Source organism: Nothobranchius furzeri, chromosome 1 (genome assembly GCF_043380555.1).
Source record: "Nothobranchius furzeri strain GRZ-AD chromosome 1, NfurGRZ-RIMD1, whole genome shotgun sequence".
Taxonomy (NCBI): Eukaryota; Metazoa; Chordata; class Actinopteri; order Cyprinodontiformes; family Nothobranchiidae; genus Nothobranchius; species Nothobranchius furzeri.
In genome coordinates this window covers 8516061-8660239 of record NC_091741.1, presented here as the reverse complement: position 1 = coordinate 8660239, position 144179 = coordinate 8516061, and positions in this window count along the sequence as shown.

The window sequence follows — 144179 nt, the reverse complement described above, 5'->3', positions numbered from 1 at the left end:
ACGCGAAACAAAGGACGTGTTCAAATCCATAGAGAATATACGGTCTTTAGCGTATGCGTATATAAAGAAGGTCGATGACATTTACAGACCCGGCGGCGTGGGCACCACAGTAGAACAACAAGGTGCTCTCAAGTGCACACAGATACTGGCCGCATTATCACTCGCGATGTCTATCCTGACATGCCCGTTTCTGATTTCTATGTATATTAAATTATGACAAGAGCTACGGTGGTTACGATTACACTCTGACCACGTGCCTTAGTTTCTGCTAGTGACCTATAAATACATTTGACCACTTGCTCTCACTGCCATTAAAGCGGCTGTACCCACACGTACAACACCCAAGAAAAAAAATGATCTCGCTGTCTGTACTGGGTGTACTCTCAGTAGTCGCAGTTGCTCAGGCCATGGTGGTACGCTCACATAACGCCTCTGAGATACGTCCCATCACACCACCTCCTAGACTACTCGCGAAGGAGTATTCAACACCCCCTTTGTACGAAGACAACCATTATAACGAGCACAGCACAACGCTTGCCGCACGCGAAGACAACATGCAGGAGACAACGCTACCACCTGTTGTGAGAACAACGGATTCGAGTGACAACGATCGCGACTATGACGAGCACATTACAACACCCTCTGTGCACGAAGACCAGGTGCAGGAGACAACGCTACCACCTGTCCTGAGAAACAAGAGTTTGGTTAACAATGATCATCGTCGTGTCCCATTGAAAACGGGCGCGTCATTGCACACATCGTACATGTGTGTTAACCCACCTGTATGCGACAGACTTTGTGTGTTGCATGACATCGAGATGAATTGACGTCTGTGTCAATACAGGACTCTCTATAAGCCGGGAGCTGGACGCTAATGACCCGTGCATGCAACACACAAAAGGTATCGTACATGTGTTAACCCACCTGTATGCGACAGACTTTGTGTGTTGCATGACATCGAGATGTACTGACGTCTGTGTCAATACAGGACTCTCTAAGCTGGGAGCTGGACGCTAATGACCCGTGCATGCGCCACACAAAAGGTAACTCGACTAACTACAAAACGAATATTGTGATGTAGAAAGTTGGCTCGACTGTTTGAATCAGCTGCAGCTGCGGTTTACTCACGAAGTGAATCGCACGCTTGTTAGAACTACTTTCGGAGCACTTAAAAAATACATCGCTCTCATCGAGTTCCGTCTCAGCGTTCACCGGCTGATGGGCAAGAGCGTGACATGGGATCGCCAGGAACTTACTTAAGGACTATCATCTCATTTGGCATTTACTCACGGACCCAAGAAACCAGTTCCGAAAAATGGTCGAGAATTATAACTTGTCTAATAGCAACTGGAAGATATGTTGCGTCATAAGCCTCTGATGGTTCACAAGGTGCACGGTCCACTCGAAATCCTAATGCTGTATTTGTAGTACATACACTAAGTCTTCTCTGTTGATGTCAGACTAGAGTTTTATTAGAGTTTTACTTTGCAACAATGGGATTCGAGCAATTGATGTGTATATTTTTAATAGTGCACAATGCTACTATTCCTAGGCTGAATGTGTGACATGGCTCTTATGTATCATTATGTATCGTTTCCATTAAGTACTAATTTAAATAAAGTCCCTCTGTCCTCAGTGCTAGGTTGTGGGTTTAAGTGGCAAGACGCTCCTCGGGGCGCATATTGCTTGGGCCTCTCTCCTGGATGCCCTCTGTCAGACCGAGTGTTGACATGTGGCAAGACTCTCCTCGGGGCGCGTCTTGCTTGGGCTTCTCTCATGGAGGCCCTCAGTCAGACCCAGTGTTGACATGTGTCAAGACGCTCCTCGGGGCATGTCTTGCTTGGGCCTCTCTCCTGGAGGTGCTCAGTCAGACCCAGTGTTGACATGTGGCAAGACGCTCCTCGGGGCACGTCTTGCTTGGGCTTCTCTCCTGGAGGCCCTCAGTCAGACCCATTGTTGACATGTGGCAAGACGCTCCTCGGGGCACGTCTTGCTTGGGCCTCTCTCCTGGAGGCACTCAGTCAGACCCAGTGTTGACATGTGTCAAGACGCTCCTCGGGGGGCGTCTTGCTTTGGCCTCTCTCCTGGAGGCACTCAGTCAGACCGAGTGCTGACATGTGGCAAGAAGCTCCTCGGGGCGCGTCTTGCTTGGATTTCTCTCCCGGAGGCCCTCAGTAAGAACCATTGTTGACATGTGGCAAGACGCTCCTCGGGGCGCGTCTTGCTTGGGCCTCTCTCCAGAAGGCCCTCAATCAGACCCAGTGTTGACACGTGGCAAGACGCTCCTCGGGGCGCGTCTTGCTTGGGCCTCTCTCCTGGAGGCGCTCAGTCAGACGGAGTAGTGACATGTGGCCTGACGCTCCTCGGGGCGCGTGTTGCTTGGGCCTCTCTCCTGGAGGCGCTCAATCAGACCAAGTGGTGACATGTGGCAAGACAATCCTCGGGGCGCGTCTTGCTTGGGCTTTTCTCCTGGAGGCCCTCTGTCAGACCCAGTGTTGACATGTGGCAAGACACTCCTCGGGGCGCGTCTTGCTTGGGCCTCTCTCATGGAGGCCCTCTGTCAGACCCAGTGTTGACATGTGTCAAGACGCTCCACCGGGGCGCATCTTGCTTTGGCCTCTCTCCTGGAGGCGCTCAGTCAGACCGAGTGCTGACATGTGGCAATAAGCTCCTCGGGGCGCGTTTTGCTTGGGCTTCTCTCCTGGAGGCCCTCAGTAAGACCCATTGTTGACATGTGGCAAGATGCTCCTCGGGGCGCGTCTTGCTTGGGCCTCTCTACTGGAGGCGCTCAGTCAGACTGAGTAGTGACATGTGGCCTGACGCTCCTCGGGGCGCGTGTTGCTTGGGCCTCTCTCCTGGAGGCGCTCAGTCAGACCAAGTGGTGACATGTGGCAAGACACTCCTCGGGGCGCGTCTTGCTTGGGCCTCTCTCCTGGAGGCCCTCTGTCATACCCAGTGTTGACATGTGTCAAGTCGCTCCTCGGGGCGCGTCTTGCTTGGGCTTCTCTCCTGGAGGCCCTCAGTCAGACCCATTGTTGGCATGTGGCAAGATGCTCCTCGGGGCGCGTCTTGCTTGGGCCTCTCTCCTGGAGGCGCTCAGTCAGACCGAGTGCTGACATGTGGCAAGACGCTCCTCGGGCCGCGTGTTGCTCCGGCTTCTCTCCTGGAGGCCCTCAGTCAGACCCATTGTTGACATGTGGCAAGACGCTCCTCGGGGAGCATCTTGCTTGGGCCTCTCTCCTGGAGGCGCTCAGAAAGACCCAGTGTTGACATCTGACAAGACGCTCCTCGGGGCGCGTCTTGCTTGGGCCTCTCTCCTGGAGGCGGTCAGTCAGAACCAGAGGTGACATGTGGCAAGACGCTCCTCGGGGTGCGTCTTGCTTGGGCCTCTCTCCTGGAGGCCCTCTGTCAGACCCAGTGTTGACATGTGGCAAGACGCTCCTCCGGGCGCATCTTGCTTGGGCCTCTCTCCTGGAGGCCCTCAGTCAGACCCATTGTTGACATGTGGCAAGACGCTCCTCGGGGCGCGTCTTGCTTGGGCCTCTCTCCTGGAGGCGCTCAGTCAGACCGAGTGCTGACATAAGGCAAGACGCTCCTCGGGGCGCGTCTTGCTGGGGCCTCTCTCCTGGAGGCGCTCAGTCAGACCCAGTGCTGACATGTGGCAAGACTCTCCTCGGGGCGCGTCTTGCTTGGGCCTCTCTCCTGGAGGCGCTCAGTCAGACTGAGTAGTGACATGTGGCCTGACGCTCCTCGGGGCACGTCTTGCTTGGGCCTCTCTCCTGGAGGCGCTCAGTCAGACCCAGTGGTGACATGTGGCAAGACACTCCTCGGGGCGCGTCGTGCTTGGGCCTCTCTCGTGGAGGCCCTCTGTCAGACCCAGTGTTGACATGTGTCAAGACGCTCCTCGGGGCGCGTCTTGCTTGGGCTTCTCTCCTGGAGGCCCTCAGTCAGACCCATTGTTGACATGTGGCAAGACGCTCCTCGGGGCGCTTCTTGCTTGGGCTTCTCTCCTGGAGGCGCTCAGACAGACCCAGTGTTGACATGTGACAAGACGCTCCTCGGGGCGCGTCTTGCTTGGGCCTCTCTCCTGGAGGCGCTCAGTCAGAACCAGAGGTGACATGTGTCAAGACGCTCCTCGGGGCGCGTCTTGCTTGGGCCTCTCTCCTGGAGGCCCTCTGCCAGACCCAGTGTTGACATGTGGCAAGACGCTCCTCCGGGCGCATCTTGCTTGGGCCTCTCTCCTGGAGGCCCTCAGTCAGACCCATTGTTGACATGTGGCAAGACGCTTCTCGGGGCGCGTCTTGCTTGGGCCTCTCTCCTGGAGGCGCTCAGTCAGACCCAGTGTTGACATGTGGCAAGACGCTCCTCGGGGCGCGTCTTGCTTGGGCCTCTCTCCTGGAGGCGCTCAGTCAGACCCAGTGTTGACATGTGGCAAGACGCTCCTCGGGGCGCGTCTTGCTTGGGCCTCTCTCCTGGAGGCGCTCAGTCAGACCCAGTGGTGACACGTGGAAAGACGCTCCTCGGGGTGCGTCTTGCTTGGGCCTCTCTCCTGGAGGCGCTCAGTCAGCTGGCCGCATTATCACTCACGATGTCTATCCTGACATGCCCGTTTCTGATTTCTATATATATTAAATTATGACAAGAGCTACGGTGGTTACGATTACACTCTGACCACGTGCCTTAGTTTCTGCTAGTGACCTATGCATACATTTGACCACTTGCTCTCACTGCCATTAAAGCGGCTGTACCCACACGTACAAAACCCAAGAAAAAAAATTATCTCGCTGTCTGTACTGGGTGTACTCTCAGTAGTCGCAGTTGCTCAGGCCATGGTGGTACGCTCACATAACGCCTCTGAGATACGTCCCATCACACCACCTCCTAGACTACTCGCGAAGGAGTATTCAACACCCCCCTTTGTACAAAGACAACCATTATAACGAGCACAGCACAACGCTTGCCGAAGGCGAAGACAACATGCAGGAGACAACGCTACCACCTGTCGTGAGAACAACGGATTCGAGTGACAACGTTCGCGACTATGACGAGCACATTACAACACCCTCTGTGCACGAAGACCAGGTGCAGGAGACAACGCTACCACCTGTCGTGAGAAACAAGAGTTTGGTTAACAATGATCATCGTCGTGTCCCATTGTAAACGGGCGCGCCATCGCACACATCGTACATGTGTGTTAACCCACCTGTATGCGACAGACTTTGTGTGTTGCATGACATCGAGATGTATTGACGTCTGTGTCAATACAGGACTCTCTGTAAGCCGGGAGCTGGACGCTAACGACCCGTGCATGCGCCACACAAAAGGTATCGTACATGTGTTAACCCACCTGTATGCGACAGACTTTGTGTGTTGCATGACATCGAGATGTATTGACGTCTGTGTCAATACAGGACTCTATAAGCTGGGAGCTGGACTCTAACGACCCGTGCTTGCGCCACACAAAAGGTAACTCGACTAACTACAAAAAGCATATTGTGATGTAGAAAGTTGGCTCGACTGTTTGAATCAGCTGCAGCTGCGGTTTACTCACGAAGTGAATCGCACGCTTGTTAGAAGTACATTCGGAGCACTTAAAAAATACATCGCTCTCATCGAGTTCCGTCTCAGCGTTCACCGGCTGATGGGCAAGAGCGTGACATGGGATCGCCAGGAACTTACTTAAGGACTATCATCTCATTTGGCATTTACTCACGGACCCAAGAAACCAGTTTCGAAAAATGGTCGCGAATTATAACTTGTCTAATAGCAACTCGAAGATATGTTGCGTCATAAGCCTCTGATGGTTCACAAGGTGCACGGTCCACTCGAAATCCTAATGCTGTATTTGTAGTACATACACTAAGTCTTCTCTGTTGATGTCAGACTAGAGTTTTATTAGAGTTTTACTTTGCAACAATGGGATTCGAGCAATTGATCTGTATATTTTTAATAATGCACAATGCTACTATTCCTAGGCTGAATGTATGACATGGCTCTTATGTATCATTATGTATCGTTTCCATTAAGTACTAATTTAAATAAAGTCCCTCTGTCCTCAGTGCTAGGTTGTGGGTTTAATACACATTATTATGATCAACCTGTTGAATAGTATAATAACAATATTCCTGTAAAAGTCATTTAGTAATGAACAACCTCAGTTCTGTGAAAGAACATCATGTCTCTGATGTGTACACTGCAGGCCTGACCGGGGTTTGCACGCAAGGGCCTGTGTGTGTGTGTGTGTGTGTGTGTGTGTGTGTGTGTGTGTGTGTGTGTGTGTGTGTGTGTGTGTGTGTGTGCGTGCGCGCGTGTGTGTGTGTGTGTGTGTGTGTGTGTGTGTGTGTGTGTGTGTGTGTGTGTGTGTGTGTGTGTGTGTGTGTGTGTGTGTGTGTGTGTGTGAAACAAATAAAGATAAATATAGCTAGTGCGGCCACGAGCGGTCGTGCAGGGTAGAGGCTGCGCGAAAACGCCTCTAAAACAAGCGCGTGCCCATGCCCGATCCGTGGAAGCACGTAGAACTAGCAAACGTACTAGCAGAAATCAACGATCGCACACGGGTCATTGAGTGTGTACAGGGTTCGTCTGCGTGTGTGGCATTGGGCAATCTAGCGGCAACCGAGTGGCCTGAAGGCGGAACCGGCCAACCCGTCGCCCTCACCATCGTTGTGCTTCGAGATGAACTATTGCTAAAGATGATCGTCCTCGTCAACCACGGCGCTACCAGAGTTACCACGACATGCGCCTTAAAAGCGTTCTCGTTTGGGTCAGCGCCACCAGAATTGAATCGGCAAGTCAGCGGATATTACACAACTCGTAACGAAGACCCTCTCCGCGACCTCGCGGCCAGTGTGCGCAGTGTACAGCAAATGACAAACGATGTTGCGAGCGATATATCGGAAAAACTTTGCACTGACGCGACGGTCGCCACTGCAGGTTGTGCGAGTCTCGCGCAAAGTGCCATATCAAACGTGCGCAAGCTAGTGACAAGCAACTTCAACAGATCCGTAGATTCTGCATACGCTCGGATACGAATGAAAGTATCGAGAGATAACACCGACACGAGTTGCGCGACGGCGCTGGCTGCAGTCGCTACAACACTGGATTTATTAATCAATGTAATTGTGATCGTAATGGCGTTTCGAGTGTGCACCAGAAACTACAACCAGTACTACAGAAAACTGGCATGAGGGTCGCGGTCTAACGTTATGTTGGTGTCTCGCATCGACCGTCGACGGCCGTTTGCCAGCGGCTGAAAATGGCAGTTGACAAAATGGAAACGCCGACCGTCGATAGTGCACTCTCGCAAGTTCCAACCGCACCATCTCAGGAGACAGACCACAGAGTCATATTAGCGGAGGGTAGATAGAAAATGCGCAAACCGCCGCAACCGCCCATATACATACTATACGAGTTCAACATAGAGTGGAGTAAGAAGTTACTACCGATTGTATTTCCAACGTGCAAGCAGCTGGTGTTTGACGCTTTACTTGAGTATCACAGAGGTTGCGATGTCCTGTGTTCCACGAGTGCATGGAAACAAGTGAACGAACTTCTACGGACCGTACTGTTGGGGTATGAGCGAGCTGTAAAATCAATACATGCTAGACACGCGGACTTTGCCGCGTTACTGGACACGCATATCGCCACAACAAAACCGGGTCAAGTGTTCGGGGCGTCACCGCGCTCGACTATACACGTCTTGGCCTACCACGAGTACATGAGCCCACAGATCCTAAGCGAGGTCGAAGCCGTTGTGTCTACCCAACGCAAATTCAGCACAGCCGTGCGCGCTAAGACAAGTCCCTCTAGACTGCTGGAAATTTTGGAAACGTGGAAGGCTGGCGTGTATGCGCTTTCTACACATCACAACGGTATGATCGCGATACTCTCGGCCGCACAACAACTAATGGTCATGTGTTCGGAAGGTCTGATCAGGTCTGACATGACCGGTTGTCAATCGACGTCGAGCGTGCACTCACACACGGATATCCTGGCGTACAGTAAAGCGACGGCGACCTCTACGCTCACGTTGATCGCCGATGTTTCGAAGGGCAATCGAGTGTGTTGGCTGACGAAAGCTATGGTGACCGACGGTCGCGTCGACTACAATGTGCCTCATTGCGACTGGAGAGGCGTATGTGATCCTTTGCAAATCGACAACACCACCGCGGTCGAGTGCGAAGTCACGGTCGGCGGCGTGTTGTCCTTACTGTGCCCCATACAATGTGACGGTCCGTGACACGGACCGGTGTGTTACGACCCGACTAACGAAACGTACCAGGTGATAACATTGCATCCGCCCATTACAGCGGAGCGAGCGTTTCGCCACACTCCCAAACCAAGGTTAATAGTTGTAGCGCACGCCCTTTCGGACCTCGGTGCACGCGAACACTGGCGTACGCTCACAACATCACGCTCGAGACAGCTCAAGCGTTACGCGAAACAAAGGACGTGTTCAAATCCATAGAGAATATACGGTCTTTAGCCTATGCGTATATAAAGAAGGTCGATGACATTTACAGACCCGGCGGCATGGGCACCACAGTAGAACAACAAGGTGCTCTCAAGCGCACACAGATACTGGCCGCATTATCACTCGTGATGTCTATCCTGACATGCCCGTTTCTGATTTCTATGTATATTAAATTATGACAAGAGCTACTTTAGGTGGTTACGATTACACTATGACAACGTGCCTTAGTTTCTGCTAGTGACCTATAAATACATATACCCACTTGCTCTCACTGCCATTAAAGCGGCTGTACCCACACGTACAACACCCAAGAAAAAAAATGATCTCGCTGTCTGTACTGGGTGTACTCTCAGTAGTCGCAGTTGCTCAGGCCATGGTGATACGCTCACATAACGCCTCGAGATACGTCCCATCAAACCACCTCCTAGACTACTCGCGAAGGAGTATTCAACACCCCCTTTGTACGAAGACAACCATTATAATGAGCACAGCACAACGCTTGCCGCACACGAAGACAACATACAGGAGACAACGCTACCACCTGTCGTGAGAACAACGGATTCGAGTGACAACGATCGCGACTATGACGAGCACATTACACCACCCTCTGTGCACGAAGACCAGGTGCAGGAGATAACGCTACCACCTGTCCTGAGAAACAAGAGTTTGGTTAACAATGATCATCGTCGTGTCCCATTGTAAATGGGCTCGCCATCGCACACATCGTACATGTGTGTTAACCCACCTGTATGCGACAGACTTTGTGTGTTGCATGACATCGAGATGTATTGACGTCTGTGTCAATACAGGACTCTCTGTAAGCCGGGAGCTGGACGCTAACGACCCGTGCATGCGCCACACAAAAGGTATCGTACATGTGTTAACCCACCTGTATACGACAGACTTTGTGTGTTGCATGACATCGAGATGTATTGATGTCTGTGTCAATACAGGACTCTATAAGCTGGGAGCTGGACGCTAACGACCCGTGCATGCGCCACACAAAAGGTAACTCGACTAACTACAAAACGCATATTGTGATGTAGAAAGTTGGCTCGACTGTTTGAATCAGCTGCAGCTGCGGTTTACTCACGAAGTGAATCGCACGCTTGTTAGAAGTACATTCGGAGCACTTAAAAAATACATCGCTCTCATCGAGTTCCGTCTCAGCGTTCACCGGCTGATGGTCAAGAGCGTGACATGGGATCGCCAGGAAATTACTTAAGGACTATCATCTCATTTGGCATTTACTCACGGACCCAAGAAACCAGTTTCGAAAAATGGTCGAGAATTATAACTTGTCTAATAGCAACTGGAAGATATGTTGCGTCATAAGCCTCTGATGGTTCACAAGGTGCACGGTCCACTCGAAATCCTAATGCTGTATTTGTAGTACATACACCAAGTCTTCTCTGTTGATGTCAGACTAGAGTTTTATTAGGGTTTTACTTTGCAACAATGGGATTCGAGCAATTGATCTGTATATTTTGAATAATGCTCAATGCTACTATTCCTAGGCTGAATGTATGACATGGCTCTTATGTATCATTATGTATCGTTTCCATTAAGTACTAATTTAAATAAAGTCCCTCTGTCCTCAGTGCTTGGTTGTGGGTTAAATACACATTATTATGATCAACCTGTTGAATAGTATAATAACAATATTCCTGTAAAAGTCATTTAGTAATGACAACCTCAGTTCTGTGAAAGAACATCATGTCTCTGATGTGTACACTGCAGGCCTGACCGGGGTTTGCACGCAAGGGCCTGTGTGTGTGTGTGTGTGTGTGTGTGTGTGTTTGTGTGTGTGTGTGTGTGTGTGTGCGTGTGTGTGTGTGTGTGTGTGTGTGTGTGTGTGTGTGTGTGTGTGTGTGTGTGTGTGTGTGTGTGTGTGTGTGTGTGTGTGTGTGAAACAAATAAAGATAAATATAGCTAGTGCGGCCACGAGCGGTCGTGCAGGGTAGAGGCTGCGCGAAAACGCCTCTAAAACAAGCGCGTGCCCACGCCCGATCCGTGGAAGCACGTAGAACTAGCAAACGTACTAGCAGAAATCAACGATCGCACACGGGTCTTTGAGTGTGTACAGGGTTCGTCTGCGTGTGTGGCATTGGGCAATCTAGCGGCAACCGAGTGGCCTGAAGGCGGAACCGGCCAACCCGTCGCCCTCACCATCGTTGCGCTTCGAGATGAACTATTGATAAAGATGATCGTCCTCATCAACCACGGCGCTACCAGAGTAGCTCGTAACGAAGACCCTCTCTGCGACCTCATGGCCAGTGTGCGCAGTGTACAGCAAATGACAAACGATGTTGCGAGCGATATATCGGAAAAACTTTGCACTGACGCGACGGTCGCCACTGCAGGTTGTGTGAGTCTCGCGCAAAGTGCCATATCAAACATGCGCAAGCTAGTGACAAGCAACTTCACCAGATCCGTAGATTCTGCATACGCTTGGATACGAATGAAAGTATCGAGAGATAACACCGACACGAGTTGCGCGACGGCGCTGGCTGCAGTCGCTACAACACTGGATTTATTAATAAACGTAATTGTGATCGTAATGGCGTTTCGAGTGTGCACCAGAAACTACAACCAGCACTACAGAAAACTGGCATGAGGGTCACGGTCTAACGTTATGTTGGTGTCTCGCATCGACCGTCGACGGCCGTTTGCCAGCGGCTGAAAATGGCACAGTTTACGAAATGGAAACGCCGACCGTCGATAGCGCTCTCTTAAGTTCCAACCGCACCATCTCAGGAGACAGACCACAGAGTCATATTAGCGGAGGGTAGATAGAAAATGCGCAAACCGCCTCAACCGCCCATATACATACTATACGAGTTCAACATAGAGTGGAGTATGAAGTTACTACCGATTGTATTTCCAACGTGCAAGCAGCTGGTGTGTGACGCTTTACTTGAGTATCACAGAGGTTGCGATGTCCTGTGTTCCACGAGCGCATGGAAACAAGTGAACGAACTTCTACGGACCGTACTGTTGGGGTATGAGCGAGCTGTAAAATCAATACACGCTAGACACGCGGATTTTGCCGCGTTACTGGACACGCATATCGCCACAACAAAACCAGGTCAAGTGTTCGGGGCGTCACCGCGCTCGACTATACACGTCTTGGCCTACCACGAGTACATGAGCCCACAGATCCTAAGCGAGGTCGAAGCCGTTGTGTCTACACAACGCAAATTCAGCACTGCCATGCGAGCTAAGACAAGTCCCTCTAGACTGCTGGAAACTTTGGAAACGTGGAAGGCTGGCGTGTACGGACTTTCTACACATCTCAACGGTATGATCGCGATACTCTCAGCCGCACAACAACTAATGGTCATGTGTTCGGAAGGTCTGATCAGGTCTGACATGACCGGTTGTCAATCGACGTCGAGCGTGCACTCACACACGGATATCCTGGCGTACAGTAAAGCGACGGCGACCTCTACGCTCACGTTGATCGCCGATGTTTCGAAGGGCAATCGAGTGTGTTGGCTGACGAAAGCTATGGTGACCGACGGTCGCGTCGACTACAATGTGCCTCATTGCGACTGGAGAGGCATATGTGATCCTTTGCAAATCGACAACACCACCGCGGTCGAGTGCGAAGTCACGGTCGGCGGCGTGTTGTCCTTACTGTGCCCCATACAATGTGACGGTCCGTGTCACGGACCGGTGTGTTACGACCCAACTAACGAAACGTACCAGGTGATAACATTGCATCCGCCCATTACAGCGGAGTGAGCGTTTCGCCACACTCCCAAACCAAGGTTAATAGTTGTAGCGCACGCCCTATCGGACCTCGGTGCACGCGAAACACTGGCGTACATTCACAACATCAAGCTCGAGACAGCTCAAGCGTTACGCAAAACAAAGGACGTGTTCAAATCCATAGAGAATATACGGTCTTTAGCGTATGCGTATATAAAGAAGGTCGATGACATTTACAGACCCGGCGGCGTGGGCACCACAGTAGAACAACAAGGTGCTCTAGAGCGCACACAGATACTGGCTGCATTATCACTCGCGATGTCTATCCTGACATGCCCGTTTCTGATTTCTATGTATATTAAATTATGACAAGAGCTACGGTGGTTACGATTACACTGACCACGTGCCTTAGTTTCTGCTAGTGACCTATAAATACATTTGCCCACTTGCTCCCACTGCCATTAAAGCGGCTGTACCCACACGTACAACACCCAAGAAAAAAAATGATCTCGCTAACTGTACTCGGTGTACTCTCAGTAGTCGCAGTTGCTCAGGCCATGGTGGTACGCTCACATAACGCCTCTGAGATACGTCCCATCACACCACCTCCTAGACTACTCGCGAAGGAGTATTCAACACCCCCTTTGTACGAAGACAACCATTATAACGAGCACAGCACAACGCTTGCCGCACGCGAAGACAACATGCAGGAGACAACGCTACCACCTGTCGTGAGAAACACGGATTCGAGTGACAACAATCGCGACTATGATGAGCACATTACAGCACCCTCTGTGCACGAAGACCAGGTGCAGGAGACAACGCTACCACCTGTCGTGAGAAACAAGAGTTTGGTTAACAATGATCATCGTCGTGTCCCATTGTAAATGGGCGCGCCATTGCACACATCGTACATGTGTGGTAACCCACCTGTATGCGACAGACTTTGTGTGTTGCATGACATCGAGATGTATTGACGTCTGTGTCAATACAGGACTCTCTATAAGCCGGGAGCTGGACGCTAACGACCCTTGCATGCGCCACACAAAAGGTATCGTACATGTGTTAACCCACCTGTATGCGACAGACTTTGTGTGTTGCATGACATCGAGATGTATTGACGTCTGTGTCTATACAGGACTCTATAAGCTGGGAGCTGGACGCTAACAACCCGTGCATGCGCCACACAAAAGGTAACTCGACTAACTACAAAATGCATATTGTGATGTAGAAAGTTGGCTCGACTGTTTGAATCTGCTGCAGCTGCGGTTTACTCACGAAGTGAATCACACTCTTGTTAGAAGTACATTCGGAGCACTTAAAAAATACATCGCTCTCATCGAGTTCCGTCTCAGTGTTCACCGGCTGATGGGCAAGAGCGTGACATGGGATCGCCAGGAACTTATTTAAGGACTTTCATCTCATTTGGAATTTACTCACGGACCCAAGAAACCAGTTCCGAAAAATGGTCGAGAATTATAACTTGTCTAATAGCAACTGGAAGATATAAGCCTCTGATGGTTCACAAGGTGCACGGTCCACTCGAAATCCTAATGCTGTATTTGTAGTACATACACTAAGTCTTCTCTGTTGATGTCAGACTAGAGTTTTATTAGAGTTTTACTTTGCAACAATGGGATTCGAGCAATTGATGTGTATATTTTTAATAGTGCACAATTCTACTATTCCTAGGCTGAATGTATGACATAGCTCTTATGTATCATTATGTATCGTTTCCATTAAGTATGATTTAAATAAAGTCCCTCTGTCCTCAGTGCTAGGTTGTGGGTTTAATACACATTATTATGATCAACCTGTTGAATAGTATAATAACAATATTCCTGTAAAAGTCATTTAGTAATGAACAACCTCAGTTCTGTGAAAGAACATCATGTCTCTGATGTGTACACTGCAGGCCTGACCGGGGTTTGCACGCAAGGGCCTGTGTGTGTGTGTGTGTGTGTGTGTGTGTGTGTGTGTGTGTGTGTGTGTGTGTGTGTGTGTGTGTGTGTGTGTGTGTGTGTGTGTGTGTGTGTGTGTGTGTGTGTGTGTGAAACAAATAAAGATAAATATAGCTAGTGCGGCCACGAGCGGTCGTGCAGGGTAGAGGCTGCGCGAAAACGCCTCTAAAACAAGCGCGTGCCCACGCCCGATCCGTGGAAGCACTTAGAACTAGCAAACGTACTAGCAGAAATCAACGATCGCACACGGGTCATTGCGTGTGTACAGGGTTCGTCTGCGTGTGTGGCATTGGGCAATCTAGTGGCAACCGAGTGGCCTGAAGGCGGAACCGGCCAACCCGTCACCCTCACCATCGTTGCGCTTCGAGATGAACTATTGCTAAAGATGATCGTCCTCGTCAACCACGGCGTTACCAGAGTTACCACGACATGCGCCTTAAAAGCGTTCTCGTTTGGGTCAGCGCCACCAGAATTGAATCGGCAAGTCAGCGGATATTACACAACTCGTAATGAAGACCCTCTCCGCGACCTCGCGGCCAGTGTGCGCAGTGTACAGCAAATGACAAACGATGTTGCGAGCGATATATCGGAAAAACTTTGCACTGACGCGACGGTCGCCACTGCAGGTTGTGTGAGTCTCGCGCAAAGTGCCATATCAAACGTGCGCAAGCTAGTGACAAGCAACTTCACCAGATCCGTAGATTCTGCATACGCTCGGATACGAATGAAAGTATCGAGAGATAACACCGACACGAGTTGCGCGACGGCGCTCGCTGCAGTCGCTACAACACTGGATTTATTAATCAACGTAATTGTGATCGTAATGGCGTTTCGAGTGTGCACCAGAAACTACAACCAGTACTACAGAAAACTGGCATGAGGGTCGCGGTCTAACGTTATGTTGGTGTCTCGCATCGACCGTCGACGGCCGTTTGCCAGCGGCTGAAAATGGCACAGTTGACGAAATGGAAACGCCGAGAGTCGATAGCGCACTCTCGCAAGTTCCAACCACACAATCTCAGGAGACAGACCACAGAGTCATATTAGCGGAGGGTAGATAGAAAATGCGCAAACCGCCGCAACCGCCCATATACATACTATACGAGTTCAACATAGAGTGGAGTAAGAAGTTACTACCGATTGTATTTCCAACGTGCAAGCAGCTGGTGTGTGACGCTTTACTTGAGTATCACCACGAGCGCATGGAAACAAGTGAACGAACTTCTACCGACCGTACTATTAGGGTATGAGCGAGCTATAAAATCAATACACGCTAGACACGCGGACTTTGCCGCGTTACTGGACACGCATATCGCAACAACAAAACCGTGTCAAGTGTTCGGGGCGTCACCGCGCTCGACTATACACGTCTTGGCCTACCACGAGTACATGAGCCCACAAGATCCTAAGCGAGGTCGAAGCCGTTGTGTCTACCCAACGCAAATTCAGCACCGCCGTGCGCGCTAAGACAAGTCCCTCTAGACTGCTGGAAATTTTGGAAACGTGGAAGGCTGGCGTGTACGCGCTTTCTACACATCTCAACGGTATGATCGCGATACTCTCGGCCGCACAACAACTAATGGTCATGTGTTCGGAAGGTCTGATCAGGTCTGACATGACCGGTTGTCAATCGACGTCGAGCGTGCACTCACACACGGATATCCTGGGGTACAGTAAAGCGACAGCCACCTCTAAGCTCACGTTGATCGCCGATGTTTCGAAGGGCAATCGAGTGTGTTGGCTGACGAAAGCTATGGTGACCGACGGTCGCGTCGACTACAATGTGCCTCATTGCGACTGGAGAGGCGTATGTGATCCTTTGCAAATCGACAACACCACCGCGGTCGAGTGCGAAGTCACGGTCGGCGGCGTGTTGTCCTTACTGTGCCCCATACAATGTGACGGTCCGTGTCACGGACCGGTGTGTTACGACCCGACTAACGAAACGTACCAGGTGATAACATTGCATCTGCCCATTACAGCGGAGCGAGCGTTTCGCCACACTCCCAAACCAAGGTTAATAGTTGTAGCGCACGCCCTTTCGGACCTCGGTGCACGCGAAACACTGGTGTACACTCACAACATCACGCTCGAGACAGCTCAAGCGTTACGCGAAACAAAGGACGTGTTCAAATCCATAGAGAATATACGGTCTTTAGCGTATGCGTATATAAAGAAGGTCGATGACATTTACAGACCCGGCGGCGTGGGCACCACAGTAGAACAACAAGGTGCTCTCAAGCGCACACAGATACTGGCCGCATTATCACTCGCGATGTCTATCCTGACATACCCGTTTCTGATTTCTATGTATATTAAATTATGACAAGAGCTACTTTAGGTGGTTACGATTACACTCTGATCACGTGCCTTAGTTTCTGCTAGTGACCTATAAATACATTTGCCCACTTGCTCTCACTGCCATTAAAGCGGCTGTACCCACACGTACAACACCCAAGAAAAAAAAATGATCTCGCTGTCTGTACTGGGTGTACTCTCAGTAGTCGCAGTTGCTCAGGCCATGGTGGTACGCTCACATAACGCCTCTGAGATTCGTCCCATCACACCACCTCCTAGACTACTCGCGAAGGAGTATTCAACACCCCCTTTGTACGAAGACAACCATTATAACGAGCACAGCACAACGCTTGCCGCACGCGAAGACAACATGCAGGAGACAACGCTACCACCTGTCGTGAGAACAACGGATTCGAGTGACAACGATCGCGACTATGACGAGCACATTACAACACCCTCTGTGCAGGAAGACCAGGTGCAGGAGACAACGCTACCACCTGTCGTGAGAAACAAGAGTTTGGTTAACAATGATCATCGTCGTGTCCCATTGTAAACGGGCGCGCCATTGCACACATCGTACATGTGTGTTAACCCACCTGTATGCGACAGACTTTGTGTGTTGCATGACATCGAGATGTATTGACGTCTGTGTCAATACAGGACTCTCTATAAGCCGGGAGCTGGATGCTAACGACCCGTGCATGCGCCACACAAAAGGTATCGTACATGTGTTAACCCACCTGTATGCGACAGACTTTGTGTGTTGCATGACATCGAGATGTATTGACGTCTGTGTCAATACAGGACTCTATAAGCTGGGAGTTGGACGCTAATGACCCGTGCATGCGCCACACAAAAGGTAACTCGACTAACTACAAAACGAATATTGTGATGTAGAAAGTTGGCTCGACTGTTTGAATCAGCTGCAGCTGCGGTTTACTCACGAAGTGAATCGCACGCTTGTTAGAACTACTTTCGGAGCACTTAAAAAATACATCGCTCTCATCGAGTTCCGTCTCAGCGTTCACCGGCTGATGGGCAAGAGCGTGACATGGGATCGCCAGGAACTTACTTAAGGACTATCATCTCATTTGGCATTTACTCACGGACCCAAGAAACCAGTTCCGAAAAATGGTCGAGAATTATAACTTGTCTAATAGCAACTGGAAGATATGTTGCGTCATAAGCCTCTGATGGTTCACAAGGTGCACGGTCCACTCGAAATCCTAATGCTGTATTTGTAGTACATACACTAAGTCTTCTCTGTTGATGTCAGACTAGAGTTTTATTAGAGTTTTATTTTGCAACAATGGGATTCGAGCAATTGATGTGTATATTTTTAATAGTGCACAACGCTACTATTCCTAGGCTGAATGTATGACATGGCTCTTATGTATCATTATGTATCGTTTCCATTAAGTACTAATTTAAATAAAGTCCCTCTGTCCTCAGTGCTAGGTTGTGGGTTTAAGTGGCAAGACGCTCCTCGGGGCGCGTATTGCTTGGGCCTCTCTCCTGGATGCCCTCTGTCAGACCGAGTGTTGACATGTGGCAAGACTCTCCTCGGGGCGCGTCTTGCTTGGGCTTCTCTCATGGAGGCCCTCAGTCAGACCCAGTGTTGACATGTGTCAAGACGCTCCTCGGGGCATGTCTTGCTTGGGCCTCTCTCCTGGAGGAGCTCAGTCAGACCCAGTGTTGACATGTGGCAAGACGCTCCTCGGGGCGCGTCTTGCTTGGGCTTCTCTTCTGGAGGCCCTCAGTCAGACCCAATGTTGACATGTGGCAAGACGCTCCTCGGGGCACGTCTTGCTTGGGCCTCTCTCCTGGAGGCGCTCAAACAGACCGAGTAGTGACATGTGGCAAGACGCTGCTCGGGGCGCGTCTTGTTTGGACCTCTCTCCCTGAGGCGCTTAGTAAGACCGAGTAGTGACATGTGGCAAGACGCTCCTCGGGGCGCGTCTTGCTTGGGCTTCTCTCCCAGAGGCCCTCAGTAAGAACCAATGTTGACATGTGGCAAGACGCTCCTCGGGGCGCGTCTTGCTTGGGCCTCTCTCCAGAAGGCCCTCAATCAGACCCAGTGTTGACACGTGGCAAGACGCTCCTCGGGGCGCGTCTTGCTTGGGCCTCTCTCCTGGAGGCGCTCAGTCAGACTGAGTAGTGACATGTGGCCTGACGCTCCTCGGGGCGCGTGTTGCTTGGGCCTCTCTCCTGGAGGCGCTCAGTCAGACCAAGTGGTGACATGTGGCAAGACAATCCTCGGGGCGCGTCTTGGTTGGGCCTCTCTCCTGGAGGCCCTCTGTCAGACCCAGTGTTGACATGTGGCAAGACACTCCTCGGGGCGCGTCTTGCTTGGGCCTCTCTCATGGAGGCCCTCTGTCAGACCCAGTGTTGACATGTGTCAAGACGCTCCTCGGGGCGCGTCTTGCTTTGACCTCTCTCCTGGAGGCGCTCAGTCAGACCGAGTGCTGACATGTGGCAAGAAGCTCCTCGGGGCGCGTCTTGCTTGGGCCTCTCTCCTGGAGGCCCTCTGTCAGATTCAGTGTTGACATGTGTCAAGACGCTCCTCGGGGCGCGTCTTGCTTGGGCTTCTCTGCTGGAGGCCCTCAGTCAGACCCATTGTTGGCATGTGGCAAGACGCTCCTCGGGGCGCGTCTTGCTTGGGCCTCTCTCATGGAGGCGCTCAGTCAGACCGAGTGCTGACATGTGGCAAGACGCTCCTCGGGCGGCGTGTTGCTTGGGCTTCTCTCCTGGAGGCCCTCAGTCAGACCCATTGTTGACATGTGGCAAGACGCTCCTTGGGGCGCGTCTTGCTTGGGCCTCTCTCCTGGAGGCGTTCAGTCAGACCGAGTGCTGACATGTGGCAAGACGCTCCTCGGGGCGCGTCTTGCTTGGGCCTCTCTCCTGGAGGCACTCAGTCAGAACCAGAGGTGACATGTGGCAAGACGCTCCTCGGGGCGCGTCTTGCTTGGGCCTCTCTCCTGGAGGCCCTCTGTCAGACCCAGTGTTGACATGTGGCAAGACGCTCCTCCGGGCGCATCTTGCTTGGGCCTCTCTCCTCGAGGCCCTCAGTCAGACCCATTGTTGACATGTGGCAAGACGCTCCTCGGGGCGCGTCTTGCTTGGGCCTCTCTCCTGGAGGCGCTCAGTCAGACCGAGTGCTGACATAAGGCAAGACGCTCCTCGGGGCGCGTCTTGCTGGGGCCTCTCTCCTGGAGGCGCTCAGTCAGACCCAGTGCTGACATGTGGCAAGACGCTCCTCGGGGCGCGTCTTGCTTGGGCCTCTCTCCTGGAGGCGCTCAGTCAGACTGAGTAGTGACATGTGGCCTGACGCTCCTCGGGGCGCGTCTTGCTGTGGCCTTTCTCCTGGAGGCGCTCAGTCAGACCCAGTGCTGACATGTGGCAAGACGCTCCTCGGGGTGCGTCTTGCTTGGGCCTCTCTCCTGGAGGCGCTCAGTCAGACTGAGTAGTGACATGTGGCCTGACGCTCCTCGGGGCGCGTCTTGCTTGGGCCTCTCTCCTGGAGGCGCTTAGTCAGACCCAGTGGTGACATGTGGCAAGACACTCCTCGGGGCGCGTCTTGCTTGGGCCTCTCTCCTGGAGGCCCTCTGTCAGACCCAGTGTTGACGTGTGTCAAGACGCTCCTCGGGGCGCGTCTTGCTTGGGCTTCTCTCCTGGAGGCCCTCAGTAAGACCCATTGTTGACATGTGGCAAGACGCTCCTCGGGGCGCGTCTTGCTTGGGCCTGTCTCATGGAGGCCCTCTGTCAGACCCAGTGTTGACATGTGTCAAGATGCTCCTCGGGGCGCGCCTTGCTTTGGCCTCTCTCCTGGAGGCGCTCAGTCAGATCGAGTGCTGACATGTGGCAAGAAGCTCCTCGGGGCGCGTCTTGCTTGGGCTTCTCTCCTGGAGGCCCTCAGTAAGACCCATTGTTGACATGTGGCAAGACGCTCCTCGGGGCGCGTCTTGCTTGGGCCTCTCTCCTGGAGGGGCTCAGAAAGACCCAGTGTTGACATGTGACAAGACGCTCCTCGGGGCGCGTCTTGCTTGGGCCTCTCTCCTGGAGGCGCTCAGTCAGAACCAGAGGTGACATGTGGCAAGATGCTCCTCGGGGCGCATCTTGCTTGGGCCTCTCTCCTGGAGGCCCTCTGTCAGACCCAGTGTTGACATGTGGCAAGACGCTCCTCCGGGCGCATCTTGCTTGGGCCTCTCTCCTGGAGGCCCTCAGTCAGACCCATTGTTGACATGTGGCAAGACGCTCCTCAGGGCGCGTCTTGCTTGGGCCTTTCTCCTGGAGGCGCTCAGTCAGACCGAGTGCTGACATAAGGCAAGACGCTCCTCGGGGCGCGTCTTGCTGGGGCCTCTCTCCTGGAGGCGCTCAGTCAGACCCAGTGCTGACATGTGGCAAGACGCTCCTCGGGGTGCGTCTTGCTTGGGCCTCTCTCCTGGAGGCGCTCAGTCAGACTGAGTAGTGACATGTGGCCTGACGCTCCTCGGGGCGCGTCTTGCTTGGGCCTCTCTCCTGGAGGCGCTCAGTCAGACCCAGTGGTGACATGTGGCAAGACACTCCTCAGGGCGCGTCTTGCTTGGGCCTCTCTCCTGGAGGCCCTCTGTCAGACCCAGTGTTGACATGTGTCAAGACGCTCCTCGGGGCGCGTCTTGCTTGGGCTTCTCTCCTGGAGGCCCTCAGTCAGACCCATTGTTGACATGTGGCAAGACGCTCCTCGGGGCGCGTCTTGCTTGGGCTTCTCTCCTGGAGGCGCTCAGACAGACCCAGTGTTGACATGTGACAAGAGGCTCCTCGGGGCACGTCTTGCTTGGGCCTCTCTCCTGGAGGCGCTCAGTCAGAACCAGAGGTGACATGTGGCAAGACGCTCCTCGGGGCGCGTCTTGCTTGGGCCTCTCTCCTGGAGGCCCTCTGTCAGACCCAGTGTTGACATGTGGCAAGACGCTCCTACGGGCGCATCTTGCTTGGGCCTCTCTCCTGGAGGACCTCAGTCAGACCCATTGTTGACATGTGGCAAGACGCTCCTCGGGGCGCGTCTTGCTTGGGCCTCTCTCCTGGAGGCGCTCAGTCAGACCGAGTGCTGACATAAGGCAAGACGCTCCTCGGGGCGCGTCTTGCTTGGGCCTCTCTCCTGGAGGCGCTCAGTCAGACCCAGTGTTGACATGTGGCAAGACGCTCCTCGGGGCGCGTCTTGCTTGGGCCTCTCTCCTGGAGGCGCTCAGTCAGACCCAGTGTTGACATGTGGCAAGACGCTCCTCGGGGCGCGTCTTGCTGGGGCCTCTCTCCTGGAGGCGCTCAGTCAGACCCAGTGCTGACATGTGGCAAGACGCTCCTCGGGGCGCGTCTTGCTTGGGCCTCTCTCCTGGAGGCGCTCAGTCAGACTGAGTAGTGACATGTGGCCTGACGCTCCTCGGGGCGCGTCCTGCTTGGGCCTCTCTCCTGGAGGCGCTCAGTCAGACCCAGTGGTGACATGTGGCAAGACACTCCTCTGGGCGAGTCTTGCTTGGGCCTCTCTCCTGGAGGCCCTCTGTCAGACCCAGTGTTGACATGTGTCAAGACGCTCCTAGGGGCGCGTCTTGCTTGGGCTTCTCTCCTGGAGGCCCTCAGTCAGACCCATTGTTGACATGTGGCAAGACGCTCCTCGGGGCGCGTATTGCTTGGGCTTCTCTCCTGGAGGCGCTCAGACAAACCCAGTGTTGACATGTGACAAGAGGCTCCTCGGGGCACGTCTTGCTTGGGCCTCTCTCCTGGAGGCGCTCAGTCAGAACCAGAGGTGACATGTGGCAAGACGCTCCTCGGGGCGCGTCTTGCTTGGGCCTCTCTCCTGGAGGCCCTCTGTCAGACCCAGTGTTGACATGTGGCAAGACGCTCCTCCGGGCGCATCTTGCTTGGGCCTCTCTCCTGGAGGCCCTCAGTCAGACCCATTGTTGACATGTGGCAAGACGCTCCTCGGGGCGCGTCTTGCTTGGGCCTCTCTCCTAGAGGCGCTCAGTCAGACCGAGTGCTGACATAAGGCAAGACGCTCCTCGGGGCGCGTCTTGCTGGGGCCTCTCTCCTGCAGGCGCTCAGTCAGACCCAGTGCTGACATGTGGCAAGACGCTCCTCGGGGCGCGTCTTGCTTGGGCCTCTCTCCTGGAGGCGCTCAGTCAGACCCAGTGTTGACATGTGGCAAGACGCTCCTCGGGGCGCGTCTTGCTTGGGCCTCTCTCCTGGAGGCGCTCAGTCAGACCCAGTGGTGACACATGGAAAGACGCTCCTCGGGGCACATCTTGCTTGGGCCTCTCTCCTGGAGGCGCTCAGTCAGACCCAGTGTTGACACGTGGCAAGACGCTCCTCGTGGCGCGTCTTGCTTGGGCCTCTCTCCTGGAGGCGCTCAGTCAGACCCAGTGTTGGCATATGGCAAGACACTCCTCGGGGCGCGTCTTGGTTGGGCCTCTCTCCTGAATGCCCTCTGTCAGACCGAGTGTTGACATGTGGCAAGACTCTCCTCGGGGCGCGTCTTGCTTGGGCTTCTCTCATGGAGGCCCTCAGTCCGACCCAGTGTTGACATATGTCAAGACGCTCCTCGGGGCAAGTCTTGCTTGGGCCTCTCTCCTGGAGGCGCTCAGTCAGACCGAGTAGTAACATGTGGCCTGACGCTAATCGGGGCGCGTCTTGCTTGGGCCTCTCTCCTGGAGGCGCTCAGTCAGACCCAGTGGTGACATGTGGCAAGACGCTCCTCGGGGCGCGTATTGCTTCGGCCTCTCTCCTGAATGCCCTCTGTCAGACCGAGTGTTGACATGTGGCAAGACTCTCCTCGGGGCGCGTCTTGCTTGGGCTTCTCTCATGGAGGCCCTCAGTCCGACCCAGTGTTGACATATGTCAAGACGCTCCTCGGGGCGTGTCTTGCTTGGGCCTCTCTACTGGAGGCGCTCAGTCAGACCCAGTGTTGACATGTGGCAAGACGCTCCTCGGGGCAAGTCTTGCTTGGGCCTCTCTCCTGGAGGCGCTCAGTCAGACTGAGTAGTGACATGTGGCCTGACGCTCCTCGGGGCGCGTCTTGCTTGGGCCTCTCTCCTGGAGGCGCTCAGTCAGACCCAGTGGTGACATGTGGCAAGACACTCCTCTGGGCGCGTCTTGCTCTGGCCTCTCTCCTGGAGGCCCTCTGTCAGACCCAGTGTTGACATGTGTCAAGACGCTCCTCGGGGCGCGTCTTGCTTGGGCTTCTCTCCTGGAGGCTCTCAGTCAGACCCATTGTTGACATGTGGCAAGAGGCTCCTCGGGGCACGTCTTGCTTGGGCCTCTCTCCTGGAGCCGCTCAGTCAGAACCAGAGGTGACATGTGGCAAGACGCTCCTCGGGGCGCGTCTTGCTTGGGCCTCTCTCCTGGAGGCCCTCTGTCAGACCCAGTGTTGACATGTGGCAAGACGCTCCTCCGGGCGCATCTTGCTTGGGCCTCTCTCCTGGAGGCCCTCAGTCAGACCCATTGTTGACATGTGGCAAGACGCTCCTCGGGGCGCGTCTTGCTTGGGCCTCTCTCCTGGAGGCGCTCAGTCAGACCGAGTGCTGACATAAGGCAAGACGCTCCTCGGGGCGCGTCTTGCTGGGGCCTCTCTCCTGGAGGCGCTCAGTCAGACCCAGTGCTGACATGTGGCAAGACGCTCCTCGGGGCGCGTCTTGCTTGGGCCTCTCTCCTGGAGGCGCTCAGTCAGACCCAGTGTTGACATGTGGCAAGACGCTCCTCGGGGCGCGTCTTGCTTGGGCCTCTCTCCTGGAGGCGCTCAGTCAGACCCAGTGTTGACATGTGGCAAGACGCTCCTCGGGGCGCGTCTTGCTTGGGCCTCTCTCCTGGAGGCGCTCAGTCAGACCCAGTGGTGACACGTGGAAAGACGCTCCTCGGGGCAAATCTTGCTTGGGCCTCTCTCCTGGAGGCGCTCAGTCAGACCCAGTGTTGACACGTGGCAAGACGCTCCTCGTGGCGCGTCTTGCTTGGGCCTCTCTCCTGGAGGCGCTCAGTCAGACCCAGTGTTGGCATGTGGCAAGACGCTCCTCGGGGCAAGTCTTACTTGGGCCTCTCTCCTGGAGGCGCTCAGTCAGACTGAGTAGTGACATGTGGCCTGACGCTCCTCGGGGCGCGTCTTGCTTGGGCCTCTCTCCTGGAGGCGCTCAGTCAGACCCAGTGGTGACATGTGGCAAGACACTCCTCTGGGCGCGTCTTGCTTGGGCCTCTCTCCTGGAGGCCCTCTGTCAGACCCAGTGTTGACATGTGTCAAGACGCTCCTCGGGGCGCGTCTTGCTTGGGCTTCTCTCCTGGAGGCCCTCAGTCAGACCCATTGTTGACATGTGGCAAGAGGCTCCTCGGGGCACGTCTTGCTTGGGCCTCTCTCCTGGAGGCGCTCAGTCAGAACCAGAGGTGACATGTGGCAAGACGCTCCTCGGGGCGCGTCTTGCTTGGGCCTCTCTCCTGGAGGCCCTCTGTCAGACCCAGTGTTGACATGTGGCAAGACGCTCCTCCGGGCGCATCTTGCTTGGGCCTCTCTCCTGGAGGCCCTCAGTCAGACCCATTGTTGACATGTGGCAAGACGCTCCTCGGGGCGCGTCTTGCTTGGGCCTCTCTCCTGGAGGTGCTCAGTCAGACCGAGTGCTGACATAAGGCAAGACGCTCCTCGGGGCGCGTCTTGCTGGGGCCTCTCTCCTGGAGGCGCTCAGTCAGACCCAGTGCTGACATGTGGCAAGACGCTCCTCGGGGCGCGTCTTGCTTGGGCCTCTCTCCTGGAGGCGCTCAGTCAGACCCAGTGTTGACATGTAGCAAGACGCTCCTCGGGGCGCGTCTTGCTTGGGCCTCTCTCCTGGAGGCGCTCAGTCAGACCCAGTGGTGACACGTGGAAAGACGCTCCTCGGGGCACATCTTGCTTGGGCCTCTCTCCTGGAGGCGCTCAGTCAGACCCAGTGTTGACACGTGGCAAGACGCTCCTCGTGGCGCGTCTTGCTTGGGCCTCTCTCCTGGAGGCGCTCAGTCAGACCCAGTGTTGGCATGTGGCAAGACACTCCTCGGGGCGCGTCTTGGTTGGGCCTCTCTCCTGGAGGCGCTCATTCAGACCCAGTGGTGACATGTGGCAAGACGCTCCTGGGGGCGCGTATTGCTTCGGCCTCTCTCCTGAATGCCCTCTGTCAGACCGAGTGTTGACATGTGGCAAGACTCTCCTCGGGGCGTGTCTTGCTTGGGCTTCTCTCATGGAGGCCCTCAGTCCGACCCAGTGTTGACATATGTCAAGACGCTCCTCGGGGCGTGTCTTGCTTGGGCCTCTCTACTGGAGGCGCTCAGTCAGACCCAGTGTTGAAATGTGGCAAGACGCTCCTCTGGGCGCGTCTTGCTTGGGCTTCTCTCCTGGAGACCCTCAGTCAGACCCATTGTTGACATGTGGCAAGACGCTCCTCGGGGCAAGTCTTGCTTGGGCCTCTCTCCTGGAGGCGCTCAGTCAGACCCAGTGTTGACATGTGGCAAGACGCTCCTCGGGGCGCGTCTTGCTGGGGCCTCTCTCCTGGAGGCGCTCAGTCAGACCCAGTGCTGACATGTGGCAAGACGCTCCTCGGGGCGCGTCTTGCTTGGGCCTCTCTCCTGGAGGCGCTCAGTCAGACTGAGTAGTGACATGTGGCCTGACGCTCCTCGGGGCGCGTCTTGCTTGGGCCTCTCTCCCCGAGGCGCTCAGTCAGACCCAGTGGTGACATGTGGCAAGACACTCCTCTGGGCGAGTCTTGCTTGGGCCTCTCTCCTGGAGGCCCTCTGTCAGACCCAGTGTTGACATGTGTCAAGACGCTCCTAGGGGCGCGTCTTGCTTGGGCTTCTCTCCTGGAGGCCCTCAGTCAGACCCATTGTTGACATGTGGCAAGACGCTCCTCGGGGCGCGTATTGCTTGGGCTTCTCTCCTGGAGGCGCTCAGACAAACCCAGTGTTGACATGTGACAAGAGGCTCCTCGGGGCACGTCTTGCTTGGGCCTCTCTCCTGGAGGCGCTCAGTCAGAACCAGAGGTGACATGTGGCAAGACGCTCCTCGGGGCGTGTCTTGCTTGGGCCTCTCTCCTGGAGGCCCTCTGTCAGACCCAGTGTTGACATGTGGCAAGACGCTCCTCCGGGCGCATCTTGCTTGGGCCTCTCTCCTGGAGGCCCTCAGTCAGACCCATTGTTGACATGTGGCAAGACGCTCCTCGGGGCGCGTCTTGCTTGGGCCTCTCTCCTGGAGGCGCTCAGTCAGACCGAGTGCTGACATAAGGCAAGACGCTCCTCGGGGCGCGTCTTGCTGGGGCCTCTCTCCTGCAGGCGCTCAGTCAGACCCAGTGCTGACATGTGGCAAGACGCTCCTCGGGGCGCGTCTTGCTTGGGCCTCTCTCCTGGAGGCGCTCAGTCAGACCCAGTGTTGACATGTGGCAAGACGCTCCTCGGGGCGCGTCTTGCTTGGGCCTCTCTCCTGGAGGCGCTCAGTCAGACCCAGTGGTGACACATGGAAAGACGCTCCTCGGGGCACATCTTGCTTGGGCCTCTCTCCTGGAGGCGCTCAGTCAGACCCAGTGTTGACACGTGGCAAGACGCTCCTCGTGGCGCGTCTTGCTTGGGCCTCTCTCCTGGAGGCGCTCAGTCAGACCCAGTGTTGGCATGTGGCAAGACACTCCTCGGGGCGCGTCTTGGTTGGGCCTCTCTCCTGAATGCCCTCTGTCAGACCGAGTGTTGACATGTGGCAAGACTCTCCTCGGGGCGCGTCTTGCTTGGGCTTCTCTCATGGAGGCCCTCAGTCCGACCCAGTGTTGACATATGTCAAGACGCTCCTCGGGGCAAGTCTTGCTTGGGCCTCTCTCCTGGAGGCGCTCAGTCAGACCGAGTAGTAACATGTGGCCTGACGCTAATAGGGGGGCGTCTTGCTTGGGCCTCTCTCCTGGAGGCGCTCAGTCAGACCCAGTGCTGACATGTGGCAAGACGCTCCTCGGGGCGCGTATTGCTTCGGCCTCTCTCCTGAATGCCCTCTGTCAGACCGAGTGTTGACATGTGGCAAGACTCTCCTCGGGGCGCGTCTTGCTTGGGCTTCTCTCATGGAGGCCCTCAGTCCGACCCAGTGTTGACATATGTCAAGACGCTCCTCGGGGCGTGTCTTGCTTGGGCCTCTCTACTGGAGGCGCTCAGTCAGACCCAGTGTTGACATGTGGCAAGACGCTCCTCGGGGCAAGTCTTGCTTGGGCCTCTCTCCTGGAGGCGCTCAGTCAGACTGAGTAGTGACATGTGGCCTGACGCTCCTCGGGGCGCGTCTTGCTTGGGCCTCTCTCCTGGAGGCGCTCAGTCAGACCCAGTGGTGACATGTGGCAAGACACTCCTCTGGGCGCGTCTTGCTTGGGCCTCTCTCCTGGAGGCCCTCTGTCAGACCCAGTGTTGACATGTGTCAAGACGCTCCTCGGGGCGCGTCTTGCTTGGGCTTCTCTCCTGGAGGCCCTCAGTCAGACCCATTGTTGACATGTGGCAAGAGGCTCCTCGGGGCACGTCTTGCTTGGGCCTCTCTCCTGGAGGCGCTCAGTCAGAACCAGAGGTGACATGTGGCAAGACGCTCCTCGGGGCGCGTCTTGCTTGGGCCTCTCTCCTGGAGGCCCTCTGTCAGACCCAGTGTTGACATGTGGCAAGACGCTCCTCCGGGCGCATCTTGCTTGGGCCTCTCTCCTGGAGGCCCTCAGTCAGACCCATTGTTGACATGTGGCAAGACGCTCCTCGGGGCGCGTCTTGCTGGGGCCTCTCTCCTGGAGGCGCTCAGTCAGACCCAGTGCTGACATGTGGCAAGACGCTCCTCGGGGCGCGTCTTGCTTGGGCCTCTCTCCTGGAGGCGCTCAGTCAGACCCAGTGTTGACATGTGGCAAGACGCTCCTCGGGGCGCGTCTTGCTTGGGCCTCTCTCCTGGAGGCGCTCAGTCAGACCCAGTGTTGACATGTGGCAAGACGCTCCTCGGGGCGCGTCTTGCTTGGGCCTCTCTCCTGGAGGCGCTCAGTCAGACCCAGTGGTGACACGTGGAAAGACGCTCCTCGGGGCACATCTTGCTTGGGCCTCTCTCCTGGAGGCGCTCAGTCAGACCCAGTGTTGACACGTGGCAAGACGCTCCTCGTGGCGCGTCTTGCTTGGGCCTCTCTCCTGGAGGCGCTCAGTCAGACCCAGTGTTGGCATGTGGCAAGACGCTCCTCGGGGCAAGTCTTGCTTGGGCCTCTCTCCTGGAGGCGCTCAGTCAGACTGAGTAGTGACATGTGGCCTGACGCTCCTCGGGGCGCGTCTTGCTTGGGCCTCTCTCCTGGAGGCGCTCAGTCAGACCCAGTGGTGACATGTGGCAAGACACTCCTCTGGGTGCGTCTTGCTTGGGCCTCTCTCCTGGAGGCCCTCTGTCAGACCCAGTGTTGACATGTGTCAAGACGCTCCTCGGGGCGCGTCTTGCTTGGGCTTCTCTCCTGGAGGCCCTCAGTCAGACCCATTGTTGACATGTGGCAAGAGGCTCCTCGGGGCACGTCTTGCTTGGGCCTCTCTCCTGGAGGCGCTCAGTCAGAACCAGAGGTGACATGTGGCAAGACGCTCCTCGGGGCACGTCTTGCTTGGGCCTCTCTCCTGGAGGCCCTCTGTCAGACCCAGTGTTGACATGTGGCAAGACGCTCCTCCGGGCGCATCTTGCTTGGGCCTCTCTCCTGGAGGCCCTCAGTCAGACCCATTGTTGACATGTGGCAAGACGCTCCTCGGGGCGCGTCTTGCTTGGGCCTCTCTCCTGGAGGCGCTCAGTCAGACCGAGTGCTGACATAAGGCAAGACGCTCCTCGGGGCGCGTCTTGCTGGGGCCTCTCTCCTGGAGGCGCTCAGTCAGACCCAGTGCTGACATGTGGCAAGACGCTCCTCGGGGCGCGTCTTGCTTGGGCCTCTCTCCTGGAGGCGCTCAGTCAGACCCAGTGTTGACATGTAGCAAGACGCTCCTCGGGGCGCGTCTTGCTTGGGCCTCTCTCCTGGAGGCGCTCAGTCAGACCCAGTGGTGACACGTGGAAAGACGCTCCTCGGGGCACATCTTGCTTGGGCCTCTCTCCTGGAGGCGCTCAGTCAGACCCAGTGTTGACACGTGGCAAGACGCTCCTCGTGGCGCGTCTTGCTTGGGCCTCTCTCCTGGAGGCGCTCAGTCAGACCCAGTGTTGGCATGTGGCAAGACACTCCTCGGGGCGCTTCTTGGTTGGGCCTCTCTCCTGGAGGCGCTCATTCAGACCCAGTGGTGACATGTGGCAAGACGCTCCTGGGGGCGCGTATTGCTTCGGCCTCTCTCCTGAATGCCCTCTGTCAGACCGAGTGTTGACATGTGGCAAGACTCTCCTCGGGGCGCGTCTTGCTTGGGCTTCTCTCATGGAGGCCCTCAGTCCGACCCAGTGTTGACATATGTCAAGACGCTCCTCTGGGCGCGTCTTGCTTGGGCTTCTCTCCTGGAGACCCTCAGTCAGACCCATTGTTGACATGTGGCAAGACGCTCCTCGGGGCAAGTCTTGCTTGGGCCTCTCTCCTGGAGGCGCTCAGTCAGACCGAGTAGTGACATGTGGCAAGACGCTCCTCGGGGCGCGTCTTGCTTGGACCTCCCTCCTGGAGGCGCTGTCAGACCGAGTAGTAACATTTGGCAAGACGCTCCTCGGGGCGTGTCTTGCTTGGACCTCTCTCCTGGAGGCGCTCAGTTAGACCGAGTAGTGACATGTGGCAAGACGCTCCTCGGGGCGCGTCTTGCTTGGGCCTCTATCCTGGAGGCGCTCAGTCAGACCGAGTGCTGACATAAGGCAAGACGCTCCTCGGGGCGCGTCTTGCTGGGGCCTCTCTCCTGGAGGTGCTCAATCAGACCCAGTGGTGACACGTGGCAAGACGCTCCTCTGGGCACGTCTTGCTTGGGCCTCTCTCCTGGAGGAGCTCAGTCAGACCCAGTGGTGACACGTGGCAAGACGCTCCTCGGGGCGCATCTTGCTTGGGCCTCTCTCCTGGAGGCACTAAGTCAGACCCAGTGTTGACACGTGGCAAGACGCTCCTCGGGGTGCGTCTTGCTTGGGCCTCTCTCCTGGAGGCGCTCAGTCAGACACAGTGTTGACATGTGGCAAGACACTCCTCAGGGCGCGTCTTGCTTGGGCTTCTCTCATGGAGGCCCTCAGTAAGACCCATTGTTGACATGTGGAAAGAAGCTCCTCGGGGCGCGTCTTGCTTTGGCTTCTCTCCTGGAGCCCCTCAGTCAGACCCATTGTTGACATGTGGCAAGACGCTCCTCGGGGCGCGTATTGCTTGGGCCTCTCTCCTGGATGCCCTCTGTCAGACCCAGTGTTGACATGTGGCAAGACTCTCCTCGGGGCGCGTCTTGCTTGGACCTCTCTCCTGGAGGCGCTCAGTCAGACCGAGTAGTGACATGTGGCAAGACGCTCCTCGGGGCGCGTCTTGCTTGGGCCTCTATCCTGGAGGCGCTCAATTAAACCCAGTGTTGAAATGTGGCAAGACGCTCCTCGGGGCGGGTCCTGCTTGGGCTTCTCTCCTGGAGGCCCTCAGTCAGACCCATTGTTGACATGTGGCAAGACGCTCCTCGGGGCGCTTCTTGCTTGGGCCTCTCTCCTGGAGGCGCTCAGTCAGACCGAGTGCTGACATGTGGCAAGACGCTCCTCGGGGCGCGTCTTGCTGGGGCCTCTCTCCTGGAGGCGCTCAGTCAGACCGAGTGTTGACATGTGTCAAGACGCTCCTCGGGCGTTTCTTGCTTGCGCCTCTCTCCTGGAGGCGCTCAGTCAGACCCAGAGGTGACATGTGGCAAGACGCTCCTCGGGCCTCTATCCTGGAGGCGCTCGGTCAGACCCAGTGTTGACATGTGGCAAGACGCTCCTCGGGGCGCTTCTTGCTTGGGCCTCTCTCCTGGAGGTGCTCAGTCAGACCCAGTGTTGACATGTGGCAAGACGCTCCTCGGGGCGCGTCTTGCTGGGGCTTCTCTCTTGGAGGCACTCAGTCAGACCCAGTGTTGACATGTGGCAAGATGCTCGTCGGGGCACGTCTTGCTTGGGCATCTCTCCTGGAGGCGCTCAGTCAGACCCAGAGGAGACATGTGTCAAGATGCTCCTCGGGGCGCGTCTTGCTTGGGCCTCTTTCCTGGAGGCGCTCAGTCAGACTGAGTGCTGACATGTTGCAAGACGCTCCTCCGGGCGCGTCTTGCTTGGGCCTCTCTCCTGGAGGCGCTCAGTCAGACCCAGTGTTCACATGTGGCAAGACGCTCCTCGGGGCGCGTCTTGCTTGGGCCTCTCTCCTGGAGGCGCTCAGTCAGACCCAGTGTTGACAAGTGGCAAGACGCTCCTCGGGGCGCGTCTTGGTTGGGCCTCTCTCCTGGAGGCGCTCATTCAGACCCAGTGGTGACATGTGGCAAGATGCTCGTCGGGGCACGTCTTGCTTGGGCCTCTCTCCTGGAGGCGCTCAGTCAGACCCAGAGGAGACATGTGTCAAGATGCTCCTCGGGGCGCGTCTTGCTTGGGCCTCTCTCCTGGAGGCGCTCAGTCAGACCGAGTGCTGACATGTTGCAAGACGCTCCTCCGGGCGCGTCTTGCTTGGGCCTCTCTCCTGGAGGCGCTCAGTCAGACCCAGTGTTCACATGTGGCAAGACGCTCCTCGGAGCGCGTCTTGCTTGGGCCTCTCTCCTGGAGGCGCTCAGTCAGACCCAGTGTTGACACGTGGCAAGACGCTCCTCGGGGCGCAACTTGGTTGGGCCTCTCTCCTGGAGGCGCTCATTCAGACCCAGTGGTGACATGTGGCAAGACGCTCCTCGGGGCGCGTATTGCTTGGACCTCTCTCCTGAATGCCCTCTGTCAGACCGAGTGTTGACATGTGGAATGACGCTCCTCGGGGCATGTCTTGCTTGGGCCTCTCTCCTGGAGGCGCTCAGTCAGACCCAGTGGTGACATGTGGCAAGACACTCCTCGGGGCGCGTCTTGCTTGGGCCTCTCTCCTGGAGGCCCTCTGTCAGACCCAGTGTTGACATGTGTCAAGACGCTCCTCGGGGCGCGTCTTGCTTGGGCTTCTCTCCTGGAGGCCCTCAGTCAGACCCATTTGTTGACATGTGGCAAGACGCTCCTCGGGGCGCGTCTTGCTTGGGCTTCTCTCCTGGAGGCGCTCAGACAGACCCAGTGTTTACATGTGACAAGACGCTCCTCGGGGCGCGTCTTGCTTGGGCCTCTCTCCTGGAGGCGCTCAGTCAGAACCAGAGGTGACATGTGGCAAGACGCTCCTCGGGGCTCGTCTTGCTTGGGCCTCTCTCCTGGAGGCCCTCTGTCAGACCCAGTGTTGACATGTGGCAAGACGCTCCTCCGGGCGCATCTTGCTTGGGCCTCTCTCCTGGAGGCCCTCAGTCAGACCCATTGTTGACATGTGGCAAGACGCTCCTCGGGGCGCGTCTTGCTTGGGCCTCTCTCCTGGAGGCGCTCAGTCAGACCGAGTGCTGACATAAGGCAAGACGCTCCTCGGGGCGCGTCTTGCTGGGGCCTCTCTCCTGGAGGCGCTCAGTCAGACCCAGTGCTGACATGTGGCAAGACGCTCCTCGGGGCGCGTTTTGCTTGGGCCTCTCTCCTGGAGGCGCTCAGTCAGACCCAGTGTTGACATGTGGCAAGACGCTCCTCGGGGCGCGTCTTGCTTGGGCCTCTCTCCTGGAGGCGCTCAGTCAGACCCAGTGTTGACACGTGGCAAGACGCTCCTGGGGGCGCGTCTTGCTTGGGCCTCTCTCCTGGAGGCGCTCAGTCAGACCGAGTGCTGACATGTGGCAAGACGCTCCTCGGGGCGCGTCTTGCTTGGGCCTCCTTCCTGGAGGCGCTCAGTCAGACCGAGTGCTGACATGTGGCAAGACGCTCCTCGGGGCGCGTATTGCTTGGACCTCTCTCCTGAATGCCCTCTGTCAGACCGAGTGTTGACATGTGGCAAGACTCTCCTCGGGGCGCGTCTTGCTGGGGCCTCTCTCCTGGAGGCGCTCAGTCAGACCCAGTGCTGACATGTGGCAAGACGCTCCCCGGGGCGCGTCTTGCTTGGGCCTCTCTCCTGGAGGCGCTCAGTCAGACTGAGTAGTGACATGTGGCCTGACGCTCCTCGGGGCGTGTCTTGCTTGGGCCTCTCTCCTGGAGGCGCTCAGTCAGACCCAGTGATGACATGTGGCAAGACACTCCTCGGGGCGCGTCTTAATTGGGCCTCTCTCCTGGAGGCCCTCTGTCAGACCCAGTGTTGACATGTGTCAAGACGCTCCTCGGGGCGCGTCTTGCTTGGGCTTCTCTCCTGGAGGCCCTCAGTCAGACCCATTGTTGACATGTGGCAAGACGCTCCTCGGGGCGCGTCTTGCTTGGGCTTCTCTCCTGGAGGCGCTCAGACAGACCCAGTGTTGACATATGACAAGACGCTCCTCGGGGCGCGTCTTGCTTGGGCCTCTCTCCTGGAGGCGCTCAGTCAGAACCAGAGGTGACATGTGGCAAGACGCTCCTCGGGGCGCGTCTTGCTTGGGCCTCTCTCCTGGAGGCCCTCTGTCAGACCCAGTGTTGACATGTGGCAAGACGCTCCTCCGGGCGCATCTTGCTTGGGCCTCTCTCCTGGAGACGCTCAGTCAGACCCAGTGTTCACATGTGGCAAGACGCTCCTCGGGGCGCGTCTTGCTTGGGCCTCTCTCCTGGAGGCGCTCAGTCAGACCCAGTGTTGGCATGTGGCAAGACACTCCTCGGGGCGCGTCTTGGTTGGGCCTCTCTCCTGGAGGCGCTCATTCAGACCCAGTGGTGACATGTGGCAAGACGCTCCTCGGGGCGCGTATTGCTTGGGCCTCTCTCCTGAATGCCCTCTGTCAGACCGAGTGTTGCCATGTGGCAAGACTCTCCTCGGGGCGCGTCTTGCTTGGGCTTCTCTCATGGAGTTCCTCAGTCCGACCCAGTGTTGACATGTGACAAGACGCTCCTCTGGGCGCGTCTTGCTTGGGCTTCTCTCCTGGAGGCCCTCAGTCAGACCCATTGTTGACATGTGGCAAGACACTCCTCGGAGCGCGTCTTGCTTGGGCCTCTCTAATGGAGGCGCTCAGTCAGACCGAGTGCTGACATAAGGCAAGACGCGCCCCGAGGAGCGTCTTGCCACGTGTCAACACTGGGTCTGATTGAGGGCCTTCTGGAGAGAGGCCCAAGCAAGACGCGCCCCGAGGAGCGTCTTGCCACATGTCACTACTCGGTCTGACTGAGTGCCTCCGGGGCACATGTCAGCACTCGGTCGGACTGAGCGCCTCCAGGAGAGAGGCCAAAGCAAGACGCGCCCCGAGGAGTGTCTTGACACATGTCAACACTGGGTCTGACAGAGGGTATTCAGGAGAGAGGCCCAAGCAATACGCGCCCCGAGCAGCGTCTTGCCACATGTCACCACTGGGTCTGAATGAGCGCCTCCAGGAGAGAAGCCCAAGCAAGACGCGCCCCGAGGAGCATCTTGCCACATGTCAACACTGGGTCTAATTGAGCGCCTCCAGGAGAGAGGCCCAAGCAAGACGCGCCCCGAGGAGCGTCTTGCCACATGTCATTACTCGGTCTGACTGAGCGCCTCCAGGAGAGAGGTCCAAGCAAGACGCGCCCCGAGGAGAGTCTTGCCACATGTCAACACTGGGTCTGACTGAGCGCGTCCAGGAGAGAGGCCCAAGCAAGACGCGCCCCGAGGAGCGTCTTGCCACGTGTCAGCACTCGGTCTGACTGAGCGCCTCCATTAGAGAGGCCCAAGCAAGACGTGCCCCGAGGAGCGTCTTGCCACATGTCACTACTCGGTCTAACTGAGCGCCTCCAGGAGAGAGGCCCAAGCAAGACGCGCCCCGAGGAGCGTCTTGCCAAATGTCACTACTCGGTCTGACTGAGCGCCTCCAGGAGGGAGGTCCAAGCAAGACGCGCCCCGAGGAGCATCTTGCCACATGTCACTACTCGGTCTGACTGAGCGCCTCCAGGAGAGAGGCCCAAGCAAGACGTGCCCCGAGGAGCGTCTTGCCACATGTCAACAATGGGTCTGACTGAGGGCCTCCAGGAGAGAAGCCCAAGCAAGACGCGCCCAGAGGAGCATCTTGCCACATGTCAACACGGGGTCGGACTGAGGAACTCCATGAGAGAAGCCCAAGCAAGACGCGCCCCGAGGAGAGTCTTGCCACATGTCAACACTCGGTCTGACAGAGGGCATTCAGGAGAGAGGCCCAAGCAATACGCGCCCCGAGGAGCGTCTTGCCACATGTCACCACTGGGTCTGAATGAGCGCCTCCAGGAGAGAGGCCCAACCAAGACGCGCCCCGAGGAGCGTCTTCCACATGTCAACACTGGGTCTGACTGAGCGCCTCCAGGAGAGAGGCCTGAGGAGCGTCTTGCCACATGTCACCTCTGGGTCTGACTGAGCGCCACCAGGAGAGAGGCGCAAGCAAGAAACGCCCGAGGAGCGTCTTGACACATGTCAACACTGGGTCTGACTGAGCGCCTCCAGGAGAGAGGCCCCAGCAAAGACGCGCCCCGAGGAGCGTCTTGCCACATGTCAACAATGGGTCTGACTGAGGGCCTCCAGGAGAGAAGCCCAAGCAAGACGCGCCCCGAGGAGTGTCTTGCCACATGTCAACACTGGGTCTAATTGAGCGCCTCCAGGAGAGAGGCCCAAGCAAGACGCGCCCCGAGGAGCGTCTTGCCACATGTCACTACTCGGACTGACTGAGCGCCTCCAGGAGAGAGGTCCAAGCAAGACGTGCCCCGAGGAGAGTCTTGCCACATGTCAACACTAGGTCTGACAGAGGGCATCCAGGAGAGAGGCCCAAGCAATACGCGCCCCGAGGAGCTTCTTTCCACATGTCAACAATGGGTCTTACTGAGGGCCTCCATGAGAGAAGCCCAAGCAAGACGCGCCCCGAGGAGTGTCTTGCCACATGTAAACACTGTGTCTGACTGAGCACCTCCAGGAGAGAGGCCCAAGCAAGACGCGCCCCGAGGAGCGTCTTGCCACGTGTCAACACTGGGTCTGACTTAGCGCCTCCAGGAGAGAGGCCCAAGCAAGATGCGCCCCGAGGAGCGTCTTGCCACGTGTCACCACTGGGTCTGACTGAGCTCCTCCAGGAGAGAGGCCCAAGCAAGACGCGCCCAGAGGAGCGTCTTGCCACGTGTCACCACTGGGTCTGATTGAGCACCTCCAGTAGAGAGGCCCCAGCAAGACGCGCCCCGAGGAGCGTCTTGCCTTATGTCAGCACTCGGTCTGACTGAGCGCCTCCAGGAGAGAGGCCCAAGCAAGACGCGCCCCGAGGAGCGCCTTGCCACATGTCACTACTCGGTCTAACTGAGCGCCTCCAGGAGAGAGGTCCAAGCAAGACGCGCCCCGAGGAGCGTCTTGCCAAATGTCACTACTCGGTCTGACTGAGCGCCTCCAGAAGGGAGGTCCAAGCAAGACGCGCCCCGAGGAGCGTCTTGCCACATGTCACTACTCGGTCTGACTGAGCGCCTCCAGGAGAGAGGCCCAAGCAAGACGTGCCCCGAGGAGCGTCTTGCCACATGTCAACAATGGGTCTGACTGAGGGCCTCCAGGAGAGAAGCCCAAGCAAGACGCGCCCAGAGGAGCATATTGCCACATGTCAACACTGGGTCTGACTGAGCGCCTCCAGGAGAGAGGCCCAAGCAAGACACGCCCCGAGGAGCGTCTTGACACATGTCAACACTGGGTCGGACTGAGGGCCTCCATGAGAGAAGCCCAAGCAAGACGCGCCCCGAGGAGAGTCTTGCCACATGTCAACACTCGGTCTGACAGAGGGCATTCAGGAGAGAGGCCGAAGCAATACGCGCCCCAAGGAGCGTCTTGCCACATGTCACCACTGGGTCTGAATGAGCGCCTCCAGGAGAGAGGCCCAACCAAGACGCGCCCCGAGGAGTGTCTTGCCACATGCCAACACTGGGTCTGACTGAGCGCCTCCAGGAGAGAGGCCCAAGCAAGACGCGCCCCGAGGAGCGTCTTGCCACGTGTCAACACTGGGTCTGACTGAGCGCCTCCAGGAGAGAGGCCCAAGCAAGACGCGCCCAGAGGAGCATCTTGCCACATGTCAACACTGGGTCTGACTGAGCGCCTCCAGGAGAGAGGCCCAAGCAAGACACGCCCCGAGGAGCGTCTTGACACATGTCAACACTGGGTCGGACTGAGGGCCTCCATGAGAGAAGCCCAAGCAAGACGCGCCCCGAGGAGAGTCTTGCCACATGTCAACACTCGGTCTGACAGAGGGCATTCAGGAGAGAGGCCGAAGCAATACGCGCCCCGAGGAACGTCTTGCCACATGTCACCACTGGGTCTGAATGAGCGCCTCCAGGAGAGAGGCCCAACCAAGACGCGCCCCGAGGAGTGTCTTGCCACATGCCAACACTGGGTCTGACTGAGCGCCTCCAGGAGAGAGGCCCAAGCAAGACGCGCCCCGAGGAGCGTCTTGCCACATGTCAACACTGGGTCTGACTGAGCGCCTCCAGGAGAGAGGCCCAAGCAAGACGCGCCCCGAGGAGCGTCTTGCCACATGTCAACACTGGGTCTGACTGAGCGCCTCCAGGAGAGAGGCCCAAGCAAGACGCGCCCTGAGGAGCGTCTTGCCACATGTCAACAATGTGTCTGACTGAGGGCCTCCATGAGAGAGGCCCAAGAAAGATGCGCCGGGAGGAGCGTCTTGCCACATGTCAACACTGGGTCTGACAGAGGGCCTCCAGGAGAGAGGCCCAAGCAAGACGCGCCCCGAGGAGCGTCTTGCCACATGTCACCTCTGGTTCTGACTGAGCGCCTCCAGGAGAGAGGCCCAAGCAAGACGCGCCCCGAGGAGCGTCTTGTCACATGTCAACACTGGGTCTGTCTGAGCGCCTCCAGGAGAGAAGCCCAAGCAAGAAGCGCCCCGAGGAGCGTCTTGCCACATGTCAACAATGGGTCTTACTGAGGGCCTCCAGGAGAGAGGCCCAAGCAAGACGCGCCCCGAGGAGCGTCTTGACACATGTCAACACTGGGTATGACTGAGGGCCTCCAGGAGAGAGGCCCAAGCAAGACGCGCCCCGAGGAGTGTCTTGCCACATGTCACCACTGGGTCTGACTGAGCGCCTCCAGGAGAGAGGCCCAAGCAAGACGCGCCACGGGGAGCGTCAGGCCACATGTCACTACTCAGTCTGACTGAGCGCCTCCAGGAGAGAGGCCCAAGCAAGACGCGCCCCCAGGAGCGTCTTGCCACATGTCAGCACTCGGTCTGACTGAGCGCCTCCAGGAGAAAGGCCCAAGCAAGACGCGCCCTGAGGAGGACATTCAGAAGCAAAGTTATAAGCCCACAAATGTGTAACTGGACTACTTCTTTAAATTGACACCAGATCCGGTGACCTTTGGGACATGGTTTGACCCCCTTAGGAAAGTGCTATCATCATGAAACGTTCAGATCACTTACAACTCAATAGATTCTACCTTCCTGTAACGTTTCAGCCTGATTGGACCTTGTTTTCACACAAATGAACCCAGAATGATGTGAAATTGTGCTTCGTGCAACATAATTCTGGGTACCATTTACAAACCATAAGTGCTAATGACTCCAGTCCTTTTTGTGGTTGTAGGGGCTGTTGATTGGAGTACATTAAAACAAACCTGATCTCTCTAGGACATTCAGAAGCCAAGTTATAAGCCCACAAATGTGTAACTGGACTACTTCTTTAAATTGACACCAGATCCGGTGACCTTTGGGACATGGTTTGACCCCCTTAGGAAAGTGCTATCACCATGAAACGTTCAGATCACTTACAACTCCATAGATTCTACCGTCGTGTAATGTTTTAGCCTGATTGGACCTTGTTTTCACACAGAATGATGTGAAATTGTGCTTCGTGCAACATAATTCTGGGTGCCATTTAAAAACCATAAGTGCTAATGACTCCATTCCTTTTTGGGGTAATAAGGGCTGTTGATTGGAGTACACTAAGACAAACCTGACCTCTCTGAGACATTCAGAAGCTAAGTAATAAGCCCCCAAATGTGTGTTTGGAACCCCGCCTTCAAGGAACAAGTGATCCGGTGACCTTTATGACCTGATTTGACGCCCTTAGGAATCTGCTATCATCATGAAACACAGGAATCATTTACAACTCAATAGATTCTACTTTTCTGTGACATTTCAGCCTGATTGAAGCTTTTTTCTGTGAAATGGACCCGGAATGATGTGAAATTGTGCTTTGTGCAACATAATTCTGGGTGCCATTTAAAAACCATAAGTGCTAATGACTCCATTCCTTTTTGTGGTTGTAGGGGCTGTTGATTGGAGTACACTAAAACAAACCTAACCTCTCTAGGCCATTCAGAAGCCAAGATATAAGCCCACAAAGGTGTAACTGGACTACTTCTTTAAAGTGACACCAGGCCCGGTGACCTTTGGGACATGGTTTGACCCCCTTAGGAAAGTGCTATCATCATGAAACGTTCAGATCACTTACAACTCAATAGATTCTACCTTCCTGTAACGTTTCAGCATGATTGGACCTTGTTTTCACACAAATGGACCCAGAATGAAGTGAAATTGTGCTTCGTGCAACATAATTCTGGGTGCCATTTACAAACCATAAGTGCTAATGACTCCATTCCTTTTTGTGGTTGTAGGGGCTGTTGATTGGAGTACACTAAAACAAACCTGATCTCTCTAGAACATTCAGAAGCCAAGTTATAAGCCCACAAATGTGTCATTGGACTACTTCTTTAAAAATTGACACCAGATCCGGTGACATTTTGGGACATGGTTTGACCCCTTATAGGAATGTGCCATCGTCATGAAACGTTCAGATCACTTACAACTCAATAGATTCTACCTTCTTGTAACGTTTCAGCCTGATTGGACCTTGTTTTCACACAAATGAACCCAGAATGATGTGAAATTGTGCTTCGTGCAACATAATTCTGGGTGCCATTTAAAAACCATAAGTGCTAATGACTCCATTCCTTTTTGTGGTTGTAGGGGCTGTTAATTGGAGTACGCTAAAACAAACCTGACCTCTCTAGGATATTCAGAAGCCAAGTTATAAGCCCACAAATGTGTAACTGGACTACTTCTTTAAAGTGACACCAGATCCGGTGACCTTTGGGACATGGTTTTACCCCCAATAGGAATGTGCGATCATCATGAAACGTTCAGATCACTTACAACTCAATAGATTCTACCTTCTTGTAACGTTTCAGCCTGATTGGACCTTGTTTTCACACAAATGGACCCAGAATGATGTGAAATTGTGCTTCGTGCAACATAATTCTGGGTGCCATTTATACACCATAAGTGCTAATGACTCCCTTCCTTTTTGTGGTTGTAGGGGCTGTTGATTGGAGTACACTAAAACAAACCTGATCTCTCTAGGAAATTCAGAAGCCAAGTTATAAGCCCACAAATGTGTAACTGGACTACTTATTTAAATTGACACCAGATCCGGTGACCTTTGGGACATGGTTTGACCCCCTTAGGAAAGTGCTATCATCATGAAACGTTCAGATCACTTACAACTCAATAGCTTCTACCTTCCTGTAACGTTTCAGCCTGATTGGACCTTGTTTTCACACAAATGAACCCAGAATGATGTGAAATTGTGCTTCGTGCAACATTATTCTGGGTGCCATTTAAAAACCATAAGTGCTAATGACTCCATTCCTTTTTGTGGTTGTAGGGGCTGTTGATTGGAGTACACTAAAACAAACCTGATCTCACTAGGACATTCAGAAGCCAAGTTATAAGCCCACAAATGTGTAACTGGACTACTTTAAATTGACACCAGATCCGGTGACCTTTGGGACATGATTTGACCCCCTTAGGAAAGTGCTATCATCATGAAACGTTCAGATCACTTACAACTCACTAGATTCTACCGTCTTGTAACGTTTCAGCCTGATTGGACCTTGTTTTCACACAAATAAACCCAGAATTATGTGAAATTGTGCTTCGTGCAACATAATTCTGGGTTCCATTTAAAAACCATAAGTGCTAATGATGCCATTCCTTTTTGGGGTAATGGGGGCTGTTAACTGGAGTACTCTAAAACAAACCTGACCTCTTTAGGATATTCAGAAGCCAAGTTATAAGCCCACAAAGGTGTAACTGGACTACTTCTTTAAAGTGACACCAGGCCCGGTGACCTTTGGGACATGGTTTGACCCCCTATAGGATTGTGCGATCATCATGAAAAGTTCAGATCACTTACAACTCAATAGATTCTACCTTCTTGTAACGTTTCAGCCTGATTGGACCTTGTTTTCACACAAATGGACCCAGAATGATGTGAAATTGTGCTTCGTGCAACATAATTCTGGGTGCCATTTACAAACCATAAGTGCTAATGACTCCATTTCTTTTTGTGGTTGTAGGGGCTGTTGATTGGAGTACACTAAAACAAGCCTGACTTCTCTAGGACATTCAGAAGCCAAGTTATAAGCCCACAAATGTGTAACTGGACTACTTCTTTAAATTGACACCAGATCCGGTGACCTTTGGGACATGGTTTGACCCCCTTAGGAAAGTGCTATCATCATGAAACGTTCAGATCACTTACAACTCAATAGATTCTACTTTCCTGTAACGTTTCAGCATGATTGGACCTTGTTTTCACACAAATGAACCCAGAATGATGTGAAATTGTGCTTCGTGCAACATAATTCTGGGTGCCATTTACAAACCATAAGTGCTAATGACCCCATTCCTTTTTGTGGTTGTAGGGGCAGTTGATTGGAGTACACTAAAACAAACCTGATCTCACTAGGACATTCAGAAGCCAAGTTATAAGCCCACAAATGTGTAACTGGACTACTTCTTTAAATTGACACCAGATCCGGTGACCTTTGGGACATTATTTGACCCCCTTAGGAAAGTGCTATCATCATGAAACGTTCAGTCACTTACAACTCACTAGATTCTACCGTCTTGTAACGTTTCAGCCTGATTGGACCTTGTTTTCACACAAATGAACCCAGAATTATGTGAAATTGTGCTTCGTGCAACATAATTCTGGGTTCCATTTAAAAACCATAAGTGCTAATGACGCCATTCCTTTTTGGGGTAATGGGGGCTGTTAACTGGAGTACTCTAAAACAAACCTGACCTCTTTAGGATATTCAGAAGCCAAGTTATAAGCCCACAAAGGTGTAACTGGACTACTTCTTTAAAGTGACACCAGATCCGGTGACCTTTGGGACATGGTTTGACCCCCTATAGGAATATGCGATCATCATGAAACGTTCAGATCACTTACAACTCAATAGATTCTACCTTCCTGTAACGTTTCAGCCTGATTGGACCTTGTTTTCACACAAATGGACCCAGAATGATGTGAAATTGTGCTCCGTGCAACATAATTCTGGCTGCCATTTACAAACCATAAGTGCTAATGACTCCCTTCCTTTTTGTGGTTGTAGGGGCTGTTGATTGGAGTACACTAAAACAAACCTGATCTCTCTAGGAAATTCAGAAGCCAAGTTATAAGCTCAAAAATGTGTAAATGGACTACTTCTTTAAATTGACACCAGATCCGGTGACCTTTGGGACATGTTTTGACCCCCTTAAGAAAGTGATATCATCATGAAACGTTCAGATCACTTACAACTCAATAGATTCTACCTTCCTGTAACGTTTCAGCCTGATTGGACCTTGTTTTCACACAATTGAACCCAGAATGATGTGAAATTGTGCTTCGTGCAACATAATTCTGGGTGCCATTTAAAAACCATAAGTGCTAATGACTCCATTCCTTTTTGTGGTTGTAGGAGCTCTTAATTGAAGTACTCTAAAACAAACCTGACCTCTCTAGGACATTCAGAAGAAAAGTTATAAGCCGACAAAGGTGTAACTGGACTACTTCTTTAAAGTGACACCAGGCCCGGTGACCTTTGGGACATGGTTTGACCCCCTATAGTAATGTGCAATCATCTTGAAACGTTCAGATCACTTACAACTCAATAGATTCTACCTTCTTGTAACGTTTCAGCCTTATTGGACCTTGTTTTCACACAAATGAACCCAGAATGATGTGAAATTGTGCTTCGTGCAACATAATTCTGGGTGCCATTTAAAAACCATAAGTGCTAATGACTCCATTCCTTTTTGTGGTTGTAGGGGCTGTTGGTTGGAGTACACTAAAACAAACCTGATCTCTCTAGGACATTCAGAAGCCAAGTTATAAGCCCACAAATGTGTAACTGGACTACTTCTTTAAATTGACACCAGATCTGGTGACCTTTGGGACATGGTTTGACCCCCTTAGGAAAGTGCTATCATCATGAAACGTTCAGATCACTTACAACTCAATAGATTCTACCTTCCTGTAACGTTTCAGCCTGATTGGACCTTGTTTTCACACAAATGAACCCAGAATGATGTGAAATTGTGCTTCGTGCAACATAATTCTGGGTGCCATTTAAAAACTATAAGTGCTAATGACTCCATTCCTTTTTGTGGTTGTAGGAGCTATTAATTGAAGTACTCTAAAACAAACCTGACCTCTCTAGGACATTCAGAAGAAAAGTTTTAAGCCGACAAAGGTGTAACTGGACTACTTCTTTAAAGTGACACCAGGCCCGGTGACCTTTGGGACATGGTTTGACCCCCTATAGTAATGTGCAATCATCTTGAAACATTCAGATCACTTACAACTCAATATATTCTACCTTCTTGTAACGTTTCAGCCTGATTGGACCTTGTTTTCACACAAATGGACCCAGAATGATGTGAAATTGTGCTTCGTGCAACATAATTCTGGCTGCCATTTACAAACCATAAGTGCTAATGACTCCCTTCCTTTTTGTGGTTGTAGGGGCTGTTGATATGAGTACACTAAAACAAACCTGATCTCTCTAGGAAATTCAGAAGCCAAGTTATAAGCTCAAAAATGTGTAACTGGACTACTTCTTTAAATTGACACCAGATCCGGTGACCTTTGGGACATGTTTTGACCCCCTTAGGAAAGTGATATCATCATGAAACGTTCAGATCACTTACAACTCAATAGATTCTACCTTCCTGTAACGTTTCAGCCTGATTGGACCTTGTTTTCACACAATTGAACCCAGAATGATGTGAAATTGTGCTTCGTGCAACATAATTCTGGGTGCCATTTAAAAACCATAAGTGCTAATGACTCCAGTCCTTTTTGTGGTTGTAGGGGCTGTTGATTGGAGTACACTAAAACAAACCTGACCTCTTGAGGATATTCAGAAGCCAAGTTATAAGCCCACAAAGTTGTAACTGGACTACTTCTTTAAAGTGACGCCAGGCCCGGTGACCTTTGGGACATGGTTTGACCCCCTTAGGAAAGTGCTATCATCATGAAACGTTCAGATCACTTACAACTCAATAGATTCTACCTTCTTGTAACGTTTCAGCCTGATTGGACCTTGTTTTCACACAAATGGACCCAGAATGATGTGAAATTGTGCTTCGTGCAACATAATTCTGGGTGCCATTTATAAACCATAAGTGCTAATGACTCCCTTCCTTTTTGTGGTTGTAGGGGCTGTTGATTGGAGTACACTAAAACAAACCTGATCTCTCTAGGAAATTCAGAAGCCAAGTTATAAGCCCACAAATGTGTAACTGGACTACTTATTTAAATTGACACCAGATCCGGTGACCTTTGGGACATGGTTTGACCCCCTTAGGAAAGTGCTATCATCATGAAACGTTCAGATCACTTACAACTCAATAGATTCTACCTTCCTGTAACGTTTCAGCCTGATTGGACCTTGTTTTCACACAAATGAACCCAGAATGATGTGAAATTGTGCTTCGTGCAACATTATTCTGGGTGCCATTTAAAAACCATAAGTGCTAATGACTCCATTCCTTTTTGTGGTTGTAGGGGCTGTTGATTGGAGTACACTAAAACAAACCTGATCTCACTAGGACATTCAGAAGCCAAGTTATAAGCCCACAAATGTGTAACTGGACTACTTTAAATTGACACCAGATCCGGTGACCTTTGGGACATGATTTGACCCCCTTAGGAAAGTGCTATCATCATGAAACGTTCAGATCACTTACAACTCACTAGATTCTACCGTCTTGTAACGTTTCAGCCTGATTGGACCTTGTTTTCACACAAATAAACCCAGAATTATGTGAAATTGTGCTTCGTGCAACATAATTCTGGGTTCCATTTAAAAACCATAAGTGCTAATGACGCCATTCCTTTTTGGGGTAATGGGGGCTGTTAACTGGAGTACTCTAAAACAAACCTGACCTCTTTAGGATATTCAGAAGCCAAGTTATAAGCCCACAAAGGTGTAACTGGACTACTTCTTTAAAGTGACACCAGGCCCGGTGACCTTTGGGACATGGTTTGACCCCCTATAGGATTGTGCGATCATCATGAAAAGTTCAGATCACTTACAACTCAATAGATTCTACCTTCTTGTAACGTTTCAGCCTGATTGGACCTTGTTTTCACACAAATGGACCCAGAATGATGTGAAATTGTGCTTCGTGCAACATAATTCTGGGTGCCATTTACAAACCATAAGTGCTAATGACTCCATTTCTTTTTGTGGTTCTAGGGGCTGTTGATTGGAGTACACTAAAACAAGCCTGACTTCTCTAGGACATTCAGAAGCCAAGTTATAAGCCCACAAATGTGTAACTGGACTACTTCTTTAAATTGACACCAGATCCGGTGACCTTTGGGACATGGTTTGACCCCCTTAGGAAAGTGCTATCATCATGAAACGTTCAGATCACTTACAACTCAATAGATTCTACTTTCCTGTAACGTTTCAGCATGATTGGACCTTGTTTTCACACAAATGAACCCAGAATGATGTGAAATTGTGCTTCGTGCAACATAATTCTGGGTGCCATTTACAAACCATAAGTGCTAATGACCCCATTCCTTTTTGTGGTTGTAGGGGCAGTTGATTGGAGTACACTAAAACAAACCTGATCTCACTAGGACATTCAGAAGCCAAGTTATAAGCCCACAAATGTGTAACTGGACTACTTCTTTAAATTGACACCAGATCCGGTGACCTTTGGGACATTATTTGACCCCCTTAGGAAAGTGCTATCATCATGAAACGTTCAGTCACTTACAACTCACTAGATTCTACCGTCTTGTAACGTTTCAGCCTGATTGGACCTTGTTTTCACACAAATGAACCCAGAATTATGTGAAATTGTGCTTCGTGCAACATAATTCTGGGTTCCATTTAAAAACCATAAGTGCTAATGACGCCATTCCTTTTTGGGGTAATGGGGGCTGTTAACTGGAGTACTCTAAAACAAACCTGACCTCTTTAGGATATTCAGAAGCCAAGTTATAAGCCCACAAAGGTGTAACTGGACTACTTCTTTAAAGTGACACCAGATCCGGTGACCTTTGGGACATGGTTTGACCCCCTATAGGAATATGCGATCATCATGAAACGTTCAGATCACTTACAACTCAATAGATTCTACCTTCCTGTAACGTTTCAGCCTGATTGGACCTTGTTTTCACACAAATGGACCCAGAATGATGTGAAATTGTGCTCCGTGCAACATAATTCTGGCTGCCATTTACAAACCATAAGTGCTAATGACTCCCTTCCTTTTTGTGGTTGTAGGGGCTGTTGATTGGAGTACACTAAAACAAACCTGATCTCTCTAGGAAATTCAGAAGCCAAGTTATAAGCTCAAAAATGTGTAAATGGACTACTTCTTTAAATTGACACCAGATCCGGTGACCTTTGGGACATGTTTTGACCCCCTTAAGAAAGTGATATCATCATGAAACGTTCAGATCACTTACAACTCAATAGATTCTACCTTCCTGTAACGTTTCAGCCTGATTGGACCTTGTTTTCACACAATTGAACCCAGAATGATGTGAAATTGTGCTTCGTGCAACATAATTCTGGGTGCCATTTAAAAACCATAAGTGCTAATGACTCCATTCCTTTTTGTGGTTGTAGGAGCTCTTAATTGAAGTACTCTAAAACAAACCTGACCTCTCTAGGACATTCAGAAGAAAAGTTATAAGCCGACAAAGGTGTAACTGGACTACTTCTTTAAAGTGACACCAGGCCCGGTGACCTTTGGGACATGGTTTGACCCCCTATAGTAATGTGCAATCATCTTGAAACGTTCAGATCACTTACAACTCAATAGATTCTACCTTCTTGTAACGTTTCAGCCTTATTGGACCTTGTTTTCACACAAATGAACCCAGAATGATGTGAAATTGTGCTTCGTGCAACATAATTCTGGGTGCCATTTAAAAACCATAAGTGCTAATGACTCCATTCCTTTTTGTGGTTGTAGGGGCTGTTGGTTGGAGTACACTAAAACAAACCTGATCTCTCTAGGACATTCAGAAGCCAAGTTATAAGCCCACAAATGTGTAACTGGACTACTTCTTTAAATTGACACCAGATCTGGTGACCTTTGGGACATGGTTTGACCCCCTTAGGAAAGTGCTATCATCATGAAACGTTCAGATCACTTACAACTCAATAGATTCTACCTTCCTGTAACGTTTCAGCCTGATTGGACCTTGTTTTCACACAAATGAACCCAGAATGATGTGAAATTGTGCTTCGTGCAACATAATTCTGGGTGCCATTTAAAAACTATAAGTGCTAATGACTCCATTCCTTTTTGTGGTTGTAGGAGCTATTAATTGAAGTACTCTAAAACAAACCTGACCTCTCTAGGACATTCAGAAGAAAAGTTTTAAGCCGACAAAGGTGTAACTGGACTACTTCTTTAAAGTGACACCAGGCCCGGTGACCTTTGGGACATGGTTTGACCCCCTATAGTAATGTGCAATCATCTTGAAACATTCAGATCACTTACAACTCAATATATTCTACCTTCTTGTAACGTTTCAGCCTGATTGGACCTTGTTTTCACACAAATGGACCCAGAATGATGTGAAATTGTGCTTCGTGCAACATAATTCTGGCTGCCATTTACAAACCATAAGTGCTAATGACTCCCTTCCTTTTTGTGGTTGTAGGGGCTGTTGATATGAGTACACTAAAACAAACCTGATCTCTCTAGGAAATTCAGAAGCCAAGTTATAAGCTCAAAAATGTGTAACTGGACTACTTCTTTAAATTGACACCAGATCCGGTGACCTTTGGGACATGTTTTGACCCCCTTAGGAAAGTGATATCATCATGAAACGTTCAGATCACTTACAACTCAATAGATTCTACCTTCCTGTAACGTTTCAGCCTGATTGGACCTTGTTTTCACACAATTGAACCCAGAATGATGTGAAATTGTGCTTCGTGCAACATAATTCTGGGTGCCATTTAAAAACCATAAGTGCTAATGACTCCAGTCCTTTTTGTGGTTGTAGGGGCTGTTGATTGGAGTACACTAAAACAAACCTGACCTCTTGAGGATATTCAGAAGCCAAGTTATAAGCCCACAAAGTTGTAACTGGACTACTTCTTTAAAGTGACGCCAGGCCCGGTGACCTTTGGGACATGGTTTGACCCCCTTAGGAAAGTGCTATCATCATGAAACGTTCAGATCACTTACAACTCAATAGATTCTACCTTCTTGTAACGTTTCAGCCTGATTGGACCTTGTTTTCACACAAATGGACCCTTAATGATGTGAAATTGTGCTCCGTGCAACATAATTCTGGCTGCCATTTACAAACCATAAGTGCTAATGACTCCCTTCCTTTTTGTGGTTGTAGGGGCTGTTGATTGGAGTACACTAAAACAAACCTGATCTCTCTAGGAAATTCAGAAGCCAAGTTATAAGCTCAAAAATGTGTAACTGGACTACTTCTTTAAATTGACACCAGATCCGGTGACCTTTGGGACATGTTTTGACCCCCTTAGGAAAGTGATATCATCATGAAACGTTCAGATCACTTACAACTCAATAGATTCTACCTTCCTGTAACGTTTCAGCCTGATTGGACCTTGTTTTCACACAATTGAACCCAGAAAGATGTGAAATTGTGCTTCGTGCAACATAATTCTGGGTGCCATTTAAAAACCATAAGTGCTAATGACTCCATTCCTTTTTGTGGTTGTAGGAGCTATTAATTTAAGTACTCTAAAACAAACCTGACCTCTCTAGGACATTCAGAAGAAAAGTTATAAGCCGACAAAGGTGTAACTGGACTACTTCTTTAAAGTGACACCAGGCCCGGTGACCTTTGGGACATGGTTTGACCCCCTATAGTAATGTGCAATCATCTTGAAACATTCAGATCACTTACAACTCAATAGATTCTAGCTTCTTGTAACGTTTCAGCCTGATTGGACCTTGTTTTCACACAAATGAACCCAGAATGATGTGAAATTGTGCTTCGTGCAACATAATTCTGGGTGCCATTTAAAAACCATAAGTGCTAATGACTCCATTCCTTTTTGAGGTTGTAGGGGCTGTTAATTGGAATACTCTAAAACAAACCTGACCTCTCTAGGATATTCAGAAGCCAAGTTATAAGCCCACAAATGTGTAACTGGACTACTTCTTTAAAGTGACACCAGATCCGGTGACCTTTGGGACATGGTTTGACCCTGAATAGGAATGTGCGATCATCATGAAACGTTCAGAATCACTTACAACTCAATAGATTCTACCTTCTTGTAACGTTTCAGCCTGATTGGACCTTGTTTTCACACAAATGGACCCAGAATGATGTGAAATTGTGCTTCGTGCAACATAATTCTGGGTGCCATTTACAAACCATAAGTGCTAATGACTCCCTTCCTTTTTGTGGTTGTAGGGGCTGTTGATTGGAGTGCACTAAAACAAACCTGATCTCTCTAGGAAATTCAGAAGCCAAGTTATAAGCTCACAAATGTGTAACTGGACTACTTCTTTAAATTGACACCAGATCCGGTGACCTTTGGGACATGGTTTGACCCCCTTAGGAAAGTGCTATCATCATGAAATGTTCAGATCACTTACAACTCAATAGATTCTAACTTCCTGTAACGTTTCAGCCTGATTGGACCTTGTTTTCACACAAATGAACCCAGAATGAAGTGAAATTGTGCTTCGTGCAACATAATTCTGGGTGCCATTTAAGAACCATAAGTGCTAATGACTCCATTCCTTTTTGTGGTTGTAGGAGCTATTAATTGAAGTACTCTAAAAAAACCTGACCTCTCTAGGACATTCAGAAGAAAAGTTATAAGCCCACAAATGTGTAACTGGACTACTTCTTTAAAGTGACACCAGGCCCGGTGACCTTTGGGACATGGTTTGACCACCTATAGTAATGTGAAATCATCTTGAAACGTTCAGATCACTTACAACTCAATAGATTCTACCTTCTTGTAACGTTTCAGCCTGATTGGACCTTGTTTTCACACAAATGGACCCAGAATGATGTGAAATTGTGCTTCGTGCAACATAATTCTGGGTGCCATTTACAAACCATAAGTGCTAATGACTCCATTCCTTTTTGTGGTTGTAGAGGCTGTTGATTGGAGTACACTAAAACAAACCTGACCTCTTTAGGATATTCAGAAGCCAAGTTATAAGCCCACAAAGGTGTAACTGGACTCCTTCTTTAAAGTGACACCAGGCCCGGTGACCTTTGGGACATGGTTTGACCCCCTATAGGAATGTGCGATCATCATGAAACGTTCAGATCACTTACAACTCAATAGATTCTACCTTCTTGTAACGTTTCAGCCTGATTGGACCTTGTTTTCACACAAATGAACCCAGAATGATGAGAAATTGTGCTTTGTGCAGCATAATTCTGGGTGCCATTTACAAACCATAAGTGCTAATGACTCCATTCCTTTTTGTGGTTGTAGGGGCTGTTGGTTGGAGTACACTAAAACAAACCTGATCTCTCTAGGACATTCAGAAGCCAAGTTATAAGCCCACAAATGTGTAACTGTACTGCTTCTTTAAATTGACACCAGATCTGGTGACCTTTGGGACATGGTTTGACCCCCTTAGGAAAGTGCTATCATCATGAAACGTTCAGATCACTTACAACTCAATAGATTCTACCTTCCTGTAACGTTTCAGCCTGATTGGACCTTGTTTTCACACAAATGAACCCAGAATGATGTGAAATTGTGCTTCGTGCAACATAATTCTGGGTGCCATTTAAAAACCATAAGTGCTAATGACTCCAGTCCTTTTTGTGGTTGTAGGGGCTGTTGATTGGAGTACACAAAAACAAACCTGACCTCTTGAGGATATTCAGAAGCCAAGTTATAAGCCCACAAAGTTGTAACTGGACTACTTCTTTAAAGTGACACCAGGCCCGGTGACCTTTGGGACATGGTTTGACCCCCTTAGGAAAGTGCTATCATCATGAAACGTTCAGATCACTTACAACTCAATAGATTCTACCTTCCTGTAACGTTTCAGCCTGATTGGACCTTGTTTTCACACAAATGGACCCAGAATGATGTGAAATTGTGCTCCGTGCAACATAATTCTGGCTGCCATTTACAAACCATAAGTGCTAATGACTCCCTTCCTTTTTGTGGTTGTAGGGGCTGTTGATTGGAGTACACTAAAACAAACCTGATCTCTCTAGGAAATTCAGAAGCCAAGTTATAAGCTCAAAAATGTGTAACTGGACTACTTCTTTAAATTGACACCAGATCCGGTGACCTTTGGGACATGGTTTGACCCCCTTAGGAAAGTGATATCATCATGAAACGTTCAGATCACTTACAACTCAATAGATTCTACCTTCCTGTAACGTTTCAGCCTGATTGGACCTTGTTTTCACACAATTGAACCCAGAATGATGTGAAATTGTGCTTCGTGCAACATAATTCTGGGTGCCATTTAAAAACCATAAGTGCTAAAGACTCCATTCCTTTTTGTGGTTGTAGGAGCTATTAATTGAAGTACTCTAAAACAAACCTGACCTCTCTAGGACATTCAGAAGAAAAGTTATAAGCCGACAAAGGTGTAACTGGACTACTTCTTTAAAGTGACACCAGGCCCGGTGACCTTTGAGACATGGTTTGACCCCCTATAGTAATGTGCAATCATCTTGAAACGTTCAGATCACTTACAACTCAATAGATTCTACCTTCTTGTAACGTTTCAGCCTGATTGGACCTTGTTTTCACACAAATGAACCCAGAATGATGTGAAATTGTGCTTCGTGCAACATAATTCTGGGTGCCATTTAAAAACCATAAGTGCTAATGACTCCATTCCTTTTTAAGGTTGTAGGGGCTGTTAATTGGAATACTCTAAAACAAACCTGACCTCTCTAGGATATTCAGAAGCCAAGTTATAAGCCCACAAATGTGTAACTGGACTACTTCTTTAAAGTGACACCAGATCCGGTGACCTTTGGGACATGGTTTGACCCCGAATAGGAATGTGCGATCATCATGAAACGTTCAGATCACTTACAACTCAATAGATTCTAACGTCCTGTAACGTTTCAGCCTGATTGGACCTTGTTTTCACACAAATGAACCCAGAATGATGTGAAATTGTGCTTCGTGCAACATAATTCTGGGTGCCATTTAAGAACCATAAGTGCTAATGACTCCATTCCTTTTTGTGGTTGTAGGAGCTATTAATTGAAGTACTCTAAAACAAACCTGACCTCTCTAGGACATTCAGAAGAAAAGTTATAAGCCCACAAATGTGTAACTGGACTACTTCTTTAAAGTGACACCAGGCCCGGTGACCTTTGGGACATGGTTTGACCACCTATAGTAATGTGCAATCATCTTGAAACGTTCAGATCACTTACAACTCAATAGATTCTACCTTCTTGTAACGTTTCAGCCTGATTGGACCTTGTTTTCACACAAATGGACCCAGAATGATGTGAAATTGTGCTTCGTGCAACATAATTCTGGGTGCCATTTACAAACCATAAGTGCTAATGACTCAATTCCTTTTTGTGGTTGTAGAGGCTGTTGATTGGAGTACACTAAAACAAACCTGACCTCTTTAGGATATTCAGAAGCCAAGTTATAAGCCCACAAAGGTGTAACTGGACTACTTCTTTAAAGTGACACCATGCCCGGTGACCTTTGGGACATGGTTTGACCCCCTATAGGAATGTGCGATCATCATGAAACGTTCAGATCACTTACAACTCAATAGATTCTACCTTCTTGTAACGTTTCAGCCTGATTGGACCTTGTTTTCACACAAATGGACCCAGAATGATGTGAAATTGTGCTTCGTGCAGCATAATTCTGGGTGCCATTTACAAACCATAAGTGCTAATGACTCCATTCCTTTTTGTGGTTGTAGGGGCTGTTGGTTGGAGCACACTAAAACAAACCTGATCTCTCTAGGACATTCAGAAGCCAAGTTATAAGCCCACACATGTGTAACTGGACTACTTCTTTAAATTGACACCAGATCCGGTGACCTTTGGGACATGGTTTGACCCCCTTAGGAAAGTGCTATCATCATGAAACGTTCAGATACTGGTGTCAATTTAAAGAAGTAGTCCAGTTACACATTTGTGGGCTTATAACTTGGCTTCTGAATGTCCTAGAGAGGTCAGGCTTGTTTTAGTTACTCCAATCAACATCCCCTACAATCACAAAAAGGAATGGAGTCATTAGCACTTATGGTTTGTAAATGGCACCCAGAATTATGTTGCACGAAGCACAATTTCACATCATTCTGGGTCCATTTGTTTGAAAACAAGGTCAAATCAGGCTGAAACGTTACAAGAAGGTAGAATCTATTGAGTTGTAAGTGATCTGAACTTTTCATGATGATCGCACAATCCTATAGGGGGTCAAACCATGTCCCAAAGGTCACCGGGCCTTGTGTCACTTTAAAGAAGTAGTCCAGTTACACCTTTGTGGGCTTATAACTTGGCTTCTGAATATCCTAAAGAGGTCAGGTTTGTTTTAGAGTACTCCAGTTAACAGCCCCCATTACCCCAAAAAGGAATGGAGTCATTAGCACTTATGGTTTTTAAATGGAACCCAGAATTATGTTGCACGAAGCACAATTTCACATAATTCTGGGTTCATTTGTGTGAAAACAAGGTCCAATCAGGCTGAAACGTTACAAGACGGTAGAATCTAGTGACTTGTAAGTGATCTGAACGTTTCATGATGATAGCACTTTCCTAAGGGGGTCAAATCATGTCCCAAAGGTCACCGGATCTGGTGTCAATTTAAAGAAGTAGTCCAGTTACACATTTGTGGGCTTATAACTTGGCTTCTGAATGTCCTAGTGAGATCAGGTTTGTTTTAGTGTACTCCAATCAACAGCCCATACAACCACAAAAAGGAATGGAGTCATTAGCACTTATGGTTTTTAAATGGCACCCAGAATTATGTTGCACGAAGCACAATTTCACATCATTCTGGGTCCATTTGTGTGAAAACAAGGTCCAATCAGGCTGAAACGTTACAAGAAGGTAGAATCTATTGAGTTGTAAGTTATCTGAACGTTTCATGATGATCGCACATTCCTATTGGGGGTCAAACCATGTCCCAAAGGTCACCGGATCTGGTGTCACTTTAAAGAAGTAGTCCAGTTACACAATTGTGGGCTTATAACTTGGCTTCTGAATATCCTAGTGAGGTCAGGTTTGTTTTAGAGTATTCCAATTAACAGCCCCTACAACCACAAAAAGGAATGGAGTCATTAGCACTTAAGGTTTTTAAATGGCACCCAGAATTATGTTGCACGAATCACAATTTCACATCATTCTGGGTTTATTTGTGTGAAAACAAGGTCCAATCAGGCTGAAACGTTACAAGAAGGTAGAATCTATTGAGTTGTAAGTGATCTGAACGTTTCAAGATGATTGCACATTACTATAGGGGGTCAAACCATGTCCCAAAGGTCACCGGGCCTGGTGTCACTTTAAAGAAGTAGTCCAGTTACACCTTTGTCGGCTTATAACTTTTCTTCTGAATGTCATAGAGATGTCAGGTTTGTTTTAGAGTACTTCAATTAATAGCTCCTACAACCACAAAAAGGAATGGAGTCATTAGCACTTATGGTTTTTAAATGGCACCCAGAATTATGTTTCACGAAGCACAATTTCACATCATTCTGGGTTCAATTGTGTGAAAACAAGGTCCAATCAGGCTGAAACGTTACAGGAAGGTAGAATCTATTGAGTTGTAAGTGATCTGAACGTTTCATGATGATATCACTTTCCTAAGGGGGTCAAACCATGTCCCAAATGTCACTGGATCTGGTGTCAATTTAAAGTAGTCCAGTTACACATTTGTGAGCTTATAACTTGGCTTCTGAATTTCCTAGAGAGATCAGGTTTGTTTTAGTGTACTCCAATCAACAGCCCCTACAACCACAAAAAGGAAGGGAGTCATTAGCGCGTATGGTTTGTAAATGGCAGCCAGAATTATGTTGCACGGAGCACAATTTCACATCATTCTGGGTCCATTTGTGTGAAAACAAGGTCCAATCAGGCTGAAACGTTACAAGAAGGTAGAATCTATTGAGTTGTAAGTGATCTGAACGTTTCATGATGATAGCACTTTCCTAAGGGGGTCAAACCATGTCCCAAAGGTCACCGGGCCTGGTGTCACTTTAAAGAAGTAGTCCAGTTACAACTTTGTGGGCTTATAACTTGGCTTCTGAATATCCTCAAGAGGTCAGGTTTGTTTTAGTGTACTCCAATCAACAGCCCCTACAACCACAAAAAGGACTGGAGTCATTAGCACTTATGGTTTTTAAATGGCACCCAGAATTATGTTGCACGAAGCACAATTTCACATCATTCTGGGTTCATTTGTGTGAAAACAAGGTCCAATCAGGCTGAAACGTTACAGGAAGGTAGAATCTATTGAGTTGTAAGTGATCTGAACGTTTCATGATGATAGCACTTTCCTAAGGGGGGTCAAACCATGTCCCAAAGGTCACCGGATCTGGTGTCAATTTAAAGAAGTAGTCCAGTTACACATTTGTGGGCTTATAACTTGGCTTCTGAATGTCCTAGAGAGATCAGGTTTGTTTTAGTGTACTCCAACCAACAGCCCCTACAACCACAAAAAGGAATGGAGTCATTAGCACTTATGGTTTGTAAATGGCACCCAGAATTATGCTGCACGAAGCACAATTTCACATCATTCTGGGTCCATTTGTGTGAAAACAAGGTCCAATCAGGCTGAAACGTTACTAGACGGTAGAATCTATTGAGTTGTAAGTGATCTGAACGTTTCACGATGATCGCACTTTCCTATAGGGGGTCAAATTATGTCCCAAAAGTCACCGGGCCTGGTGTCACTTTAAAGAAGTAGTCCAGTTACACCTTTGTGGGCTTATAACTTGGCTTCTGAATATCCTAAAGAGGTCAGGTTTGTTTTAGTGTACTCCAATCAACAGCCTCTACAACCACAAAAAGGAATGGAGTCATTAGCACTTATGGTTTGTAAATGGCACCCAGAATTATGTTGCACAAAGCACAATTTCACATCATTCTGGGTCCATTTGTGTGAAAACAAGGTCCAATAATGCTGAAACGTTACAAGAAGGTAGAATCTATTGAGTTGTAAGTGATCTGAACGTTTCAAGATGATTGCACATTACTATAGGGGGTCAAACCATGTCCCAAAGGTCACCGGGCCTGGTGTCACTTTAAAGAAGTAGTCCAGTTACACCTTTGTCGGCTTATAACTTTTCTTCTGAATGTCCTAGAGAGGTCAGGTTTGTTTTAGAGTACTTCAATTAATAGCTCCTACAACCACAAAAAGGAATGGAGTCATTAGCACTTATGGTTTGTAAATGGCATCCAGAATTATGTTGTAAGAAGCACAATTTCAAATCATTCTGGGTCCATTTGTGTGAAAACAAGGTCCAATCAGGCTGAAACATTACAGGAAGGTAGAATCTATTGAGTTGTAAGTGATCTGAACGTTTCATGCTGATAGCACTTTCCTAAGGAGGTCAAACTATGTCCCAAAGGTCACCGGATCTGGTGTCAATTTAAAGAAGTAGTCCAGTTACACATTTGTGGGCTTATAACTTGGCTTCTGAATGTCCTAGAGAGATCAGGTTTACTTTAGTGTACTCCAATAAACAGCCCCTACAACCACAAAAAGGAATGGAGTCATTAGCACTTATGGTTTGTAAATGGCACCCAGAATTATGTTGCACGAAGCACAATTTCACATCATTCTGGGTTCATTTGTGTGAAAACAAGGTCCAATCATGCTGAAACGTTACAGGAAGGTAGAATCTATTGAGTTGTAAGTGATCTGAACGTTTCATGATGATAGCACTTCCCTAACGGGGTCAAACCATGTCCCAAAGGTCACTGGATCTGGTGTCAATTTAAAGAAGTAGTCCAGTTACACATTTGTGGGCTTATAACTTGGCTTCTGAATGTCCTAGAGAGGTCAGGCTTGTTTTATTGTACTCCAATCAACAGCCCCTACAACCACAAAAAGGAATGGAGTCATTAGCACTTATGGTTTGTAAATGGCACCCAGAATTATGTTGCACGAAGCACAATTTCACATCATTCTGGGTCCATTTGTTTGAAAACAAGGTCCAATCAGGCTGAAACGTTACAAGAAGGTAGAATCTATTGAGTTGTAAGTGATCTGAACTTTTCATGATGATCGCACAATCCTATAGGGGGTCAAACCATGTCCCAAAGGTCACCGGGCCTTGTGTCACTTTAAAGAAGTAGTCCAGTTACACCTTTGTGGGCTTATAACTTGGCTTCTGAATATCCTAAAGAGGTCAGGTTTGTTTTAGAGTACTCCAGTTAACAGCCCCCATTACCCCAAAAAGGAATGGAGTCATTAGCACTTTGGGTTTTTAAATGGAACCCAGAATTATGTTGCACGAAGCACAATTTCACATAATTCTGGGTTCATTTGTGTGAAAACAAGGTCCAATCAGGCTGAAACGTTACAGGAAGGTAGAATCTATTGAGTTGTAAGTGATCTGAACGTTTCATGATGATAGCACTTTCCTAAGGGGGTCAAACCATGTCCCAAAGGTCACCGGATCTGGTGTCAATTTAAAGAAGTAGTCCAGTTACACATTTGTGGGCTTATAACTTGGCTTCTGAATTTCCTAGAGAGATCAGGTTTGTTTTAGTGTACTCCAATCAACAGCCCCTACAACCACAAAAAGGAAGGGAGTCATTAGCACTTATGGTTTATAAATGGCACCCAGAATTATGTTGCACGAAGCACAATTTCACATCATTCTGGGTCCATTTGTGGGAAAACAAGGTCCAATCAGGCTGAAACGTTACAAGAAGGTAGAATCTATTGAGTTGTAAGTGATCTGAACGTTTCATGATGATCGCACATTCCTATTGGGGGTCAAACCATGTCCCAAAGGTCACCGGATCTGGTGTCACTTTAAAGAAGTAGTCCAGTTAGACATTTGTGGGCTTATAACTTGGCTTCTGAATATCCTAGAGAGGTCAGGTTTGTTTTAGAGTATTCCAATTAACAGCCCCTACAACCACAAAAAGGAATGGAGTCATTAGCACTTATGGTTTTTAAATGGCACCCAGAATTATGTTGCACGAAGCACAATTTCACATCATTCTGGGTCCATTTGTGTGACAACAAGGTCCAATCAGGCTGAAACGTTACAAGAAGGTAGAATCTATTGAGTTGTAAGTGATCTGAATGTTTCATGATGATAGCACTTTCCTAAGGGGGTCAAACCATGTCCCAAAGGTCACCGGGCCTGGTGTCACTTTAAAGAAGTAGTCCAGTTACAACTTTGTGGGCTTATAACTTGGCTTCTGAATATCCTCAAGAGGTCAGGTTTGTTTTAGTGTACTCCAATCAACAGCCCCTACAACCACAAAAAGGACTGGAGTCATTAGCACTTATGGTTTTTAAATGGCACCCAGAATTATGTTGCACGAAGCACAATTTCACATCATTCTGGGTTCATTTGTGTGAAAACAAGGTCCAATCAGGCTGAAACGTTACAGGAAGGTAGAATCTATTGAGTTGTAAGTTATCTGAACGTTTCATGATGATAGCACTTTCCTAAGGGGGTCAAACCATGTCCCAAAGGTCACCAGATCTGGTGTCAATTTAAAGAAGTAGTCCAGTTACACATTTGTGGGCTTATAACTTGGCTTCTGAATGTCCTAGAGAGATCAGGTTTGTTTTAGTGTACTCCAACCAACAGCCCCTACAACCACAAAAAGGAATGGAGTCATTAGCACTTATGGTTTGTAAATGGCACCCAGAATTATGCTGCACGAAGCACAATTTCACATCATTCTGGGTCCATTTGTGTGAAAACAAGGTCCAATCAGGCTGAAACGTTACAAGAAGGTAGAATCTATTGAGTTGTAAGTGATCTGAACGTTTCATGATGATCGCACATTCCTATAGGGGGTCAAACCATGTCCCAAAGGTCACCGGGCCTGGTGTCACTTTAAAGAAGTAGTCCAGTTACACCTTTGTGGGCTTATAACTTGGCTTCTGAATATCCTAAAGAGGTCAGGTTTGTTTTAGTGTACTCCAATCAACAGCCTCTACAACCACAAAAAGGAATTGAGTCATTAGCACTTATGGTTTGTAAATGGCACCCAGAATTATGTTGCACGAAGCACAATTTCACATCATTCTGGGTCCATTTGTGTGAAAACAAGGTCCAATCAGGCTGAAACGTTACAAGAAGGTAGAATCTATTGAGTTGTAAGTGATCTGAACGTTTCAAGATGATTGCACATTACTATAGGTGGTCAAACCATGTCCCAAAGGTCACCGGGCCTGGTGTCACTTTAAAGAAGTAGTCCAGTTACACATTTGTGGGCTTATAACTTTTCTTCTGAATGTCCTAGAGAGGTCAGGTTTGTTTTAGAGTACTTCAATTAATAGCTCCTACAACCACAAAAAGGAATGGAGTCATTAGCACTTATGGTTCTTAAATGGCACCCAGAATTATGTTGCACGAAGCACAATTTCACATCATTCTGGGTTCATTTGTGTGAAAACAAGGTCCAATCAGGCTGAAACGTTACAGGACGTTAGAATCTATTGAGTTGTAAGTGATCTGAATGTTTCATGATGATAGCACTTTCCTAAGGGGGTCAAACCATGTCCCAAAGGTCATGGGATCTGGTGTCAATTTAAAGAAGTAGTCCAGTTACACATTTGTGAGCTTATAACTTGGCTTCTGAATTTCCTAGAGAGATCAGGTTTGTTTTAGTGCACTCCAATCAACAGCCCCTACAACCACAAAAAGGAAGGGAGTCATTAGCACTTATGGTTTTTAAATGGCACCCAGAATTATGTTGCACGAAGCACAATTTCACATCATTCTGGGTTCATTTGTGTGAAAACAAGGTCCAATCAGGCTGAAACGTTACAAGAAGGTAGAATCTATTGAGTTGTAAGTGATCTGAACGTTTCAAGATGATTGCACATTACTATAGGGGGTCAAACCATGTCCCAAAGTTCACCGGGCCTGGTGTCACTTTAAAGAAGTAGTCCATTTACACCTTTGTCGGCTTATAACTTTTCTTCTGAATGTCCTAGAGAGGTCAGGTTTGTTTTAGAGTACTTCAATTAATAGCTCCTACAACCACAAAAAGGAATGGAGTCATTAGCACTTATGGTTTTTAAATGGCACCCAGAATTATGTTGCACGAAGCACAATTTCACATCATTCTGGGTTCAATTGTGTGAAAACAAGGTCCAATCAGGCTGAAACGTTACAGGAAGGTAGAATCTATTGAGTTGTAAGTGATCTGAACGTTTCATGATGATAGCACTTTCCTAAGGGGGTCAAACCATGTCCCAAAGGTCACCGGATCTGGTGTCAATTTAAAGAAGTAGTCCAGTTACACATTTGTGAGCTTATAACTTGGCTTCTGAATTTCCTAGAGAGATCAGGTTTGTTTTAGTGCACTCCAATCAACAGCCCCTACAACCACAAAAAGGAAGGGAGTCATTAGCACTTATGGTTTTTAAATGGCACCCAGAATTATGTTGCACGAAGCACAATTTCACATCATTCTGGGTTCATTTGTGTGAAAACAAGGTCCAATCAGGCTGAAACGTTACAAGAAGGTAGAATCTATTGAGTTGTAAGTGATCTGAACGTTTCAAGATGATTGCACATTACTATAGGGGGTCAAACCATGTCCCAAAGGTCACCGGGCCTGGTGTCACTTTAAAGAAGTAGTCCATTTACACCTTTGTCGGCTTATAACTTTTCTTCTGAATGTCCTAGAGAGGTCAGGTTTGTTTTAGAGTACTTCAATTAATAGCTCCTACAACCACAAAAAGGAATGGAGTCATTAGCACTTATGGTTTTTAAATGGCACCCAGAATTATGTTGCACGAAGCACAATTTCACATCATTCTGGGTTCAATTGTGTGAAAACAAGGTCCAATCAGGCTGAAACGTTACAGGAAGGTAGAATCTATTGAGTTGTAAGTGATCTGAACGTTTCATGATGATATGACTTTCCTAAGGGGGTCAAACCATGTCCCAAAGGTCACCGGATCTGGTGTCAATTTAAAGAAGTAGTCCAGTTACACATTTTTGAGCTTATAACTTGGCTTCTGAATTTCCTAGAGAGATCAGGTTTGTTTTAGTGTACTCCAATCAACAGCCCCTACAACCACAAAAAGGAAGGGAGTCATTAGCACTTATGGTTTGTAAATGGCAGCCAGAATTATGTTGCACGGAGCACAATTTCACATCATTCTGGGTCCATTTGTGTGAAAACAAGGTCCAATCAGGCTGAAACGTTTCAAGAAGGTAGAATCTATTGAGTTGTAAGTGATCTGAACGTTTCATGATGATAGCACTTTCCTAAGGGGGTCAAACCATGTCCCAAAGGTCACCGGGCCTGGTGTCACTTTAAAGAAGTAGTCCAGTTACAACTTTGTGGGCTTATAACTTGGCTTCTGAATATCCTCAAGAGGTCAGGTTTGTTTTTGTGTACTCCAATCAACAGCCCCTACAACCACAAAAAGGACTGGAGTCATTAGCACTTATGGTTTTTAAATGGCACCCAGAATTATGTTGCACGAAGCACAATTTCACATCATTCTGGGTTCATTTGTGTGAAAACAAGGTCCAATCAGGCTGAAACGTTACAGGAAGGTAGAATCTATTGAGTTGTAAGTGATCTGAACGTTTCATGATGATATGACTTTCCTAAGGGGGTCAAACCATGTCCCAAAGGTCACCGGATCTGGTGTCAATTTAAAGAAGTAGTCCAGTTACACATTTTTGAGCTTATAACTTGGCTTCTGAATTTCCTAGAGAGATCAGGTTTGTTTTAGTGTACTCCAATCAACAGCCCCTACAACCACAAAAAGGAAGGGAGTCATTAGCACTTATGGTTTGTAAATGGCAGCCAGAATTATGTTGCACGGAGCACAATTTCACATCATTCTGGGTCCATTTGTGTGAAAACAAGGTCCAATCAGGCTGAAACGTTTCAAGAAGGTAGAATCTATTGAGTTGTAAGTGATCTGAACGTTTCATGATGATAGCACTTTCCTAAGGGGGTCAAACCATGTCCCAAAGGTCACCGGGCCTGGTGTCACTTTAAAGAAGTAGTCCAGTTACAACTTTGTGGGCTTATAACTTGGCTTCTGAATATCCTCAAGAGGTCAGGTTTGTTTTTGTGTACTCCAATCAACAGCCCCTACAACCACAAAAAGGACTGGAGTCATTAGCACTTATGGTTTTTAAATGGCACCCAGAATTATGTTGCACGAAGCACAATTTCACATCATTCTGGGTTCATTTGTGTGAAAACAAGGTCCAATCAGGCTGAAACGTTACAGGAAGGTAGAATCTATTGAGTTGTAAGTGATCTGAACGTTTCATGATGATAGCACTTTCCTAAGGGGGTCAAACCATGTCCCAAAGGTCACCAGATCTGGTGTCAATTTAAAGAAGCAGTCCAGTTACACATTTGTGGGCTTATAACTTGGCTTCTGAATGTCCTAGAGAGATCAGGTTTGTTTTAGTGTACTCCAACCAACAGCCCCTACAACCACAAAAAGGAATGGAGTCATTAGCACTTATGGTTTGTAAATGGCACACAGAATTATGCTGCACGAAGCACAATTTCTCATCATTCTGGGTCCATTTGTGTGAAAACAAGGTCCAATCAGGCTGAAACGTTACAAGAAGGTAGAATCTATTGAGTTGTAAGTGATCTGAACGTTTCATGATGATCACACATTCCTATAGGGGGTCAAACCATGTCCCAAAGGTCACCGGGCCTGGTGTCACTTTAAAGAAGTAGTCCAGTTACACCTTTGTGGGCTTATAACTTGGCTTCTGAATATCCTAAAGAGGTCAGGTTTGTTTTAGTGTACTCCAATCAACAGCCTCTACAACCACAAAAAGGAATGGAGTCATTAGCACTTATGGTTTGTAAATGGCACCCAGAATTATGTTGCACGAAGCACAATTTCACATCATTCTGGGTCCATTTGTGTGAAAACAAGGTCCAATCAGGCTGAAACGTTACAAGAAGGTAGAATCTATTGAGTTGTAAGTGATCTGAACGTTTCAAGATGATTTCACATTACTATAGGTGGTCAAACCATGTCCCAAAGGTCACCGGGCCTGGTGTCACTTTAAAGAAGTAGTCCAGTTACACATTTGTGGGCTTATAACTTTTCTTCTGAATGTCCTAGAGAGGTCAGGTTTGTTTTAGAGTACTTCAATTAATAGCTCCTACAACCACAAAAAGGAATGGAGTCATTAGCACTTATGGTTCTTAAATGGCACCCAGAATTATGTTGCACGAAGCACAATTTCACATCATTCTGGGTTCATTTGTGTGAAAACAAGGTCCAATCAGGCTGAAACGTGACAGGAAGTTAGAATCTATTGAGTTGTAAGTGATCTGAACGTTTCATGATGATAGCACTTTCCTAAGGGGGTCAAACCACGTCCCAAAGGTCACCGGATCTGGTGTCAATTTAAAGAAGTAGTCCAGTTACACCTTTGTGAGCTTATAACTTGGCTTCTGAATTTCCTAGAGAGATCAGGTTTGTTTTAGTGCACTCCAATCAACAGCCCCTACAACCACAAAAAGGAAGGGAGTCATTAGCACTTATGGTTTGTAAATGGCACCCAGAATTATGTTGCACGAAGCACAATTTCACATCATTCTGGGTCCATTTGTGTGAAAACAAGGTCCAATCAGGCTGAAACGTTACAAGAAGGTAGAATCTATTGAGTTGTAAGTGATTCTGAATGTTTCATGATGATCGCACATTCCTATTCAGGGTCAAACCATGTCCCAAAGGTCACCGGATCTGGTGTCACTTTAAAGAAGTAGTCCAGTTACACATTTGTGGGCTTATAACTTGGCTTCTGAATATCCTAGAGAGGTCAGGTTTGTTTTAGAGTATTCCAATTAACAGCCCCTACAACCTCAAAAAGGAATGGAGTCATTAGCACTTATGGTTTTTAAATGGTACCCAGAATTATGTTGCACGAAGCACAATTTCACATCATTCTGGGTTCATTTGTGTGAAAACAACGTCCAATCAGGCTGAAACGTTACAAGAAGGTAGAATCTATTGAGTTGTAAGTGATCTGAATGTTTCAAGATGATTGCACATTACTATAGGGGGTCAAACCATGTCCCAAAGGTCACCGGGCCTGGTGTCACTTTAAAGAAGTAGTCCAGTTACACCTTTGTCGGCTTATAACTTTTCTTCTGAATGTCCTAGAGAGGTCAGGTTTGTTTTAGAGTACTTCAATTAATAGCTCCTACAACCACAAAAAGGAATGGAGTCATTAGCACTTATGGTTTTTAAATGGCACCCAGAATTATGTTGCACGAAGCACAATTTCACATCTTTCTGGGTTCAATTGTGTGAAAACAAGGTCCAATCAGGTTGAAACGTTACAGGAAGGTAGAATCTATTGAGTTGTAAGTGATCTGAACGTTTCATGATGATATCACTTTCCTAAGGGGGTCAAAACATGTCCCAAAGGTCACCGGATCTGGTGTCAATTTAAAGAAGTAGTCCAGTTACACATTTTTGAGCTTATAACTTGGCTTCTGAATTTCCTAGAGAGATCAGGTTTGTTTTAGTGTACTCCAATCAACAGCCCCTACAACCACAAAAAGGAAGGGAGTCATTAGCACTTATGGTTTGTAAATGGCAGCCAGAATTATGTTGCACGGAGCACAATTTCACATCATTCTGGGTCCATTTGTGTGAAAACAAGGTCCAATCAGGCTGAAACGTTACAAGAAGGTAGAATCTATTGAGTTGTAAGTGATCTGAACGTTTCAAGATGATTTCACATTACTATAGGTGGTCAAACCATGTCCCAAAGGTCACCGGGCCTGGTGTCACTTTAAAGAAGTAGTCCAGTTACACATTTGTGGGCTTATAACTTTTCTTCTGAATGTCCTAGAGAGGTCAGGTTTGTTTTAGAGTACTTCAATTAATAGCTCCTACAACCACAAAAAGGAATGGAGTCATTAGCACTTATGGTTCTTAAATGGCACCCAGAATTATGTTGCACGAAGCACAATTTCACATCATTCTGGGTTCATTTGTGTGAAAACAAGGTCCAATCAGGCTGAAACGTGACAGGAAGTTAGAATCTATTGAGTTGTAAGTGATCTGAACGTTTCATGATGATAGCACTTTCCTAAGGGGGTCAAACCATGTCCCAAAGGTCACCGGATCTGGTGTCAATTTAAAGAAGTAGTCCAGTTACACATTTGTGAGCTTATAACTTGGCTTCTGAATTTCCTAGAGAGATCAGGTTTGTTTTAGTGCACTCCAATCAACAGCCCCTACAACCACAAAAAGGAAGGGAGTCATTAGCACTTATGGTTTGTAAATGGCACCCAGAATTATGTTGCACGAAGCACAATTTCACATCATTCTGGGTCCATTTGTGTGAAAACAAGGTCCAATCAGGCTGAAACGTTACAAGAAGGTAGAATCTATTGAGTTGTAAGTGATTCTGAATGTTTCATGATGATCGCACATTCCTATTCAGGGTCAAACCATGTCCCAAAGGTCACCGGATCTGGTGTCACTTTAAAGAAGTAGTCCAGTTACACATTTGTGGGCTTATAACTTGGCTTCTGAATATCCTAGAGAGGTCAGGTTTGTTTTAGAGTATTCCAATTAACAGCCCCTACAACCTCAAAAAGGAATGGAGTCATTAGCACTTATGGTTTTTAAATGGCACCCAGAATTATGTTGCACGAAGCACAATTTCACATCATTCTGGGTTCATTTGTGTGAAAACAAGGTCCAATCAGGCTGAAACGTTACAAGAAGGTAGAATCTATTGAGTTGTAAGTGATCTGAATGTTTCAAGATGATTGCACATTACTATAGGGGGTCAAACCATGTCCCAAAGGTCACCGGGCCTGGTGTCACTTTAAAGAAGTAGTCCAGTTACACCTTTGTCGGCTTATAACTTTTCTTCTGAATGTCCTAGAGAGGTCAGGTTTGTTTTAGAGTACTTCAATTAATAGCTCCTACAACCACAAAAAGGAATGGAGTCATTAGCACTTATGGTTTTTAAATGGCACCCAGAATTATGTTGCACGAAGCACAATTTCACATCTTTCTGGGTTCAATTGTGTGAAAACAAGGTCCAATCAGGTTGAAACGTTACAGGAAGGTAGAATCTATTGAGTTGTAAGTGATCTGAACGTTTCATGATGATATCACTTTCCTAAGGGGGTCAAAACATGTCCCAAAGGTCACCGGATCTGGTGTCAATTTAAAGAAGTAGTCCAGTTACACATTTTTGAGCTTATAACTTGGCTTCTGAATTTCCTAGAGAGATCAGGTTTGTTTTAGTGTACTCCAATCAACAGCCCCTACAACCACAAAAAGGAAGGGAGTCATTAGCACTTATGGTTTGTAAATGGCAGCCAGAATTATGTTGCACGGAGCACAATTTCACATCATTCTGGGTCCATTTGTGTGAAAACAAGGTCCAATCAGGCTGAAACGTTACAAGAAGGTAGAATCTATTGAGTTGTAAGTGATCTGAACGTTTCATGATGATAGCACTTTCCTAAGGGGGTCAAACCATGTCCCAAAGGTCACCGGGCCTGGCGTCACTTTAAAGAAGTAGTCCAGTTACAACTTTGTGGGCTTATAACTTGGCTTCTGAATATCCTCAAGAGGTCAGGTTTGTTTTAGTGTACTCCAATCAACAGCCCCTACAACCACAAAAAGGACTGGAGTCATTAGCACTTATGGTTTTTAAATGGCACCCAGAATTATGTTGCACGAAGCACAATTTCACATCATTCTGGGTTCAATTGTGTGAAAACAAGGTCCAATCAGGCTGAAACGTTACAGGAAGGTAGAATCTATTGAGTTGTAAGTGATCTGAACGTTTCATGATGATATCACTTTCCTAAGGGGGTCAAAACATGTCCCAAAGGTCACCGGATCTGGTGTCAATTTAAAGAAGTAGTCCAGTTACACATTTTTGAGCTTATAACTTGGCTTCTGAATTTCCTAGAGAGATCAGGTTTGTTTTAGTGTACTCCAATCAACAGCCCCTACAACCACAAAAAGGAAGGGAGTCATTAGCACTTATGGTTTGTAAATGGCAGCCAGAATTATGTTGCACGAAGCACAATTTCACATCATTCTGGGTCCATTTGTGTGAAAACAAGGTCCAATCAGGCTGAAACGTTACAAGAAGGTAGAATCTATTGAGTTGTAAGTGATCTGAATGTTTCAAGATGATTGCACATTACTATAGGGGGTCAAACCATGTCCCAAAGGTCACCGGGCCTGGTGTCACTTTAAAGAAGTAGTCCAGTTACACCTTTGTCGGCTTATAACTTTTCTTCTGAATGTCCTAGAGAGGTCAGGTTTGTTTTAGAGTACTTCAATTAATAGCTCCTACAACCACAAAAAGGAATGGAGTCATTAGCACTTATGGTTTTTAAATGGCACCCAGAATTATGTTGCACGAAGCACAATTTCACATCATTCTGGGTTCATTTGTGTGAAAACAAGGTCCAATCAGGCTGAAACGTTACAAGAAGGTAGAATCTATTGAGTTGTAAGTGATCTGAATGTTTCAAGATGATTGCACATTACTATAGGGGGTCAAACCATGTCCCAAAGGTCACCGGGCCTGGTGTCACTTTAAAGAAGTAGTCCAGTTACACCTTTGTCGGCTTATAACTTTTCTTCTGAATGTCCTAGAGAGGTCAGGTTTGTTTTAGAGTACTTCAATTAATAGCTCCTACAACCACAAAAAGGAATGGAGTCATTACCACTTATGGTTTTTAAATGGCACCCAGAATTATGTTGCACGAAGCACAATTTCACATCTTTCTGGGTTCAATTGTGTGAAAACAAGGTCCAATCAGGTTGAAACGTTACAGGAAGGTAGAATCTATTGAGTTGTAAGTGATCTGAACGTTTCATGATGATATCACTTTCCTAAGGGGGTCAAAACCTGTCCCAAAGGTCACCGGATCTGGTGTCAATTTAAAGAAGTAGTCCAGTTACACATTTTTGAGCTTATAACTTGGCTTCTGAATTTCCTAGAGAGATCAGGTTTGTTTTAGTGTACTCCAATCAACAGCCCCTACAACCACAAAAAGGAAGGGAGTCATTAGCACTTATGGTTTGTAAATGGCAGCCAGAATTATGTTGCACGGAGCACAATTTCACATCATTCTGGGTCCATTTGTGTGAAAACAAGGTCCAATCAGGCTGAAACGTTACAAGAAGGTAGAATCTATTGAGTTGTAAGTGATCTGAACGTTTCATGATGATAGCACTTTCCTAAGGGGGTCAAACCATGTCCCAAAGGTCACCGGGCCTGGCGTCACTTTAAAAGAAGTAGTCCAGTTACAACTTTGTGGCCTTATAACTTGGCTTCTGAATATCCTCAAGAGGTCAGGTTTGTTTTAGTGTACTCCAATCAACAGCCCCTACAACCACAAAAAGGACTGGAGTCATTAGCACGTATGGTTTTTAAATGGCACCCAGAATTATGTTGCACGAAGCACAATTTCACATCATTCTGGGTTCAATTGTGTGAAAACAAGGTCCAATCAGGCTGAAACGTTACAGGAAGGTAGAATCTATTGAGTTGTAAGTTATCTGAACGTTTCATGATGATATCACTTTCCTAAGGGGGTCAAAACATGTCCCAAAGGTCACCGGATCTGGTGTCAATTTAAAGAAGTAGTCCAGTTACACATTTTTGAGCTTATAACTTGGCTTCTGAATTTCCTAGAGAGATCAGGTTTGTTTTAGTGTACTCCAATCAACAGCCCCTACAACCACAAAAAGGAAGGGAGTCATTAGCACTTATGGTTTGTAAATGGCAGCCAGAATTATGTTGCACGAAGCACAATTTCACATCATTCTGGGTCCATTTGTGTGAAAACAAGGTCCAATCAGGCTGAAACGTTACAAGAAGTTAGAATCTATTGAGTTGTAAGTGATCTGAATGTTTCAAGATGATTGCACATTACTATAGGGGGTCAAACCATGTCCCAAAGGTCACCGGGCCTGGTGTCACTTTAAAGAAGTAGTCCAGTTACACCTTTGTCGGCTTATAACTTTTCTTCTGAATGTCCTAGAGAGGTCAGGTTTGTTTTAGAGTACTTCAGTTAATAGCTCCTACAACCACAAAAAGGATTGGAGTCATTAGCACTTATGGTTTTTAAATGGCACCCAGAATTATGTTGCACGAAGCACAATTTCACATCATTCTGGGTTCAATTGTGTGAAAACAAGGTCCAATCAGGCTGAAACGTTACAGGAAGGTAGAATCTATGGAGTTGTAAGTGATCTGAACGTTTCATGATGATATCACTTTCCTAAGGGGGTCAAAACATGTCCCAAAGGTCACCGGATCTGGTGTCAATTTAAAGAAGTAGTCCAGTTACACATTTTTGAGCTTATAACTTGGCTTCTGAATTTCCTAGAGAGATCAGGTTTGTTTTAGTGTACTCCAATCAACATCCCCTACAACCACAAAAAGGAAGGGAGTCATTAGCACTTATGGTTTGTAAATGGCAGCCAGAATTATGTTGCACGGAGCACAATTTCACATCATTCTGGGTCCATTTGTGTGAAAACAAGGTCCAATCAGGCTGAAACGTTACAAGAAGGTAGAATCTATTGAGTTGTAAGTGATCTGAACGTTTCATGATGATAGCACTTTCCTAAGGGGGTCAAACCATGTCCCAAAGGTCACCGGGCCTGGCGTCACTTTAAAGAAGTAGTCCAGTTACAACTTTGTGGGCTTATAACTTGGCTTCTGAATATCCTCAAGAGGTCAGGTTTGTTTTAGTGTACTCCACTCAACAGCCCATACAACCACAAAAAGGACTGGAGTCATTAGCACTTATGGTTTTTAAATGGCACCCAGAATTATGTTGCACGAAGCACAATTTCACATCATTCTGGGTTCAATTGTGTGAAAACAAGGTCCAATCAGGCTGAAACGTTACAGGAAGGTAGAATCTATTGAGTTGTAAGTGATCTGAACGTTTCATGATGATATCACTTTCCTAAGGGGGTCAAAACATGTCCCAAAGGTCACCGGATCTGGTGTCACTTTAAAGAAGTAGTCCAGTTACACATTTGTGGGCTTATAACTTGGCTTCTGAATATCCTAGAGAGGTCAGGTTTGTTTTAGAGTATTCCAATTAACAGCCCCTACAACCTCAAAAAGGAATGGAGTCATTAGCACTTATGGTTTTTAAATGGCACCCAGAATTATGTTGCACGAAGCACAATTTCACATCATTCTGGGTTCATTTGTGTGAAAACAAGGTCCAATCAGGCTGAAACGTTACAAGAAGGTAGAATCTATTGAGTTGTAAGTGATCTGAATGTTTCAAGATGATTGCACATTACTATAGGGGGTCAAACCATGTCCCAAAGGTCACCGGGCCTGGTGTCACTTTAAAGAAGTAGTCCAGTTACACCTTTGTCGGCTTATAACTTTTCTTCTGAATGTCCTAGAGAGGTCAGGTTTGTTTTAGAGTACTTCAATTAATAGCTCCTACAACCACAAAAAGGAATGGAGTCATTAGCTCTTATGGTTTTTAAATGGCACCCAGAATTATGTTGCACGAAGCACAATTTCACATCTTTCTGGGTTCAATTGTGTGAAAACAAGGTCCAATCAGGTTGAAACGTTACAGGAAGGTAGAATCTATTGAGTTGTAAGTGATCTGAACGTTTCATGATGATATCACTTTCCTAAGGGGGTCAAAACATGTCCCAAAGGTCACCGGATCTGGTGTCAATTTAAAGAAGTAGTCCAGTTACACATTTTTGAGCTTATAACTTGGCTTCTGAATTTCCTAGAGAGATCAGGTTTGTTTTAGTGTACTCCAATCAACAGCCCCTACAACCACAAAAAGGAAGGGAGTCATTAGCACTTATGGTTTGTAAATGGCAGCCAGAATTATGTTGCACGGAGCACAATTTCACATCATTCTGGGTCCATTTGTGTGAAAACAAGGTCCAATCAGGCTGAAACGTTACAAGAAGGTAGAATCTATTGAGTTGTAAGTGATCTGAACGTTTCATGATGATAGCACTTTCCTAAGGGGGTCAAACCATGTCCCAAAGGTCACCGGGCCTGGCGTCACTTTAAAGAAGTAGTCCAGTTACAACTTTGTGGGCTTATAACTTGGCTTCTGAATATCCTCAAGAGGTCAGGTTTGTTTTAGTGTACTCCAATCAACAGCCCCTACAACCACAAAAAGGACTGGAGTCATTAGCACTTATGGTTTTTAAATGGCACCCAGAATTATGTTGCACGAAGCACAATTTCACATCATTCTGGGTTCAATTGTGTGAAAACAAGGTCCAATCAGGCTGAAACGTTACAGGAAGGTAGAATCTATTGAGTTGTAAGTGATCAGAACGTTTCATGATGATATCACTTTCCTAAGGGGGTCAAAACATGTCCCAAAGGTCACCGGATCTGGTGTCAATTTAAAGAAGTAGTCCAGTTACACATTTTTGAGCTTATAACTTGGCTTCTGAATTTCCTAGAGAGATCAGGTTTGTTTTAGTGTACTCCAATCAACAGCCCCTACAACCACAAAAAGGAAGGGAGTCATTAGCACTTATGGTTTGTAAATGGCAGCCAGAATTATGTTGCACGAAGCACAATTTCACATCATTCTGGGTCCATTTGTGTGAAAACAAGGTCCAATCAGGCTGAAACATTACAAGAAGGTAGAATCTATTGAGTTGTAAGTGATCTGAATGTTTCAAGATGATTGCACATTACTATAGGGGGTCAAACCATGTCCCAAAGGTCACCGGGCCTGGTGTCACTTTAAAGAAGTAGTCCAGTTACACCTTTGTCGGCTTATAACTTTTCTTCTGAATGTCCTAGAGAGGTCAGGTTTGTTTTAGAGTACTTCAATTAATAGCTCCTACAACCACAAAAAGGAATGGAGTCATTAGCACTTATGGTTTTTAAATGGCACCCAGAATTATGTTGCACGAAGCACAATTTCACATCATTCTGGGTTAAATTGTGTGAAAACAAGGTCCAATCAGGCTGAAACGTTACAGGAAGGTAGAATCTATTGAGTTGTAAGTGATCTGAACGTTTCATGATGATATCACTTTCCTAAGGGGGTCAAAACATGTCCCAAAGGTCACCGGATCTGGTGTCAATTTAAAGAAGTAGTCCAGTTACACATTTTTGAGCTTATAACTTGGCTTCTGAATTTCCTAGAGAGATCAGGTTTGTTTTAGTGTACTCCAATCAACATCCCCTACAACCACAAAAAGGAAGGGAGTCATTAGCACTTATGGTTTGTAAATGGCAGCCAGAATTATGTTGCACGGAGCACAATTTCACATCATTCTGGGTCCATTTGTGTGAAAACAAGGTCCAATCAGGCTGAAACGTTACAAGAAGGTAGAATCTATTGAGTTGTAAGTGATCTGAACGTTTCATGATGATAGCACTTTCCTAAGGGGGTCAAACCATGTCCCAAAGGTCACCGGGCCTGGCGTCACTTTAAAGAAGTAGTCCAGTTACAACTTTGTGGGCTTATAACTTGGCTTCTGAATATCCTCAAGAGGTCAGGTTTGTTTTAGTGTACTCCAATCAACAGCCCCTACAACCACAAAAAGGACTGGAGTCATTAGCACTTATGGTTTTTAAATGGCACCCAGAATTATGTTGCACGAAGCACAATTTCACATCATTCTGGGTTCAATTGTGTGAAAACAAGGTCCAATCAGGCTGAAACGTTACAGGAAGGTAGAATCTATTGAGTTGTAAGTGATCTGAACATTTCATGATGATGTCACTTTCCTAAGGGGGTCAAAACATATCCCAAAGGTCACCGGATCTGGTGTCAATTTAAAGAAGTAGTCCAGTTACACATTTTTGAGCTTATAACTTGGCTTCTGAATTTCCTAGAGAGATCAGGTTTGTTTTAGTGTACTCCAATCAACAGCCCCTACAACCACAAAAAGGAAGGGAGTCATTAGCACTTATGGTTTGTAAATGGCAAACAGAATTATGTTGCACGGAGCACAATTTCACATCATTCTGGGTCCATTTGTGTGAAAACAAGGTCCAATCAGGCTGAAACGTTACAGGAAGGTAGAATCTATTGAGTTGTAAGTGATCTGAACGTTTCATGATGATAGCACTTTCCTAAGGGGGTCAAACCATGTCCCAAAGGTCACCAGATCTGGTGTCAATTTAAAGAAGTAGTCCAGTTACACATTTGTGGGCTTATAACTTGGCTTCTGAATGTCCTAGAGAGATCAGGTTTGTTTTAGTGTACTCCAACCAACAGCCCCTACAACCACAAAAAGGAATGGAGTCATTAGCACTTATGGTTTTTAAAGGGCACCCAGAATTATGTTGCACGAAGCACAATTTCACATCATTCTGGGTTCATTTGTGTGAAAACAAGGTCCAATAAGGCTAAAACGTTACAAGAAGGTAGAATCTATTGAGTTGTAAGTGATCTGAACGTTTCAAGATGATTGCACATTACTATAGGGGGTCAAACCATGTCCCAAAGGTCACCGGGCCTGGTGTCACTTTAAAGAAGTAGTCCAGTTACACCTTTGTCGGCTTATAACTTTTCTTCTGAATGACCTAGAGAGGTCAGGTTTGTTTTAGAGTACTTCAATTAATAGCTCCTACAACCACAAAAAGGAATGGAGTCATTAGCACTTATGATTTTTAAATGGCACCCAGAATTATGTTGCACGAAGCACAATTTCACATCATTCTGGGTTCAATTGTGTGAAAACAAGGTCCAATCAGGCTGAAACGTTACAGGAAGGTAGAATCTATTGAGTTGTAAGTGATCTGAACGTTTCATGATGATAGCACTTTCCTAAGGGGGTCAAAACATGTCCCAAAGGTCACCGGATCTGGTGTCAATTTAAAGAAGTAGTCCAGTTACACATTTTTGAGCTTATAACTTGGCTTCTGAATTTCCTAGAGAGATCAGGTTTGTTTTAGTGTACTCCAATCAACAGCCCCTACAACCACAAAAAGGAAGGGAGTCATTAGCACTTATGGTTTGTAAATGAAAGCCAGAATTATGTTGCACGGAGCACAATTTCACATCATTCTGGGTCCATTTGTGTGAAAACAAGGTCCAATCAGGCTGAAACGTTACAGGAAGGTAGAATCTATTGAGTTGTAAGTGATCTGAACGTTTCATGATGATCGCATATTCCTATAGGGGGTCAAACCATGTCCCAAAGGTCACCGGATCTGGTGTCCCTTTAAAGAAGTAGTCCAGTTACACATTTGTGGGCTTATAACTTGGCTTCTGAATATCCTAAAGAGGTCAGGTTTGTTTTAGAGTACTCCAGTTAACAGCCCCCATTATCCCAAAAAGGAATGGCGTCATTAGCACTTATGGTTTTTAAATGGAACCCTGAATTATGTTGCACGAAGCACAATTTCACATAATTCTGGGTTCATTTGTGTGAAAACAAGGTCCAATCAGGCTGAAACGTTACAAGACGGTAGAATCTAGTGAGTAGTAAGTGATCTGAACGTTTCATGATGATAGCACTTTCCTAAGGGGGTCAAATAATGTCCCAAAGGTCACCGGATCTGGTGTCAATTTAAAGAAGTAGTCCAGTTACACCTTTGTCGGCTTATAACTTTTCTTCTGAATGTCCTAGAGAGGTCAGGTTTGTTTTAGAGTACTTCAATTAATAGCTCCTACAACCACAAAAAGGAATGGAGTCATTAGCACTTATGGTTTTTAAATGGCACCCAGAATTATGTTGCACGAAGCACAATTTCACATCATTCTGGGTTAAATTGTGTGAAAACAAGGTGCAATCAGGCTGAAACGTTACAGGAAGGTAGAATCTATTGAGTTGTAAGTGATCTGAACGTTTCATGATGATATCACTTTCCTAAGGGGGTCAAAACATGTCCCAAAGGTCACCGGATCTGGTGTCAATTTAAAGAAGTAGTCCAGTTACACATTTTTGAGCTTATAACTTGGCTTCTGAATTTCCTAGAGAGATCAGGTTTGTTTTAGTGTACTCCAATCAACATCCCCTACAACCACAAAAAGGAAGGGAGTCATTAGCACTTATGGTTTGTAAATGGCAGCCAGAATTATGTTGCACGGAGCACAATTTCACATCATTCTGGGTCCATTTGTGTGAAAACAAGGTCCAATCAGGCTGAAACGTTACAAGAAGGTAGAATCTATTGAGTTGTAAGTGATCTGAACGTTTCATGATGATAGCACTTTCCTAAGGGGGTCAAACCATGTCCCAAAGGTCACCGGGCCTGGCGTCACTTTAAAGAAGTAGTCCAGTTACAACTTTGTGGGCTTATAACTTGGCTTCTAAATATCCTCAAGAGGTCAGGTTTGTTTTAGTGTACTCCAATCAACAGCCCCTACAACCACAAAAAGGACTGGAGTCATTAGCACTTATGGTTTTTAAATGGCACCCAGAATTATGTTGCACGAAGCACAATTTCACATCATTCTGGGTTCAATTGTGTGAAAACAAGGTCCAATCAGGCTGAAACGTTACAGGAAGGTAGAATCTATTGAGTTGTAAGTGATCTGAACATTTCATGATGATATCACTTTCCTAAGGGGGTCAAAACATGTCCCAAAGGTCACCGGATCTGGTGTCAATTTAAAGAAGTAGTCCAGTTACACATTTTTGAGCTTATAACTTGGCTTCTGAATTTCCTAGAGAGATCAGGTTTGTTTTAGTGTACTCCAATCAACAGCCCCTACAACCACAAAAAGGAAGGGAGTCATTAGCACTTATGGTTTGTAAATGGCAAACAGAATTATGTTGCACGGAGCACAATTTCACATCATTCTGGGTCCATTTGTGTGAAAACAAGGTCCAATCAGGCTGAAACGTTACAAGAAGGTAGAATCTATTGAGTTGTAAATGATCTGAACGTTTCATGATGATAGCACTTTCCTAAGGGGGTCAAACCATGTCCCAAAGGTCACCGGGCCTGGCGTCACTTTAAAGAAGTAGTCCAGTTACACCTTTGTGGGCTTATAACTTGGCTTCTGAATATCCTCAAGAGGTCAGGTTTGTTTTAGTGTACTCCAATCAACAGCCCCTACAACCACAAAAAGGACTGGAGTCATTAGCACTTATGGTTTTTAAATGGCACCCAGAATTATGTTGCACGAAGCACAATTTCACATCATTCTGGGTTCATTTGTGTGAAAACAAGGTCCAATCAGGCTGAAACGTTACAGGAAGGTAGAATCTATTGAGTTGTAAGTGATCTGAACGTTTCATGATGATAGCACTTTCCTAAGGGGGTCAAACCATGTCCCAAAGGTCACCAGATCTGGTGTCAATTTAAAGAAGTAGTCCAGTTACACATTTGTGGGCTTATAACTTGGCTTCTGAATGTCCTAGAGAGATCAGGTTTGTTTTAGTGTACTCCAACCAACAGCCCCTACAACCACAAAAAGGAATGGAGTCATTAGCACTTATGGTTTTTAAATGGCACCCAGAATTATGTTGCACGAAGCACAATTTCACATCATTCTGGGTTCATTTGTGTGAAAACAAGGTCCAATAAGGCTAAAACGTTACAAGAAGGTAGAATCTATTGAGTTGTAAGTGATCTGAACGTTTCAAGATGATTGCACATTACTATAGGGGGTCAAACCATGTCCCAAAGGTCACCGGGCCTGGTGTCACTTTAAAGAAGTAGTCCAGTTACACCTTTCTCGGCTTATAACTTTTCTTCTGAATGACCTAGAGAGGTCAGGTTTGTTTTAGAGTACTTCAATTAATAGCTCCTACAACCACAAAAAGGAATGGAGTCATTAGCACTTATGATTTTTAAATGGCACCCAGAATTATGTTGCACGAAGCACAATTTCACATCATTCTGGGTTCAATTGTGTGAAAACAAGCTCCAATCAGGCTGAAACGTTACAGGAAGGTAGAATCTATTGAGTTGTAAGTGATCTGAACGTTTCATGATGATAGCACTTTCCTAAGGGGGTCAAAACATGTCCCAAAGGTCACCGGATCTGGTGTCAATTTAAAGAAGTAGTCCAGTTACACATTTTTGAGCTTATAACTTGGCTTCTGAATTTCCTAGAGAGATCAGGTTTGTTTTAGTGTACTCCAATCAACAGCCCCTACAACCACAAAAAGGAAGGGAGTCATTAGCACTTATGGTTTGTAAATGAAAGCCAGAATTATGTTGCACGGAGCACAATTTCACATCATTCTGGGTCCATTTGTGTGAAAACAAGGTCCAATCAGGCTGAAACGTTACAGGAAGGTAGAATCTATTGAGTTGTAAGTGATCTGAACGTTTCATGATGATCGCATATTCCTATAGGGGGTCAAACCATGTCCCAAAGGTCACCGGATCTGGTGTCCCTTTAAAGAAGTAGTCCAGTTACACATTTGTGGGCTTATAACTTGGCTTCTGAATATCCTAAAGAGGTCAGGTTTGTTTTAGAGTACTCCAGTTAACAGCCCCCATTACCCCAAAAAGGAATGGTGTCATTAGCACTTATGGTTTTTAAATGGAACCCAGAATTATGTTGCACGAAGCACAATTTCACATAATTCTGGGTTCATTTGTGTGAAAACAAGGTCCAATCAGGCTGAAACGTTACAAGACGGTAGAATCTAGTGAGTAGTAAGTGATCTGAACGTTTCATGATGATAGCACTTTCCTAAGGGGGTCAAATAATGTCCCAAAGGTCACCGGATCTGGTGTCAATTTAAAGAAGTAGTCCAGTTACACATTTGTGGGCTTATAACTTGGCTTCTGAATGTCCTAGTGAGATCAGGTTTGTTTTAGTGTACTCCAATCAACAGCCCCTACAACCACAAAAAGGAATGGAGTCATTAGCACTTATGGTTTTTAAATGGCAACCAGAATAATGTTGCACGAAGCACAATTTCACATCATTCTGGGTTCATTTGTGTGAAAACAAGGTCCAATCATGCTGAAACGTTACAGGAAAGTAGAATCTATTGAGTTGTAAGTGATCTCAACGTTTCATGATGATAGCACTTTCCTAAGGGGGTAAAACCATGTCCCAAAGGTCACCGGATCTGGTGTCAATTTAAAGAAGTAGTCCAGTTACACATTTGTGGGCTTATAACTTGGCTTCTGAATGTCCTAGAGAAGTCAGGCTTGTTTTAGTGTACTCCAATCAACAGCCCCTACAACCACAAAAAGGAATGGAGTCATTAGCACTTATGGTTTGTAAATGGCAGCCAGAATTATGTTGCACGGAGCACAATTTCACATCATTCTGGGTTCATTTGTGTGAAAACAAGGTCCAATCAGGCTGAAATGTTACTGGAAGGTAGAATCTATTGAGTTGTAAGGGATCTGAACGTTTCATGATGATAGCACTTTCCTAAGGGGGTCAAACCATGTCCCAAAGGTCACCAGATCTGGTGTCAATTTAAAGAAGTAGTCCAGTTACACATTTGTGGGCTTATAACTTGGCTTCTGAATGTCCTAGAGAGATCAGGTTTGTTTTAGTGTACTCCAACCAACAGCCCCTACAACCACAAAAAGGAATGGAGTCATTAGCACTTATGGTTTTTAAACGGCACCCAGAATTATGTTGCACGAAGCACAATTTCACATCATTCTGGGTTCATTTGTGTGAAAACAAGGTCCAATAAGGCTGAAACGTTACTGGAAGGTAGAATCTATTGAGTTGTAAGGGATCTGAACGTTTCATGATGATAGCACTTTCCTAAGGGGGTCAAACCATGTCCCAAAGGTCACCAGATCTGGTGTCAATTTAAAGAAGTAGTCCAGTTACACATTTGTGGGCTTATAACTTGGCTTCTGAATGTCCTAGAGAGATCAGGTTTGTTTTAGTGTACTCCAACCAACAGCCCCTACAACCACAAAAAGGAATGGAGTCATTAGCACTTATGGTTTTTAAATGGCACCCAGAATTATGTTGCACGAAGCACAATTTCACATCATTCTGGGTTCATTTGTGTGAAAACAAGGTCCAATAAGGCTGAAACGTTACAAGAAGGTAGAATCTATTGAGTTGTAAGTGATCTGAACGTTTCAAGATGATTGCACATTACTATAGGGGGTCAAACCATGTCCCAAAGGTCACCGGGCCTGGTGTCACTTTAAAGAAGTAGTCCAGTTACACCTTTGTCGGCTTATAACTTTTCTTCTGAATGTCCTAGAGAGGTCAGGTTTGTTTTAGAGTACTTCAATTAATAGCTCCTACAACCACAAAAAGGAATGGAGTCATTAGCACTTATGGTTTTTAAATGGCACCCAGAATTATGTTGCACGAAGCACAATTTCACATCATTCTGGGTTCAATTGTGTGAAAACAAGGTCCAATCAGGCTGAAACGTTACAGGAAGGTAGAATCTATTGAGTTGTAAGTGATCTGAACGTTTCATGATGATAGCACTTTCCTAAGGGGGTCAAAACATGTCCCAAAGGTCACCGGATCTGGTGTCAATTTAAAGAAGTAGTCCAGTTACACATTTTTGAGCTTATAACTTGGCTTCTGAATTTCCTAGAGAGATCAGGTTTGTTTTAGTGTACTCCAATCAACAGCCCCTACAACCACAAAAAGGAAGGGAGTCATTAGCACTTATGGTTTGTAAATGAAAGCCAGAATTATGTTGCACGGAGCACAATTTCACATCATTCTGGGTCCATTTGTGTGAAAACAAGGTCCAATCAGGCTGAAACGTTACAGGAAGGTAGAATCTATTGAGTTGTAAGTGATCTGAACGTTTCATGATGATCGCATATTCCTATAGGGGGTCAAACCATGTCCCAAAGGTCACCGGATCTGGTGTCACTTTAAAGAAGTAGTCCAGTTACACCTTTGTGGGCTTATAACTTGGCCTCTGAATATCCTAAAGAGGTCAGGTTTGTTTTAGAGTACTCCAGTTAACAGCCCCCATTACCCCAAAAAGGAATGGCGTCATTAGCACTTATGGTTTTTAAATGGAACCCAGAATTATGTTGCACGAAGCACAATTTCACATAATTCTGGGTTCATTTGTGTGAAAACAAGGTCCAATTAGGCTGAAACGTTACAAGACGGTAGAATCTAGTGAGTAGTAAGTGATCTGAACGTTTCATGATGATAGCACTTTCCTAAGGGGGTCAAATAATGTCCCAAAGGTCACCGGATCTGGTGTCAATTTAAAGAAGTAGTCCAGTTACACATTTGTGGGCTTATAACTTGGCTTCTGAATGTCCTAGTGAGATCAGGTTTGTTTTAGTGTACTCCAATCAACAGCCCCTACAACCACAAAAAGGAATGGAGTCATTAGCACTTATGGTTTTTAAATGGCAACCAGAATAATGTTGCACGAAGCACAATTTCACATCATTCTGGGTTCATTTGTGTGAAAACAAGGTCCAATCATGCTGAAACGTTACAGGAAAGTAGAATCTATTGAGTTGTAAGTGATCTGAACGTTTCATGATGATAGCACTTTCCTAAGGGGGTCAAACCATGTCCCAAAGGTCACCGGATCTGGTGTCAATTTAAAGAAGTAGTCCAGTTACACATTTGTGGGCTTATAACTTGGCTTCTGAATGTCCTAGAGAAGTCAGGCTTGTTTTAGTGTACTCCAATCAACAGCCCCTACAACCACAAAAAGGAATGGAGTCATTAGCACTTATGGTTTGTAAATGGCACCCAGAATTATGTTGCACGAAGCACAATTTCACATCATTCAGGGTCCATTTGTGTGAAAACAAGGTCCAATCAGGCTGAAACGTTACAAGAAGGTAGAATCTATTGAGTTGTAAGTGATCTGAACTTTTCATGATGATCGCACAATCCTATAGGGGGTCAAACCATGTCCCAAAGGTCACCGGGCCTGGTGTCACTTTAAAGAAGTAGTCCAGTTACACCTTTGTGGGCTTATAACTTGGCTTCTGAATATCCTAAAGAGGTCAGGTTTGTTTTAGAGTACTCCAGTTAACATCCCCCATTACCCCAAAAAGGAATGGCGTCATTACCACTTATGGTTTTTAAATGGAACCCAGAATTATGTTGCACGAAGCACAATTTCACATAATTCTGGGTTTATTTGTGTGAAAACAAGGTCCAATCAGGCTGAAACGTTACAAGACGGTAGAATCTAGTGAGTTGTAAGTGATCGGAACGTTTCATGATGATAGCACTTTCCTAAGGGGGTCAAATCATGTCCCAAAGGTCACCGGATCTGGTGTCAATTTAAAGTAGTCCAGTTACACATTTGTGGGCTTATAACTTGGCTTCTGAATGTCCTGGTGAGATCAGGTTTGTTTTAGTGTACTCCAATCAACAGCCCCTACAACCACAAAAAGGAATGGAGTCATTAGCACTTATGGTTTTTAAATGGCACCCAGAATAATGTTGCACGAAGCACAATTTCACATCATTCTGGGTTCATTTGTGTGAAAACAAGGTCCAATCAGGCTGAAACGTTACAGGAAGGTAGAATCTATTGAGTTGTAAGTGATCTGAACGTTTCATGATGATAGCACTTTCCTAAGGGGGTCAAACCATGTCCCAAAGGTCACCGGATCTGGTGTCAATTTAAAGAAGTAGTCCAGTTACACATTTGTGGGCTTATAACTTGGCTTCTGAATTTCCTAGAGAGATCAGGTTTGTTTTAGTGTACTCCAATCAACAGCCCCTACAACCACAAAAAGGAAGGGAGTCATTAGCACTTATGGTTTATAAATGGCACCCAGAATTATGTTGCACGAAGCACAATTTCACATCATTCTGGGTCCATTTGTGTGAAAACAAGGTCCAATCAGGCTGAAACGTTACAAGAAGGTAGAATCTATTGAGTTGTAAGTGATCTGAACGTTTCATGATGATCGCACATTCCTATTGGGGGTAAAACCATGTCCCAAAGGTCACCGGATCTGGTGTCACTTTAAAGAAGTAGTCCAGTTACACATTTGTGGGCTTATAACTTGGCTTCTGAATATCCTAGAGAGGTCAGGTTTGTTTTAGCGTACTCCAATTAACAGCCCCTACAACCACAAAAAGGAATGGAGTCATTAGCACTTATGGTTTTTAAATGGCATCCAGAATTATGTTGCACGAAGCACAATTTCACATCATTCTGGGTTCATTTGTGTGAAAACAAGGTCCAATCAGGCTGAAACGTTACAGGAAGGTAGAATCTATTGAGTTGTAAGTGATCTGAACGTTTCATGATGATCGCATATTCCTATAGGGGGTCAAACCATGTCCCAAAGGTCACCGAGCCTGGTGTCACTTTAAAGAAGTAGTACAGTTACACCTTTTTGAGCTAACAACTTGGCTTCTGAATATCCTAAAGAGGTCAGGTTTGTTTTAGTGTACTCCAATCAACAGCCTCTACAACCACAAAAAGGAATGGAGTCATTAGCCCTTATGGTTTGTAAATGGCACCCAGAATTATGTTGAACGAAGCACAATTTCACATCATTCTGGGTCCATTTGTGTGAAAACAAGGTCCAATCAGGCTGAAACGTTACAGGAAGGTAGAATCTATTGAGTTGTAAGTGATCTGAACGTTTCATGATGATAGCAAATTCCTATAGGGGGTCAAACCATGTCCCAAAGGTCACCGGATCTGGTGTCAATTTAAAGAAGTAGTCCAGTTACACATTTGTGGGCTTATAACTTGGCTTCTGAATGTCCTAGAGCGATCAGGTTTGTTTTAGTGTACTCCAATCAACAGCCCCTACAACCACAAAAAGGAATGGAGTCATTAGCACTTATGGTTTGTAAATGGCACCCAGAATTATGTTGCACAAAGCACAATTTCACTTCATTCTGGGTCCATTTGTGTGAAAACAAGGTCCAATCATGCTGAAACGTTACAGGAAGGTAGAATCTATTGAGTTGTAAGTGATCTGAACGTTTCATGATGATAGCACTTTCCTAAGGGGGTCAAACCATGTCCCAAAGGTCACCGGGCCTGGTGTCACTTTAAAGAAGTAGTCCAGTTACACCTTTGTGGGCTTATAACTTGGCTTCTGAATGGCCTAGAGAGGTTAGGTTTGTTTTAGTGTACTCCAATCAACAGCCCCTACAACCACAAAAAGGAATGGAGTCATTAGCACTTATGGTTTTTAAATGGCACCCAGAATTATGTTGCACAAAGCACAATTTCACATCATTCCGGGTCCATTTCACAGAAAAAAGCTTCAATCAGGCTGAAATGTCACAGAAAAGTAGAATCTATTGAGTTGTAAATGATTCCTGTGTTTCATGATGATAGCAGATTCCTAAGGGCGTCAAATCAGGTCATAAAGGTCACCGGATCACTTGTTCCTTGAAGGCGGGGTTCCAAACACACATTTGGGGGCTTATTACTTAGCTTCTGAATGTCTCAGAGAGGTCAGGTTTGTCTTAGTGTACTCCAATCAACAGCCCTTATTACCCCAAAAAGGAATGGAGTCATTAGCACTTATGGTTTTTAAATGGCACCCAGAATTATGTTGCACGAAGCACAATTTCACATCATTCTGTGTGAAAACAAGGTCCAATCAGGCTAAAACATTACAGGACGGTAGAATCTATGGAGTTGTAAGTGATCTGAACGTTTCATGGTGATAGCACTTTCCTAAGGGGGTCAAACCATGTCCCAAAGGTCACCGGATCTGGTGTCAATTTAAAGAAGTAGTCCAGTTACACATTTGTGGGCTTATAACTTGGCTTCTGAATGTCCTAGAGAGATCAGGTTTGTTTTAGTGTACTCCAACCAACAGCCCCTACAACCACAAAAAGGAATGGAGTCATTAGCACTTATGGTTTGTAAATGGCACCCAGAATTATGTTGCACGAAGCACAATTTCACATCATTCTGGGTCCATTTGTGTGTAAACAAGGTCCAATCAGGCTGAAACGCTACAAGAAGGTAGAATCTATTGAGTTGTAAGTGATCTGAACGTTTCATGATGATCGCACTTTCCTATAGGGGGTCAAACCATTTCCAAAAAGGTCACCGGGCCTGGTGTCACTTTAAAGAAGTAGTCCAGTTACACCTTTGTGGGCTTATAACTTGGCTTCTGAATATCTTAAAGAGGTCAGGTTTGTTTTAGTGTACTCCAATCAACAGCCTCTACAACCACAAAAAGGAATGGAGTCATTAGCACTTATGGTTTTTAAATGGCACCCAGATTTATGTTGCACGAAGCACAATTTCACATCATTCTGGGTTCATTTGTGTGAAAACAAGGTCCAATCAGGCTGAAACGTTACAGGAAGGTAGAATCTATTGAGTTGTAAGTGATCTGAACGTTTCATGATGATAGCACTTTCCTAAGGGGGTCAAACCATGTCCCAAAGGTAACCGGATCTGGTGTCAATTTAAAGAAGTAGTCCAGTTACACATTTGTGAGCTTATAACTTGGCTTCTGAATGTCCTAGAGAGATCAGGTTTGTTTTAGTGTACTCCAATCAACAGCCCCTACAACCACAAAAAGGAAGGGAGTCATTAGCACTTATGGTTTGTAAATGGCAGCCAGAATTATGTTGCACGAAGCACAATTTCACATCATTCTCGGTCAATTTGTGTGAAAACAAGGTCCAATCAGGCTGAAACGTTACAAGAAGGTAGAATCTATTGAGTTGTAAGTGATCCGAACGTTTCATGATGATAGCACTTTCCTAAGGGGGTCAAACCATGTCCCAAAGGTCACCGGGCCTGGTGTCACTTTAAAGAAGTAGTCCAGTTACAACTTTGTGGGCTTATAACTTGGCTTCTGAATATCCTAAAGAGGTCAGGTTTGTTTTAGTGTACTCCAATCAACAGCCCCTACAACCACAAAAAGGACTGGAGTCAATAGCACTTATGGTTTTTAAATGGCACCCAGAATTATGTTGCACGAAGCACAATTTCACATCATTCTGGGTTCATTTGTGTGAAAACAAGGTCCAATCAGGCTGAAACGTTACAGGAAGGTAGAATCTATTGAGTTGTAAGTGATCTGAACGTTTCATGATGATAGCACTTTCCTAAGGGGGTCAAACCATGTCCCAAAGGTCACCGGATCTGGTGTCAATTTAAAGAAGTAGTCCAGTTACACATTTGTGGGCTTATAACTTGGCTTCTGAATGTCCTAGAGAGATCAGGTTTGTTTTAGTGTACTCCAACCAACAGCCCCTACAACCACAAAAAGGAATGGAGTCATTAGCACTTATGGTTTTTAAATGGCACCCAGAATTATGTTGCACGAAGCACAATTTCACATCATTCTGGGTTCATTTGTGTGAAAACAAGGTCCAATCAGGCTGAAACGTTACAGGAAGGTAGAATCTATTGAGTTGTAAGTGATCTGAACGTTTCATGATGATAGCACTTTCCTAAGGGGGTCAAACCATGTCCCAAAGGTCACCGAGCCTGGTGTCACTTTAAAGAAGTAGTCCAGTTACACCTTTTTGAGCTAACAACTTGGCTTCTGAATATCCTAAAGAGGTCAGGTTTGTTTTAGTGTACTCCAATCAACAGCCTCTACAACCACAAAAAGGAATGGAGTCATTAGCCCTTATGGTTTGTAAATGGCACCCAGAATTATGTTGCACGAAGCACAATTTCACATCATTCTGGGTCCATTTGTGTGAAAACAAGGTCCAATCAGGCTGAAACGTTACAGGAAGGTAGAATCTATTGAGTTGTAAGTGATCTGAACGTTTCATGATGATAGCAAATTCCTATAGGGGGTCAAACCATGTCCCAAAGGTCACCGGATCTGGTGTCAATTTAAAGAAGTAGTCCAGTTACACATTTGTGAGCTTATAACTTGGCTTCTGAATTTCCTAGAGAGATCAGGTTTGTTTTAGTGTACTCCAATCAACAGCCCCTACAACCACAAAAAGGAAGGGAGTCATTAGCACTTATGGGTTGTAAATGGCAGCCAGAATTATGTTGCACGAAGCACAATTTCACATCATTCTCGGTCCATTTGTGTGAAAACAAGGTCCAATCAGGCTGAAACGTTACAAGAAGGTAGAATCTATTGAGTTGTAAGTGATCTGAACGTTTCATGTTGATAGCACTTTCCTAAGGGGGTCAAACCATGTCCCAAAGGTCACCGGGCCTGGTGTCACTTTAAAGAAGTAGTCCAGTTACAACTTTGTGGGCTTATAACTTGGCTTCTGAATATCCTAAAGAGGTCAGGTTTGTTTTAGTGTATTCAAATCAACAGCCCCTACAACCACAAAAAGGACTGGAGTCATTAGCACTTATGGTTTTTAAATGGCATCCGGAATTATGTTGTACGAAGCACAATTTCAAATCATTCGGGGTCCATTTGTGTGAAAACAAGGTCCAATCAGGCTGAAACGTTACAGGAAGGTAGAATCTATTGCGTTGTAAGTTATCTGAACGTTTCATGCTGATAGCACTTTCCTAAGGAGGTCAAACTATGTCCCAAATGTCACCAGATCTGGTGTCAATTTAAAGAAGTAGTCCAGTTACACATTTGTGGGCTTATAACTTGGCTTCTGAATGTCCTAGAGCGATCAGGTTTGTTTTAGTGTACTCCAATCAACAGCCCCTACAACCACAAAAAAGGAATGGAGTCATTAGCACTTATGGTTTGTAAATGGCACCCAGAATTATGTTGCACGAAGCACAATTTCACATCATTCTGGGTTCATTTGTGTGAAAACAAGGTCCAATCAGGCTGAAACGTTACAGGAAGGTAGAATCTATTGAGTTGTAAGTGATCTGAACGTTTCATGATGATAGCACTTTCCTAAGGGGGTCAAACCATGTCCCAAAGGTCACCGGATCTGGTGTCAATTTAAAGAAGTAGTCCAGTTACACATTTGTGGGCTTATAACTTGGCTTCTGAATGTCCTAGAGAGGTCAGGCTTGTTTTAGTGTACTCCAATTAACAGCCCCTACAACCACAAAAAGGAATGGAGTCATTAGCACTTATGGTTTGTAAATGGCACCCAGAATTATGTTGCACGAAGCACAATTTCACATCATTCTGGGTCCATTTGTGTGAAAACAAGGTCCAATCAGGCTGAAACGTTAAAAGAAGGTAGAATCTATTGAGTTGTAAGTGATCTGAACGTTTCATGATGATCGCACATTCCTATAGGGGGTCAAACCATGTCCCAAAGGTCACCGGGCCTGGTGTCACTTTAAAGAAGTAGTCCAGTTACACCTTTGTGGGCTTATAACTTGGCTTCTGAATATCCTAAAGAGGTCAGGTTTGTTTTAGAGTACTCCAGTTAACAGCCCCCATTACTCCAAAAAGTAATGGAGTCATTAGCACTTATGGTTTTTAAATGGCACCCAGAATTATGTTGCACGAAGCACAATTTCACATCATTCTGGGTTTATTTGTGTGAAAACAAGGTCCAATCAGGCTGAAACGTTACAGGAAGGTAGAATCTATTGAGTTGTAAGTGATCTGAACGTTTCATGATGATAGCACTTTCCTAAGGGGGTCAAACCATGTCCCAAAGGTCACCGGATCTGGTGTCAATTTAAAGAAGTAGTCCAGTTACACATTTGTGGGCTTATAACTTGGCTTCTGAATGTCCTAGAGAGATCAGGTTTGTTTTAGTGTACTCCAATCAACAGCCCCTACAACCACAAAAAGGAATGGAGTCATTAGCACTTATGGTTTGTAAATGGCACCCAGAATTATGCTGCACGAAGCACAATTTCACAACATTCTGGGTCCATTTTTGTGAAAACAAGGTCCAATCAGGCTGAAACGTTACAAGAAGGTAGAATCTATTGAGTTGTAAGTGATCTGAACGTTTCATGATGATCGCACATTCCTATAGGGGGTCAAACCATGACCCAAAGGTCACCGGGCCTGGTGACACTTTAAAGAAGTAGTCCAGTTACACCTTTGTGAGCTAATAACTTGGCTTCTGAATATCCTAAAGAGGTCAGGTTTGTTTTAGTGTACTCCAATCAACAGCCCCTACAACCACAAAAAGGACTGGAGTCATTAGCACTTATGGTTTGTAAATGGCACCCAGATTTATGTTGCACGAAGCACAATTTCACATCATTCTGGGTCCATTTGTGTGAAAACAAGGTCCAATCAGGCTGAAACGTTACAGGAAGGTAGATTCTATTGAGTTGTAAGTGATCTGAACGTTTCATGATGATAGCACATTCCTATAGGGGGTCAAACCATGTCCCAAAGGTCACCGGATCTGGTGTCAATTTAAAGAAGTAGTCCAGTTACACATTTGTGGGCTCATAACTTGGCTTCTGAATGTCCTAGAGAGGTCAGGCTTGTTTTAGTGTACTCCAGTTAACAGCCCCCATTACCCCAAAAAGTAATGGAGTCATTAGCACTTATGGTTTTTAAATGGCACCCAGAATTATGTTGCACGAAGCACAATTTCACATCATTCTGGGTTCATTTGTGTGAAAACAAGGTCCAATCAGGCTGAAACGTTACAGGAAGGTAGAATCTATTGAGTTGTAAGTGATCTGAACGTTTCATGATGATAGCACTTTCCTAAGGGGGTCAAACCATGTCCCAAAGGTCACCGGATCTGGTGTCAATTTAAAGAAGTAGTCCAGTTACACATTTGTGGGCTTATAACTTGGCTTCTGAATGTCCTAGAGAGATCAGGTTTGTTTTAGTGTACTCCAATCAACAGCCCCTACAACCACAAAAAGGAATGGAGTCATTAGCACTTATGGTTTGTAAATGGCACCCAGAATTATGCTGCACGAAGCACAATTTCACAACATTCTGGGTCCATTTGTGTGAAAACAAGGTCCAATCAGGCTGAAACGTTACAAGAAGGTAGAATCTATTGAGTTGTAAGTGATCTGAACGTTTCATGATGATCGCACATTCCTATAGGGGGTCAAACCATGACCCAAAGGTCACCGGGCCTGGTGTCACTTTAAAGAAGTAGTCCAGTTACACCTTTGTGAGCTAATAACTTGGCTTCTGAATATCCTAAAGAGGTCAGGTTTGTTTTAGTGTACTCCAATAGACAGCCTCTACAACCACAAAAAGGAATGGAGTCATTAGCACTTATGGTTTGTAAATGGTACCCAGAATTATGTTGCACGAAGCACAATTTCACATCATTCTGGGTCCATTTCTGTGAAAACAAGGTCCAATCAGGCTGAAACGTTACAGGAAGGTATATTCTATTGAGTTGTAAGTGATCTGAACGTTTCATGATGATAGCACATTCCTATAGGGGGTCAAACCATGTCCCAAAGGTCACCGGATCTGGTGTCAATTTAAAGAAGTAGTCCAGTTACACCTTTTTGAGCTAATAACTTGGCTTCTGAATATCCTAACGAGGTCAGGTTTGTTTTAGTGTACTCCAATCAACAGCCTCTACAACCACAAAAAGGAATGGAGTCATTAGCCCTTATGGTTTGTAAATGTCACCCAGAATTATGTTGAACGAAGCACAATTTCACATCATTCTGGGTCCATTTGTGTGAAAACAAGGTCCAATCAGGCTGAAACGTTACAAGAAGGTAGAATCTATTGAGTTGTAAGTGATCCGAACGTTTCATGATGATAGCACTTTCCTAAGGGGGTCAAACCATGTCCCAAAGGTCACCGGGCCTGGTGTCACTTTAAAGAAGTAGTCCAGTTACAACTTTGTGGGCTTATAACTTGGCTTCTGAATATCCTAAAGAGGTCAGGTTTGTTTTAGTGTACTCCAATCAACAGCCCCTACAACCACAAAAAGGACTGGAGTCAATAGCACTTATGGTTTTTAAATGGCACCCAGAATTATGTTGCACGAAGCACAATTTCACATCATTCTGGGTTCATTTGTGTGAAAACAAGGTCCAATCAGGCTGAAACGTTACAGGAAGGTAGAATCTATTGAGTTGTAAGTGATCTGAACGTTTCATGATGATAGCACTTTCCTAAGGGGGTCAAACCATGTCCCAAAGGTCACCGGATCTGGTGTCAATTTAAAGAAGTAGTCCAGTTACACATTTGTGGGCTTATAACTTGGCTTCTGAATGTCCTAGAGAGATCAGGTTTGTTTTAGTGTACTCCAACCAACAGCCCCTACAACCACAAAAAGGAATGGAGTCATTAGCACTTATGGTTTTTAAATGGCACCCAGAATTATGTTGCACGAAGCACAATTTCACATCATTCTGGGTTCATTTGTGTGAAAACAAGGTCCAATCAGGCTGAAACGTTACAGGAAGGTAGAATCTATTGAGTTGTAAGTGATCTGAACGTTTCATGATGATAGCACTTTCCTAAGGGGGTCAAACCATGTCCCAAAGGTCACCGGATCTGGTGTCAATTTAAAGAAGTAGTCCAGTTACACCTTTGTGGGCTTATAACTTGGCTTCTGAATATCCTAAAGAGGTCAGGTTTGTTTTAGAGTACTCCAGTTAACAGCCCCCATTACTCCAAAAAGTAATGGAGTCATTAGCACTTATGGTTTTTAAATGGCACCCAGAATTATGTTGCACGAAGCACAATTTCACATCATTCTGGGTTTATTTGTGTGAAAACAAGGTCCAATCAGGCTGAAACGTTACAGGAAGGTAGAATCTATTGAGTTGTAAGTGATCTGAACGTTTCATGATGATAGCACTTTCCTAAGGGGGTCAAACCATGTCCCAAAGGTCACCGGATCTGGTGTCAATTTAAAGAAGTAGTCCAGTTACACATTTGTGGGCTTATAACTTGGCTTCTGAATGTCCTAGAGAGATCAGGTTTGTTTTAGTGTACTCCAATCAACAGCCCCTACAACCACAAAAAGGAATGGAGTCATTAGCACTTATGGTTTGTAAATGGCACCCAGAATTATGCTGCACGAAGCACAATTTCACAACATTCTGGGTCCATTTTTGTGAAAACAAGGTCCAATCAGGCTGAAACGTTACAAGAAGGTAGAATCTATTGAGTTGTAAGTGATCTGAACGTTTCATGATGATCGCACATTCCTATAGGGGGTCAAACCATGACCCAAAGGTCACCGGGCCTGGTGACACTTTAAAGAAGTAGTCCAGTTACACCTTTGTGAGCTAATAACTTGGCTTCTGAATATCCTAAAGAGGTCAGGTTTGTTTTAGTGTACTCCAATCAACAGCCCCTACAACCACAAAAAGGACTGGAGTCATTAGCACTTATGGTTTGTAAATGGCTCCCAGATTTATGTTGCACGAAGCACAATTTCACATCATTCTGGGTCCATTTGTGTGAAAACAAGGTCCAATCAGGCTGAAACGTTACAGGAAGGTAGATTCTATTGAGTTGTAAGTGATCTGAACGTTTCATGATGATAGCACATTCCTATAGGGGGTCAAACCATGTCCCAAAGGTCACCGGATCTGGTGTCAATTTAAAGAAGTAGTCCAGTTACACATTTGTGGGCTCATAACTTGGCTTCTGAATGTCCTAGAGAGGTCAGGCTTGTTTTAGTGTACTCCAGTTAACAGCCCCCATTACCCCAAAAAGTAATGGAGTCATTAGCACTTATGGTTTTTAAATGGCACCCAGAATTATGTTGCACGAAGCACAATTTCACATCATTCTGGGTTCATTTGTGTGAAAACAAGGTCCAATCAGGCTGAAACGTTACAGGAAGGTAGAATCTATTGAGTTGTAAGTGATCTGAACGTTTCATGATGATAGCACTTTCCTAAGGGGGTCAAACCATGTCCCAAAGGTCACCGGATCTGGTGTCAATTTAAAGAAGTAGTCCAGTTACACATTTGTGGGCTTATAACTTGGCTTCTGAATGTCCTAGAGAGATCAGGTTTGTTTTAGTGTACTCCAATCAACAGCCCCTACAACCACAAAAAGGAATGGAGTCATTAGCACTTATGGTTTGTAAATGGCACCCAGAATTATGCTGCACGAAGCACAATTTCACAACATTCTGGGTCCATTTGTGTGAAAACAAGGTCCAATCAGGCTGAAACGTTACAAGAAGGTAGAATCTATTGAGTTGTAAGTGATCTGAACGTTTCATGATGATCGCACATTCCTATAGGGGGTCAAACCATGACCCAAAGGTCACCGGGCCTGGTGTCACTTTAAAGAAGTAGTCCAGTTACACCTTTGTGAGCTAATAACTTGGCTTCTGAATATCCTAAAGAGGTCAGGTTTGTTTTAGTGTACTCCAATAGACAGCCTCTACAACCACAAAAAGGAATGGAGTCATTAGCACTTATGGTTTGTAAATGGTACCCAGAATTATGTTGCACGAAGCACAATTTCACATCATTCTGGGTCCATTTCTGTGAAAACAAGGTCCAATCAGGCTGAAACGTTACAGGAAGGTATATTCTATTGAGTTGTAAGTGATCTGAACGTTTCATGATGATAGCACATTCCTATAGGGGGTCAAACCATGTCCCAAAGGTCACCGGATCTGGTGTCAATTTAAAGAAGTAGTCCAGTTACACCTTTTTGAGCTAATAACTTGGCTTCTGAATATCCTAACGAGGTCAGGTTTGTTTTAGTGTACTCCAATCAACAGCCTCTACAACCACAAAAAGGAATGGAGTCATTAGCCCTTATGGTTTGTAAATGTCACCCAGAATTATGTTGAACGAAGCACAATTTCACATCATTCTGGGTCCATTTGTGTGAAAACAAGGTCCAATCAGGCTGAAACGTTACAAGAAGGTAGAATCTATTGAGTTGTAAGTGATCCGAACGTTTCATGATGATAGCACTTTCCTAAGGGGGTCAAACCATGTCCCAAAGGTCACCGGGCCTGATGTCACTTTAAAGAAGTAGTCCAGTTACAACTTTGTGGGCTTATAACTTGGCTTCTGAATATCCTAAAGAGGTCAGGTTTGTTTTAGTGTACTCCAATCAACAGCCCCTACAACCACAAAAAGGACTGGAGTCAATAGCACTTATGGTTTTTAAATGGCACCCAGAATTATGTTGCACGAAGCACAATTTCACATCATTCTGGGTTCATTTGTGTGAAAACAAGGTCCAATCAGGCTGAAACGTTACAGGAAGGTAGAATCTATTGAGTTGTAAGTGATCTGAACGTTTCATGATGATAGCACTTTCCTAAGGGGGTCAAACCATGTCCCAAAGGTCACCGGATCTGGTGTCAATTTAAAGAAGTAGTCCAGTTACACATTTGTGGGCTTATAACTTGGCTTCTGAATGTCCTAGAGAGATCAGGTTTGTTTTAGTGTACTCCAACCAACAGCCCCTACAACCACAAAAAGGAATGGAGTCATTAGCACTTATGGTTTTTAAATGGCACCCAGAATTATGTTGCACGAAGCACAATTTCACATCATTCTGGGTTCATTTGTGTGAAAACAAGGTCCAATCAGGCTGAAACGTTACAGGAAGGTAGAATCTATTGAGTTGTAAGTGATCTGAACGTTTCATGATGATAGCACTTTCCTAAGGGGGTCAAACCATGTCCCAAAGGTCACCGGATCTGGTGTCAATTTAAAGAAGTAGTCCAGTTACACATTTGTGGGCTTATAACTTGGCTTCTGCATTTCCTAGAGAGATCAGGTTTGTTTTAGTGTACTCCAATCAACAGCCCCTACAACCACAAAAAGGAAGGGAGTCATTAGCACTTATGGTTTATAAATGGCACCCAGAATTATGTTGCACGAAGCACAATTTCACATCATTCTGGGTCCATTTGTGTGAAAAAAAGGTCCATTCAGGCTGAAACGTTACAAGAAGGTCGAATATATTGAGTTGTAAGTGATCTGAACGTTTCATGATGATCGCACATTCCTATTGGGGGTCAAACCATGTCCCAAAGGTCACCGGATCTGGTGTCACTTTAAAGAAGTAGCCCAGTTACACATTTGTGGGCTTATAACTTGGCTTCTGAATATCCTAGAGAGGTCAGGTTTGTTTTAGAGTACTCCAATTAACAGCCCCTACAACCACAAAAAGGAATGGAGTCATTAGCACTTATGGTTTGTAAATGGCACCCAGAATTATGTTGCACGAAGCACAATTTCACATCATTCTCGGTCAATTTGTGTGAAAACAAGGTCCAATCAGGCTGAAACGTTACAAGAAGGTAGAATCTATTGAGTTGTAAGTGATCCGAACGTTTCATGATGATAGCACTTTCCTAAGGGGGTCAAACCATGTCCCAAAGGTCACCGGGCCTGGTGTCACTTTAAAGAAGTAGTCCAGTTACAACTTTGTGGGCTTATAACTTGGCTTCTGAATATCCTAAAGAGGTCAGGTTTGTTTTAGTGTACTCCAATCAACAGCCCCTACAACCACAAAAAGGACTGGAGTCAATAGCACTTATGGTTTTTAAATGGCACCCAGAATTATGTTGCACGAAGCACAATTTCACATCATTCTGGGTTCATTTGTGTGAAAACAAGGTCCAATCAGGCTGAAACGTTACAGGAAGGTAGAATCTATTGAGTTGTAAGTGATCTGAACGTTTCATGATGATAGCACTTTCCTAAGGGGGTCAAACCATGTCCCAAAGGTCACCGGATCTGGTGTCAATTTAAAGAAGTAGTCCAGTTACACATTTGTGGGCTTATAACTTGGCTTCTGAATGTCCTAGAGAGATCAGGTTTGTTTTAGTGTACTCCAACCAACAGCCCCTACAACCACAAAAAGGAATGGAGTCATTAGCACTTATGGTTTTTAAATGGCACCCAGAATTATGTTGCACGAAGCACAATTTCACATCATTCTGGGTTCATTTGTGTGAAAAAAAGGTCCAATGGTAAATGGCCTGTATTTGATATAGCGCCTTCTAGAGTCCTGGAACCCCCCAAGGCGCTTTACAACACAATCAGTCATTCACCCATTCACACACACATTCACACGCTGGTGGGGATGAGCTACAATGTAGCCACAGCTGCCCTGGGGCGCACTGACAGAGGCGAGGCTGCCGAGCACTGGCGCCACCGGTCCCTCCGACCACCACCAGCAGGCAATGTGGGTTAAGTGTCTTGCCCAAGGACACAACAACAGCGACAGACTGAGCGGGTCTCGAACCTGCGACCTTCCGATTGCGAGGCGAGCACTTAACTCCTGTGCCACCGTCGCCCCACTCCTGTGCCACCGTCGCCCCAATCAGGGTGAAACGTTACAGGAAGGTAGAATCTATTGAGTTGTAAGTGATCTGAACGTTTCATGATGATAGCACTTTCCTAAGGGGGTCAAACCATGTCCCAAAGGTCACCGGATCTGGTGTCAATTTAAAGAAGTAGTCCAGTTAGACATTTGTGGGCTTATAACTTGGCTTCTGAATTTCCTAGAGAGATCAGGTTTGTTTTAGTGTACTCCAATCAACAGCCCCTACAACCACAAAAAGGAAGGGAGTCATTAGCACTTATGGTTTATAAATGGCACCCAGAATTATGTTGCACGAAGCACAATTTCACATCATTCTGGGTCCATTTGTGTGAAAAAAGGTCCATTCAGGCTGAAACGTTACAAGAAGGTCGAATATATTGAGTTGTAAGTGATCTGAACGTTTCATGATGATCGCACATTCCTATTGGGGGTCAAACCATGTCCCAAAGGTCACCGGATCTGGTGTCACTTTAAAGAAGTAGCCCAGTTACACATTTGTGGGCTTATAACTTGGCTTCTGAATATCCTAGAGAGGTCAGGTTTGTTTTAGAGTACTCCAATTAACAGCCCCTACAACCACAAAAAGGAATGGAGTCATTAGCACTTATGGTTTTTAAATGGCACCCAGAATTATGTTGCACGAAGCACAATTTCACATCATTCTGGGTTCATTTGTGTGAAAACAAGGTCCAATCAGGCTGAAACGTTACAGGAAGGTAGAATCTATTGAGTTGTAAGTGATCTGAACGTTTCATGATGATCGCATATTCCTATAGGGGGTCAAACCATGTCCCAAAGGTCACCGGGCCTGGTGTCACTTTAAAGAAGTAGTCCAGTTACAACTTTGTGGGCTTATAACTTGGCTTCTGAATATCCTAAAGAGGTCAGGTTTGTTTTAGAGTACTCCAGTTAACAGCCCCCATTACCCCAAAAAGTAATGGAGTCATTAGCACTTATGGTTTTTAAATGGCACCCAGAATTATGTTGCACGAAGCACAATTTCACATCATTCTGGGTTTATTTGTGTGAAAACAAGGTCCAATCAGGCTGAAACGTTACAGGAAGGTAGAATCTATTGAGTTGTAAGTGATCCGAACGTTTCATGATGATAGCACTTTCCTAAGGGGGTCAAACCATGTCCCAAAGGTCACCGGGCCTGGTGTCACTTTAAAGAAGTAGTCCAGTTACAACTTTGTGGGCTTATAACTTGGCTTCTGAATATCCTAAAGAGGTCAGGTTTGTTTTAGTGTACTCCAATCAACAGCCCCTACAACCACAAAAAGGACTGGAGTCAATAGCACTTATGGTTTTTAAATGGCACCCAGAATTATGTTGCACGAAGCACAATTTCACATCATTCTGGGTTCATTTGTGTGAAAACAAGGTCCAATCAGGCTGAAACGTTACAGGAAGGTAGAATCTATTGAGTTGTAAGTGATCTGAACGTTTCATGATGATAGCACTTTCCTAAGGGGGTCAAACCATGTCCCAAAGGTCACCGGATCTGGTGTCAATTTAAAGAAGTAGTCCAGTTACACATTTGTGGGCTTATAACTTGGCTTCTGAATGTCCTAGAGAGATCAGGTTTGTTTTAGTGTACTCCAACCAACAGCCCCTACAACCACAAAAAGGAATGGAGTCATTAGCACTTATGGTTTTTAAATGGCACCCAGAATTATGTTGCACGAAGCACAATTTCACATCATTCTGGGTTCATTTGTGTGAAAAAAAGGTCCAATGGTAAATGGCCTGTATTTGATATAGCGCCTTCTAGAGTCCTGGAACCCCCCAAGGCGCTTTACAACACAATCAGTCATTCACCCATTCACACACACATTCACACGCTGGTGGGGATGAGCTACAATGTAGCCACAGCTGCCCTGGGGCGCACTGACAGAGGCGAGGCTGCCGAGCACTGGCGCCACCGGTCCCTCCGACCACCACCAGCAGGCAATGTGGGTTAAGTGTCTTGCCCAAGGACACAACAACAGCGACAGACTGAGCGGGTCTCGAACCTGCGACCTTCCGATTGCGAGGCGAGCACTTAACTCCTGTGCCACCGTCGCCCCACTCCTGTGCCACCGTCGCCCCAATCAGGGTGAAACGTTACAGGAAGGTAGAATCTATTGAGTTGTAAGTGATCTGAACGTTTCATGATGATAGCACTTTCCTAAGGGGGTCAAACCATGTCCCAAAGGTCACCGGATCTGGTGTCAATTTAAAGAAGTAGTCCAGTTAGACATTTGTGGGCTTATAACTTGGCTTCTGAATTTCCTAGAGAGATCAGGTTTGTTTTAGTGTACTCCAATCAACAGCCCCTACAACCACAAAAAGGAAGGGAGTCATTAGCACTTATGGTTTATAAATGGCACCCAGAATTATGTTGCACGAAGCACAATTTCACATCATTCTGGGTCCATTTGTGTGAAAAAAGGTCCATTCAGGCTGAAACGTTACAAGAAGGTCGAATATATTGAGTTGTAAGTGATCTGAACGTTTCATGATGATCGCACATTCCTATTGGGGGTCAAACCATGTCCCAAAGGTCACCGGATCTGGTGTCACTTTAAAGAAGTAGCCCAGTTACACATTTGTGGGCTTATAACTTGGCTTCTGAATATCCTAGAGAGGTCAGGTTTGTTTTAGAGTACTCCAATTAACAGCCCCTACAACCACAAAAAGGAATGGAGTCATTAGCACTTATGGTTTTTAAATGGCACCCAGAATTATGTTGCACGAAGCACAATTTCACATCATTCTGGGTTCATTTGTGTGAAAACAAGGTCCAATCAGGCTGAAACGTTACAGGAAGGTAGAATCTATTGAGTTGTAAGTGATCTGAACGTTTCATGATGATCGCACATTCCTATAGGGGGTCAAACCATGTCCCATAGGTCACCGGGCCTGGTGTCACTTTAAAGAAGTAGTCCAGTTACAACTTTGTGGGCTTATAACTTGGCTTCTGAATATCCTAAAGAGGTCAGGTTTGTTTTAGTGTACTCCAATCAACAGCCCCTACAACCACAAAAAGGACTGGAGTCATTAGCACTTATGGTTTTTAAATGGCACCCAGAATTATGTTGCACGAAGCACAATTTCACATCATTCTGGGTTCATTTGTGTGAAAACAAGGTCCAATCAGGCTGAAACGTTACAGGAAGGTAGAATCTATTGAGTTGTAAGTGATCTGAACGTTTCATGATGATCGCACTTTCCTAAGGGGGTCAAACCATGTCCCAAAGGTCACCGGATCTGGTGTCAATTTAAAGAAGTAGTCCAGTTAAACATTTGTGGGCTTATAACTTGGCTTCTGAATGTCCTAGAGAGATCAGGTTTGTTTTATTGTACTCCAATCAACAGCCCCTACAACCACAAAAAGGAATGGAGTCATTAGCACTTATGGTTTGTAAATGGCACCCAGAATTATGCTGCACGAAGCACAATTTCACATCATTCTGGGTCCATTTGTGTGAAAACAAGGTCCAATCAGGCTGAAACGTATCAAGAAGGTAGAATCTATTGAGTTGTAAGTGATCTGAACGTTTCATGATGATCGCATATTCCTATAGGGGGTCAAACCATGTCCCAAAGGTCACCGGGCCTGGTGTCACTTTAAAGAAGTAGTCCAGTTACAACTTTGTGGGCTTATAACTTGGCTTCTGAATATCCTAAAGAGGTCAGGTTTGTTTTAGTGTACTCAAATCAACAGCCCCTACAACCACAAAAAGGACTGGAGTCATTAGCACTTATGGTTTTTAAATGGCATCCGGAATTATGTTGTACGAAGCACAATTTCAAATCATTCGGGGTCCATTTGTGTGAAAACAAGGTCCAATCAGGCTGAAACGTTACAGGAAGGTAGAATCTATTGCATTGTAAGTGATCTGAACGTTTCATGCTGATAGCACTTTCCTAAGGAGGTCAAACTATGTCCCAAATGTCACCAGATCTGGTGTCAATTTAAAGAAGTAGTCCAGTTACACATTTGTGGGCTTATAACTTGGCTTCTGAATGTCCTAGAGCGATCAGGTTTGTTTTAGTGTACTCCAATCAACAGCCCCTACAACCACAAAAAGGAATGGAGTCATTAGCACTTATGGTTTGTAAATGGCACCCAGAATTATGTTGCACGAAGCACAATTTCACATCATTCTGGGTTCATTTGTGTGAAAACAAGGTCCAATCAGGCTGAAACGTTACAGGAAGGTAGAATCTATTGAGTTGTAAGTGATCTGAACGTTTCATGATGATAGCACTTTCCTAAGGGGGTCAAACCATGTCCCAAAGGTCACCGGATCTGGTGTCAATTTAAAGAAGTAGTCCAGTTACACATTTGTGGGCTTATAACTTGGCTTCTGAATGTCCTAGAGAGGTCAGGCTTGTTTTAGTGTACTCCAATTAACAGCCCCTACAACCACAAAAAGGAATGGAGTCATTAGCACTTATGGTTTGTAAATGGCACCCAGAATTATGTTGCACGAAGCACAATTTCACATCATTCTGGGTCCATTAGTGTGAAAACAAGGTCCAATCAGGCTGAAACGTTAAAAGAAGGTAGAATCTATTGAGTTGTAAGTGATCTGAACGTTTCATGATGATCGCACATTCCTATAGGGGGTCAAACCATGTCCCAAAGGTCACCGGGCCTGGTGTCACTTTAAAGAAGTAGTCCAGTTACACCTTTGTGGGCTTATAACTTGGCTTCTGAATATCCTAAAGAGGTCAGGTTTGTTTTAGAGTACTCCAGTTAACAGCCCCCATTACCCCAAAAAGTAATGGAGTCATTAGCACTTATGGTTTTTAAATGGCACCCAGAATTATGTTGCACGAAGCACAATTTCACATCATTCTGGGTTTATTTGTGTGAAAACAAGGTCCAATCAGGCTGAAACGTTACAGGAAGGTAGAATCTATTGAGTTGGAAGTGATCTGAACGTTTCATGATGATAGCACTTTCCTAAGGGGGTCAAACCATGTCCCAAAGGTCACCGGATCTGGTGTCAATTTAAAGAAGTAGTCCAGTTACACATTTGTGGGCTTATAACTTGGCTTCTGAATGTCCTAGAGAGATCAGGTTTGTTTTAGTGTACTCCAATCAACAGCCCCTACAACCACAAAAAGGAATGGAGTCATTAGCACTTATGGTTTGTAAATGGCAGCCAGAATTATGCTGCACGAAGCACAATTTCACAACATTCTGGGTCCATTTTTGTGAAAACAAGGTCCAATCAGGCTGAAACGTTACAAGAAGGTAGAATCTATTGAGTTGTAAGTGATCTGAACGTTTCATGATGATCGCACATTCCTATAGGGGGTCAAACCATGACCCAAAGGTCACCGGGCCTGGTGACACTTCAAAGAAGTGGTCCAGTTACACCTTTGTGAGCTAATAACTTGGCTTCTGAATATCCTAAAGAGGTCAGGTTTGTTTTAGTGTACTCCAATAGACAGCCTCTACAACCACAAAAAGGAATGGAGTCATTAGCACTTATGGTTTGTAAATGGCACCCAGATTTATGTTGCACGAAGCACAATTTCACATCATTCTGGGTCCATTTGTGTGAAAACAAGGTCCAATCAGGCTGAAACGTTACAGGAAGGTAGATTCTATTGAGTTGTAAGTGATCTGAACGTTTCATGATGATAGCACATTCCTATAGGGGGTCAAACCATGTCCCAAAGGTCACCGGATCTGGTGTCAATTTAAAGAAGTAGTCCAGTTACACATTTGTGGGCTCATAACTTGGCTTCTGAATGTCCTAGAGAGATCAGGTTTGTTTTAGTATACTCCAATCAACAGCCCCTACAACCACAAAAAGGAATGGAGTCATTAGCACTTATGATTTGTAAATGGCACCCAGAATTATGTTGCACGAAGCACAATTTCACATCATTCTGGGTTTATTTGTGTGAAAACAAGGTCCAATCAGGCTGAAACGTTACAGGAAGGTAGAATCTATTGAGTTGTAAGTGATCTGAACGTTTCATGATGATAGCACTTTCCTAAGGGGGTCAAATCATGTCCCAAAGGTCAGCGGATCTGGTGTCAATTTAAAGAAGTAGTCCAGTTACACATTTGTGGGCTTATAACTTGGCTTCTGAATGTCCTAGAGAGGTCAGGCTTGTTTTAGTGTACTCCAATTAACAGCCCCTACAACCACAAAAAGGAATGGAGTCATTAGCACTTATGGTTTGTAAATGGCACCCAGAATTATGTTGCACGAAGCACAATTTCACATCATTCTGGGTCCATTTGTGTGAAAACAAGGTCCAATCAGGCTGAAACGTTAAAAGAAGGTAGAATCTATTGAGTTGTAAGTGATCTGAACGTTTCATGATGATCGCACATTCCTATAGGGGGTCAAACCATGTCCCAAAGGTCACCGGGCCTGGTGTCACTTTAAAGAAGTAGTCCAGTTACACCTTTGTGGGCTTATAACTTGGCTTCTGAATATCCTAAAGAGGTCAGGTTTGTTTTAGAGTACTCCAGTTAACAGCCCCCATTACCCCAAAAAGTAATGGAGTCATTAGCACTTATGGTTTTTAAATGGCACCCAGAATTATGTTGCACGAAGCACAATTTCACATCATTCTGGGTTTATTTGTGTGAAAACAAGGTCCAATCAGGCTGAAACGTTACAGGAAGGTAGAATCTATTGAGTTGGAAGTGATCTGAACGTTTCATGATGATAGCACTTTCCTAAGGGGGTCAAACCATGTCCCAAAGGTCACCGGATCTGGTGTCAATTTAAAGAAGTAGTCCAGTTACACATTTGTGGGCTTATAACTTGGCTTCTGAATGTCCTAGAGAGATCAGGTTTGTTTTAGTGTACTCCAATCAACAGCCCCTACAACCACAAAAAGGAATGGAGTCATTAGCACTTATGGTTTGTAAATGGCACCCAGAATTATGCTGCACGAAGCACAATTTCACAACATTCTGGGTCCATTTTTGTGAAAACAAGGTCCAATCAGGCTGAAACGTTACAAGAAGGTAGAATCTATTGAGTTGTAAGTGATCTGAACGTTTCATGATGATCGCACATTCCTATAGGGGGTCAAACCATGACCCAAAGGTCACCGGGCCTGGTGACACTTTAAAGAAGTGGTCCAGTTACACCTTTGTGAGCTAATAACTTGGCTTCTGAATATCCTAAAGAGGTCAGGTTTGTTTTAGTGTACTCCAATAGACAGCCTCTACAACCACAAAAAGGAATGGAGTCATTAGCACTTATGGTTTGTAAATGGCACCCAGATTTATGTTGCACGAAGCACAATTTCACATCATTCTGGGTCCATTTGTGTGAAAACAAGGTCCAATCAGGCTGAAACGTTACAGGAAGGTAGATTCTATTGAGTTGTAAGTGATCTGAACGTTTCATGATGATAGCACATTCCTATAGGGGGTCAAACCATGTCCCAAAGGTCACCGGATCTGGTGTCAATTTAAAGAAGTAGTCCAGTTACACATTTGTGGGCTCATAACTTGGCTTCTGAATGTCCTAGAGAGATTAGGTTTGTTTTAGTATACTCCAATCAACAGCCCCTACAACCACAAAAAGGAATGGAGTCATTAGCACTTATGATTTGTAAATGGCACCCAGAATTATGTTGCACGAAGCACAATTTCACATCATTCTGGGTTTATTTGTGTGAAAACAAGGTCCAATCAGGCTGAAACGTTACAGGAAGGTAGAATCTATTGAGTTGTAAGTGATCTGAACGTTTCATGATGATAGCACTTTCCTAAGGGGGTCAAATCATGTCCCAAAGGTCACCGGATCTGGTGTCAATTTAAAGAAGTAGTCCAGTTACACATTTGTGGGCTTATAACTTGGCTTCTGAATGTCCTAGAGAGGTCAGGCTTGTTTTAGTGTACTCCAATTAACAGCCCCTACAACCACAAAAAGGAATGGAGTCATTAGCACTTATGGTTTGTAAATGGCACCCAGAATTATGTTGCACGAAGCACAATTTCACATCATTCTGGGTCCATTTGTGTGAAAACAAGGTCCAATCAGGCTGAAACGTTAAAAGAAGGTAGAATCTATTGAGTTGTAAGTGATCTGAACGTTTCATGATGATCGCACATTCCTATAGGGGGTCAAACCATGTCCCAAAGGTCACCGGGCCTGGTGTCACTTTAAAGAAGTAGTCCAGTTACACCTTTGTGGGCTTATAACTTGGCTTCTGAATATCCTAAAGAGGTCAGGTTTGTTTTAGAGTACTCCAGTTAACAGCCCCCATTACCCCAAAAAGTAATGGAGTCATTAGCACTTATGGTTTTTAAATGGCACCCAGAATTATGTTGCACGAAGCACAATTTCACATCATTCTGGGTTTATTTGTGTGAAAACAAGGTCCAATCAGGCTGAAACGTTACAGGAAGGTAGAATCTATTGAGTTGGAAGTGATCTGAACGTTTCATGATGATAGCACTTTCCTAAGGGGGTCAAACCATGTCCCAAAGGTCACCGGATCTGGTGTCAATTTAAAGAAGTAGTCCAGTTACACATTTGTGGGCTTATAACTTGGCTTCTGAATGTCCTAGAGAGATCAGGTTTGTTTTAGTGTACTCCAATCAACAGCCCCTACAACCACAAAAAGGAATGGAGTCATTAGCACTTATGGTTTGTAAATGGCACCCAGAATTATGCTGCACGAAGCACAATTTCACAACATTCTGGGTCCATTTTTGTGAAAACAAGGTCCAATCAGGCTGAAACGTTACAAGAAGGTAGAATCTATTGAGTTGTAAGTGATCTGAACGTTTCATGATGATCGCACATTCCTATAGGGGGTCAAACCATGACCCAAAGGTCACCGGGCCTGGTGACACTTTAAAGAAGTGGTCCAGTTACACCTTTGTGAGCTAATAACTTGGCTTCTGAATATCCTAAAGAGGTCAGGTTTGTTTTAGTGTACTCCAATAGACAGCCTCTACAACCACAAAAAGGAATGGAGTCATTAGCACTTATGGTTTGTAAATGGCACCCAGATTTATGTTGCACGAAGCACAATTTCACATCATTCTGGGTCCATTTGTGTGAAAACAAGGTCCAATCAGGCTGAAACGTTACAGGAAGGTAGATTCTATTGAGTTGTAAGTGATCTGAACGTTTCATGATGATAGCACATTCCTATAGGGGGTCAAACCATGTCCCAAAGGTCACCGGATCTGGTGTCAATTTAAAGAAGTAGTCCAGTTACACATTTGTGGGCTCATAACTTGGCTTCTGAATGTCCTAGAGAGATCAGGTTTGTTTTAGTATACTCCAATCAACAGCCCCTACAACCACAAAAAGGAATGGAGTCATTAGCACTTATGATTTGTAAATGGCACCCAGAATTATGTTGCACGAAGCACAATTTCACATCATTCTGGGTTTATTTGTGTGAAAACAAGGTCCAATCAGGCTGAAACGTTACAGGAAGGTAGAATCTATTGAGTTGTAAGTGATCTGAACGTTTCATGATGATAGCACTTTCCTAAGGGGGTCAAATCATGTCCCAAAGGTCACCGGATCTGGTGTCAATTTAAAGAAGTAGTCCAGTTACACATTTGTGGGCTTATAACTTGGCTTCTGAATGTCCTAGAGCGATCAGGTTTGTTTTAGTGTACTCCAATCAACAGCCCCTACAACCACAAAAAGGAATGGAGTCATTAGCACTTATGGTTTGTAAATGGCACCCAGAATTATGTTGCACGAAGCACAATTTCACATCATTCTGGGTTCATTTGTGTGAAAACAAGGTCCAATCAGGCTGAAACGTTACAGGAAGGTAGAATCTATTGAGTTGTAAGTGATCTGAACGTTTCATGATGATAGCACTTTCCTAAGGGGGTCAAACCATGTCCCAAAGGTCACCGGATCTGGTGTCAATTTAAAGAAGTAGTCCATAACCAACATTTGTGGGCTTATAACTTGGCTTCTGAATGTCCTAGAGAGGTCAGGCTTGTTTTAGTGTACTCCAGTTAACAGCCCCCATTACCCCAAAAAGTAATGGAGTCATTAGCACTTATGGTTTTTAAATGGCACCCAGAATTATGTTGCACGAAGCACAATTTCACATCATTCTGGGTTCATTTGTGTGAAAACAAGGTCCAATCAGGCTGAAACGTTACAGGAAGGTAGAATCTATTGAGTTGTAAGTGATCTGAACGTTTCATGATGATAGCACTTTCCTAAGGGGGTCAAACCCTGTCCCAAAGGTCACCGGATCTGGTGTCAATTTAAAGAAGTAGTCCAGTTACACATTTGTGGGCTTATAACTTGGCTTCTGAATGTCCTAGAGAGATCAGGTTTGTTTTAGTGTACTCCAATCAACAGCCCCTACAACCACAAAAAGGAATGGAGTCATTAGCACTTATGGTTTGTAAATGGCACCCAGAATTATGCTGCACGAAGCACAATTTCACAACATTCTGGGTCCATTTGTGTGAAAACAAGGTCCAATCAGGCTGAAACGTTACAAGAAGGTAGAATCTATTGAGTTGTAAGTGATCTGAACGTTTCATGATGATAGCAAATTCCTATAGGGGGTCAAACCATGTCCCAAAGGTCACCGGATCTGGTGTCAATTTAAAGAAGTAGTCCAGTTACACATTTGTGAGCTTATAACTTGGCTTCTGAATTTCCTAGAGGGATCAGGTTTGTTTTAGTGTACTCCAATCAACAGCCCCTACAACCACAAAAAGGAAGGGAGTCATTAGCACTTATGGGTTGTAAATGGCAGCCAGAATTATGTTGCACGAAGCACAATTTCACATCATTCTCGGTCCATTTGTGTGAAAACAAGGTCCAATCAGGCTGAAACGTTACAAGAAGGTAGAATCTATTGAGTTGTAAGTGATCTGAACGTTTCATGTTGATAGCACTTTCCTAAGGGGGTCAAACCATGTCCCAAAGGTCACCGGGCCTGGTGTCACTTTAAAGAAGTAGTCCAGTTACAACTTTGTGGGCTTATAACTTGGCTTCTGAATATCCTAAAGAGGTCAGGTTTGTTTTAGTGTACTCAAATCAACAGCCCCTACAACCACAAAAAGGACTGGAGTCATTAGCACTTATGGTTTTTAAATGGCATCCGGAATTATGTTGTACGAAGCACAATTTCAAATCATTCGGGGTCCATTTGTGTGAAAACAAGGTCCAATCAGGCTGAAACGTTACAGGAAGGTAGAATCTATTGCGTTGTAAGTGATCTGAACGTTTCATGCTGATAGCACTTTCCTAAGGAGGTCAAACTATGTCCCAAATGTCACCAGATCTGGTGTCAATTTAAAGAAGTAGTCCAGTTACACATTTGTGGGCTTATAACTTGGCTTCTGAATGTCCTAGAGCGATCAGGTTTGTTTTAGTGTACTCCAATCAACAGCCCCTACAACCACAAAAAGGAATGGAGTCATTAGCACTTATGGTTTGTAAATGGCACCCAGAATTATGTTGCACGAAGCACAATTTCACATCATTCTGGGTTCATTTGTGTGAAAACAAGGTCCAATCAGACTGAAACGTTACAGGAAGGTAGAATCTATTGAGTTGTAAGTGATCTGAACGTTTCATGATGATAGCACTTTCCTAAGGGGGTCAAACCATGTCCCAAAGGTCACCGGATCTGGTGTCAATTTAAAGAAGTAGTCCAGTTACACATTTGTGGGCTTATAACTTGGCTTCTGAATGTCCTAGAGAGGTCAGGCTTGTTTTAGTGTACTCCAATTAACAGCCCCTACAACCACAAAAAGGAATGGAGTCATTAGCACTTATGGTTTGTAAATGGCACCCAGAATTATGTTGCACGAAGCACAATTTCACATCATTCTGGGTCCATTTGTGTGAAAACAAGGTCCAATCAGGCTGAAACGTTAAAAGAAGGTAGAATCTATTGAGTTGTAAGTGATCTGAACGTTTCATGATGATCGCACATTCCTATAGGGGGTCAAACCATGACCCAAAGGTCACCGGGCCTGGTGACACTTTAAAGAAGTAGTCCAGTTACACCTTTGTGAGCTAATAACTTGGCTTCTGAATATCCTAAAGAGGTCAGGTTTGTTTTAGTGTACTCCAATAGACAGCCTCTACAACCACAAAAAGGAATGGAGTCATTAGCACTTATGGTTTGTAAATGGCACCCAGATTTATGTTGCACGAAGCACAATTTCACATCATTCTGGGTCCATTTGTGTGAAAACAAGGTCCAATCAGGCTGAAACGTTACAGGAAGGTAGATTCTATTGAGTTGTAAGTGATCTGAACGTTTCATGATGATAGCACATTCCTATAGGGGGTCAAACCATGTCCCAAAGGTCACCGGATCTGGTGTCAATTTAAAGAAGTAGTCCAGTTACACATTTGTGGGCTCATAACTTGGCTTCTGAATGTCCTAGAGAGATCAGGTTTGCTTTAGTATACTCCAATCAACAGCCCCTACAACCACAAAAAGGAATGGAGTCATTAGCACTTATGATTTGTAAATGGCACCCAGAATTATGTTGCACGAAGCACAATTTCACATCATTCTGGGTTTATTTGTGTGAAAACAAGGTCCAATCAGGCTGAAACGTTACAGGAAGGTAGAATCTATTGAGTTGTAAGTGATCTGAACGTTTCATGATGATAGCACTTTCCTAAGGGGGTCAAATCATGTCCCAAAGGTCACCGGATCTGGTGTCAATTTAAAGAAGTAGTCCAGTTACACATTTGTGGGCTTATAACTTGGCTTCTGAATGTCCTAGAGCGATCAGGTTTGTTTTAGTGTACTCCAATCAACAGCCCCTACAACCACAAAAAGGAATGGAGTCATTAGCACTTATGGTTTGTAAATGGCACCCAGAATTATGTTGCACGAAGCACAATTTCACATCATTCTGGGTTCATTTGTGTGAAAACAAGGTCCAATCAGGCTGAAACGTTACAGGAAGGTAGAATCTATTGAGTTGTAAGTGATCTGAACGTTTCATGATGATAGCACTTTCCTAAGGGGGTCAAACCATGTCCCAAAGGTCACCGGATCTGGTGTCAATTTAAAGAAGTAGTCCATAACCAACATTTGTGGGCTTATAACTTGGCTTCTGAATGTCCTAGAGAGGTCAGGCTTGTTTTAGTGTACTCCAGTTAACAGCCCCCATTACCCCAAAAAGTAATGGAGTCATTAGCACTTATGGTTTTTAAATGGCACCCAGAATTATGTTGCACGAAGCACAATTTCACATCATTCTGGGTTCATTTGTGTGAAAACAAGGTCCAATCAGGCTGAAACGTTACAGGAAGGTAGAATCTATTGAGTTGTAAGTGATCTGAACGTTTCATGATGATAGCACTTTCCTAAGGGGGTCAAACCATGTCCCAAAGGTCACCGGATCTGGTGTCAATTTAAAGAAGTAGTCCAGTTACACATTTGTGGGCTTATAACTTGGCTTCTGAATGTCCTAGAGAGATCAGGTTTGTTTTAGTGTACTCCAATCAACAGCCCCTACAACCACAAAAAGGAATGGAGTCATTAGCACTTATGGTTTGTAAATGGCACCCAGAATTATGCTGCACGAAGCACAATTTCACAACATTCTGGGTCCATTTGTGTGAAAACAAGGTCCAATCAGGCTGAAACGTTACAAGAAGGTAGAATCTATTGAGTTGTAAGTGATCTGAACGTTTCATGATGATAGCACTTTCCTAAGGGGGTCAAACCATGTCCCAAAGGTCACCGGATCTGGTGTCAATTTAAAGAAGTAGTCCAGTTACACATTTGTGAGCTTATAACTTGGCTTCTGAATTTCCTAGAGGGATCAGGTTTGTTTTAGTGTACTCCAATCAACAGCCCCTACAACCACAAAAAGGAAGGGAGTCATTAGCACTTATGGGTTGTAAATGGCAGCCAGAATTATGTTGCACGAAGCACAATTTCACATCATTCTCGGTCCATTTGTGTGAAAACAAGGTCCAATCAGGCTGAAACGTTACAAGAAGGTAGAATCTATTGAGTTGTAAGTGATCTGAACGTTTCATGTTGATAGCACTTTCCTAAGGGGGTCAAACCATGTCCCAAAGGTCACCGGGCCTGGTGTCACTTTAAAGAAGTAGTCCAGTTACAACTTTGTGGGCTTATAACTTGGCTTCTGAATATCCTAAAGAGGTCAGGTTTGTTTTAGTGTACTCAAATCAACAGCCCCTACAACCACAAAAAGGACTGGAGTCATTAGCACTTATGGTTTTTAAATGGCATCCGGAATTATGTTGTACGAAGCACAATTTCAAATCATTCGGGGTCCATTTGTGTGAAAACAAGGTCCAATCAGGCTGAAACGTTACAGGAAGGTAGAATCTATTGCGTTGTAAGTGATCTGAACGTTTCATGCTGATAGCACTTTCCTAAGGAGGTCAAACTATGTCCCAAATGTCACCAGATCTGGTGTCAATTTAAAGAAGTAGTCCAGTTACACATTTGTGGGCTTATAACTTGGCTTCTGAATGTCCTAGAGCGATCAGGTTTGTTTTAGTGTACTCCAATCAACAGCCCCTACAACCACAAAAAGGAATGGAGTCATTAGCACTTATGGTTTGTAAATGGCACCCAGAATTATGTTGCACGAAGCACAATTTCACATCATTCTGGGTTCATTTGTGTGAAAACAAGGTCCAATCAGACTGAAACGTTACAGGAAGGTAGAATCTATTGAGTTGTAAGTGATCTGAATGTTTCATGATGATAGCACTTTCCTAAGGGGGTCAAACCATGTCCCAAAGGTCACCGGATCTGGTGTCAATTTAAAGAAGTAGTCCAGTTACACATTTGTGGGCTTATAACTTGGCTTCTGAATGTCCTAGAGAGGTCAGGTTTGTTTTAGAGTACTCCAGTTAACAGCCCCCATTACCCCAAAAAGTAATGGAGTCATTAGCACTTATGGTTTTTAAATGGCACCCAGAATTATGTTGCACGAAGCACAATTTCACATCATTCTGGGTTTATTTGTGTGAAAACAAGGTCCAATCAGGCTGAAACGTTACAGGAAGGTAGAATCTATTGAGTTGGAAGTGATCTGAACGTTTCATGATGATAGCACTTTCCTAAGGGGGTCAAACCATGTCCCAAAGGTCACCGGATCTGGTGTCAATTTAAAGAAGTAGTCCAGTTACACATTTGTGGGCTTATAACTTGGCTTCTGAATGTCCTAGAGAGATCAGGTTTGTTTTAGTGTACTCCAATCAACAGCCCCTACAACCACAAAAAGGAATGGAGTCATTAGCACTTATGGTTTGTAAATGGCACCCAGAATTATGCTGCACGAAGCACAATTTCACAACATTCTGGGTCCATTTTTGTGAAAACAAGGTCCAATCAGGCTGAAACGTTACAAGAAGGTAGAATCTATTGAGTTGTAAGTGATCTGAACGTTTCATGATGATCGCACATTCCTATAGGGGGTCAAACCATGACCCAAAGGTCACCGGGCCTGGTGACACTTTAAAGAAGTGGTCCAGTTACACCTTTGTGAGCTAATAACTTGGCTTCTGAATATCCTAAAGAGGTCAGGTTTGTTTTAGTGTACTCCAATAGACAGCCTCTACAACCACAAAAAGGAATGGAGTCATTAGCACTTATGGTTTGTAAATGGCACCCAGATTTATGTTGCACGAAGCACAATTTCACATCATTCTGGGTCCATTTGTGTGAAAACAAGGTCCAATCAGGCTGAAACGTTACAGGAAGGTAGATTCTATTGAGTTGTAAGTGATCTGAACGTTTCATGATGATAGCACATTCCTATAGGGGGTCAAACCATGTCCCAAAGGTCACCGGATCTGGTGTCAATTTAAAGAAGTAGTCCAGTTACACATTTGTGGGCTCATAACTTGGCTTCTGAATGTCCTAGAGAGATTAGGTTTGTTTTAGTATACTCCAATCAACAGCCCCTACAACCACAAAAAGGAATGGAGTCATTAGCACTTATGATTTGTAAATGGCACCCAGAATTATGTTGCACGAAGCACAATTTCACATCATTCTGGGTTTATTTGTGTGAAAACAAGGTCCAATCAGGCTGAAACGTTACAGGAAGGTAGAATCTATTGAGTTGTAAGTGATCTGAACGTTTCATGATGATAGCACTTTCCTAAGGGGGTCAAATCATGTCCCAAAGGTCACCGGATCTGGTGTCAATTTAAAGAAGTAGTCCAGTTACACATTTGTGGGCTTATAACTTGGCTTCTGAATGTCCTAGAGAGGTCAGGCTTGTTTTAGTGTACTCCAATTAACAGCCCCTACAACCACAAAAAGGAATGGAGTCATTAGCACTTATGGTTTGTAAATGGCACCCAGAATTATGTTGCACGAAGCACAATTTCACATCATTCTGGGTCCATTTGTGTGAAAACAAGGTCCAGTCAGGCTGAAACGTTAAAAGAAGGTAGAATCTATTGAGTTGTAAGTGATCTGAACGTTTCATGATGATCGCACATTCCTATAGGGGGTCAAACCATGTCCCAAAGGTCACCGGGCCTGGTGTCACTTTAAAGAAGTAGTCCAGTTACACCTTTGTGGGCTTATAACTTGGCTTCTGAATATCCTAAAGAGGTCAGGTTTGTTTTAGAGTACTCCAGTTAACAGCCCCCATTACCCCAAAAAGTAATGGAGTCATTAGCACTTATGGTTTTTAAATGGCACCCAGAATTATGTTGCACGAAGCACAATTTCACATCATTCTGGGTTTATTTGTGTGAAAACAAGGTCCAATCAGGCTGAAACGTTACAGGAAGGTAGAATCTATTGAGTTGGAAGTGATCTGAACGTTTCATGATGATAGCACTTTCCTAATGGGGTCAAACCATGTCCCAAAGGTCACCGGATCTGGTGTCAATTTAAAGAAGTAGTCCAGTTACACATTTGTGGGCTTATAACTTGGCTTCTGAATGTCCTAGAGAGATCAGGTTTGTTTTAGTGTACTCCAATCAACAGCCCCTACAACCACAAAAAGGAATGGAGTCATTAGCACTTATGGTTTGTAAATGGCACCCAGAATTATGCTGCACGAAGCACAATTTCACAACATTCTGGGTCCATTTTTGTGAAAACAAGGTCCAATCAGGCTGAAACGTTACAAGAAGGTAGAATCTATTGAGTTGTAAGTGATCTGAACGTTTCATGATGATCGCACATTCCTATAGGGGGTCAAACCATGACCCAAAGGTCACCGGGCCTGGTGACACTTTAAAGAAGTGGTCCAGTTACACCTTTGTGAGCTAATAACTTGGCTTCTGAATATCCTAAAGAGGTCAGGTTTGTTTTAGTGTACTCCAATAGACAGCCTCTACAACCACAAAAAGGAATGGAGTCATTAGCACTTATGGTTTGTAAATGGCACCCAGATTTATGTTGCACGAAGCACAATTTCACATCATTCTGGGTCCATTTGTGTGAAAACAAGGTCCAATCAGGCTGAAATGTTACAGGAAGGTAGATTCTATTGAGTTGTAAGTGATCTGAACGTTTCATGATGATAGCACATTCCTATAGGGGGTCAAACCATGTCCCAAAGGTCACCGGATCTGGTGTCAATTTAAAGAAGTAGTCCAGTTACACATTTGTGGGCTCATAACTTGGCTTCTGAATGTCCTAGAGAGATCAGGTTTGTTTTAGTATACTCCAATCAACAGCCCCTACAACCACAAAAAGGAATGGAGTCATTAGCACTTATGATTTGTAAATGGCACCCAGAATTATGTTGCACGAAGCACAATTTCACATCATTCTGGGTTTATTTGTGTGAAAACAAGGTCCAATCAGGCTGAAACGTTACAGGAAGGTAGAATCTATTGAGTTGTAAGTGATCTGAACGTTTCATGATGATAGCACTTTCCTAAGGGGGTCAAATCATGTCCCAAAGGTCACCGGATCTGGTGTCAATTTAAAGAAGTAGTCCAGTTACACATTTGTGGGCTTATAACTTGGCTTCTGAATGTCCTAGAGCGATCAGGTTTGTTTTAGTGTACTCCAATCAACAGCCCCTACAACCACAAAAAGGAATGGAGTCATTAGCACTTATGGTTTGTAAATGGCACCCAGAATTATGTTGCACGAAGCACAATTTCACATCATTCTGGGTTCATTTGTGTGAAAACAAGGTCCAATCAGGCTGAAACGTTACAGGAAGGTAGAATCTATTGAGTTGTAAGTGATCTGAACGTTTCATGATGATAGCACTTTCCTAAGGGGGTCAAACCATGTCCCAAAGGTCACCGGATCTGGTGTCAATTTAAAGAAGTAGTCCATAACCAACATTTGTGGGCTTATAACTTGGCTTCTGAATGTCCTAGAGAGGTCAGGCTTGTTTTAGTGTACTCCAGTTAACAGCCCCCATTACCCCAAAAAGTAATGGAGTCATTAGCACTTATGGTTTTTAAATGGCACCCAGAATTATGTTGCACGAAGCACAATTTCACATCATTCTGGGTTCATTTGTGTGAAAACAAGGTCCAATCAGGCTGAAACGTTACAGGAAGGTAGAATCTATTGAGTTGTAAGTGATCTGAACGTTTCATGATGATAGCACTTTCCTAAGGGGGTCAAACCCTGTCCCAAAGGTCACCGGATCTGGTGTCAATTTAAAGAAGTAGTCCAGTTACACATTTGTGGGCTTATAACTTGGCTTCTGAATGTCCTAGAGAGATCAGGTTTGTTTTAGTGTACTCCAATCAACAGCCCCTACAACCACAAAAAGGAATGGAGTCATTAGCACTTATGGTTTGTAAATGGCACCCAGAATTATGCTGCACGAAGCACAATTTCACAACATTCTGGGTCCATTTGTGTGAAAACAAGGTCCAATCAGGCTGAAACGTTACAAGAAGGTAGAATCTATTGAGTTGTAAGTGATCTGAACGTTTCATGATGATAGCAAATTCCTATAGGGGGTCAAACCATGTCCCAAAGGTCACCGGATCTGGTGTCAATTTAAAGAAGTAGTCCAGTTACACATTTGTGAGCTTATAACTTGGCTTCTGAATTTCCTAGAGGGATCAGGTTTGTTTTAGTGTACTCCAATCAACAGCCCCTACAACCACAAAAAGGAAGGGAGTCATTAGCACTTATGGGTTGTAAATGGCAGCCAGAATTATGTTGCACGAAGCACAATTTCACATCATTCTCGGTCCATTTGTGTGAAAACAAGGTCCAATCAGGCTGAAACGTTACAAGAAGGTAGAATCTATTGAGTTGTAAGTGATCTGAACGTTTCATGTTGATAGCACTTTCCCAAGGGGGTCAAACCATGTCCCAAAGGTCACCGGGCCTGGTGTCACTTTAAAGAAGTAGTCCAGTTACAACTTTGTGGGCTTATAACTTGGCTTCTGAATATCCTAAAGAGGTCAGGTTTGTTTTAGTGTACTCAAATCAACAGCCCCTACAACCACAAAAAGGACTGGAGTCATTAGCACTTATGGTTTTTAAATGGCATCCGGAATTATGTTGTACGAAGCACAATTTCAAATCATTCGGGGTCCATTTGTGTGAAAACAAGGTCCAATCAGGCTGAAACGTTACAGGAAGGTAGAATCTATTGCGTTGTAAGTGATCTGAACGTTTCATGCTGATAGCACTTTCCTAAGGAGGTCAAACTATGTCCCAAATGTCACCAGATCTGGTGTCAATTTAAAGAAGTAGTCCAGTTACACATTTGTGGGCTTATAACTTGGCTTCTGAATGTCCTAGAGCGATCAGGTTTGTTTTAGTGTACTCCAATCAACAGCCCCTACAACCACAAAAAGGAATGGAGTCATTAGCACTTATGGTTTGTAAATGGCACCCAGAATTATGTTGCACGAAGCACAATTTCACATCATTCTGGGTTCATTTGTGTGAAAACAAGGTCCAATCAGACTGAAACGTTACAGGAAGGTAGAATCTATTGAGTTGTAAGTGATCTGAACGTTTCATGATGATAGCACTTTCCTAAGGGGGTCAAACCATGTCCCAAAGGTCACCGGATCTGGTGTCAATTTAAAGAAGTAGTCCAGTTACACATTTGTGGGCTTATAACTTGGCTTCTGAATGTCCTAGAGAGGTCAGGCTTGTTTTAGTGTACTCCAATTAACAGCCCCTACAACCACAAAAAGGAATGGAGTCATTAGCACTTATGGTTTGTAAATGGCACCCAGAATTATGTTGCACGAAGCACAATTTCACATCATTCTGGGTCCATTTGTGTGAAAACAAGGTCCAATCAGGCTGAAACGTTAAAAGAAGGTAGAATCTATTGAGTTGTAAGTGATCTGAACGTTTCATGATGATCGCACATTCCTATAGGGGGTCAAACCATGACCCAAAGGTCACCGGGCCTGGTGACACTTTAAAGAAGTAGTCCAGTTACACCTTTGTGAGCTAATAACTTGGCTTCTGAATATCCTAAAGAGGTCAGGTTTGTTTTAGTGTACTCCAATAGACAGCCTCTACAACCACAAAAAGGAATGGAGTCATTAGCACTTATGGTTTGTAAATGGCACCCAGATTTATGTTGCACGAAGCACAATTTCACATCATTCTGGGTCCATTTGTGTGAAAACAAGGTCCAATCAGGCTGAAACGTTACAGGAAGGTAGATTCTATTGAGTTGTAAGTGATCTGAACGTTTCATGATGATAGCACATTCCTATAGGGGGTCAAACCATGTCCCAAAGGTCACCGGATCTGGTGTCAATTTAAAGAAGTAGTCCAGTTACACATTTGTGGGCTCATAACTTGGCTTCTGAATGTCCTAGAGAGATCAGGTTTGCTTTAGTATACTCCAATCAACAGCCCCTACAACCACAAAAAGGAATGGAGTCATTAGCACTTATGATTTGTAAATGGCACCCAGAATTATGTTGCACGAAGCACAATTTCACATCATTCTGGGTTTATTTGTGTGAAAACAAGGTCCAATCAGGCTGAAACGTTACAGGAAGGTAGAATCTATTGAGTTGTAAGTGATCTGAACGTTTCATGATGATAGCACTTTCCTAAGGGGGTCAAATCATGTCCCAAAGGTCACCGGATCTGGTGTCAATTTAAAGAAGTAGTCCAGTTACACATTTGTGGGCTTATAACTTGGCTTCTGAATGTCCTAGAGCGATCAGGTTTGTTTTAGTGTACTCCAATCAACAGCCCCTACAACCACAAAAAGGAATGGAGTCATTAGCACTTATGGTTTGTAAATGGCACCCAGAATTATGTTGCACGAAGCACAATTTCACATCATTCTGGGTTCATTTGTGTGAAAACAAGGTCCAATCAGGCTGAAACGTTACAGGAAGGTAGAATCTATTGAGTTGTAAGTGATCTGAACGTTTCATGATGATAGCACTTTCCTAAGGGGGTCAAACCATGTCCCAAAGGTCACCGGATCTGGTGTCAATTTAAAGAAGTAGTCCATAACCAACATTTGTGGGCTTATAACTTGGCTTCTGAATGTCCTAGAGAGGTCAGGCTTGTTTTAGTGTACTCCAGTTAACAGCCCCCATTACCCCAAAAAGTAATGGAGTCATTAGCACTTATGGTTTTTAAATGGCACCCAGAATTATGTTGCACGAAGCACAATTTCACATCATTCTGGGTTCATTTGTGTGAAAACAAGGTCCAATCAGGCTGAAACGTTACAAGAAGGTAGAATCTATTGAGTTGTAAGTGATCTGAACGTTTCATGATGATAGCACTTTCCTAAGGGGGTCAAACCATGTCCCAAAGGTCACCGGATCTGGTGTCAATTTAAAGAAGTAGTCCAGTTACACATTTGTGGGCTTATAACTTGGCTTCTGAATGTCCTAGAGAGATCAGGTTTGTTTTAGTGTACTCCAATCAACAGCCCCTACAACCACAAAAAGTAATGGAGTCATTAGCACTTATGGTTTGTAAATGGCACCCAGAATTATGCTGCACGAAGCACAATTTCACAACATTCTGGGTCCATTTGTGTGAAAACAAGGTCCAATCAGGCTGAAACGTTACAAGAAGGTAGAATCTATTGAGTTGTAAGTGATCTGAACGTTTCATGATGATAGCAAATTCCTATAGGGGGTCAAACCATGTCCCAAAGGTCACCGGATCTGGTGTCAATTTAAAGAAGTAGTCCAGTTACACATTTGTGAGCTTATAACTTGGCTTCTGAATTTCCTAGAGGGATCAGGTTTGTTTTAGTGTACTCCAATCAACAGCCCCTACAACCACAAAAAGGAAGGGAGTCATTAGCACTTATGGGTTGTAAATGGCAGCCAGAATTATGTTGCACGAAGCACAATTTCACATCATTCTCGGTCCATTTGTGTGAAAACAAGGTCCAATCAGGCTGAAACGTTACAAGAAGGTAGAATCTATTGAGTTGTAAGTGATCTGAACGTTTCATGTTGATAGCACTTTCCTAAGGGGGTCAAACCATGTCCCAAAGGTCACCGGGCCTGGTGTCACTTTAAAGAAGTAGTCCAGTTACAACTTTGTGGGCTTATAACTTGGCTTCTGAATATCCTAAAGAGGTCAGGTTTGTTTTAGTGTACTCAAATCAACAGCCCCTACAACCACAAAAAGGACTGGAGTCATTAGCACTTATGGTTTTTAAATGGCATCCGGAATTATGTTGTACGAAGCACAATTTCAAATCATTCGGGGTCCATTTGTGTGAAAACAAGGTCCAATCAGGCTGAAACGTTACAGGAAGGTAGAATCTATTGCGTTGTAAGTGATCTGAACGTTTCATGCTGATAGCACTTTCCTAAGGAGGTCAAACTATGTCCCAAATGTCACCAGATCTGGTGTCAATTTAAAGAAGTAGTCCAGTTACACATTTGTGGGCTTATAACTTGGCTTCTGAATGTCCTAGAGCGATCAGGTTTGTTTTAGTGTACTCCAATCAACAGCCCCTACAACCACAAAAAGGAATGGAGTCATTAGCACTTATGGTTTGTAAATGGCACCCAGAATTATGTTGCACGAAGCACAATTTCACATCATTCTGGGTTCATTTGTGTGAAAACAAGGTCCAATCAGACTGAAACGTTACAGGAAGGTAGAATCTATTGAGTTGTAAGTGATCTGAATGTTTCATGATGATAGCACTTTCCTAAGGGGGTCAAACCATGTCCCAAAGGTCACCGGATCTGGTGTCAATTTAAAGAAGTAGTCCAGTTACACATTTGTGGGCTTATAACTTGGCTTCTGAATGTCCTAGAGAGGTCAGGCTTGTTTTAGTGTACTCCAATTAACAGCCCCTACAACCACAAAAAGGAATGGAGTCATTAGCACTTATGATTTGTAAATGGCACCCAGAATTATGTTGCACGAAGCACAATTTCACATCATTCTGGGTTTATTTGTGTGAAAACAAGGTCCAATCAGGCTGAAACGTTACAGGAAGGTAGAATCTATTGAGTTGTAAGTGATCTGAACGTTTCATGATGATAGCACTTTCCTAAGGGGGTCAAATCATGTCCCAAAGGTCACCGGATCTGGTGTCAATTTAAAGAAGTAGTCCAGTTACACATTTGTGGGCTTATAACTTGGCTTCTGAATGTCCTAGAGCGATCAGGTTTGTTTTAGTGTACTCCAATCAACAGCCCCTACAACCACAAAAAGGAATGGAGTCATTAGCACTTATGGTTTGTAAATGGCACCCAGAATTATGTTGCACGAAGCACAATTTCACATCATTCTGGGTTCATTTGTGTGAAAACAAGGTCCAATCAGGCTGAAACGTTACAGGAAGGTAGAATCTATTGAGTTGTAAGTGATCTGAACGTTTCATGATGATAGCACTTTCCTAAGGGGGTCAAACCATGTCCCAAAGGTCACCGGATCTGGTGTCAATTTAAAGAAGTAGTCCATAACCAACATTTGTGGGCTTATAACTTGGCTTCTGAATGTCCTAGAGAGGTCAGGCTTGTTTTAGTGTACTCCAGTTAACAGCCCCCATTACCCCAAAAAGTAATGGAGTCATTAGCACTTATGGTTTTTAAATGGCACCCAGAATTATGTTGCACGAAGCACAATTTCACATCATTCTGGGTTCATTTGTGTGAAAACAAGGTCCAATCAGGCTGAAACGTTACAAGAAGGTAGAATCTATTGAGTTGTAAGTGATCTGAACGTTTCATGATGATAGCACTTTCCTAAGGGGGTCAAACCATGTCCCAAAGGTCACCGGATCTGGTGTCAATTTAAAGAAGTAGTCCAGTTACACATTTGTGGGCTTATAACTTGGCTTCTGAATGTCCTAGAGAGATCAGGTTTGTTTTAGTGTACTCCAATCAACAGCCCCTACAACCACAAAAAGTAATGGAGTCATTAGCACTTATGGTTTGTAAATGGCACCCAGAATTATGCTGCACGAAGCACAATTTCACAACATTCTGGGTCCATTTGTGTGAAAACAAGGTCCAATCAGGCTGAAACGTTACAAGAAGGTAGAATCTATTGAGTTGTAAGTGATCTGAACGTTTCATGATGATAGCAAATTCCTATAGGGGGTCAAACCATGTCCCAAAGGTCACCGGATCTGGTGTCAATTTAAAGAAGTAGTCCAGTTACACATTTGTGAGCTTATAACTTGGCTTCTGAATTTCCTAGAGGGATCAGGTTTGTTTTAGTGTACTCCAATCAACAGCCCCTACAACCACAAAAAGGAAGGGAGTCATTAGCACTTATGGGTTGTAAATGGCAGCCAGAATTATGTTGCACGAAGCACAATTTCACATCATTCTCGGTCCATTTGTGTGAAAACAAGGTCCAATCAGGCTGAAACGTTACAAGAAGGTAGAATCTATTGAGTTGTAAGTGATCTGAACGTTTCATGTTGATAGCACTTTCCTAAGGGGGTCAAACCATGTCCCAAAGGTCACCGGGCCTGGTGTCACTTTAAAGAAGTAGTCCAGTTACAACTTTGTGGGCTTATAACTTGGCTTCTGAATATCCTAAAGAGGTCAGGTTTGTTTTAGTGTACTCAAATCAACAGCCCCTACAACCACAAAAAGGACTGGAGTCATTAGCACTTATGGTTTTTAAATGGCATCCGGAATTATGTTGTACGAAGCACAATTTCAAATCATTCGGGGTCCATTTGTGTGAAAACAAGGTCCAATCAGGCTGAAACGTTACAGGAAGGTAGAATCTATTGCGTTGTAAGTGATCTGAACGTTTCATGCTGATAGCACTTTCCTAAGGAGGTCAAACTATGTCCCAAATGTCACCAGATCTGGTGTCAATTTAAAGAAGTAGTCCAGTTACACATTTGTGGGCTTATAACTTGGCTTCTGAATGTCCTAGAGCGATCAGGTTTGTTTTAGTGTACTCCAATCAACAGCCCCTACAACCACAAAAAGGAATGGAGTCATTAGCACTTATGGTTTGTAAATGGCACCCAGAATTATGTTGCACGAAGCACAATTTCACATCATTCTGGGTTCATTTGTGTGAAAACAAGGTCCAATCAGACTGAAACGTTACAGGAAGGTAGAATCTATTGAGTTGTAAGTGATCTGAATGTTTCATGATGATAGCACTTTCCTAAGGGGGTCAAACCATGTCCCAAAGGTCACCGGATCTGGTGTCAATTTAAAGAAGTAGTCCAGTTACACATTTGTGGGCTTATAACTTGGCTTCTGAATGTCCTAGAGAGGTCAGGCTTGTTTTAGTGTACTCCAATTAACAGCCCCTACAACCACAAAAAGGAATGGAGTCATTAGCACTTATGGTTTGTAAATGGCACCCAGAATTATGTTGCACGAAGCACAATTTCACATCATTCTGGGTCCATTTGTGTGAAAACAAGGTCCAATCAGGCTGAAACGTTAAAAGAAGGTAGAATCTATTGAGTTGTAAGTGATCTGAACGTTTCATGATGATCGCACATTCCTATAGGGGGTCAAACCATGTCCCAAAGGTCACCGGGCCTGGTGTCACTTTAAAGAAGTAGTCCAGTTACACCTTTGTGGGCTTATAACTTGGCTTCTGAATATCCTAAAGAGGTCAGGTTTGTTTTAGAGTACTCCAGTTAACAGCCCCCATTACCCCAAAAAGTAATGGAGTCATTAGCACTTATGGTTTTTAAATGGCACCCAGAATTATGTTGCACGAAGCACAATTTCACATCATTCTGGGTTTATTTGTGTGAAAACAAGGTCCAATCAGGCTGAAACGTTACAGGAAGGTAGAATCTATTGAGTTGTAAGTGATCTGAACGTTTCATGATGATAGCACTTTCCTAAGGGGGTCAAACCATGTCCCAAAGGTCACCGGATCTGGTGTCAATTTTAAGAAGTAGTCCAGTTACACATTTGTGGGCTTATAACTTGGCTTCTGAATGTCCTAGAGAGATCAGGTTTGTTTTAGTGTACTCCAATCAACAGCCCCTACAACCACAAAAAGGAATGGAGTCATTAGCACTTATGGTTTGTAAATGGCACCCAGAATTATGCTGCACGAAGCACAATTTCACAACATTCTGGGTCCATTTTTGTGAAAACAAGGTCCAATCAGGCTGAAACGTTACAAGAAGGTAGAATCTATTGAGTTGTAAGTGATCTGAACGTTTCATGATGATCGCACATTCCTATAGGGGGTCAAACCATGACCCAAAGGTCACCGGGCCTGGTGACACTTTAAAGAAGTAGTCCAGTTACACCTTTGTGAGCTAATAACTTGGCTTCTGAATATCCTAAAGAGGTCAGGTTTGTTTTAGTGTACTCCAATAGACAGCCTCTACAACCACAAAAAGGAATGGAGTCATTAGCACTTATGGTTTGTAAATGGCACCCAGATTTATGTTGCACGAAGCACAATTTCACATCATTCTGGGTCCATTTGTGTGGAAACAAGGTCCAGTCAGGCTGAAACGTTACAGGAAGGTAGATTCTATTGAGTTGTAAGTGATCTGAACGTTTCATGATGATAGCACATTCCTATAGGGGGTCAAACCATGTCCCAAATGTCACCGGATCTGGTGTCAATTTAAAGAAGTAGTCCAGTTACACATTTGTGGGCTCATAACTTGGCTTCTGAATGTCCTAGAGAGATCAGGTTTGCTTTAGTATACTCCAATCAACAGCCCCTACAACCACAAAAAGGAATGGAGTCATTAGCACTTATGATTTGTAAATGGCACCCAGAATTATGTTGCACGAAGCACAATTTCACATCATTCTGGGTTTATTTGTGTGAAAACAAGGTCCAATCAGGCTGAAACGTTACAGGAAGGTAGAATCTATTGAGTTGTAAGTGATCTGAACGTTTCATGATGATAGCACTTTCCTAAGGGGGTCAAATCATGTCCCAAATGTCACCGGATCTGGTGTCAATTTAAAGAAGTAGTCCAATTACACATTTGTGGGCTTATAACTTGGCTTCTGAATGTCCTAGAGCAATCAGGTTTGTTTTAGTGTACTCCAATCAACAGCCCCTACAACCACAAAAAGGAATGGAGTCATTAGCACTTATGGTTTGTAAATGGCACCCAGAATTATGTTGCACGAAGCACAATTTCACATCATTCTGGGTTCATTTGTGTGAAAACAAGGTCCAATCAGGCTGAAACGTTACAGGAAGGTAGAATCTATTGAGTTGTAAGTGATCTGAACGTTTCATGATGATAGCACTTTCCTAAGGGGGTCAAACCATGTCCCAAAGGTCACCAGATCTGGTGTCAATTTAAAGAAGTAGTCCATAACCAACATTTGTGGGCTTATAACTTGGCTTCTGAATGTCCTAGAGAGGTCAGGCTTGTTTTAGTGTACTCCAGTTAACAGCCCCCATTACCCCAAAAAGTAATGGAGTCATTAGCACTTATGGTTTTTAAATGGCACCCAGAATTATGTTGCACGAAGCACAATTTCACATCATTCTGGGTTCATTTGTGTGAAAACAAGGTCCAATCAGGCTGAAACGTTACAGGAAGGTAGAATCTATTGAGTTGTAAGTGATCTGAACGTTTCATGATGATAGCACTTTCCTAAGGGGGTCAAACCATGTCCCAAAGGTCACCGGATCTGGTGTCAATTTAAAGAAGTAGTCCAGTTACACATTTGTGGGCTTATAACTTGGCTTCTGAATGTCCTAGAGAGATCAGGTTTGTTTTAGTGTACTCCAATCAACAGCCCCTACAACCACAAAAAGGAATGGAGTCATTAGCACTTATGGTTTGTAAATGGCACCCAGAATTATGCTGCACGAAGCACAATTTCACTACATTCTGGGTCCATTTGTGTGAAAACAAGGTCCAATCAGGCTGAAACGTTACAAGAAGGTAGAATCTATTGAGTTGTAAGTGATCTGAACGTTTCATGATGATCGCACATTCCTATAGGGGGTCAAACCATGACCCAAAGGTCACCGGGCCTGGTGTCACTTTAAAGAAGTAGTCCAGTTACACCTTTGTGAGCTAATAACTTGGCTTCTGAATATCCTAAAGAGGTCAGGTTTGTTTTAGTGTACTCCAATAGACAGCCTCTAAAACCACAAAAAGGAATGGAGTCATTAGCACTTATGGTTTGTAAATGGCACCCAGAATTATGTTGCACGAAGCACAATTTCACATCATTCTGGGTCCATTTCTGTGAAAACAAGGTCCAATCAGGCTGAAACGTTACAGGAAGGTATATTCTATTGAGTTGTAAGTGATCTGAACGTTTCATGATGATAGCACATTCCTATAGGGGGGCAAACCATGTCCCAAAGGTCACCGGATCTGGTGTCAATTTAAAGAAGTAGTCCAGTTACACATTTGTGGGCTTATAACTTGGCTTCTGAATGTCCTAGAGCGATCAGGTTTGTTTTAGTATACTCCAATCAACAGCCCCTACAACCACAAAAAGGAATGGAGTCATTAGCACTTATGGTTTGTAAATGGCACCCAGAATTATGTTGCACGAAGCACAATTTCACATCATTCTGGGTTCATTTGTGTGAAAACAAGGTCCAATCAGGCTGAAACGTTACAGGAAGGTAGAATCTATTGAGTTGTAAGTGATCTGAACGTTTCATGATGATAGCACTTTCCTAAGGGGGTCAAATCATGTCCCAAAGGTCACCGGATCTGGTGTCAATTTAAAGAAGTAGTCCAGTTACACATTTGTGGGCTTATAACTTGGCTTCTGAATGTCCTAGAGCGATCAGGTTTGTTTAAGTGTACTCCAATCAACAGCCCCTACAACCACAAATAGGAATGGAGTCATTAGCACTTATGGTTTGTAAATGGCACCCAGAAATATGTTGCACGAAGCACAATTTCACATCATTCTGGGTTCATTTGTGTGAAAACAAGGTCCAATCAGGCTGAAACGTTACAGGAAGGTAGAATCTATTGAGTTGTAAGTGATCTGAACGTTTCATGATGATAGCACTTTCCTAAGGGGGTCAAACCATGTCCCAAAGGTCACCGGATCTGGTGTCAATTTAAAGAAGTAGTCCAGTACCAACATTTGTGGGCTTATAACTTGGCTTCTGAATGTCCTAGAGAGGTCAGGCTTGTTTTAGTGTACTCCAGTCAACAGCCCCTACAACTACAAAAAGGAATGGAGTCATTAGCACTTATGGTTTGCAAATGGCATCCAGAATTAAGTTGTAGGAAGCACAATTTCAAATCATTCTGGGTCCATTTGTGTGAAAACAAGGTCCAATCAGGCTGAAATGTTACAGGAAGGTAGAATCTATTGAGTTGTAAGTGATCTGAACGTTTCATGCTGATAGCACTTTCCTAAGGAGGTCAAACTATGTCCCAAAGGTCACCGGATCTGGTGTCAATTTAAAGAAGTAGTCCAGTTACACATTTGTGGGCTTATAACTTGGCTTCTGAATGTCCTAGAGAGATCAGGTTTAATTTAGTGTACTCCAATAAACAGCCCCTACAACCACAAAAAGGAATGGAGTCATTAGCACTTATGGTTTGTAAATGGCACCCAGAATTATGTTGCACGAAGCACAATTTCACATCATTCTGGGTTCATTTGTGTGAAAACAAGGTACAATCAGGCTGAAACGTTACAGGAAGGTAGAATCTATTTAGTTGTAAGTGATCTGAACTTTTCATGATGATAGCACTTTCCTAAGGGGGTCAAACCATGTCCCAAAGCTCACCGGATCTGGTGTCAATTTAAAGAAGTAGTCCAGTTACACATTTGTGGGCTTATAACTTGGCTTCTGAATGTCCTAGAGAGGTCAGGCTTGTTTTAGTGTACTCCAATCAACAGCCCCTACAACCACAAAAAGGAATGGAGTCTTAGCTCTTATGGTTTGTAAATGGCACCCAGAATTATGTTGCACGAAGCACAATTTCACATCATTCTGGGTCCATTTGTGTGAAAACAAGGTCCAATCAGGCTAAAACGTTACAAGAAGGTAGAATCTATTGAGTTGTAAGTGATCTGAACGTTTCATGATGATCGCACATTCCTATAGGGGGTCAAACCATGTCCTAAAGGTCACAGGGCCTGGTGTCACTTCAAAGAGGTAGTCCAGTTACACCTTTGTGGGCTTATAACTTGGCTTCTGAATATCCTAAAGAGGTCAGGTTTGTTTTAGAGTACTCCAGTTAACAGCCCCCATTACCCCAAAAAGGAATGGAGTCATTAGCACTTATGGTTTTTAAATGGCACCCAGAATTATGTTGCACGAAGCACAATTTCACATAATTCTGGGTTCATTTGTGTGAAAACAAGGTCCAATCAGGCTGAAACGTTACAGGAAGTTAGAATCTATTGAGTTGTAAGTGATCTGAACGTTTCATGATGATAGCACTTTCCTAAGGGGGTCAAACCATGTCCCAAAGGTCACCGGATCTGGTGTCAATTTAAAGAAGTAGTCCAGTACCAACATTTGTGGGCTTATAACTTGGCTTCTGAATGTCCTAGAGAGGTCAGGCTTGTTTTAGTGTACTCCAGTCAACAGCCCCTACAACTACAAAAAGGAATGGCAATTAGCACTTATGGTTTGTAAATGGCACCCAGAATTATGCTGCACGAAGCACAATTTCAAAACATTCTGGGTCCATTTGTGTGAAAACAAGGTCCAATCAGGCTGAAACGTTACAGGAACGTAAAATCTATTGAGTTGTAAGTGATCTGAACGTTTCATGATGATTGCACATTCCTATAGGGGGTCAAACCATGTCCCAAAGGTCACCGGGCCTGGTGTCACTTTAAAGAAGTAGTCCAGTTACACCTTTGTGAGCTAATAACTTGGCTTCTGAATATCCTAAAGAGGCCAGGTTTTTTTAGTGTACTCCAATCAACAGCCTCTACAACCACAAAAAGGAATGGAGTCATTAGCACTTATGGTTTGTAAATGGCACCCAGAATTATGTTGCACGAAGCACAATTTCACATCATTCTGGGTCCATTTGTGTCAAAACAAGGTCCAATCAGGCTGAAACGTTACAGGAAGGTAGAATCTATTGAGTTGTAAGTGATCTGAACGTTTCATGATGATAATTCATTCCTATAGGGGGTCAAACTATGTCCCAAAGGTCACCGGATCTGGTGTCAATTTAAAGAAGTAGTCCAGTTACACATTTGTGGGCTTATAACTTGGCTTATGAATGTCCTAGAGAGATCAGGTTTGTTTTAATGTACTCCAACCAACAGCCCCTACAACCACAAAAAGAAATGGAGTCATTAGCACTTATGGTTTGTAAATGGCACCCAGAATTATATTGCACGAAGCACAATTTCACATCATTCTGGGTCCATTTGTGTGAAAACAAGGTCCAATCAGGCTGAAACGTTACAAGAAGGTAGAATCTATTGAGTTGTAAGTGATCTGAACGTTTCGTGATGATCGCACATTCCTATAGGGGGTCAAACCATGTCCCAAAGGTCACCGGGCCTGGTGTCACTTTAAAGAAGTAGTCCAGTTACACCTTTGAGGGCTTATAACTTGGTTTCTGAATGTCCTAGAGAGATCAGGTTTGTTTTAGTATACTCCAATCAACAGCCCCTACAACCACAAAAAGGAATGGAGTCATTAGCACTTATGGTTTTTAAATGGCACCCAGAATTATGTTGCACGAAGCACAATTTCACATCATTCTGGGTTCATTTGTGTGAAAACAAGGTACAATCAGGCTGAAACGTTACAGGAAGGTAGAATCTATTGAGTTGTAAGTGATCTGAACGTTTCATGATGATAGCACTTTCCTAAGGGGGTCAAACCATGTCCCAAAGGTCACCGGATCTGGTGTCAATTTAAAAAAGTAGTCCAGTTACACATTTGTGGGCTTATAACTTGGCTTCTGAATGTCCTAGAGAGATCAGGTTTGTTTTAGTATACTCCAACCAACAGCCCCTACAACCACAAAAAGGAATGGAGTCATTAGCACTTGTGGTTTTTAAATGGCACCCAGAATTATGTGGTACGAAGCACAATTTCACATCATTCTGGGTTCATTTGTGTGAAAACAAGGTCCAATCAAGCTGAAACGTTACAGGAAGGTAGAATCTATTGAGTTGTAAGTTATCTGAACGTTTCATGATGATCGCACATTCCTATAGGGGGTCAAACCATGTCCCAAAGGTCACCGGATCTGGTGTCACTTTAAAGAAGTAGTCCAGTTACACCTTTGTGAGCTAATAACTTGGCTTCTGAATATCCTAAAGAGGCCAGGGTTGTTTTAGTGTACTCCAATCAACAGCCTCTACAACCACAAAAAGGAATGGAGTCATTAGCACTTATGGTTTGTAAATGGCACCCAGAATTATGTTGCACGAAGCACAATTTCACATCATTCTGGGTCCATTTGTGTCCAAACAAGGTCCAATCAGGCTGAAACGTTACAGGAAGGTAGAATCTATTGAGTTGTAAGTGATCTGAACGTTTCATGCATATAGCACTTTCCTAAGGAGGTCAAACTATGTCCCAAATGTCACCAGATCTGGTGTCAATTTAAAGAAGTAGTCCAGTTACACATTTGTGGGCTTATAACTTGGCTTCTGAATGTCCTAGAGAGATCAGGTTTAATTTAGTGTACTCCAATAAACAGCCCCTACAACCACAAAAAGGAATGGAGTCATTAGCACTTATGGTTTTTAAATGGCACCCAGAATTATGTTGCACGAAGCACAATTTCACATCATTCTGGGTTCATTTGTGTGAAAACAAGGTCCAATCAGGCTGAAACGTTACAGGAAGGTAGAATCTATTGAGTTGTAAGTGATCTGAACGTTTCATGATGATAGCACTTTCCTAAGGGGGTCAAACCATGTCCCAAAGGTCATCGGATCTGGTGTCAATTTAAAGTAGTCCAGTTACACATTTGTGGGCTTATAACTTGGCTTCTGAATGTCCTAGAGAGGTCAGGCTTGTTTTAGTGTACTCCAATTAACAGCCCCTACAACCTCAAAAAAGAATGGAGTCATTAGCACTTATGGTTTGTAAATGGCACCCAGAATTATGTTGCACGAAGCACAATTTCACATCATTCTGGGTCCATTTGTGTGAAAACAAGGTCCAATCAGGCTGAAACGTTACAAGAAGGTAGAATCTATTGAGTTGTAAGTGATCTGAACGTTTCATGATGATCGCACATTCCTATAGGGGGTCAAACCATGTCCCAAAGGTCACCGGGCCTGGTGTCACTTTAAAGAAGTAGTCCAGTTACACCTTTGTGGGCTTATAACTTGGCTTCTGAATATCCTAAAGAGGTCAGGTTTGTTTTAGAGTACTCCAGTTAACAGCCCCCATTACCCCAAAAAGTAATGGAGTCATTAGCACTTATGGTTTTTAAATGGCACCCAGAATTATGTTGCACGAAGCACAATTTCACATCATTCTGGGTTTATTTGTGTGAAAACAAGGTCCAATCAGGCTGAAACGTTACAGGAAGGTAGAATCTATTGAGTTGTAAGTGATCTGAACGTTTCATGATGATAGCACTTTCCTAAGGGGGTCAAACCATGTCCCAAAGGTCACCGGATCTGGTGTCAATTTAAAGAAGTAGTCCAGTTACACATTTGTGGGCTTATAACTTGGCTTCTGAATGTCCTAGAGAGATCAGGTTTGTTTTAGTGTACTCCAATCAACAGCCCCTACAACCACAAAAAGGAATGGGGTCATTAGCACTTATGGTTTGTAAATGGCACCCAGAATTATGCTGCACGAAGCACAATTTCACAACATTCTGGGTCCATTTGTGTGAAAACAAGGTCCAATCAGGCTGAAACGTTACAAGAAGGTAGAATCTATTGAGTTGTAAGTGATCTGAACGTTTCATGATGATCGCACATTCCTATGGGGGGTCAAACCATGACCCAAAGGTCACCGGGCCTGGTGTCACTTTAAAGAAGTAGTCCAGTTACACCTTTGTGAGCTAATAACTTGGCTTCTGAATATCCTAAAGAGGTCAGGTTTGTTTTAGTGTACTCCAATAGACAGCCTCTACAACCACAAAAAGGAATGGAGTCATTAGCACTTATGGTTTGTAAATGGCACCCAGAATTATGTTGCACGAAGCACAATTTCACATCATTCTCGGTCCATTTGTGTGAAAACAAGGTCCAATCAGGCTGAAACGTTACAAGAAGGTAGAATCTATTGAGTTGTAAGTGATCTGAACGTTTCATGTTGATAGCACTTTCCTAAGGGGGTCAAACCATGTCCCAAAGGTCACCGGGCCTGGTGTCACTTTAAAGAAGTAGTCCAGTTACAACTTTGTGGGCTTATAACTTGGCTTCTGAATATCCTAAAGAGGTCAGGTTTGTTTTAGTGTACTCAAATCAGCAGCCCCTACAACCACAAAAAGGACTGGAGTCATTAGCACTTATGGTTTTTAAATGGCATCCGGAATTATGTTGTACGAAGCACAATTTCAAATCATTCGGGGTCCATTTGTGTGAAAACAAGGTCCAATCAGGCTGAAACGTTACAGGAAGGTAGAATCTATTGCGTTGTAAGTGATCTGAACGTTTCATGCTGATAGCACTTTCCTAAGGAGGTCAAACTATGTCCCAAATGTCACCAGATCTGGTGTCAATTTAAAGAAGTAGTCCAGTTACACATTTGTGGGCTTATAACTTGGCTTCTGAATGTCCTAGAGCGATCAGGTTTGTTTTAGTGTACTCCAATCAACAGCCCCTACAACCACAAAAAGGAATGGAGTCATTAGCACTTATGGTTTGTAAATGGCACCCAGAATTATGTTGCACGAAGCACAATTTCACATCATTCTGGGTTCATTTGTGTGAAAACAAGGTCCAATCAGGCTGAAACGTTACAGGAAGGTAGAATCTATTGAGTTGTAAGTGATCTGAACGTTTCATGATGATAGCACTTTCCTAAGGGGGTCAAACCATGTCCCAAAGGTCACCGGATCTGGTGTCAATTTAAAGAAGTAGTCCAGTTACACATTTGTGGGCTTATAACTTGGCTTCTGAATGTCCTAGAGAGGTCAGGCTTGTTTTAGTGTACTCCAATTAACAGCCCCTACAACCACAAAAAGGAATGGAGTCATTAGCACTTATGGTTTGTAAATGGCACCCAGAATTATGTTGCACGAAGCACAATTTCACATCATTCTGGGTCCATTTGTGTGAAAACAAGGTCCAATCAGGCTGAAACGTTAAAAGAAGGTAGAATCTATTGAGTTGTAAGTGATCTGAACGTTTCATGATGATAGCACTTTCCTAAGGGGGTCAAACCATGTCCCAAAGGTCACCGGATCTGGTGTCAATTTAAAGAAGTAGTCCAGTTACACATTTGTGGGCTTATAACTTGGCTTCTGAATGTCCTAGAGAGATCAGGTTTGTTTTAGTGTACTCCAATCAACAGCCCCTACAACCACAAAAAGGAATGGAGTCATTAGCACTTATGGTTTGTAAATGGCACCCAGAATTATGCTGCACGAAGCACAATTTCACAACATTCTGGGTCCATTTTTGTGAAAACAAGGTCCAATCAGGCTGAAACGTTACAAGAAGGTAGAATCTATTGAGTTGTAAGTGATCTGAACGTTTCATGATGATCGCACATTCCTATAGGGGGTCAAACCATGACCCAAAGGTCACCGGGCCTGGTGACACTTTAAAGAAGTAGTCCAGTTACACCTTTGTGAGCTAATAACTTGGCTTCTGAATATCCTAAAGAGGTCAGGTTTGTTTTAGTGTACTCCAATAGACAGCCTCTACAACCACAAAAAGGAATGGAGTCATTAGCACTTATGGTTTGTAAATGGCACCCAGATTTATGTTGCACGAAGCACAATTTCACATCATTCTGGGTCCATTTGTGTGAAAACAAAGTCCAATCAGGCTGAAACGTTACAGGAAGGTAGATTCTATTGAGTTGTAAGTGATCTGAACGTTTCATGATGATAGCACATTCCTATAGGGGGTCAAACCATGTCCCAAATGTCACCGGATCTGGTGTCAATTTAAAGAAGTAGTCCAGTTACACATTTGTGGGCTCATAACTTGGCTTCTGAATGTCCTAGAGAGATCAGGTTTGTTTTAGTGTACTCCAATCAACAGCCCCTACAACCACAAAAAGGAATGGAGTCATTAGCACTTATGGTTTGTAAATGGCACCCAGAATTATTTTTTTTTTTTTTTTTTTTTTAGTTTAGTTTATTTCAAACAAAGAAAACATACATTTTTTTAAAAAATACCACAAACAGAAAAAATACATATCATCCCTTCTTCTGTGTTTGAAAAGGAGTAGGCTGAAGTGGAAACTTATATGTCCCTACCCCTTTATACAAGTAATTTTTACTTGTTTACTAAATCTAACACAAAACCGACATTAAAACAAACAAAATGGTACAAGTCACCAAAAACCACCAAATTATATGGAAAAAAAACAACAAAAGAAAAAAAAACATCTTTTTACAATTGATACAATTTACTTTTCCTTAGAATAAAGGACACTCACATAAATCATCTATTTTCTACTATATACTTGTTCAGAATATGTTTTTTATAATTCATTTTAAACACATTTATATTTGTACTTACTTTAATTTCTTCTTCTAAATTGTTCCATAATTTAACCCCAATTATTGTGATACACATCTGTTTTAATGTTGTTCTAAACTTATGTATCTTTAAGTTTAGTGTTCCTCTCAGGTTATATCCTCCTTCTCTCTCTGTGAACAGTTTCTGTATTTTATCAGGCATTAATTTATTTCTTACTTTATACATTATTTGTGCTGTTTTGTATTTAACCAAGTCCTGGAACTTCATTATCCGTGTTTTAATAAAAAGTTCATTTGTGTGATCCAAATATCCTGCATTTGTTATTAATCTGATAGCCCTTTTCTGCATTGTTGTTAATGTCTGTAAATGACTTTTGTACGTGTTTCCCCAGACCTCTACACAATAGCTCAAATATGGCAGTAGCATCGTATTGTATAACATATAAAGTGCTTTCTGATTAAAAATACACTTAGCTTTCCCCAATAAAGCAATGCCCCGTGCAAGCTTCCCCCTAACATATTTGATGTGTGGCTTCCAACAGATTCTGCTGTCTATGACCACCCCAAGAAATTTTATTTCATATACTCTCTCAATTTTTACATTATTAATTACTATATCTAATTCATTGTGTCTTCTTTCATTACCAAACAACATAAATTTTGTTTTCTCTAAATTTAGTGACAGTTTATTTACATCAAACCATTTTTTTAATTTATTTATTTCCTGTGTGACCACATCCAGGACCTGTTGCAATTCCACCCCCGAGCAAAAAACATTTGTGTCATCTGCAAACAATACAAACTTCAAAACTTGTGAAACCCTACAAATGTCATTTATGTACATTATGAATAGTTTAGGTCCTAAGACTGATCCTTGAGGCACCCCACATTGTATCTGTCTTAGTCCTGATTTATGTTGATTTATTTGCACGTATTGTTGTCTATTTGATAAATAACTTTTTATCCAGTCCAATACTATACCCCTGAAACCATATTTTTCCATTTTTCTCATCAATACATCATGGTTTACTGTATCGAAAGCTTTCTTCAGATCTAAAAACAACCCTATTGCATGCTTCTTTTTGTCAATGCATTCTGTTATTTCCTCATTAAGATCAATCAGTGCCTGGACTGTTGACCTATTATTCCTGAAGCCATACTGGCATTCCGTCAGCAACTCACATTGATCAACAAAATTATCGAATCTTTTAACAAACAGTTTTTCTAATATTTTGGAAAATTGTGATAGTATTGACACAGGTCTATAATTTGTAAATTGATGCTTATCTCCCGTCTTGTAAATAGGAATTACCCTTGCTACTTTCATGTTATTTGGAAAAAACCCCTTTTGAAAAGAAAGATTACAAATGTGTGTTAATGGTTTTACAATGCCCTCAATCACATATTTCAGTGTTTTCATGTCAATATCGTTCCAGTCTGTACTGGTTTTATTCTTTATATTTCTAACTATCTCATAAATCTCCTTCTCATCAACTGCTCTTAAAAAAACAGACTTTTTATTTCTTTCAACATACTCTGTGGCATCCGTTTGTATCTCATCAACTATTATTTTTTCCTCCAATTTAGATCCTATGTTTACAAAATATTTGTTGAATTCATCCACTGCTTCATTCATGTTTGTAATATTATTTTTTCTCTCTATAAAATGTTGTGGATAGTTATTATTCCCTGTCTCTTTCCTAATTACGCCATTTAATACTTTCCAGATGCCTTTTATGTTGTTTCTATTGTGCTCTAACTTTTTAATAAAATATTCACGTTTACAGCTTCTCACTATATTTATGAGTTTGTTTTTATATCTTTTGTACTTTTGTTCTGCTTCTGTCGTTCTGTTTTTTATAAATTCTCTGTAAAGTGTGTTTTTTTTATTGCATGCTTTTTGTAGACCTTTGGTCATCCACGGTTTTTCTTTATACTTATTCCTCTGAATATTTTTGATAACTGGACAGTTTCTGTCAAATTGACTTTTAAATATATTTAAAAAGGTATCATATGCTTGGTCTACTTCATTTTTTTCATAAACAATATTCCAATCTTGTTCTAATAGATCATTTTTAAGACTATTTAACCTCTGTTCTGTTTTCATTCTTTTATACATATAGTTAGTTCCTTCTGTTTCATTTTTATAATGACAGTCATAAGAAGCAAAAACCGGTAGATGGTCACTGATATCGCTTATTAATAACCCACTTTCCACCTTTTCTTCCATTATATTAGTGAATATATTATCTATTAAAGTAGTGCAGTGTAATGTTATTCTAGTCGGTCTGGTTATCAATGGAAATAAACCTAGACTGTACATTATATCAATAAATTCCTCTGTACTTTTGTTTTTATTTGGATTTAGCAAGTCTATATTGAAATCTCCACAAATAAACACTCCCTTCTGGTACAAATTTGTAAACATCTCCTCCATTTTATTCTTAAATGTTTCAATCTTAGAGCCTGGCGTTCTATATATACAGCTTACTAATATGTTCGTCTTCTTTTTCATGCTTATTTCTACTGTTACACATTCCATCACTCCCTCAATAGTAGTCGTCATCATTTCTACTTTTTTGTAATTAAGATTTTTGTCAATATAAAGTGCCACCCCTCCTCCTTTTTTTCTTATTCTGTCTTGGTGGATAAAGTCATATCCATACAATTCAAAATTTCCTTCCTTTTTATGTGTTATCCATGTCTCTGATATGGCAATGACCGTAAATGGTTTCTTGAATTGTGCTATATATTCCTTGATGGCGTCAAAATTTGCATATAAGCTTCTGCTATTGAAATGAGCTATTGTCAAACTATTTTCTGACTTCATCTTTATATTGAATTGTTCTTCATTGTAATAATTACATTCATGTATTTCATTATTAAAGAAATTGTAATCAGGATCAATATTGCTGTCAAAGTCCCAAAACCTATCTTTACAGCCTATATTTGTGTCAATATGTAGTTCATTTGTCATCCTGTCAATTGTAAATTTCTAATCTCCCTCACACTAATCATGTTTCAAAATCCAAATATCATTGAAAGATCAAGTCCTAAATGAAATTTCATTATCCTCATATTTTAATCTACACATTCCATTCCTCCATCCCATCATCTCTTTCACTGAAATTGATCCAAATCTTCTAAACTTTTAATCACCAGTATCTTTGCTTCTCCTGGAGTTCCATTCAATTTAACAAAAATTTTACAATTTGCAGTCCAGGTACCCTGGATCTTTTTCTGCTTTCTCAGAAAACGGGCTTTCTTTGCAATTTCTGCATTATACTTTGTCAGATGCTCATTTACATAGACCTCAGATCCTTTCAACTTTTTTGCCTGCTTAAGGAGTGAATTTTTCATCTTTCTGCTCACAAATCTCATAAACACAGACACTTTTCCCTTCCTATTCCTACTTGATAAAACATGACATGCTTCAATGTTGTTCTCACTGATTTCAATACCCTTTGAGAGAAAGAAAGTTGTTACCTGCCTTTCCACATGATTCATATCTGTTTCAGTTGGTTCCTCCCCATTATTATTTGCTACTGCTCGAGCATATGATCTAGGTTTTATATCAACTCCTGTAATGACAACATCATTTATTCTTGAATATTGCTCTAGTTCATCCACTCGTTTTTGCAAAATATAGATTTGTTTGTCCTTCTCAGCATTTTGTTGTTTCAGTTTTTTTACTTCTTGTACCAAATCCATAATACTTTTCTGTTGTTGCCTGACTGTTGTAAGTTCTTCAGCCAGAAAGTCAAGTGATTTTTTAATTTCATCCACTTCGTCATTATTAATCCTCTTTGGTCCCATCTTGAAAAACTGTTACTATCAGCAGTTAAACCTGTTTCTTGGTAGCTTGTGTTGAGGCCTGTAGTCAATGACTCACCCAGTTGCTAATTGCTGATGTTGAATCCTTTAGCCCAGGTTCCTGAGTTGATGCCTGTAGCCTGTGGCTTTCCCAGATGCTGGTTGCTGGTATTTTTTCCTTTTTAGCCGTTAGTGTTTAGTAAAACCTGGGGTTCCGGGCCTATTGGCCTATGGTATATCCCAGAATCGTTGGTGGTGGTTTGTAGGCTGCTGCTGGCCTGGTGGTGGTTTGTAGGCTGCTGCTGGCCTGGTGGTGGCTTGGTAGCTGCTGCTGGCCTGGTGGTGGTTTGTAGGCTGCTGCTGGCCTGGTGGTGGTTTGTAGGCTGCTGCTGGCCTGGTGGTGGTTTGTAGCTGCTGCTGGCCTGGTGGTGGTTTGTAGGCTGCTGCTGGCCTGGTGGTGGCTTGGTAGCTGCTGCTGGCCTGGTGGTGGTTTGTAGGCTGCTGCTGGCCTGGTGGTGGTTTGTAGGCTGCTGCTGGCCTGGTGGTGGTTTGTAGGCTGCTGCTGGCCTGGTGGTGGCTTGGTAGCTGCTGCTGGCCTGGTGGTGGTTTGTGTTGAATTATGTTGCACGAAGCACAATTTCACATCATTCTGGGTTCATTTGTGTGAAAACAAGGTCCAATCAGGCTGAAACGTTACAGGAAGGTAGAATCTATTGAGTTGTAAGTGATCTGAACGTTTCATGATGATAGCACTTTCCTAAGGGGGTCAAACCATGTCCCAAAGGTCACCGGATCTGGTGTCAATTTAAAGAAGTAGTCCATAACCAACATTTGTGGGCTTATAACTTGGCTTCTGAATGTCCTAGAGAGGTCAGGCTTGTTTTAGTGTACTCCAGTTAACAGCCCCCATTACCCCAAAAAGTAATGGAGTCATTAGCACTTATGGTTTTTAAATGGCACCCAGAATTATGTTGCACGAAGCACAATTTCACATCATTCTGGGTTCATTTGTGTGAAAACAAGGTCCAATCAGGCTGAAACGTTACAGGAAGGTAGAATCTATTGAGTTGTAAGTGATCTGAACGTTTCATGATGATAGCACTTTCCTAAGGGGGTCAAACCATGTCCCAAAGGTCACCGGATCTGGTGTCAATTTAAAGAAGTAGTCCAGTACCAACATTTGTGGGCTTATAACTTGGCTTCTGAATGTCCTAGAGAGGTCAGGCTTGTTTTAGTGTACTCCAGTCAACAGCCCCTACAACTACAAAAAGGAATGGAGTCATTAGCACTTATGGTTTGCAAATGGCATCCAGAATTAAGTTGTAGGAAGCACAATTTCAAATCATTCTGGGTCCATTTGTGTGAAAACAAGGTCCAATCAGGCTGAAATGTTACAGGAAGGTAGAATCTATTGAGTTGTAAGTGATCTGAACGTTTCATGCTGATAGCACTTTCCTAAGGAGGTCAAACTATGTCCCAAAGGTCACCGGATCTGGTGTCAATTTAAAGAAGTAGTCCAGTTACACATTTGTGGGCTTATAACTTGGCTTCTGAATGTCCTAGAGAGATCAGGTTTAATTTAGTGTACTCCAATAAACAGCCCCTACAACCACAAAAAGGAATGGAGTCATTAGCACTTATGGTTTGTAAATGGCACCCAGAATTATGTTGCATGAAGCACAATTTCACATCATTCTGGGTTCATTTGTGTGAAAACAAGGTACAATCAGGCTGAAACGTTACAGGAAGGTAGAATCTATTTAGTTGTAAGTGATCTGAACTTTTCATGATGATAGCACTTTCCTAAGGGGGTCAAACCATGTCCCAAAGCTCACCGGATCTGGTGTCAATTTAAAGAAGTAGTCCAGTTACACATTTGTGGGCTTATAACTTGGCTTCTGAATGTCCTAGAGAGGTCAGGCTTGTTTTAGTGTACTCCAATCAACAGCCCCTACAACCACAAAAAGGAATGGAGTCTTAGCTCTTATGGTTTGTAAATGGCACCCAGAATTATGTTGCACGAAGCACAATTTCACATCATTCTGGGTCCATTTGTGTGAAAACAAGGTCCAATCAGGCTGAAACGTTACAAGAAGGTAGAATCTATTGAGTTGTAAGTGATCTGAACGTTTCATGATGATCGCACATTCCTATAGGGGGTCAAACCATGTCCCAAAGGTCACAGGGCCTGGTGTCACTTCAAAGAGGTAGTCCAGTTACACCTTTGTGGGCTTATAACTTGGCTTCTGAATATCCTAAAGAGGTCAGGTTTGTTTTAGAGTACTCCAGTTAACAGCCCCCATTACCCCAAAAAGGAATGGAGTCATTAGCACTTATGGTTTTTAAATGGCACCCAGAATTATGTTGCACGAAGCACAATTTCACATAATTATGGGTTCATTTGTGTGAAAACAAGGTCCAATCAGGCTGAAACGTTACAGGAAGTTAGAATCTATTGAGTTGTAAGTGATCTGAACGTTTCATGATGATAGCACTTTCCTAAGGGGGTCAAACCATGTCCCAAAGGTCACCGGATCTGGTGTCAATTTAAAGAAGTAGTCCAGTACCAACATTTGTGGGCTTATAACTTGGCTTCTGAATGTCCTAGAGAGGTCAGGCTTGTTTTAGTGTACTCCAGTCAACAGCCCCTACAACTACAAAAAGGAATGGCAATTAGCAGTTATGGTTTGTAAATGGCACCCAGAATTATGCTGCACGAAGCACAATTTCAAAACATTCTGGGTCCATTTGTGTGAAAACAAGGTCCAATCAGGCTGAAACGTTACAGGAACGTAAAATCTATTGAGTTGTAAGTGATCTGAACGTTTCATGATGATTGCACATTCCTATAGGGGGTCAAACCATGTCCCAAAGGTCACCGGGCCTGGTGTCACTTTAAAGAAGTAGTCCAGTTACACCTTTGTGAGCTAATAACTTGGCTTCTGAATATCCTAAAGAGGCCAGGTTTTTTTAGTGTACTCCAATCAACAGCCTCTACAACCACAAAAAGGAATGGAGTCATTAGCACTTATGGTTTGTAAATGGCACCCAGAATTATGTTGCACGAAGCACAATTTCACATCATTCTGGGTCCATTTGTGTCAAAACAAGGTCCAATCAGGCTGAAACGTTACAGGAAGGTAGAATCTATTGAGTTGTAAGTGATCTGAACGTTTCATGATGATAGCACATTCCTATAGGGGGTCAAACTATGTCCCAAAGGTCACCGGATCTGGTGTCAATTTAAAGAAGTAGTCCAGTTACACATTTGTGGGCTTATAACTTGGCTTATGAATGTCCTAGAGAGATCAGGTTTGTTTTAATGTACTCCAACCAACAGCCCCTACAACCACAAAAAGAAATGGAGTCATTAGCACTTATGGTTTGTAAATGGCACCCAGAATTATATTGCACGAAGCACAATTTCACATCATTCTGGGTCCATTTGTGTGAAAACAAGGTCCAATCAGGCTGAAACGTTACAAGAAGGTAGAATCTATTGAGTTGTAAGTGATCTGAACGTTTCATGATGATCGCACATTCCTATAGGGGGTCAAACCATGTCCCAAAGGTCACCGGGCCTGGTGTCACTTTAAGGAAGTAGTCCAGTTACACCTTTGAGGGCTTATAACTTGGTTTCTGAATGTCCTAGAGAGATCAGGTTTGTTTTAGTATACTCCAATCAACAGCCCCTACAACCACAAAAAGGAATGGAGTCATTAGCACTTATGGTTTTTAAATGGCACCCAGAATTATGTTGCACGAAGCACAATTTCACATCATTCTGGGTTCATTTGTGTGAAAACAAGGTACAATCAGGCTGAAACGTTACAGGAAGGTAGAATCTATTGAGTTGTAAGTGATCTGAACGTTTCATGATGATAGCACTTTCCCAAGGGGGTCAAACCATGTCCCAAAGGTCACCGGATCTGGTGTCAATTTAAAGAAGTAGTCCAGTTACACATTTGTGGGCTTATAACTTGGCTTCTGAATGTCCTAGAGAGATCAGGTTTGTTTTAGTATACTCCAACCAACAGCCCCTACAACCACAAAAAGGAATGGAGTCATTAGCACTTGTGGTTTTTAAATGGCACCCAGAATTATGTGGTACGAAGCACAATTTCACATCATTCTGGGTTCATTTGTGTGAAAACAAGGTCCAATCAAGCTGAAACGTTACAGGAAGGTAGAATCTATTGAGTTGTAAGTTATCTGAACGTTTCATGATGATCGCACATTCCTATAGGGGGTCAAACCATGTCCCAAAGGTCACCGGGCCTGGTGTCACTTTAAAGAAGTAGTCCAGTTACACCTTTGTGAGCTAATAACTTGGCTTCTGAATATCCTAAAGAGGCCAGGTTTGTTTTAGTGTACTCCAATCAACAGCCTCTACAACCACAAAAAGGAATGGAGTCATTAGCACTTATGGTTTGTAAATGGCACCCAGAATTATGTTGCACGAAGCACAATTTCACATCATTCTGGGTCCATTTGTGTCAAAACAAGGTCCAATCAGGCTGAAACGTTACAGGAAGGTAGAATCTATTGAGTTGTAAGTGATCTGAACGTTTCATGCATATAGCACTTTCCTAAGGAGGTCAAACTATGTCCCAAATGTCACCAGATCTGGTGTCAATTTAAAGAAGTAGTCCAGTTACACATTTGTGGGCTTATAACTTGGCTTCTGAATGTCCTAGAGAGATCAGGTTTAATTTAGTGTACTCCAATAAACAGCCCCTACAACCACAAAAAGGAATGGAGTCATTAGCACTTATGGTTTTTAAATGGCACCCAGAATTATGTTGCACGAAGCACAATTTCACATCATTCTGGGTTCATTTGTGTGAAAACAAGGTCCAATCAGGCTGAAACGTTACAGGAAGGTAGAATCTATTGAGTTGTAAGTGATCTGAACGTTTCATGATGATAGCACTTTCCTAAGGGGGTCAAACCATGTCCCAAAGGTCATCGGATCTGGTGTCAATTTAAAGTAGTCCAGTTACACATTTGTGGGCTTATAACTTGGCTTCTGAATGTCCTAGAGAGGTCAGGCTTGTTTTAGTGTACTCCAATTAACAGCCCCTACAACCTCAAAAAAGAATGGAGTCATTAGCACTTATGGTTTGTAAATGGCACCCAGAATTATGTTGCACGAAGCACAATTTCACATCATTCTGGGTCCATTTGTGTGAAAACAAGGTCCAATCAGGCTGAAACGTTACAAGAAGGTAGAATCTATTGAGTTGTAAGTGATCTGAACGTTTCATGATGATCGCACATTCCTATAGGGGGTCAAACCATGTCCCAAAGGTCACCGGGCCTGGTGTCACTTTAAAGAAGTAGTCCAGTTACACCTTTGTGGGCTTATAACTTGGCTTCTGAATATCCTAAAGAGGTCAGGTTTGTTTTAGAGTACTCCAGTTAACAGCCCCCATTACCCCAAAAAGTAATGGAGTCATTAGCACTTATGGTTTTTAAATGGCACCCAGAATTATGTTGCACGAAGCACAATTTCACATCATTCTAGGTTTATTTGTGTGAAAACAAGGTCCAATCAGGCTGAAACGTTACAGGAAGGTAGAATCTATTGAGTTGTAAGTGATCTGAACGTTTCATGATGATAGCACTTTCCTAAGGGGGTCAAACCATGTCCCAAAGGTCACCGGATCTGGTGTCAATTTAAAGAAGTAGTCCAGTTACACATTTGTGGGCTTATAACTTGGCTTCTGAATGTCCTAGAGAGATCAGGTTTGTTTTAGTGTACTCCAATCAACAGCCCCTACAACCACAAAAAGGAATGGAGTCATTAGCACTTATGGTTTGTAAATGGCACCCAGAATTATGCTGCACGAAGCACAATTTCACAACATTCTGGGTCCATTTGTGTGAAAACGAGGTCCAATCAGGCTGAAACGTTACAGGAAGGTAGAATCTATTGAGTTGTAAGTGATCTGAACGTTTCATGATGATAGCACTTTCCTAAGGGGGTCAAATCATGTCCCAAAGGTCACCGGATCTGGTGTCAATTTAAAGAAGTAGTCCAGTTACACATTTGTGGGCTTATAACTTGGCTTCTGAATGTCCTAGAGCGATCAGGTTTGTTTTAGAGTACTCCAATCAACAGCCCCTACAACCACAAAAAGGAATGGAGTCATTAGCACTTATGGTTTGTAAATGGCACCCAGAATTATGTTGCACGAAGCACAATTTCACATCATTCTGGGTTCATTTGTGTGAAAACAAGGTCCAATCAGGCTGAAACGTTACAGGAAGGTAGAATCTATTGAGTTGTAAGTGATCTGAACGTTTCATGATGATAGCACTTTCCTAAGGGGGTCAAACCATGTCCCAAAGGTCACCGGATCTGGTGTCAATTTAAAGACGTAGTCCAGTACCAACATTTGTGGGCTTATAACTTGGCTTCTGAATGTCCTAGAGAGGTCAGGCTTGTTTTAGTGTACTCCAGTTAACAGCCCCCATTACCCCAAAAAGTAATGGAGTCATTAGCACTTATGGTTTTTAAATGGCACCCAGAATTATGTTGCACGAAGCACAATTTCACATCATTCTGGGTTCATTTGTGTGAAAACAAGGTCCAATCAGGCTGAAACGTTACAGGATGGTAGAATCTATTGAGTTGTAAGTGATCTGAACGTTTCATGATGATAGCACTTTCCTAAGGGGGTCAAACCATGTCCCAAAGGTCACCGGATCTGGTGTCAATTTAAAGAAGTAGTCCAGTTACACATTTGTGGGCTTATAACTTGGCTTCTGCATGTCCTAGAGAGATCAGGTTTGTTTTAGTGTACTCCAATCAACAGCCCCTACAACCACAAAAAGGAATGGGGTCATTAGCACTTATGGTTTGTAAATGGCACCCAGAATTATGCTGCACGAAGCACAATTTCACATCATTCTGGGTCCATTTGTGTGAAAACAAGGTCCAATCAGGCTGAAACGTTACAAGAAGGTAGAATCTATTGAGTTGTAAGTGATCTGAACGTTTCATGATGATAGCACTTTCCTAAGGGGGTCAAACCATGTCCCAAAGGTCACCGGATCTGGTGTCAATTTAAAGAAGTAGTCCAGTTACACATTTGTGGGCTTATAACTTGGCTTCTGAATGTCCTAGAGAGATCAGGTTTGTTTTAGTATACTCCAATCAACAGCCCCTACAACCACAAAAAGGAATGGAGTCATTAGCACTTATGGTTTGTAAATGGCACCCAGAATTATGTTGCACGAAGCACAATTTCACATCATTCTGGGTTCATTTGTGTGAAAACAAGGTCCAATCAGGCTGAAACGTTACAGGAAGGTAGAATCTATTGAGTTGTAAGTGATCTGAACGTTTCATGATGATAGCACTTTCCTAAGGGGGTCAAATCATGTCCCAAAGGTAACCGGATCTGGTGTCAATTTAAAGAAGTAGTCCAGTTACACATTTGTGGGCTTATAACTTGGCTTCTGAAAGTCCTAGAGCGATCAGGTTTGTTTTAGAGTACTCCAATCAACAGCCCCTACAACCACAAAAAGGAATGGAGTCATTAGCACTTATGGTTTGTAAATGGCACCCAGAATTATGCTGCACGAA